This window comes from Tursiops truncatus, chromosome 9 (genome assembly GCF_011762595.2).
Source record: "Tursiops truncatus isolate mTurTru1 chromosome 9, mTurTru1.mat.Y, whole genome shotgun sequence".
Classification (NCBI taxonomy): Eukaryota; Metazoa; Chordata; class Mammalia; order Artiodactyla; family Delphinidae; genus Tursiops; species Tursiops truncatus.
This window is the reverse complement of record NC_047042.1, coordinates 23,108,768-23,252,946: the sequence shown is the minus strand read 5'-3', so window position 1 is coordinate 23,252,946 and position 144,179 is coordinate 23,108,768. Positions and strand designations below refer to the sequence as shown.

General features: G+C 37.3%; 1 protein-coding gene and 1 long non-coding RNA gene across 2 annotated transcripts in view; both read left to right on the top strand.

Annotated features, from left to right (window-relative positions):
• LOC141279519 (uncharacterized) overlaps nucleotides 1–14,255 on the top strand; it is an 18,153-nt gene extending 3,898 nt beyond the window's left edge. The window contains exon 2 of the long non-coding RNA XR_012333899.1: nucleotides 13,556–14,255. This is a non-coding gene — a long non-coding RNA (uncharacterized lncRNA). The remainder of the gene's footprint in view (nucleotides 1–13,555) is intronic.
• A 45,789-nt stretch (nucleotides 14,256–60,044) lies between these two features.
• Nucleotides 60,045–110,118, top strand: LOC101320524 (guanine nucleotide-binding protein G(t) subunit alpha-3). The gene is given in 10 exon segments (XM_073810157.1): nucleotides 60,045–60,162; nucleotides 65,047–65,111; nucleotides 93,424–93,581; nucleotides 97,777–97,885; nucleotides 97,887–97,906; nucleotides 107,687–107,730; nucleotides 107,733–107,815; nucleotides 108,007–108,160; nucleotides 109,935–110,081; nucleotides 110,084–110,118. Coding segments are annotated over 10 exon segments (933 nt in total).
• The last annotated feature ends 34,061 nt before the right edge of the window (nucleotides 110,119–144,179 follow it).

The window sequence follows — 144,179 nt, the reverse complement described above, 5'->3', positions numbered from 1 at the left end:
TTTGTTTTATATTTTAGATTCCACATATATGTTAAAGTATTCAGTATTTGTCTTTTTCTGTCTGACTTATTTCACTGAACATAATATCCCCCAGGTCCATCCATGTTGTTGCAAATGGCAAAATTTCATTCTTTTTATGGCTGAGTAATATTCCATTGTGTATATATACCACATCTTCTTTATCCACTCATCTGTTAATGGACACTTAGGTAGCTTCTATATCTTGGCTATTATAAATAATTCCACTATGAACACTCCAGTGCATATATCTTTTTCAATTAGTGTTTTCATTTTCTTCAAATATAACCCAGGAGTGGAATTGCTGGATCATATGGTAGTTCTATTTTTAATTTTTTGAGGAACCTCTAAACTGATTTTGATAGTGGCTGTACCAATTTACATTCCCATCAGCAAAGTACTAGAGTTCCCTTTTCTCCACATCCTTGCCAACACTTGCTATTTCTTGTCTTTTTGACAATAGCTATTCTGACAGGCATGAGGTAATATCTCATTGTGGTTTCGATTTGCATTACCCTGATGATAAGTGATATTGAGCATCTTTTCATGTACCTGTTGACCATCTGTATGTCTTCTTTGGAAAAACGCCTATTCGTGTCCTCTATCCAATTTTTAATCAAGTTGTTTTTTTTCCTTTTTTTGATATTGAATTGTATGAGCTCTTTATATATTTTGGGTATTAACCCCTTATTAGACATATCACTTGCAAATATCTCCTCCCATTCAGTAGGTTGCCTTTTTGTTTGGTTGATAGTTTCCTTCTCTGTGCAAAGCTTTTACATTTAATTAGGTCCCATTTGTTTATTTTTGTGTTTTGATCCAAAGAAATATTGCTAAGACCTTTGTCAAGGAGAATACTGCCTGTTTTCTTCTAGGAGTTTTATGGTTTCTGGTCTTACATTTACGTCTTTTATCCATTTTAAGTTGATTTTTTATATGGTATGAGAAACTGTTCTAACTTTGATTTTTCATGTGTAGCTGTCCAGTTTTCCCATCACCACTTATTGAAGAGACTGTCTTTTCCCCATTGTAAATTCTTGCCTTGTTTGTTGTAGATTAAGTGACCATAAGTGCATGGGTTTATTTTTGGGCTCTCTATTCTGTTCATTGATCTACATGTCTGTTTTTGTGCCAGTCTCATGCTGTTTTGATTACTACGACTTTGTAGTATAGTCTGAAGTAAGGGAGTGTGATACCTCCAGCTTTGTTCATTTTTCTCAGGGTTGTTTTGGCTATTCAAGGTCTTTTGTGGTTCCATACAAATTTTAGGACTATCTGTTCTAGTTCTGTGAAAAACGTCATAGGTATTTTGACAGGGATTGCGTTAAATCTGTTTTGGGTAGTACGGATTTTATCAATATTAATTCTTCCAATCCATGAACATGGATATCTTTCCATTTGTTTGTTCAATTTTCTTCAACAATCTTCAGTTTTCTTTATCAATATCTTATAGTTTTCAGAGTATAGGTCTTTCATCTCCTCTTTTCATCTCCTAAATTTATTCTTAGACATTTTATTTTTTTTATGTGGTTGTAAATAGGATTGTTTTATCTTTATGATAATTTGTTTTTAGTGTGTAGAAATGCAACAGATTTCTGTATATTAATCTTGTATTCTGCAACTTTACTGAATTCGTTTATTCTAATAGATTTTTCAGGGGGAGTCTTCAGGGTTTTCTATGCAGTATCACGTCAGCTGCAAATAGTGGCGATTTTATTTCTTCCTTTCCAATTTGGATGTGTTTTATTTCTCTATCTTGTCATATTGCTGTGGCTAGGACTTCCAATTCTACGTTAAATAGAAATTATGATAGTGGGCATCCTTGTCTTGTTCCTGATCTCACAATGTGAGATCCTTTTTGTGTTTGTTGAACTTGGTTTGCTAATATTTTGTTGACGATTTTTGTATCTATGTTCATCAGTGATATTAGCCTGTAACTTTCTTTTTTTGTAACGTCTTTGTCAGGTTTTGGTATCATTTAATGCTGACCTGGTAAAGTGACTTTTTAAGTGTTCCTTCCTCTTCAATTTTTTGGAGTAGTTTTAGAAGGATAATTATTAGTTCTTCTTTATATGTTTGGTAGAATTCCCCTGTGAAAGCATCTAGCCCTGGACTCCCAACAAAAAGTTTGGAGAATTTTGATTACTGATTCCATTTCAATACTAATAATTAGTCTTCAGATGATCTATTTCTTCTTGACTCAGTCTTGGAAGACTGTATGTTTCTAGGAATTTATCCATTTCTTTCAGGTTGTCTAATTTGTCGGCATATAAGTGTTAGTGGTATAGTCTTATGATTGTTTATATTTCTGTGATATTGTTTGTAACTTCTTTTTTTAAATTAGTTTTGCTAGAGGTTTAACAATTTTGTTTATCTTTTCAGAAAGCCAGCTCTTAGTTTCATTAATTTTTTTTTTGGTCTCTTTTATTTATTTCTGCTCTGATCTTCCTTTTACTGACTTTGGGGTTGGTTTGTTCTTATTTTTGTAATTCCTTTACAAGGAAAAGTAGGTTGAGATTTTTCTTATTTTTTGAGGTAGGCTGGTATCTCTCTTAGAACTGCTTTTTCTGCATCCCATAGATTTTGGAAGTTTGTGTTATTATTTTCATTTGTCTCAAGGTATTTTCTCATTTGCTCTTTGATTTCTACATTGACCCATTTGTATTTTAGTAGCAAATATTTAGTCTCCACATGTTTGTATTTTTCCCAATTTTCTTCCTGTAATTGATTTCTACTTTCATACTGTTGTGGTCAAAAAAAGATGCCTGATATAATTTCAGTCTTCTTAAATTTACTGAAACTTGTTTTGTGGCCTAGCATGAGATCTATCTGGGAGAATATTCAATATGCACTTGAAGAGAATGTACATTCTGATTCTGGATGGAATGTCCTATAGAAATACTTTAAGTTCATCTGGTTTAACATATAAGTTCACATTTTCCTTACTGATTTTCCGTCCGCATGATCTATCTATTGATGGAAGTGGGTTTTAAAGTCACCTATTACTATTGTATTACTGTCAATTTCTCACTTTATGTCTGTTAATATTTACTTTATATATTCAGGTGCTCTTATATCAGGTGCATATGTGTTTATGAATGTTATATCCTCTACATGGAGTGACCCCCTTTATTATTAAATAATGCCCTTCTTTGTCTTTTATTATAGACTTTGGTTTAAATTCTACTTTTTTTTTTTTTTTAATAAATTTATTTTTGGCTGTGTTGGGTCTTCATTTCTGTGAGAGGGCTTTCTCCAGTTGCGGCGAGCAGAGGCCACTCTTCATCACGGTGCGCGGGCCTCTCACTGTCATGGCCTCTACCGTTGTGGAGCACAGGCTCCAGACACGCAGTCTCAGTAGTTGTGGCTCACGGGCTTAGTTGCTCCGCGGCATGTGGGATCTTCCCAGACCAGGGCTCGAACCTGTGTCTCCTGCATTGGCAGGCAGATTCTTAACCACTGTGCCACCAGGGAAGCCCCTAAATTCTACTTTTTTGATATGAGTATTGCTACAGCCAATTTCTTTTAGTTTTCACTTCCATGGAATATCTTTTTCCATTCTCTCTCTTTCAGTCTTTGTCTTTAGCTCCTAAGTGAGTCTCTTGTGAGCAGCATATAGACCGGTCTTCTTTTCTTATCCAGTCAGCCACACTATGTCTCTTGATTGGGGCATTTAGTCCATTGACATTTAAAGTGATTATTGATAGTCAGGTACTTACTGTCATTTTGTTACTTGTTTTGTAGGTGTTTTTGTAGTTCTTCTCTGTTCTTTTCTTTCCTTCTTCTTTTAGGCTCATTTAGTCTCTCATTATGGTTTGATGATTTTCTTTAGTGTTATGTTTGGGTTCCTTTCTTTTTAATTTTTGTGTATCTCTTGTAGGTTTTGGATTTGTAGTACCATGAAGTTCATATATGCTTACCTATAATTGTACCTATGTGTTTTAAACTGATAGTCATGTAAGTTCAAACACATTCTAAAAGATCTACATTTTTTACTCACCTCTCCCCCACGTTTTGTGTGTTTGATGCCATATTTTTACATTTTCATGTCTGTCCCTGAACCATTTATTGTAGTTATAGTTGACTTTATAATTTTTGTCTTTTATCCCCCATACTAGCTTATTTAAGTGATTGATCCACTGCCTTTACTATGTATTTGCTATATATTGTACATTACTAAATATCTTCTCACCTCCTACTAGACTCCATTTGATTCATTCTTTACAGTCTTGTTTACAGAAGAGTGATTCTGCTAGTTCAGGTTATTCTCAGTGAGAGTTGCTTAGTATTTAGTTGTAGTTTTGATACGTTCACAGGAGGATGTGAGCTCAGAGTCTTCCTAGTCTACCATCTTGACTCTGCCCCCTCTCAAAATAAAAATATTGTAAGTCCCTATTATTTGTCAGGCACTATCCTGAAAAAGCTGCTAGAAAAAGCTGTACATCAGCAAAGGAGGCAGGCAAAACCTCTCCTCTACCCTTCTATGGAAGGAAAGAAGAGGAAGAGAAAGAAAAAGAGAGAGAGAGAGATGGAGAGACAGAGGGGTGGAGATAAAGAGAAGTAAAATATAAATAAATATATATTCATAAATAATTCATGTGATACCACAAAATGATAAGCTATGAAGAAAATAAGTTAGGGCAAAGCGAACAGAGTGCCTGGGTCTGAACAACAAGCATGGCTCTTTTCAAAGTCCTCTCTGAGGTGATGCATTGGAGCAAAGAAGTAAATGGGAAGTAGATCAGCCATAGAAAGATCTGGGAGACCATTCTAAGCAGAGGATACCACAAGTGCAATGGCCAAAAGATGGAAAGGGTTTGACAGTTAGAGAAGCACCAGAGCCAGTATTGTGCAAATGGAGTAAAGGAGTGAGAGAGATTAAAAGAAGATGAGATGGGAGGAAGTCACGTCAGATTAGGAAAGGTTTATAGGTCATGGTAGGAGTTTTGATTTGATTCTATGTGTGTTGGAAAACCCTTTCAAAATAGTGGAATGTAGGGGAAAGAGTGGAAGCAAGGGAACCAGTTAGGAGACTGGGACAGGAGGCTAGAATTATAGGGGTGACCCAAGAGAGGGTGGTATTGGTGTAGTTGATAAGAAAAGACTAGATAAATATGTATTAGAAGTAAAGCATACTTGCTAATGAATTGATTAGATGTTGAATATGGAGGAACAGGAAAAATCATGATGAATCCTGGATGTTTCCCTTTGAAGGGCTAACAAACTCAGCATTGGAGAACAAGTAAGCATTCCTGAAGACCATAATAGTCTGCCAGATTTATTTGGTCAAATTATGCATATGTTTGAAGGGCTTTGAAGGGCTAACAAACTCAGCATTGGAGAACAAGTAAGCATTCCTGAAGACCATAATAGTCTGCCAGATTTATTTGGTCAAATTATGCATATGTTCCCCAAATACACAAGTAAGTATTACCCAACTACATTAACTAAAATGGGCATTACTGAGTGTAAATTTCAATAAGAATTAAGATAAAAGGTTTATAAATTCTTTCCTTTTAATTGCTAACCTTGAAAGAAGGTGATCATTAATGAAGGGTGGCAGAATGTTCTATGATATCTATCAAATTTCACTGCTCATGTCCAATCATGAACATATTGGGGATACAAACAGAAAGGCAGTATGTGTAGATTATGTTTTATTGAAACAGATTAAGCCAGCATAAGAGAAAATCAATATAAGAATAAAATGTTCAAGTTGGAAGGAACTTAGAAATCATCTTATTCATCCACTTTATTTTCCAGATGGGAAATCAAGTATCAGAAATATTAGGTAACTCAAAGTAATTTTGCACAAGTTTCTGTCTTTCCTATTTACATGAAAGTACCTATCATTTAGCCTTCTTCTATATCCCTCTTGATTTCTTAATACATATGATTCTTAAACTCAAGAAGCTGTCTAATCTTACAATATGACAAACTAAGCTCATGCTGTTTACCTCCTTTCCTCCAAAACTCCACTCAAATAATAGTAAACACATAATAAATGTATAAACTAATAAAATGAATGCAAGGAGAACTTTGAGTACAGGAGATTCCAACACATATCTGAAAAAGGCTAAGGGGATAAAAAAAAAAATCACTGAAAGGTGAAATAAAAACAAGGAAGTCATGCCCTAAAATACAAACAGAAATGGTTGCAGAGGAGCAGCCAGACAAACTGGTTTTTGTGAGTTAGATCTTTGTCTCATCAACAGAAAATATTTAAGATATTTATAACTAAATATATAGTTCTATATATATATATATATATATATATATATATATATATACACACACTTTAGTTATATAACTAAAGTATTTAGAAATTTGGAGGTATTAAGAATAGATGGGATGGCAAGGAATGTGGGCAGCCTCTAAGAGCTAAGAGTGGTTCTGGCTGATAGCAATCAAGGAAATAGGGCTTTGGCCTACCATAGCAAGAAGGTGAATTTTGTCTGCTCCAAGAATGAATTGGCTTTTCCCAGATCTCACACGCAAGAACTCAGCTTGGCTTATACCTTGATTTTAGCCTTGTGATACTCTGAGGAAAGAACCTAGCCAGGCGGTGCTGGACTTCTGACCTACAGAACTGAATTGGTTCAAAATGGCGGAGTAGAAGGACATGCTGTCACTCCCTCTTGCGAGAGCACTGGAATCACAATTAACTGTTGAACAATCATCGACATGAAGACTCTGGAACTCACCAAAAAAGATATCCCATATCCAAAGACAAAGGAGAAGTCACAATGAGATGGTAGGAGGGGTGAAATCACAAAAAAATCAAATCCTATAACTGCTAGGTGGGTGACTCACAAACTGCAGAACACTTATACCACAGAAGCCCACACACTGGAGTGAAGGTTCTGAATCCCACTCAGGCTTCGCAACCTGGGAGTCTGGCAACAGGAGGAGGAATTCCTAGAGAATCAGACTTTGAAGGCTACTGGGATTTGATTGCAGGACTTCAACATGACTGGGGGAAACAAAGACTCCACTCTTGGAGGGCACACACAAAGTAGTGTGCGCATTGGGACTCAGGAGAAGGAGCAGTGACCGCATAAGAGACTGAACCAGACCTACCTACTAGTGCTGGAGGGTCTCCTGCGGAGGTGGGGGTGGCTATAGCTCACCATGGGGACAGGGACACTGGCAGCGGAGGTTCTGGGAGGTACTCCTTGGTGTGAGCCCTCCCGGAGACTGTCATTAGCCTCACCAAAGAGCCCAGGTAGGCTACAGTGTTGCGTTGCCTCAGGCCAAACAACCAACACGGAGGGAACCCAATCCCACCCATGAGCAGAGAAACAGATTAAAGTTTACTGAGCTCTCCCCACCAGAGCAAGAGTCAGCTCTACCCACCACCAGTCCCTCCCAGCAGGCAACTTACACAAGCCTCTTAGAAAGCCTCATCCACCAGAGGGCAGAGAGCAGAGGCAAGAAGAACTACAATCCTGCAGTTTGTGGGGAAAAAAACACATTCACAGAAAGACAGACAATATGGAAAGGCAGAGGGCTATGTACCAGATGAAAGAACAAAATAAAACCCAGGAAAAACAACTAAATGAAGTGAAGATAGGCAACCTTCCAGAAAAAGAATTCAGAATAATGATAGTGAAGATGATCCAGGACTTCAGAAAAAGAATGGAGGAAAGATCAAGAAGATGCAAAAAATGTTTAACAAAGACCTAGAAGAATTAAAGAACAAACAAACAGAGATGAGCAATACAATAACTGAAATGAAAAATACACTAGAAGGAATCAATGGCAGAATAACTGAGGCAGAAGAATGGATAAGTGACCTGGAAGACAGAATGGTGGAATTCACTGCTGTGGAACAGAATAAAGAAAAAAGAATGAAAATAAATGAAGACAGCCTAGGAGATCACTTGGACAACATTAAACTCTACAACATGTGCATTATAGGGGTCCCAGAAGGAGGAGAGAGAAAGGACCCAAGAAAATATTTGAAGAGGTTATACTCGAAAATTTCCCTAACATGGGAAACGAAATAGTCACCCAAGTCCAGGAAGCACAGAGAGTCCCATACAGGATAAACCCAAGGAGAAACACGCCAAGACACATAGTAATCAAATTGGCAAAAATTAAAGACAAAAATTATTGAAAGTAGCAAGGGAAAAATGACAAATAACATACAAGGGAACTCCCATAAGGATAACAGCTGATTTCTCAGCAGAAACTCTACAAGCCAGAAGGGAGTGGCACGATATAGTTAAAGTAATGAAAGGGAAGAACCTACAACCAAGATTACTCTACCCAGCAAAGATCTCATTCATATTCGTTGGAGAAACCAAAAGCTTTACAGACAAGCAAAAGCTAAGAGAATTCAGTACCGCCAAACCAGCTCTACAACAAATGCTAAAGGAACTTCTTTAAGTGGGAAATACAAGAGAAGAAAAGACCACAAAAACAAACCCAGAACAATTAGGAAAATGGTAATAGGAATATACATATCGATAATTACCTTAAACGTGAATGGATTAAATGCTCTAATGAAAAGACAGAGGCTTGCTGAATGGATACAAAAACAAGACCTATATATATGCTGTCTACAAGAGACCCACTTCATACCTAGGGACACATACAGACTGAAAGTAAGGGAATGGAAAAAAGATATTCCATGCAAATGGAAATCAAAAGAAAGCTGGAGTAGCAATACTCATATGAGATGAAATAGACTTTAAAACAAAAAATGTTATAAGAGACAAGGAAGGACACTACATAATGATCAAGGGATCAATCCAAGAAGAAGACATAACAATTATAAATATATATGCATCCAACATAGAAGCACCTCAATACATAAAGAAACTGCTAACGGCTATAAATGAGGAAATCGACAGTAACACAAAAATAGTGGGGGACTTTAACACCTCACTTACACCAATGGACAGATCATCCAAAGAGGAAGGAAACACAAGCTTTAAATGACACAACAGTCCACACAGGTTTAATTGATATTTATAGGACATTCCATCCAAAAACAGCAGATTACACTTTCTTCTCAAGTGTGCACGGAACATTCTCCAGGATAGATCACATCTTGGGTCACAAATCAAGGCTCGGTGAATTTAAGAAAACTGAAATCATATCAAGCATCTTTTCTGACCACAATGCTATGAGATTAGAAATCAAATACAGGGAAAAAAAACGTAAAACACACAAACACATGGAGGCTAAACAATACGTTACTAAATAACCAAGAGATAACTGAAGAAATCAGAGAGGAAATCTAAAAATACCTAGAGACAAATGACAATGAAAACATGACGATCCCAAACCTATGGGATGCAGCAAAAGCAGTTCTAAGAGGGAATTTTATAGCAATATGATCCTACCCCAAGAAAGAAGAAAAATCTCAAATAAACAATCTCACCTTACACCTAAAGGAACTAGAGAAAGAAGAAAAAACAAAACCCAAAGTTAGCAGAGGGAAAGAAATCATAAAGGTCGGAGCAGAAATAAATGAAATAGAAACAAAGCAAACAAGAGCAAAGGTCAATAAAACTAAAAGTTGGTTCTTTCAGAAGATAAACAAAATTGATAAACCATTAGCCAGACTCAAGAAAAAGAGGGAGAGGACTCAAATCAATAAAATTAGAAATGAAAAAGGAGAAGTTACAACAGACACCACAGAAATACAAAGTATCCTGAGAGACTAAAACAAGTGACTCTATGCCAATAAAATGGACAACCTGGAAGAAATGGACAAATTCTTAGAAAAGTATACCCTTCCAAGACTGAACCATGAAGAAATAGAAAATCTGAACAGACCAATCACAAGTAATGAAATTGATACTGTGATTTAAAAACTTCCAACAAACAAAAGTCCAGGACCAGCTCACTTCACAGGTGAATTCTCTCCAACATTAGAGAAGAGCTAACACCCATCCTTCTCAAGCTCTTCCCAAAAAATGCAGGGGAAGGAACACTCCCAACCTCATTCTATGAGGCCACCATCACCCTGATTCCAAAACCAGACAAAGATACTACAAAAAAAGAAAATTACAGACCAATATCCCTGATGAATATAGATACAAATATCCTCAACAAAATACTAGCAAACAGAATCCAACAACACATTAAGAGGATCATACACCGTGATCAAGTGGGGTTTATCCCAAGGATGCAAGGATTCTTCAATATATGCAAATCAATCAACGTGATACACCATATGAACAAATTGAAGAATAAAAACCATATGATCATCTCAATAGATGCAGAAAAAGCTTTTGACAAAATTCAACACCCATTTATTACAAAAACTCTCCAGAAAGTAGGCATAGAGGGAACCTACCTAAACATAATAAAGACCATATATGACAAAACCCACAGCAAACATCACTCTCAATGGTGAAAAACTGAACGCATTTCCTCTAAGATCAGGAAGAAGACAAGGATGGCCACTCTCACCACTATTATTCAACATAGTTTTGGAAGTCCTAGCCATGGCAATCAGAGAAGAAAAAGAAATAAAAGGAATCCAAATTGGAAAAGAATAAGTAGAACTGTCACTGTTTGCAGATGACATGATACTATATATAGATAATGCTAAAGAGGCCTCCAGAAAACTACTAGACCTAATCAATGAATTTGGTAAAGTTGCAGGATCCAATATTAATGCACAGAAATCTCTTGCATTCCTATACACTAATGATGAAAAATCTTGAAGAGAAATTAAGCAAACACTCCCATTTACCATTGCAACAAACAGAATAAAATACCTAGGAGTAAACCTATCTAGGGACACAAAAGACCTGAATGCAGAAAACCATAAGACACTGATGAAAGAAATTTAAAATGATACAAACAGATTGAGAAATATACCATGTCCTTGGATTGGAAGAATCAACATTGTGAAAATGAGTCTACTACCCAAAGCAATCTACAGATTCAATGCAATCCCTATCAAACTACCACTGGCATTTTTCACAGAACTAGAACAAAAAAATTCACAATTTGTATGGAAACACAAAAGACCCCAAATGGCCAAAGCAGTCTTGGGGGAAAAATATGGAGTTGGAGGAAGCAGGCTCTGTGACTTCAGACTATACTACAAAGCTACAGTAATCAAGACAATATGGTACTGGCACAAAAAGAGAAATATAGATCAATGGACTAGGATAGAAAGCCCAGAGAAAAACCCACGCACCTATGGTCAACTAATCTATGACAAAGGGGGCAAGGATATACAATGCAGAAAAGAAAGTCTCTTCAGTAAGTGGTGCTGGGAAAACTGGACAGCTACATGTAAAAGAATGAGATTAGAACACTCCCTAACACCATACACAAAAATAAACTCAAAATGGATTCGAGACCTAAATGTAAGACTGGACACTATAAAACTGTTAGAGGAAAACATAGGAAGAACACCTCTTTGACATAAATCACAGCAAGAACTTTTTTGATCCACCTTCTAGAGTAATGAAAATAAAAACAAAAATAAACAAATGGGACCTAATGAAACTTCAAAGCTTTTGCACAGCAAATGAAACCAAAACAAGACGAAAAGACAACGCTCAGAATGGGAGAAAATAGTTGCAAATGAAACAACTGACAAAGGATTAATCTCCAAAATTTACAAGCAGCTCATGCAGCTCAATATTAAAAAACAAACAATCCCATCCAAAAATGAGCACAAGACCTAAATAGACATTTCTCCAAAGAAGACATACAGATGGCCAAGAGGCACATGGAAAGCTGCTCAACATCACTAATTATTAGAGAAATGGAAATCAAAACTACAATGAGGTATTACCTCACACCAGTTAGAATTGGCATCATTAGAAAATCTAGAAACAACAAATGCTGGAGAGGGTGCGGAGAAAAGGGAACCCTCTTGCACTGTTGGTGGGAATGTAAATTGATACAGCCACTATGGAGAACAGTATGGAGGTTCCTTAAAAAAACTAAAAATAGAATTACCATATGATTTAGCAATTCCACTACTGGACATATACCCAGAGAAAACCATAATTCAAAAAACACATGCACCCCAATGTTCATTGAAGCCCTATTTACAATAGCCAGGTCATGGAAGCAACCTAAATGCCCATCGACACATGAATGGATAAAGAAGATGTGGTATGTATATACAATGAAATATTACTCAGCCATGAGAAGGAACGAAATTGGATCATTTGTAGAGAAATGGATGAATCTAGAGACTGTCATACAGAATGAAGTAAGTCAGAAAGAGAAAAACAAATATTGTGTATTAACGCATATATATGGAACCTAGAAAAATAGTACAGATGAACTGGTTTGCAGGGCAGAAATTGAGACACAGATGTAGAGAACAAACGTATGGACCCCAAGGGGGGAAAGCGGCAGGGGGGTGGTGTGATGAACTGGGAGATTGGGATTGACATATACACACTAATATGTATGAAATGGGTAACTATTAAAAACCTGCTGTATAAAAAAATAAATAAAATTCAAAAAAAGAATAGATGATATTACATGCCATACACTATTCTAAAATACTTCAATGTATTACAACTTATAAAGTTGATACTTCCATCTCTATTTTACAGAGGCACTGAAGGTTAATAAGCCAAAGCTCATCCAGCTAATAAGTGGTGAAGCAAGGATTTGAACCCAGACTCTACACTTTTAGCCACAACATTATGCTCACTGCACGTACAATTGTGGAGGAACTGCAATAAAAACTAAAACTAGAAATAGTTTAAAGAGGTTATTTCAGAAAAATGGGACTGGGGCCAGGCAGAAATGGGACATAGATTGCACTCTTTCTTTTTAGAGGTTCTATATCTTTAAACATTTGCAAATATTACTTAAAAGTAAAGAAACAAAATTTTTAAAAAAGAACTAAAACCAAGGGTTCTAAAAGCATTAAGTCGTATTGAGTAATGTGAATATATTCAGATTGCCCTAACATAGAGCACATGAAGAGTTTTCTCTGTTTTTCAGTTTCCATGCTAGGATCCTAAGGATCAACAACAACAACAACAACTTCATATATCAAGAGACTCATATTTTCAAACTTCAAATAGTTCTATGGCCACCCCTGTAATATTTAAAAGTGTACAAGGACCTACTGTATATAGCACAGGGAAGTCTACTCAATACTGTATAAGAGCCTATATGGGAGAAGAATCTAAAAAAGAGTGGATAGATGTATATGTATAACAGATTCACTTTGCTGTACACCTGAAACTAACACAACATTTTAAATCAACTATAATACCAATAAAATTTTTTTAAATAAATGAATAAAAGTGTACAAGGAAGAAAAAGCCTAAGCCTAAAGAGCCATAACTTACTAATACAGAGTTGATATAATCCAAACCCTCCATAAGAGTTATTTATTTTTCCCATATGAACTTAGATTCTAAGAATGAAATTTGGAAAAAAGTCCATTACATATGATAACCAACAGCAGGAACTGAAGGCCACAGAGTCCTAGAAAGAGAGACCATAATTATTTATGAATTTTTTTTCCTTTTTTTTTTTTTTTTGTGGTACGCGGGCCTCTCACTATTTGCCTCTCTCGTTGCAGAGCACAGGCTCCGGACACGCAGGCTCAGCGGCCATGGCTCACGGGCCCAGCCGCTCCGCGGCATGTGGGATCTTCCCGGACCAGGGCACGAACCCGTGTCCCTGCATCGGCAGGCGGACTCTCAACCACAGCGCCACCAGAGAAGCCCCATAATTATTTAAAAATAAGAATAATTAGTTAATCGAGATGTATAGTATTTTCTTAGGTCCTAGGCCATCATCTCAATATATATCTCGTGAGCATGAGTAAAGCAGAAATATATAATCAAAATAGAGCTTTGAAAGAGATGATTTAAGACAAAGAGAAACTTAATTGACTTTAACAAGTTTTCAACCCAATAGTGCAAAAATCAGCTGTGGAGTTCACTAAAAGTTCAGATGGCTGGACCAATGCTTGCAAGTTCTGTTTACTTGGGTAAATGTGCAGCAGAGATACTGGAAAAAACAAACAAAAAAACACAACATGTCCACAGCCAGATGCTAAAAGCTCTGAGCCAGTTAATAGAATATCTATGTTTAGGATAGATTACTTCCCTTTGAAATAATCTTGTGACTCAGCTGGAAACAATCTATCCTAAACATAGAAAAAATGGATTATCCAGCCAAAAATAGTTAAGGATAATTGGGGCCAGGAATTCTCTTTATTTTTGTTATTCCCATCAATTCCAAGGGAAATAAAGCACCAAAGAGGACAAACGGAATATGCATTAACGAGTGTCTTCAGAATATTTCCTCAAACAAAACAAAAATATGTGGTTATTAACCTGGTCCTTCTCTACTGTCATTCATTACAGCCGTATTTTGCAAAAACCATATGGATGACAATGGAATACCTTGGACTTACTAAAGTGGCTCCGTTTACAGCTGCAATGTGGATGTGTTATTTTTACTGGAACACATCAACGCTACCTACAGCACTTAGTATGTATCCATTGATCTCACAAATATATTTTTCCCATTCCCATCAATAAAGAGAATTTTAAAAATCAGTCTGCCTTTACATGGGAATGGCATCAATAAGCATTTACAGTCATGGTCCTAGGCTTTGTTAAAGTGCTTGCTCTCTGTTGTAATACAGCACACAGGATGCTTCATATTCTGCACAATGTCACTCTGGTTCTATATAGAGAGAGAAAATGACATACAAATTGGAACTGGTGAATATAAAGCCCAAGTACTCTGGATGGCCTTGTTACACACTTTTGAACTAGAGGGTGGAAGATAAACCTACCAAGATTCATGGGCCAGATCATCAGAAAGGGTCTTAGGAGCCTGGTGATTTTTAGGATATCCCCTCAAAGGAAAAGAGCAGGTTATTATACCTTGTATATGCTACCTCTAAGAAAGAAGTACATAGTTTGGTTAGTCTATTTGGATTTCGGAAGCAGCATATATGACATTTGAGAATACTGCTCCAACGAATTTATCAGGTGACTTAGAAGGCTGCCAACGTTGAGTAGAGTCCAGGACAGGAGAGAGCTCTGGAGAATGTCCAGGCTAAGAGCTGAGGAACCTGCAAAGAGGTTCACAGACTAAAGACTTATCCAGAGGTCAAACCTATGATTCCAAACCAATAAAAAGAGTAGAGATAAAAATAATTCTGATTTCATAATTTATATAATACAATTATGTTCTATATATCAATAGTATTCTGTTTTGTGCTTATATAGATGTAGGTAATGAATACCACTATGAATCAGATTCCTGCTTTATTCAAAAAGAGCAAGTAATAATACAGTTTACTGTGAATACATTCACAATTAGCTAGCTTCACTGGTTCACTTTACCACTTTAGACTATCATCTTAAAAATAAGAGAATGATATAACTGGAATAGCATTTTCTTTATTCTGTGCATGTATATGAGACTGCATATAGAAGTGAAAACATTTTTAAATATTTTGTTAGAAGTGAATTATACTTAATTCAGTAAAAAAGTCAGTAAAGGCATACTTGTCCATCTGATCTTTTAGACATCTTTACAAATGTACACACACTGCTTAAGAGCATTGTCTCTGAAGTCAAATATATGTGGGTTTATATTTTGCACTACCACTAACCATTCGATATTTTATTCATATTCATTTTCCTAATAGTACAATCAATGTTTATAGAAATTTTATAGTTAATGGAATTATGTTATTCTTAAACAGAACACTTCAGTGACTAGCACTGTGTCTAGAACATAATAAAAGTTTAACACATGTTAACTATAATTATCATTACTATTATTATCTTGCATATATATATACACATTTTATGACTTATATTTGTATATATATGACATATATACATATATATGAACTCTCACTTGTAGTCTATAATATATGCATACAAACACACACACTCAAAAGGACAGATTGTTTTAGCATAATGTGGGATGGTCATTTAAATTCTCCACTTGTATTCATTTAATAAATAACTGCTGTCCTAAGGCTAGGAATAAACCAGACCTGGTCTCCATCTAAATGAGCCTACCTTCTATTTCAGAACAAGGAAGAAGCATAACTATACCTATAAGCATCCTCATGATTTCATCTTTTATTGTACTTTTACTTTTCCTCTTCCAAAGGATATTCGGAATGCATACAAAACATACATGCCCCAGTTTGAGATTAGTTACTAAGAATCAATCACTACTTTATGCTTAGCTCCAGAGTTCCTGCAACTAATACACCAACATTGTGTCACCTGGAATGACTGCTCCACACAGTTTCAGATGCATATCTGAGCCAAAGAGTCGAATCGTCTCAATATCTCCATTATCTCTTTATATCCAGTTAGAACGACACTTATTAGGAAATAAAAATTGAAAACCTTTTCATATTACAACCACCAGGTAACATAAATAACAGGCCAAGCACTATCTTCAAGTCCGCCAAGTGCCACATTCAACGGAACGCACTCCAAAAACTCAAGTCATTTAAAGATATGTGTATCTATAACTGCATCTCCCAAAACATCAAAGGTAGATCCAATCCATGATTCCCAGCACTGAGGTGCCATTCCTTAGTAAGTCATTCCCCTTCCTGTTTTTGTGCTTAAACCCTTCTTTCCCACACCAAAATTCTCCTTGAATTCCAGACTACATAGACCCTTCTTCAATTATTTATCTTATATTATACATTTATCAGTTATTTAGGGAAGTAACTTGGAACAAGCCAAAGCCCCATAAGGACTAGATAGATGCTTAACAGTTCATTCTAAAGAGACACATATTTTCTTAAGGTTCCCACAATTTTCTTGGAAATCAAACATTCATTTGATAACCAAAGAAGATGCTCCATATAAAACTCCTGACTGATTCTAGAAACATTTCTTTTTCACTGAAGGTTTTCCAACTATTACCATATTTATGCATTTATTTATTATTATTAAATAATTTAATAATTATTTATTAAATCATTATTATCATGATGATGATAATAATTATACAAACAATTCTAATGTTAGCATCTACTGCCTTTTAAATGTGATAAATTCATATGAATAGTTCGTAAATTTATATGACTAGGTCACCAGAGTTCAACTAAGAATCAGAACTAAGGGATACTATATGTTATGAAAATCAAATGTTCGCATTACTTTTGTATTACCTAAGTACTCTGTAAATTTTGAGAAATTGACATGCAAATTTAAGCCCTTTTTCATCCAGGAACTTACTTCTCTGTGAACTCTTTTCTTTCATAAAAATTTAAATCAAAAGTTACATAAGACCATGTAAAGCAATTATACTCCAGTAAAGATGTTTAAAAAAAAAGTTACATAAGGCATTCTGTTAATAGTCAACTCTAAGAGATAAAAAAAAAAATGGTAATAGCTCCTCAGCCTTTCTTGACCAGAGTTTTCACAATATGGTTTTCAGTTCAATACTTGGACTACATTTATTTGGGGGTTTCCATCTGTAAAACTAGAATTCACTCAACAAATATCACTCATTGTGTGCCAGGCACTGTTCATGAACTAGAGGACAACTAAGTTTTTACTTAACATTTTCTATGTATTAGTTTATTTAATCTATACAGCAAATTTTGTGGCAGATATTCTTATCTTTGTTTTTACAGCTGAGAAAAATAATTTTCGGCAAGATTGAGGAATTTTTCACGAATATATAGCTAATATATGGCATAGGTGAGATTTAGCCCTAAATCATATCTGACTTCTAAGTTCTTTCCAGCTACACAAAATGTTTTCACAGAAGAAAGGAATATTAACCAAAACCACATTGCTAAAAATAACAATTCAGTGTGTCTAAGACGGTAAATGAGAACAACATGTAAATAAAAATACAGGCATTTAGACATTGAAGGTACTTATTCCTTTTACACAATAGGAAAAAAGAATGAGGAAGCAACATAAATCAAAATCAGTATGTTTGTATCTGGTAGGACAAGATTATGCTTTTCACATGGGAAAAATACTAGAGTAATCATAATTTAAACAAGTTTATTCTCCCTCTAATATCACAGTAGCAGGGATCCAGGAGACTCCTATCTTATTAATGTTTGGTTGTGGCTTCCGGTCTCATGACCCGAACAATAAATCTTTCAGAATTCCTGCTGAAGCTTCAGCCATGGCCCCTGCCTTCCATCTATCAGGGTGAAGGGGTGGAAGAGAAGCATAAATTTGTTCCTTAATGACATTTCTTGGAAACTAAACGTAGCATTTCATTTACTTCCTACTGGCCTGAATTTTGTCACATTTCAACACCTGTTTGCAAGAGAAGCTGGAAAATGTATTCTTTACTCTAGACAACCAGGTAACAGTTAAAAATTGGAAGGAAATGGATTGTGGAAGGAGAGGAAAATGGACATGACAGCCCGAGTTTCTGCTTCAGTATCCAAACCAAACTCATTATCATTCTCCGTGGCTAGTTTTTCCTATTGTCATTATTAATAGCATCATCCCTTTTTCCTTCATTAAGACTCAAAATCTCCTTGTAACTGCATTTTAGGGAGGTAAAGTAGAAAAGTGAGAGCTTGTAGAATCAAACTATAGGACTGGAGTTGCAAGATAGTCCTCTACTTGCAAGTTCTTTTTATCCATAAAAGTGTTCTAACTTCTTTCTGCCTCAATTTCTTCTTTTCAAAACTAGGAAAACCAATGGCATGTGACTTTGAGAATCACAAACATATAATTTAAGATATTTAGCATTGTGCTTGACACAGAGTAAGTTTTCATTAAATATCAGCTTATTATTATTCCCGTCTTAATTCTGCCTCTTCTTTCCCTTCATGATCCACACCAAGTCAGTTGCCACATCCTTGAAAGTTAACTAAAATTGTATTAGCAAATGTGCTCCTTGTCCTTCGCCGTGTCCTGTACTCAGTTTTCTTTCATTAGTACTCACATACCTAGCCCTCTAAACTGACCTCCATGCTTCCATTCTTTCTTCCCTGAAAGCCATTCAACTCAACATGTTAGAAATTCTTTCCAAATAGTACCTCTGAAGAAAAAAAAATCTCCGTTATCTACAGAAAAAGTTCAGAACATCTTATATAAAATAATACAGATGAGAACATGCAGCATAGGGCTTTACACAAAAGAAGTTAGATCCCTTCTCTCCCCAGCATCCCATTACACATGTTCTTGAGCTTGATGTTCATATGATCCAAATGCAAATTATATGATAACCTGGGTTTCTCTTTTGTCCCTTATCCTCTTATGTCTTCTTCTTAAGCAATCCCTGAGTGACTTTACTCCAGTGCCTTTCTTTATAAAGTTTCTTTTAACTAAAATGCCTACCCTGGCTTTTCCACCATCAAAATCTAATTTTTTGAAGCAAATATGGCAAAATGTTAATAACAGTTGAATCGAAGGGATTGGGTATATAGGTTTCACTATACTGTCCTTTCTGATTTCCATAATTTTAAAATTTTGATAATAAATGTTAAAAAAAATTTTAATCTAATTTGTTCCTCAAGGGTAAAACAAGTCCTCAAGTTGGAAATATTCTTTCTCTTTTCTTTTCTTCTTTATATGGCAGATGGGACGTGGCTCTCATACTATCACTTAATTTTCAGTTTGTATTGTAGCAGCTGGTATATGTATTCTGATTTCTGCTCTAGGTTGTAAGTTCCATGTGGGCTTAGTGCACACCTCACTCATCTATGCATACAATATAAACAACTCAAAAAAAGAACACTCAGGAGATAAACCCTAATATCTTAGTCAGTTCATAATGCTATAAAAATATCACAGACTGGGTGGTTTAAACAACAGTTATTTCTCACAGTTTTGGATGCTGGAAGTCAAGATCAGCATGGTCAGGTTCTTGGTGAGGCCTCTCTTCCTGGTTTATAGACAGCTCCCTTCTTGCAAGGAAAACAAGCTCTGGTCCCTCCATCTTCTTTTAAGGGTATTAATCCCATCACAGGGGCTCTGCCCTCATGAGCTCATCTAAACCTAATTACCTCCCCAAGGTCCCATCACTAAATACCAACACATTGGGAATTAATGCTTCTACATACTGAATCTTGGTAGGACACATTCAGTCCATAGCACCCAATGTCTCGCATACTTTAATTGAATTAAAAAGAGAGATATGTATCTAGTACATGTATTTGGTGAGTAGAACTGGCTTCATAAAAAATTAGTGAAGAAAAATAAAAAAATAAACAGCAAAAGCAACAATAAAACACTATAAATAAATATTTTCAACATTATAAACTAGTGAAAAATTCGGAAAAGAAAATTAAAATTCCCCATAAATTACTGACAATTTTTTAGATGATCAAAAAAATTCTGATGATTAGGATCATTCCCTACCAGATCATTTTTTACATCCAAAAAGTATCTATTAAGACTTGAACCTGAGTTTCAGTCAAGTGAAATCAACATTTATTTATCCCCACCCTCCACAGACACACATATTACATGTTCAAACTTGTGCATGTCATAGGATTCTGAGTCATAAGAGGAAAATTAAAGGTCATAACATTTGGTAAATTAAGCAAAACAGAAAATGTTTTTTAGAGATGCGGAAATTGGCTAAACAGAAGAGATACTGATTCATCAAAAAAGGAATGAATTACTAAGTATATAAGAATATATTTAGTCTCATAAATAAATGTTATCATTGAGAGATGAGCACCTGGAAGTTGTTAGAACTTTCCAGTTTCTCAGTATGCATGATAAGTATTCCTAAGTTAGTTCTCAAATATCTTACTTCACACTAAGTGTTTAGTCATTCTCAACAGATAATTTTGACTCCTTCAGTTATTCTCAAGTTAGACATGCTGTGACAGCTACCTTCATTCAAGGATTTGCGGCCCAGAGATAGTAAAAGAAAAACAGAAACCTTACTATATTTTCTGGATGTCTCATAAATTATAAATGTAAGTTCTATGTCCTGATAAATTACTTAGCCAGATTTAAAGCATGCAACTATTCAAAGTAACCATTTTAGAGTAGTATCTTGAGAAATATCATTGTAAGTAGTCCCAATTTCCACAGCAACTCTGCAGGAGAAATTCTAATTGATTTATTCTTGCTGGAAAATCTTATAATCAGGAAAGGTTACCTCTGGGTCATTAGGATGAAGGCTAACACTGAGAGACAGGAACAGTGACGGAAGCTCTGCCTATACTACTGACTGAAAGGCAGGAAGTTGCAGGATGACTTTTCTTCTTGACTTTTACCCCAGTAATTACATGTTTATAATTCATTAATTAAAGAGGCACAGGGGTCTCTTGACCTAGATAAGCACGTATATGTATACTAGCAAAGACGAAAATGAAATCTCAAAGTAGTTCCCGCTCTCAATTTCTTCCTGACTTATGGATTCTTGCCTAAAACATCTTTATTTCCATCTGGTTTTGCTTTTACAAAGATCATGTGATACATCAAAAAGGGAAATGAAATTATTTTCTGTCAGACTTTTTTTTTTATGGAGAGATAAGCTTTCCTTCCTCACAGCAATCACATTGTTTGGTTCTAGCATCATATTCACCAAAAAATGCATTTCTTCAATACAAATTCACACAGTCAGTTAAGAGAGCCTACCTTAATCCTTTCAGAGTCATTTGAGATATTCCTAGCCACCATTAAAAACTGCAAACTAAAATTAAGAAAGTCTTTGGGACTAATTGAGACAAATGTGCCATGCCTACTGATTACTGAGAAGCTGCGGGGGAAAAACTTTCTGCTTTTCACTAGGAAAGATTGGATGGTTTTACTTTAAACTAGAGTAACCTTCCTCCTCTTAGCATGGAGATGAAAGATGGAATCAGAGGGAGAGCCAGAAGGTAACAAACCTAAGAAAAAGCAGGACTTGAAAAACGGAGTAGCATCCAGTAAACACAAAATGGAATGAAAGACCCCATGTGTAGAGCAGAATTCAGGCAAGTGCTTCTCCCATAAACATGGTAGGCACCTCTATAACTTGGCATGTGTGCTAAGGCTCAGTTCTCCCTCACATTTATATTCCATACACTGGGAACTCCATGTGGTGTGGGAAATACTGAAGCAACTTCAGGAGAGGGAGCTTACAAACTTGGGCTTTGGAGTTCGAAATTTTGTCTTCTATACTTCGTAAAATTGGGCCAGTTACTTAAACTCCTAAGCTTCAATTTTCTTAACATTTAAATATTAACCTTATGGGACAATTCTATTAGGTAACATGTAAATATAAACATTATATTTTATAGGTATTATATTAAATAATACTTAACACATACAGATATTACCATGTGGCCAGCATTATTCTAAGTGCTTTCATTTACCAGCTCTTCACAACAGCACAAAGAGGTAAACACCATTACTACCTGCTGTTATACATGAGAAAATGCTAATAAATTAGAGATAACATGTGCACATTTCTTGCCCCAATGTTTCATACACAAATGGAGCTCAATAAACAAAAATCATTGCTACTTAAAATATCACCAACGTATTTTATATTGTGGGGGAAAAAAAACAGTTTCTTAAATGACGAAGTTTTGTAATTGCTGAAACTATCTAGGAAGAGAATGTAACCCGTAACAAAAATATTTGATAGAAAGGAAATATCTCAACAAATAATTAAGGAAAACTATAATGATATCTACCTGAGGACTTAATGAATTAGAAGTTGATATAAATTTGTCAAGTCTTCCTTAAAAGAGAGAGAGAGAGAGAGACTCAGTTATTCAATAAAATAGTATAACCATTGTGGAAAGGTAAAACTTCAGATTGAGAATATTTTTCCCCTCTAAGGTTTAAGACTGAGAATTTTGGTTTTTAATTCTGAAGTCAATAAAATCTCAAATCATTAAGTGTGAACACTACAGGGAATAAATATCTATCTACGCAATTCTATTTCACATATGACCAGGCTGAAGCAGTTGACATTTAATGCTTTTTGGTTTCCCTTTTATAAAAACAAAAATGGGTAAAATTCTTAGATCTATGGATTTTCACAAGCACTTGTTTCTTTCTTTTCCCATGAAGCAGGAGAAATAGCTCAGAAAAAGCAGTGGTTTTTAATCATTCTTTCTACTTCCCCTTTAACTTGTACATCTTGATAATTGTTCATAAAATATTTTGCAAAACAAGTCCCAGTTTTTTTGACAGCTACATAGTGCTGCATCAATTCTAAGTTGTCTTCTCGTAATTGTTTTTCGTTTCTCAGGTGAAATGTCAAATAGTTCTTTAACACAAGATATCTTGCTCCAAATTTGAGTTGTAAGTCTGTGAACAGTTTTGGATTACTATTTGGCCCCTTGGCTCCAATCGTAGAAACAGTTGGCCTCCACCTGGTAAAAATACTTGCTAAACTGCTCTTTGGAGTCAACCTGATTGAAAATTCGCATGTTAAGGCAGCCATCTGGAACCTGATTATAATTGGGGAAATGGAGGAGGATATCACTCCCATTGTACAATGGAGACGAAAAGTGTTTATTTCCTCTCATGCTGACTTAATTTTAAAGGGAAAGGTTAAAGTGGAGAATATGAAAAACAGAACTTTGTTCCCATATGTTCTCATTGCCTTCTCATGTAAATTTGAAGGCACTGTGTGAACTGGCAGTTCCTAAGACTGCCAATAGCAGGAACTGAAACAATCTAAAATTATATGTTAATGGGGAAAGTCTCTGGGGATGTTCAAAAATGTTCTTTTGTTTGTTTTCTTTTGTCTCATTAAGTAAATGTTGTAAATCATAGGTCAAAGTTTCTGGAATGCTTCCAAAAGCCAACTCCCTTTTACACTGAGCACAAATACCAACAGAATTATACAAAAATAATAGGAATTCACTATGAAAGAGAAAAACACTCATAGTATAACAATAAACCAGTTAAACAAAAGACAAAGCCACTAATTAAGATACTCAAACTATGATAAGGAGTAGATAGTAAAAAACAACAGATGAGAAATTAATGAAAAAATACTTACGACATGTGCCATTTTGAGGGAGAGCAAGAAAAAGAGCGAGAGCTAGAGAAAGAGAGAGAGACAGAGAGAACTAAGACCCCCAGTCGGTCCTTGCCTATGGAGAAAATCCCTAGCCTTCAATCATAAATGCAACTCTGACTTGCCATCAATTTGATGAAGCCATTCCAAAAACTACTCCCCAATCCCAGGAGAACTAATAAACCCACCCACGGCAGTCCTACTGCATGGCTGGTATAGTTGTATTTCATATTTATGTCATTATGCCTTGTACTATAGGAAAGTGTACACATGCCACTCAACTATAGATATCACAAATATTCATTGATCACATTCTAGCTACCAGAGAAATTTCCCAAGGTCTTGGTAAATGCTGGTGAATGGTCCTGCCACTGGGGATTTTACTGGCTACTGAGGGAGACAGACAATAAACAAACAGTTAAGTAAATCTGTGAAGAAATGGTCAGGAAATGTATTAATTTGACCAACTAGTGCAGCATTCTACATAGAGAGAGCAGACGGCAAAGACGTGTGACTGAGAGTGAAGAGGGTAGCAGAGAGCTGCTGAAGAGTTGGTGATGGTCACCACACGAGAGCTACGACCTGATTCAGAGGGCCTTGAATGCCAGGCTGAGGAGTTTAGGCTTGATTTTCTAGTCCAGAATCTCAATTGGTAGGGACTCAGAAATGTACATTTTAACAAGCTTCCAGGACGATTCTTCCTAAATCATCCAGCCTAATCAGATAAATAACCTTTCTGCCATTATCAGAGATCATTAACATAGCTGATATATTATTTTTCCAACACTATATACAATTATTATTTTTTCATAGTCTTAGAATGATACATTATTGAATTTATGTCAGTGATTTTTCAATTGAAACACGGAATTGCTATCTCTATAGGTGAAAAATGTTCAAATATCAGTAGTTACATATAATTCCACCTATTTACTAAAATTTCAAGACTATTTAAGAAAATAATATCAAATATTTCAGGGCTTATATATCTTGGACCTTATTAACATAGAAGCTATCTCACAAACCCTTCAAAAATTGTCTTAATGAATCAATGTATTCAGTACACATTCATGTGTCCCACAAATACTAGTTGAGTGCCTAATATCGACAGGCACTGTTTTTGACCGTAGAGACACCACAATGAAGCAGATAAAAATCTCTGTTCTCAAAGAGTTTATATTAATAACATGAATAACTTTTTTAATGGCTTCAAGCAGAAAAAACTGTACTGTAACTTTGTCTTGGCCCTGAACTGGCGGAATTACTTTGAGAAAAATATCCAGGGCTCTATTTCATGACATAAAAACTTTTTATTATATAATCTCTACATATCACCCACCATGAAATTCCCAGATTCTGTTTTCACCCAGATTTCATAAACTCCCATACTTTTCTCAGATTTTTATGTCAATAATTTATTAATATCCTACTTTACAATACTCTGTATTTGCATTTTGCTTACTCTCTTTGAGTTCCATTTTGCTTACTACTTCCTTTTCACTTTCTTTTTTATTTTTTGTACCTCTGACAGGTATATTTTTACTCCTTTAATTTCTTCTTATTATCACAGAGTCATAGAACTGGTATGAGACAGCAGGCAAAATAAAGCATTTGCCCAATTGTCGTTAAGGATAACAGGTCCTTGACGTTACCTTTTTGAAAGCCTTATAGGAAAAGATAAAGAACCACAAGAAAGCAGACTATATTCCCTCTGAGGAATACCTCCTTGACCTGAACAAATTGTGCTTTCTTTGGGCTTAGTGTTTCCAAAACACAAACAAAAGGAGAGAAAACAAGCAAAAAACAAATATATTGGTTTCAAATATTTACAAAGGCACACTAGTTTTACATGTTGTTTTGTTTTCATCTTAAATTTGAGGCCTTTAAAATAACAAGTTTAGCAGGCTATAAACCAAAACAGTGTTAAGAAGTATTTTTAAAAAGGCAAAATATAATGAAGAATAAGCTAATTACAATGACCGTCCTCTTAAAATAACTTGAAAGAATAGAGGAAGGGCAAGGAAGGTACTAAAGTATCTGTATTGATAAATATGATTATTCACTGCTTTTCTTTCATTTACAGACATTTAGTCAGTACAGCAGTCAGAAAATCAATACATAAGTTTTAAGTGTCTTCTATGCCTCAGGTACTCTAAGGGAGACAAAAATAAAAGGATAAATAAAACATGTCCCCGGCTCAGAAAGATCTTCTAGGTAAGTTCCCGATTTCCATAGTTTGTCCTCCAGGAAACTGAGGAGGAAGCAGTAAATTTTCGGGGTCTATGGGGAGACAGGAGGAGGTGGGGCAGGGGAGGTTCAAATAAGGATTAGAGAGCCTCAGGACAACATAATAAGTTTTCAAAAATTTTAAATCCCCAAATTTTCTACTCCATGCACTTTTCTAGGTGGGACTTTAACCCGAATAACTTTGTGCATGGAAATGGTTTCTCCTGAGTGCAGAAAAGGCTGAATGAGCCGCCACCCATCCTGTGTGTGCCTTGAAATTCCTTTTGGCTGGTTGTCAAGATGAGTCAGTAGGTAGAAAGCCTCAAAATCAGGCTCTAGGCAAAGTGCAGATGTAATCAAGGAAATAAATTCTTTTAGAGATTCTTATCAATCCATTGATGCCCCGTATCCTCCTCTATACTTACACTGCCTCCAAGAGAGTAAACCTTTCCTAAGCAAGACTGTGGGAATAATTATAATGGAATTGGGTGGCTTCCACTACCACTTACCCTTCAACTTAATTAGAGAAAAAAAAATCTCTGGAGGATTTTGAAATAAGTGAATAAAATGAGGATTAAGAAATATATGCATCTGGGGCTTCCCTGGTGGCACAGTGGTTGAGAATCTGTCTGCTAATGCAGGGGACATGGGTTCGAGCCCTGGTCTGGGAGGATCCCACATGCCACGGAGCAACTAGGCCCGTGAGCCACAACTACTGAGCCTGCGTGTCTGGAGCCTGTGCTCCGCAACAAGAGAGGCCGCGATAGTGAGAGGCCCGTGCACCGCGATGAAGAGTGGCCCCCACTTGCCACAACTAGAGAAAGCCCTTGCACAGAAATGAAGACCCAACACAGCAAAAATAAATAAACTAATTAATAAACTCCTACCCCCAACATCTTCTTAAAAAAAAAAAAGAAATATATGCATCCTCTTTAACAGAAGAAAAGATGTATTCGTAAGTCACAGAAGGATAGTTTTCCTTGACCCTTTCTGATGTTGCCTTGATTAATAATTCTTATGGAAGATGGTGGAGTACGAGGACATGTGCTCACACTCCCTCTTGCGAGAGCAGCATAATCACAATGAACTCCTGAACAGTCATTGACAGGAAGACACTGGAACTCACCAAAAGAGATGCCCCATATACAAAGACAAAGCAGAAGCCACAATGAGATGGTAGGAGGGGCACAATCAAAATAAAATCAAATGCCATAACTGCTGGGTGGGTGACTCACAAACTGGAGAACACTTACACCACAGAAGTCCACCCACTGGAGGGAAGGTTCTGAGCCCCACGTCAGGCTTCCCAACCTGGGGGCCTGGCAACGGGAGGAGGAATTCCTAGAGAATCAGACTTTGAAGGCTACTGGGATTTGATTGCAGGACTTGGTGAAACAGAGACTCCACGCTTGGAGGGCACACACAAAGCAGTGTGCACATCGGGACCCAGGGGAAGGAGCAGTGACTGCATAGGAGACTGAACCAGACCTATATGCTAGTGTTGGAGGGTCTCCTGCAGAGACAGAGGGTTGCTGTGGGACAAGGACACTGGCAGCAGAAGTTCTGAGAAATACTCCTTGGTGTGAGCCCTCCCAGAGTCCACCATTAGTCCCACCAAAGAACCTGTAGCTACAAGTGCTGGGTGACCTCAGGCCAAACAACCAACAGGGAGGGAACTCAGCCCCACCCATCAGCAGACAAGCAGATTAAAGTTTTACTGAGCTCTGTCCACCAGAGCAACAGCCAGCTCTACGCACCACCAGTCCCTCCCATCAGGAAACTTGCACAAGCCTCTTAGATAGCCTCATCCACCAGAGGGCAGAATGCAGAAGCAAGAACTACAATCCTGCAGCCTGTGGAATGAAAACCACATTCACAGAATGACAGACAAGACGAAAAGGCAGAGGACTTTGTATCAGATGAAGAAACAAGATAAAACCCCAGAAAAACAATGAAATGAAGTGGAGATAGAAAACCTTACAAAAAAAGATTTCAGAATAATGATAGTGAAGATGATCCAGGACCTCAGAAAAAGAATGGAGGCAAAGGTTGAGAAGATGAAAGAAATGTTTAACAAAGACCTAGAAGAATTAAAGAACAAACAAACAGATGAACAATGTAATAACTGAAATGAAAACAGACTAGAAAGAATCAATAGCAGAATAACTGAGGCAGAAGAATGGATAACTGACCTGGAAGACAGAATGATGGAATTCACTGCCATGGAACAGAATAAAGAAAAAGGAATGACAAGAAATGAAAACAGCTAAGAGACCTCTGGGACAACATTAAACACAACAACATTCACATTATAAGGGTTCCAGAATGAGAAGAGAGACAGAAAGGACCCGAGAAAATATTTGAAGTGATAATAGTCAAAAACTTCCCTAACATGGGAAAGGAAATAGCCACCCAAGTCCAGGAAGCACAGAGAGTCCCATACAAGATAAACCCAAGGAGAAACATGCTGAGACACACAGTAATCAAATTGGCAAAAATTAAGCACAAAGAAAAGTTACTGAAAGCAGCAAGGGAGAAATGACAAATAAGATACAAAGGAATTCCCATAAGGTTAACAGCTGATTTCTCAGCAGAAACTCTACAAGCCAGAAGGGAGTGGCACAGTATATCTGAAGTGATGAAAGGGAAGAACCCGGAAAGGATCTCATTCAGATTCGATGGAGAAATCAAAAGCTTTACAGACAAGCAAAAGTGAAGAGAATTCAGCACCATCAAACCAGCTCTACAACAAATGCTAAAGGAACTTCTCTAAGTGGGAAACGCAAGAGAAGAAAAGGACCTACAGAATCAAACCCAAAACAATTAATAAAATGATAATAGGAACATACATATCAATAATTACCTTAAACGTGAATGGATTAAATACTCCAACCAAAAGACACAGGTTCGCTGAATGGATACAGAAATAAGACCCATATATATGCTGTCTACAAGAGACCCACTTCAGACCTAGGGACACATACAGACTGAAAGTGAGGGGATGGAAAAAGATACTCCATGCAAATGGAAATCAAAAGAAACCTGGAGTAACAATATTCATATCTGATAAAATAGACTTTAAAATAAAGAATGTTACAAGAGACAAGGAAGGACACTACATAATGATCAAGGGATCAAACCAAGAAGAAGATATAACAATTATAAATATATATGCATCCAACATAGCAGCACCTCAATACATAAGGCAACTGCTAACACCTATAAAAGAGGAAATCGACAGTAACACAATAATAGTGGGGGACTTTAACACCTCAATTACACCAATGGACAGATCATCCAGACAGAAAATTAATAGGGAAACACAAGCTTTAAATGACACAACAGACCAGATAGATTTAATTGTTATTTAGAGGACATTCCATCTGAACACAGCAGATTACACTTTCTTCTCAAGTGCACATGGAACATTGTCCAGGATAGATCACATCTTGGATCACAAATCAAGCCTCAGTGAATTTAAGAAAGTTGAAATCATACCAAGCATCTTTTCTGACCACAACGTTATGAGATTGGAAATCAATTACAGGGGAAAAAACGTAAAAAACACAAACACACGGAGGCTAAACAATACATTACTAAATAACCAACAGATCACTGAAGAAATCAAAGAGGAAACAAAAAAATACTAGAGACAAATGACAATGAAAACACGACAATCCAAAACGTACGGGATGCAACAAAAGCAGTTCTAAGAGGAAAGTTTATACCAATACAATCCTACCCCAAGAAACAAGAAAAATCTAGAATAAACAATCTCACCTTAAACCTAAAGGAACTAGAGAAAGATGAACAAACAAAACCCAAAGTTAGTAGAAGGAAAGAAATCATAAAGATAAGACCAGAAATAAATGATACAGAAATAAAGAAAACAAAGATGAATTTAACTAAAAGCTGGTTCTCTGAGAAGATAAACCAAATTGATGAACCTTTTGCCAGACTCATCAAGAAAAAGAAGGAGAGGACTCAAATCATTAAAGATAGAAATGAAAAAGGAGAAGTGACAATGGACACCATAGAAATACAAATCATCCTAAGAGACTACTATAAACAACTCTTTGCCAATAAAATGGACAACATGGAAGAAATGGACAAATCCTTAGAAAGATATAACCTTGCAAGACTAAACGAGGAAGAAACAGAAAATCTGAACAGACCAATCACAAGTAATGAAATTGAAACTGTGATTAAAAATCTTCCAACAAACAAAAGTCCAGGACCAGATGGCTTCACAGGTTAATTCCATCAAACATTTAGAGAAGAGCTAACACCCATCCTTCTGAAACTCTTCCCAAAAATTGCAGAGGAAGGAACACTCCCAACCTCATTCTATGAGGCCACCATCACCCTGATACCAAAACCAGAAAAAGATATTACAAAAAAAGAAAATTACAGGCCAATATCACTGATGAATATAGATGCAAAAATCCTCAACAAAATACTAGCAAACAGAAGACAACAGCACATTAAAGGGATCATACACCATGATCAAGTGGGATTCATCCCAGGGATTCAAGGATTCTTCAATATGCACAAATCAATCAATGTGATACACCATATTAACAAATTGAAGTATAAAAACCATATGATCATCTCAACAGATGCAGAAAAAGCTTTCGACAAAATTCAACACCCATTTATGAAAAAAACTCTCCAGAATGTGGATATAGAGGGAACCTACCTCAACATAATAAAGGCCATATATGACAAACCCACAGCAAACATCATTCTCAGTGGCGAAAAACTGAAAGCATTTCCTCTAAGGTCAGGAACAAGACAGGGATGTCCACTCTCACCACTATTGTTCAACATAGTTTTGGAAGTCCCAGCCATGGCAATCAGAGAGGAAAAAGAAATAAAAGGAATCCAAATTGGAAAAGAAGAAGTAAAACTGTCACTGTTTGCAGATTACATGATACCACACATAGATAATCCTAAAGATGCCACCAGAAAACTCCTAGACCTAATCAATGAATTTGGTAAAGTTTCAGGATACAAAATTAATAAACAGAAATCTCTTGCATTCCTATACACTATCAAGGAAAGATCAGAAAGAGAAATTAATGAAACACTCCCATTCACCACTGCAACAAAAAGAATAAAATACCTAGGAATAAACCAATCTAGGGAGGTAAAAGACCTGTATGCAGAAAACTATAAGACACTGATGAAAGAAATCAAAAATGACACAAACAGATGGAGAGATATACCATGTTCTTGGATTGGAAGAATCAATGTTGTGGAAATGACTATACTACCCAAAGCAATCTACAGATTCAGTGCAATCCCTATCAAATTACCAATGGCATTTTTCACAGAACTAGAACAAAAAATCTTAAAATTTCTATGGAGACACCAAAGACTCAGAATACCCAAAGCAATCTCGAGGGGAAAAAAATGGAGCTGGAGGAATCAGGCTCGCTGACTTCAGACTATACTACAAACTTACAGTAATCAAGACAATATTGTACTGGCACAAAAACAGAAATACAGATCAATGGAACAGGATAGAAAGCCCAAAGATAAACCCACGCACCTATGGTCAACTAATCTATGACAAAGGGGGCAAGGATATACAATGCAGAAAAGAGAGTCTCTTCAATAAGTGGTGCTGGGAAAACTGGACAGCTACATGTAAAAGAATGAGATTAGAACACTCCCTAACACGGTACACAAAAATAAACTCAAAATGGGTTAAAGACGTAAATGTAAGGCTTTCAAACACTATAAAATTCTTAGAGGAAAATGAAGGAAGAACAACCTTTGACATAAATCACAGTAAGGTCTTTTTTGACCCACCTCCTAGAGTAATGGAAATAAAATCAAAAATAAACAAATAGGACCTAATGAAACTTCAAAGCTTTTGCACAGCAAAGGAAACTATAAACAAGATGAAAAGACAACCCTCAGAATGGGAGAAAATATTTGCAAATGAATCAACGGACAAAGGATTAATCTCCAAAATATATAAACAGCTCATGCAGCTCAATATCAAAAAAAACAAACAACCCCATCCAAAAATGGGCAGAGACCTAAACAGACATTTCTCCAAAGAAGACATACAGATGGCCAACAAACACATGAAAGGATGCTCAACATCACTAATCATTAGAGAAATGCAAATCAAAACTACAGTGAGGTATCACCTCACACCACTTAGAATGGGCATCATCAGAAAATCTACAAACAACAAATGCTGGAGAGGTGTGGAGAAAACGGAAGCCTCTTGCACTGTTGGTGGGGATGTAAATTGATACAGCCACTATAGAGAACAGTATGGAGGTTCCTTAAAAAACTACAAATAGAATTACCATGTGACCCAGCAATCCCACTACTGGGCATATAACCCAGAGAAAACCGTAATGCAAAAAGACACATGCACCCCAATGTTCATTGCAGCCCCTTTTGCCTGGTCATGGAAGCAACCTAAATGCTCATCGACAGAGGAATGGATAAAGAAGATGCGGTACATATATACAATGGAATATTACTCAGCCGTAAAATGGAAAGAAATTGGGTCATTTGTAGAGACGTGGATGGACCTAGAGATTGTCACACAGAGTGAAGTAAGTCAGAAAGAGAAAAACAAATATTGTATATTAACACATATATGTGGAATGTAGAGAAATGGTACAGATGAATCCGTTTGCAAGGCAGAAATAGAGACACAGATGTAGAGGACAAACATATGGACACAAAAGGCGAAGGGGTGGTGGTGGTGGGATGAACTGGGAGGTTGGGATTGAGATAGATGCACTAATATGTATAAAATAGATAACTAATAAGAACCTACTGTATAAATAAAATAGAATTCAAAAAAATCAGTGGACTTTGAGTAAAGTGGATTATCCTCCATAATGTGGGTGGGCCTCACTCAATCAGTTGAAGCCCTTAATAGAACAAAGACTGACTCCTCCCAAATAAGAAGGAATTCTGACAGCAAACAGCCTTTCGAACTGAACTGCAAAATTGATTCTTCCTATACATCCACTCTGCAGATTTTGGACGTGTCTGCTCCATAACTGCATGAGCCAATTCCTTAAAATCAATTAATATCTCCTCTCTCTCCGCACCCCTCTCTCTCTGTTCTGTTTCCCTGGGTAACCCTGACTAATACAGTTACTATCAAGACAATGAATCAGTGTAGATTGGGACCTCTCGCCATTTCACCTTAAAGGCAAAACTTAACACCCAGGTATGATTCTCAAAGTGCTGCACATAGAGAGGATTTCCTTCTTCATTGTCTTTCAGGGACATGCTGATGGGGCTGTGATGTTAGAACTCTTCCCTTCCTGCTGGTGCCATACTAGACAGAACTATATTTGAGTAAGTTCTTTGTTAAATATGTTGCACATATTTTCTCCTTTTCATTCTCTTAGTGATATCTATAAATGAACAAAAATTCTTAAATTTAAAGTAGTCCAATTTATTATTTTTTCATTTATAATTAGTTCTTTTTTCTATTTAATAAATCTTTACATATATTGGATTCATGAATATTTTTGTCTACATTTTAGTAAAAATGTTTTGAAGTCCTGGTAATGGACGTGTGGGAAAGTCAAGCAAATCCCTCAAAGCAAGTATACAACTGGAAAAAATTACTTTTAAAAATTTCACTGCACTAGAAATTTACTAAAGGGGACAATAAGTTTAGAAGTGCATTTACATGAAAACTGCTAGTGGAAAGTTTGTGGCTTTCTTGCCTGGATGCTGTCCTGTTTTGCTACTTCAGCCCTCACTCTCAGCTCAGGCTACAGACACCTGCCCTCTTTCTGGCTGGACAGGATAGACTCACTTCAGTGTGGCTGATAGAGCAGATAAAAGTCTATTTGGGGAGTGATAGGGCCATAGATACATTGAGTTTATAAACCCTCTATGCATCCCTGCTGACTACTAACCAGTGCATGTTGGATGCCCCAGATAACCTAGAGAAAATTTGAAGCCTGAAGAAATCTGTAAACTTACTGAACCATTCAGTGTTGTATATTGTGGGGTAAGATATTTCACATTTGAAATTAAGGCAAGGTTATTGCTTACTAAAACCAACAGCATTTAGAAGAACAAAACAAATTTAGAGCTGCTACAGAACAAAGGTATACATGTGGACCATTTCGATTCAGTGATTTACTAGACATCTTAGGTAATGCAGTAAGGCAAAAAGGGAAAAGAACTTGATTTTAGCAAGGTAGTATATTTCTAAAAGATACAATTTGATATACAAAGAGTCAATTGTATTTCTACTATATACTAAAAATCCCAAAAGAATATTTTAATTGTTCATTTACAATAGTGTATAAATATTTAGAAATAAATCTGACAAAAAAAATTCTTATGGGACAAGAAAGGAAATAATTGATTTGAGCTGTGATAATCGCATCTGGCCTGTGGATGAAGCCTCTCTCGCTTCCTTTCCTTTTTATTTACATTTCTAAAATAGCTCACTAATTTACGATTGCTCTTTAAAACTCTGAGAAATAAAAATGTGAAAACAGGAAATGACATAGAGAAAAGAGTTAACATTTGAGTTAGTTTGAGTTAACATTATAAATGTGCCAGACTAGCGACTCTTAAGAAGGCTGGCCAATGTGGGAATGTGAGACACTGGAACTGATTGGTGGGAGAATTTGAAACCACTCAAATTATATCATACATTTATCAATCTACCTATTCCATGCATGGGCAGAGTTGGTCCTTACTTGAAAATATTGCCTACAGAGGGAAGCAATAAGCTAGAAGAAGCTGGGCAATGGTAGGACGTGATATCTATTACCATCTAACAAAGTGTCATAATATGTACTCTCAGTAGTAAAAGACATAAAATATAAAATTCTTAAAGTCAGACATTCTCTCCACTTGTGGGAAATAAGCTAGAGAATGCCAGCACATCAACTGGAAAACAACAATTTCCCAAAGAACTGGAATCACTGCTAATAATCAAATACTTCAAACAAATCATAAAAATAATAAGGTTTTGGAATTTGGTTAGAACTAATATAAGTCATAAAACCCGAAAAAATATACTAACACGCCAACAATTCACAAATTGTCATTAAGGTCTTCTGTGAGAAAGTTTTTCATTCTTGCTAATTCATGTATCTAAAAAGGAAATGTCTTTTCATGTGTGTTTATTCTGGAATATTGGAAAATTTTTAAGAAATTAATAATTACTGTTTTAGAGAAAAACAGTCATATAATTCAAAATACAAACGCCTCACTTATAAGAAAATGTAATGAATAGGCTAGCTTGGATATTTAAATATTCTTAAACACACAACTATAAACTTTATTTTTGCTCACATAGGTACACATAAATGCATTTCCGTGCAGTAGAAACTGATAGAAGTAATTATCTCCATGTAATTATACTTAAATACAGAAAAATTTCCTCTTTATTTTACTTGTTAAATAAATATTCCCGAGTACTCTGTCCTTAGAATTCTGGTCTCCTCATTCCATAAATACCATCTCCATGCAATTTTATCCACATGTAGTATAAACACTATATGAAATCACTGTTGTTGCAAGTCCCTGAGATCTTGGCATTGTCTGTTCATGCAATATGTCTTGCTCCATTCTGATTGATGCAGAGCCCTAAAATTATATCAACACTTTAAGAGAAAATAATTTCCCCCAAAATGTCCACAGCTTAGAACTATGCCTAACCACATTCAAAACAACAGTTTGATTCTATCAAGTTAGCAAAAAGAATACTCATTCTACACAGAAATCACTCATTCTGTCAACAAGTTTTGAGTGCCTACCATACGTCAGGCACTATGTCAAGATTTAAGACTACAACAGTAAATAATACTTAGCATCTTTCCTAGTTATTTTGGAACCACATTTGATGAATCAAAAATGAAATGATTCTGTTTCATGTATTGGTGAATACTATTAGCTAGATAAGCCAAGAGTGGTAGGAAGAATACCCGGCCTCATGTAGGGTAATAGAAAGTGTTTGGTTTTGCTTTCAATTTTAAGAGGATAAGACATTAAATTTGATACTTGAAAGGTTAGAGGAGCTATCCAAATTGGAGGAGTTTAAAGTAGTTAGGAAATTCGAGACAGAAGAAGCAATTTGTGCATAATCTTTGGAGTCCAGAGAAAGAATGTCACGTCTGTGGGGGCTGCATCATGAAGAGCCCTGTACACTGTAGAAGACTGACTGCTTCTTGTTGAACTGAGTAGCCAAGGCAAGCAAGCTCTCTATCCACCAGCCTGAGCGAGTGAGTGAGTGTATGTCTGTGTGCATGTGTGTGTGTTCTTCTTCCCTGTAGTAATATATGAGGAACATGTTATAGGTAATTTATTTCGCACCTATGATTTTCTTGGAATAGCTGTTACCCTAGGCAAAACCATGTATTTATTGCTCTCAAAGAACACTCAGAGTGTTACAGGTGAAGGAAGGTGATGAGAAGAGTGATGATATTAATAAAGTCAGTTATGTTCAGGAACAGATAAACTACAGAAAGTCCACTCCTCAGTCAACTGGAAAGTTACTGTTGTCATTTGAGCCTCCAGTTTATTCTGTCCAATTTGTCCTCTTTGCTGTCATCCTTTCCACACCCTTCCCACACTTCTAAGTCCTCATGACCTTACCCTAATTCCTAGCAAGATCTGATTTAAAGAACAATCTTCAGCTCATTCACTGCAAAGCAGAAAGAATAATAACTTAAATAACTTTGGTTTATGGTACTACAATCTTCCTTCAAAAAAATCTATCTAAAGTTATTTAAAAGTTTTGTATTTCTGGATAACTTTATTTTCTGTGGAGGAAGGAGTGACCATTTGAACAAACAATCTAAGAAACTTCTGTCTTCAAAATTATTATAGACCACAAGTGTGTCCTTGGGGGACCTAGGGAAATCACTGAATATTAAAACTCTGTACATGAATCTGTACTAATACATTTTATATGTATTGAAGAGGCCCCATGAGAAAAACATGGCACCAACTAGTATGCTATTACAATAAATCAGAGAAGAAACAGGTGAACAAAAGCAGTGGAAATAAGAATAAAAAAGAGTCATAAGCTTGAGAGATTTCAGAGTTAAGAACACAGACTAAACTTCAAATTTCTGGTTCGAATGTAAGGAGCTTGGAAGTCACCACTGTATCCGAACAAGTAGAATACTGAACGAACTGTAAAATCAACAACTGTCTTTAGATCCCTAAGAGAAGTGAGGTCACAGGGAAAATTGCTACCTCGCCCCCAAATTGTAGAGATATAAAGGCAAATACAACTTACCAGAATCACAACTTAACAGAACAGAAACCTCTTGGAAACCAGTACCAGGGTAGGAAAACCTGAACTGTAATTGACAAATTGCCAGGGTGTCGTTAGTTCATTTACTTGTGACAGTAGATTTTAATGTCTTCATTTTTAGATAAGAAGATTTAAGCTCCCTGAGTTGCTTGACCTTCTGTTTCCCTACACTGCTTACTAAGACACCTTTGACAACTTGATCTTCAGAGGGTAGAAGAGGCCTGAATTATGACATTCTGTTTAGTGGGTGGCTCTGAAGGAAATGTGACATTTGGAAAATGGGAAGTCTTGGGAGGCCTCTGAGCCTTTAAGGAAGAATGTACCAAAAGACAGAAGAGGTAACTCTCAGAGGGGCGGTAGGATGGTGCAAATAATACTTCATTCACTTCAAACTAGGGCAATTCTCTTTAACAGGACTGGCCTCAGGTCAAATAAAAATAAGTCAATGATTATTCAGTTATGTCAGCTGCCCATTTGGCAAACACTATGGTGAGTAATAAAGCCCTTTCTATATTCTGTCAATGGTCCATGACTGCCCTTAATGAGAAATCTTTGGGTTTGCAGTATTTTTAAAGCTAAGAAAGAGGAAGGACAACTGATTCTCATTTATTTTGCATGTGACCCAAGTTATTTGAGTCAACACCTAACAATATAAATCCAATACCCTGACTGCTAGATCTAAGCTTACCTAAAAGAAATTTTCTAATTTACATAGAACATATTTTCAATTTTAAAATGAGTGCAACCCTGATATCCTGGATACGTATGGGATTCATGGTAACATTTCACATAGAAATAACTTCAGCACACAGAGAGATAAAGCAAAGACTTTGTTGTGAGGAACGTTGAAAAGTCCTGGGAGACTTTACCTAGAACAACAATGAACTTCTGGCAATGTGGTGAGTTATGAGACTAAACTGCTTCACTGGATCCATATAGCAGAAACATGAGAATTTCAAGCCCCCCAAATCAGTGGAGATTTTCAAACTGGGCTTAGGAGAATATATTTAGCCATGTTGTGGAAACTGAATGGGAGGGGTAAGAGCAGCAGGCTAGGAAACCTATTACCAAGGTCTAAGTAAGATTTCTTCATGGTCTGAACTCAGGGAAGGAGGAGTGTACATTCAAAAACCTCACAAGGGGGAAACCTTCAAGATGGCAGAGGAGTAAGATGTGGAGATCACCTTCCTCCCCACAAATACATCTACATGTGGAACAACTCCTACAGAATACCTACTGAATGCTGGCAGAAAACCTCAGACTTCCCAAAAGGCAAGAAACTCTCCCATGTACCAGGGTAGGGCAAAAGAAAAAAGAAAAAACAGAGACAAAAGAATAGGGACGGGACCTGTATCACTGGGAGGGAGCTGTGAAGGAGGAAAAGTTTCCACACACTAGGAAACCCCTTCACTGATGGAGATGGGCGGGGGGCGGGGGGGGGGAAGCTTTGGAGCCACAGAGGAGAGTGCAGCAACAGGGGTGCAGAGGGTGAAGCGGATAGATTCCTGCACAGAGGATTGGTGCTGACCAGCGCTCACCAGCCCGAGAGGCTTGTCTACTTACCCGCCGGGCTGGGCGGGGGCTGGGAGCTGAGGCTCGGGCTTCGGAGGTCAGACCCCAGGGAGAGGACTGGGGTTGGCTGCGTGAACACAGCCTGAAGAGGGCTAGTGCGCCACAGCTAGCTGAGAGGGAGTCTGGGAAAGAGTCTGAAACTGCCTAAGAGGCAAGAGACCATTGTTTTGGGGTGCACGAGGAGAGGGAGTTCAGAATACCGCCTAAACGAGTGCCAGAGATGGGCGCGAGCTGTGGCTATCCGCGCAGACACCAGAGATGGGCGTGAAATGCTAAGGCTGCTGCTGCGACCACCAAGAAGCCTGTGTGCAAGCACAGGTCACTATCCACACCTCCCCTCCCAGGGGCCTGTGCAGCCCGCCACTGCCAGGGTCCCATGATCCTCAGGCTGTTGCAACGTCATGCTGGCCTCTACCGCCACAGGCTTTCCCCCCATTCCGTACCCCTCCCTCCCCCCCAGCCTGATGAGTCAGAGCCCCCTAATAAGGTGCTATTTTAACCCCAGCCTGTCTGAGCGAAGAACACACGCCCTCAAGTGACCTACACGCAGAGGTGGGACCAAATCCAAAGCTGAACCCCCAGAGCTGTGCGAACAAAGAAGAGAAAGGGAAATTTCTCCCAGCAGCCTCAGGAGCAGCAGATTCAAACTCCACAGTCAACGTGATGTACCCTGCATCTGTGGAATACAAAAATAGACAACGAATCATCCCAAAATTGAGGCGGTAGACTTCGGGAGCAACGGTAGAATTGGGGTTTGCTTTATACATCTAATTTGTTTCTGGTTTTATGTTTATCTTAGTTTAGTATTCAGAGTTTATTATCATTGGTAGATTTTTTTATTGATTTGGTTGCTCTCTCGCTTTTTTGTTTTCTTTTTTTATATATAGGTATATATTACTTTCTCGCTTTTTGTGAATGTGTAAGTGTATGGTTCTTTGTGTGCTTTTGTCTGTAGAGCTTTGCTTTTACCATTTGTCCTAGGGTTCTGTCTGCCCTTTTTTTATTATTACTTTTTAATCTTTTATTTTTAATCATTTTTAAAATTTTAATAACTTTATTTTATTTTATTATTTTTTCTTTCTTTCTTTCTTTTTTTCTCCCTTTTCTTCTGAGCTGTATGGCTGAGAGTGTCTTAGTGCTCTGGCCACATGTCAGGCCTGTGCCTCTGAAAGGGGAGAGCTGAGATCAGGACATTGGTCCACCAGAGACCTCCCGGCTCCACATAATATCAAACAGCGAAAGCTCTCCTTGAGATCTCCATCTCAACGCTAAGGCCCGGTTCCACTCAATGACCAGCAAGCTACAGTGCTGGACACCCTAAGGCAAACAACTAGCAACAAAGGAACACAACCCCACCCATTAGCAGAGTGGCTGCCTAAAATCATAATGTCACAGACACCCCAAAACACACCACCCGACGTGGTCCTGTCCACCAGAAAGACAAGATCCAGCCTCATCCACCAAAACACAGGCACCAGTCCCCTCCACCAGGAAGCCTACACAACCCACTGAACCAACCTCACCCACTGGGGGCAGACACCAAAAACAACGGGAACTACGAACCTGTAGACTGCAAAAAGGAGACCCCAAACACAGTAAGATAAGCAAAATGAGAAGACAGAAAAACACACAGCAGATGAAGGAGCAAGGTAAAAACCCACCAGACCAAACAAATGAAAAGGAAATAGGCAGTCTACCTGAAAAAGAATTCAGAGAAATGATAATAAAAATGATCCAAAATCTTGGAAACAGAATGGAGAAAATACAAGAAATGTTTAACAAGGACGTAGAACAACTAAAGAGTGAACAAACAATGATGAACACTACAATAAATGAAATTTAAAATTCTCTAGGAGTCAATAGCAGAATAATTGAGGCAGAAGAACGGATAAGTCAACTGGAAGATAAAATAGTGGAAATAACTATCACAGAGCAAAATAAAGAAAAAAGAATGAAACGAATTGAGGACAGTCTCAAAGACCTCTGGGACAACATTAAATGCATCAATATTTGAATTATAGGCAAATGCTAACAGCCATAAAAGGGGAAATCGACAGTAACGCAATCATAGTAGGGGACTTTAACAGACTTTCACCAATGGACAGATCACCCAAAATGAAAATAAATAAGGAAACAAAGCTTTAAATGATACATTAAACAAGATGGACTTAACTGATATTTATAGGACATTCCATCCAGAAACAACAGAATACACTTTCTTCTCAAGTGCTCATGGAACATTCTCCAGGGTAGATCACATCTTGGGTCACAAATCAAGCCATAGTAAATTTAAGAAAATTGAAATCATATCAAGTATCTTTTCTGACCACAATGCTATGAGACTAGATATCAATTACAGGAAAAAAATCTGTAAAAAATACAAACACATGGAGGCTAAACAATAACTACTAAGTAACCAAGAGATCACTGAAGAAATCAAATAGGAAATCAAAAAACACCTAGAAACAAATGACAATGAAAACAAGAGGACCCAAAACCTATGGGATGCAGCAAAAGCAGTTCTAAGAGGGAAGTTTATAGCAATACAGTCCTACCTCAAGAAACAACAAACATCAGAAATAAACAACCTAACCTTAAACTAATTAGAGAAGGAAGAAAAAAACCCCAAAGTTAGCAGAAGGAAAGAAATCATAACGATCAGATCAGAAATAAATGAAAAAGAAATGAAGGAAATGATAGCAAAGATCAATAAAACTAAAAGGTGGTTCTCTGAGAAGATAAACAAAATTGATAAACCATTAGCCAGACTCATCAAGAAAAAAAGGGAGAAGACTCAAATCAATAGAATTAGAAATGAAAAAGGTGAAGTAACAACTGACACTGCAGAAATACAAAGGATCATGAGAGGTTACTACAAGCAACTATATGCCAACAAAATGGACAACCTGGAAGAAACGGACAAATTCTTAGAAAAGCACAACCTTCCAAGACTGAACCAGGAAGAAATAGAGAATATAAATAGACCAATCACAAGTACCAATCACAAGAAATTGAGACTGTGATTAGAAAACTTCCAACAAACAAAAGCCCAGGACCAGATGGCTTACAGGCGAATTCTATCAAACATTTAGAGAAGAGCTTACACCTATCCTTCTCAAACTCTTCCAAAATATAGCAGAGGGAGGAACACACCCAAACTCATTCTATGAGGCCACCATCACCCTGATACCAAAAGCAGACAAATATACTACAAAAAAAGAAAATTACACACCAATATCTCTGATGAATATAGATGCAAAAATTGTCAACAAAATGCTAGCAAACAGAATCCAACAGCACATTAAAAGGATCATACACCATGATCAAGTGGGGTTTATCCCAGGAATGCAAGGATTCTTCAATACATGCAAATCAATCAATGTGATAAACCATATTAACAAACTGAAGGAGAAAAGCCATATGATAATCCCAGTAGATGCAGAAAAAGCTTCTGACAAAATTTAACACCCATTTATGGTAAAAACTCTCCAGAAAATAGGCATAGAGGGAACCTACCTCAACTAAATAAAGGCCATATATGACAAACCCACAGCCAACATCGTTCTCAATGGTGAAAAACTGGAACCATTTCCTCTAAGATCAGGAACAAGAAAAGGTTGTCTACTCTTGCCACTATTATTCGACATAATTTTGAAAGATTTAGCCACAGAAATCAGAGAAGTAAAAGAAATAAAAGGAATCCAAATGGGAAAAGAAGAAGTAAAGCTGCCACTGTTTGCAGATGACCTGATACTATACATAGAGAATCCTAAAGATGCTACCAGAAAATTACCGGAGCTAATCAATGAATTTGGTAAAGTAGCAGGATACAAAATTAATGCACAGAAGTCTCTTGCATTCCTATACACTAATGATGAAATATCTGAAAGAGAAATTAAGGAAACACTCCCATTGCAACAAAAAGAATAAAATACCTAGGAATAAAACTACCTCAGAGACAAAAGACCTGTATGCAGAAAAGTATAAGACACTGATGAAATTAAAGACGATACAAACAGATGGGGAGATATACCGTGTTCTGGGATTGGAAGAATCAACATTGTGAAAATGACTGCAATACCCAAAGCAATCTACAGATTCAGTCCAACACCTATCAAACCACCTATGGCATTTTTCACAGAACTAGAACAAAAAAATTCACAATTTGTATGGAAACACAAATGACCCCAAATAGCAAAAGCAATCTTGAGAAAGAAAAACAGAGCTGGAGGAATCAGGCTCCTGGACTTCAGACTATACTACAAAGCTACAGTAATCAAGACAGTACGGTACTGACACAAAAACAGAAATACAGATCAATGGAAAAGCATAGAAAGTCCAGAGATAAACCCACACACATATGGTCACCTTATCTTTGATAAAGAAGTCAAGAACATACAATGGAGAAAAGACAACCTCTTCATAAGTGGTGCTGGGAAAACTGGACAGCTACATGTAGAAGAATGAAATTAGAACACTCCCTAACACCATACACAAAAATAAACTCAAAATGTATTAAAGACATAAATGTAAGGCCAGACACTACACTATCATCTTAGAGGATAACATAGAACACTCTATGACATAAATCACAGCAAGATCCTTTTTGACCCACCTCCTAGAGAAATGGAAATGAAAACAAAAATAAACAAATGGGACCTAATGAAACTTCAAAGCTTTTGCACAGCAAAGGAAACCATAAACAAGATGAAAAGACAACCCTCAGAATGGGAGAAAATATTTGCAGACAAAGCAAATTACAAAGGATTAATCTCCAAAATTTACAAGCAGCTCATGCAGCTCAATATTAGAAGAACAAACAACTCAATCCAAAAATGGGCAGAAGACCTCAATAGACATTTCTCCAAAGAAGATATAGAGATTGCCAACAAAGACATGAAAGGATGCTCAACATCACTAATCATTAGAGAAATGATTACTATTTATTATTATATAATAATAATAATATTATTATTATTATTTTTGTGGTATGCGGGCCTCTCACTGTTGCGGCCTCTCCTGTTGCGGAGCACAGCCTCTGGACACGCAGGCTCAGCAGCCACGGCTCACGGGCCCAGACACTCTGCGGAAGGCAGGTTTTTGAGCACAACTCTCTGACTCCAAGAAAAGGTATTCCTTTCACTGCATCGAGTTTCCATTTTATGCTCCTCTTTTCATCAAGCATCTATTAGCTTTTTCTAGATAGTAGTTCTTATGTTTGCATATTATTTTAAAATTACTTTTCCACATTTAATACCCTAATTCTCATCCTTATTTTCTAATGTTTTAATTACTGTAATAGACTCCTGACTTGATCATCTATTTCTATTCTCTTTCTTCCAAGCCAGCTGACATGGTACTGGTGGGTTTACATTCTTAAGACATCACTTCTACTTGGCTACTCCCTTATTCAAAAATATTTATTGGCTCCTTCCAAGCTTTATAGTAAACTTTCTACCTTGGAATATAATTCCCTTCACCATCTTGTTTCAATCTATTTTTCTAAGTATATCTCCCATTTTTCCCAAATACACACAGTCCTTGAGCCAAACTCATCTGTTCATGGCAACTCACCATGCTGTCTCTTAAACTTACCTGTGTCTGTAGGGATTCCTGCCTCTGGTTCTCAGGACATGCAATTTGCTTCATCTGGAAAAGCCATAAATGCTACTCTGTACTGAATTCCTATGATCCTCCAGGAACCATGTTTGGAGTTTTACAGACATTATTTATAATCTTCAAAAGAACATTGTAAACAAAAAACAACCCAAATGAAAAATGGGCAGAAGATCTAAACAGACATTTCTCCAAAGAAGAAATACAGATGGCCAATAGGCACATGAAAAAGATGTTCAACATCATTAATTATTAGAGAAATGCAAATCAAAACTACAACGAGGTACCACCTCACACTGGTCAGAATGGCCATCATGAAAAATTCTACAAATAACAAATGCTGGAGAGGGTGTGGAGAAAAGGCAAATCTCCTACACTGTTGGTAACTTCTTCGTATCACATTTCTTATATATAAAAGCATGTAAAAACCATAGGTCTCTCCTCTGAACTCCTTAAATCGTGTGTGTGTGTGTGTGTACAATTCTTTTGACATTAACTGTAAACCTCATGTACCATAGTTCTCTTTTCATGTATAGCTGTAGTGTTGCCCTAACTATATTTTATATTCTTAAAGAGTATCATTTTTCATTGTGACTACAGTTCAGAACTTCGGTAGAAATGTAAGTAGGGTTGAATAGGCAGAGAAATCACTTGACGATTGGCCAGGGAAAGGATAATTCAATGGAGACGTGAACTTATTCTTTAGCTAGCACAATGAAGGGCGAGATAAATACACAGTCATTGGAACAGGTTCATTTCTCTTCCTGCTCGCATCAAGCAGACAGTAATGTCTCTCTAACCCATATGTGGGTAGAATATAGAAATGACAACAAGAGTGAAAATACAGGAACGGGGTTAGCGTTTTTGTGACTGCTTTCAGGCTTTCACGTGCTTCACGTGGTACGGGAAAAGGAGGAAATAACCAGATTAGGATTCACGTAGCGTGAGTCATAGAAAGGGGGCCAAAGTTGGTACATACAGTGAAGTTCTGCAATGGCTGGGTGACGTCTGAATCTTAAGGCAGCGTTCACAGCAAGAGTTTGCACGGGGTGAGATGAATGGATTTTGCAGAGGGAGGTACCCCAGGAAATCTTAGAGTCCATACGCAGGCCAAACACGTAATATCGAAAAGCCACTTGCAGTTATTTAAATAAAAATGATTAAAATTAAATAAAATATAAAACTTAGTTCCTTAGTTGTACTAGCCACACTTCAAGTGTTCACTAGCCACACGCAGCTAGCGGACGCTGAACTGGGCTGTGCAGATACGGAACATTTCCTTTCACTGCAGAGGAGTTCTGACTAAAGTACCAATAACATACAGTATTTCAGATTTCTGTTTCCAAAGCCTACAGCGCGTCAATTAGTATGAGTAAGAAGTTGGCTAATTTAAATAAATTGCAGTAAGTTCAATTAGTACTATAAAAGTGGTGCCAGTAAACTTTTGTATTTTTCACAGAATATTACTTTCAAGTTAGGATGGAGTTGAAAGTACTCGATGCAGTTGTGTTTGAATTCGGCATTAACATATTTTTTTAAGTTGAGAAAGGGCTATGTGGCAACAAGAACAGCCCAAGGTTAATGACGAAAGGCATGAAGTTTCACAAAATGGGAAATAGGATGTGATTCCTTTTGATTCGGATTTAGAATAAACATAGGAAAGAAATGTAAAATTTAGGAGAACGGTGGATTGAGATCAACTAGTGTAGGCTTAAAAGTTTGTCTTGAATTTAAACAATGGATGTGTCATAAGAAACGTTGCCATTTGCTCCTTGGGAATATAAATCTTCCAGCCCCATGATGCCAGATTGAATAAGCGTGTCATTAAAAGAAAAGAGGAAGTAAGATTCTTTAAGGGACTGCTCCAATAATCAGGGAGAGAGAGGGAACTATGTGTCTGGATAAGGGAGTTGGCAAAGGAAGTGGAAAGGGAGAAAAGGATTTGAAAGCACTTTTGAGTGCCATCGAACTATATTAAACATAGGAAGAAAGGAAGAATCAGAAATGGCTCAGATTTCAAGTGTGAGGGATGAAGAGAATTATGCTGTTGCGCAGGGGAATGGGGGAGGGCTCATCAGGAACTACGGTGAGTTCACTTTCAAACACTTTCACTTTGAAGTGCTGTAGGACTAGCCACAAACTGAAGTGGGGGTGGTCTATGTGGAGGTAAACATTTGGGGTAAACAGCTTCATCTCGTGATCGTGGAACCCTAAAGAGGAAACGAGATTGCCTGGAGAGGGAACAGGGGATTTAAAAGACAGAAACATGAAAAAAAACTGGCTTTAGAAATGAGTATGAGAGGAAGAATTTAGCGAAGACAAGGTGAGAAGGTAGAAAAGGAGAATAGCCCTAGCATGAAGCCCTAGTGAGAGAGGCTTCAGAGGAATGAGTGCTTAGCAATCTCCAAATCTGCAAAGAATTCAAGGACAACTCCTAAAAGAAAAAGGATTGGATGATTTGGCAAACGTGAATGGCTGTTGAGACATGTTGGTAGAGGCGGATGGGTGGGGTTGCATGACTGATACAAGGAGTTATTTAAATAAGAGCTGATAAGGAAGTAAGTCACTATTTTGTTCTTTTTCTTTTTTTCTTGTATCTCCAACACATGTTCCCACTCTTGTTATTTCACTGAGAAAACAGAAGCAACCAGAGGAGACATTTAAACCCTTCCACCGTCACACCTAACCTCTAACTGCTTCTGTATTTCTTTACTTTTCCTTCTCTCGTTACTGTGAATGAACTGTCTGGTGTTCTAATAGAAAACAACCATCCACGGTGCACTACATCCCATCCCTCATCACCTACTCAAGGATATCACTTTAACAATACCATCCCTTCTCTATTATGTGCTATCAAATTTTAACATTTTTCCTCTCCACTGTGTCTTTCTCATCAGCATATACAAAACCATCCTTTCTTTTTTTAATTGGGGTATAGTTGCTTTATAATGTTGTGTTATTTTCTACTGTACAACAAAGTGAATCAGCTATATGTATACCTATATCCCCTCCCTCTTGGACCTCCCTCCCACCCCCTCTGTCCCAATCCTCCCACCTAGGTCACCAAAGAGCACCGAGCTGAGCTCCCTGCACTATACAGCAGGTTCCCACTAGCTAAGCTATCCGTTTTACACATGGTAGTGTATATACGTCAATCTCAATGTCCCAATTCATCCCTCCCTTCCCCCTGCCCTGTGTCCGCACATCATTTCTCTACATCTGCATCTCTATTCCTGCCCTGCGAATAGGTTCATCTGCACCATTTTTCTAAATTCAACATATATGTGTTAATATACGATATTTGTTTTTCTCTTTCTGACCTACTTCACTCTGTACGACACAGATGGACCAAAAGCAGCCTCGTTTTTTTTTTTTTTGCAGTACGCGGGCCTCTCACTGCTGTGGCCTCTCCCGTTGCAGAGCACAGGCTCCGGACGCACAGGCTCAGCGGCCATGGCTCACGGGCCCAGTCGCTCCGCAGCACGTGGGATCTTCCCGGACCGGGGCACGAACCCGCGTCCCCTGCATCAGCAGGCGGACTCTCAACCGCTGCGCCACCAGGGAAGCCCCAGCCTCTTTTTTTTAAACATCTTTATTGGCGTATGATTGCTTTACAATGGTGTATTAGTTTCTGCTGTATGACAAAGTGAATCAGCTATACATATACATATATCCCCATATCCCCTTCCTCTCGTGTCTCCCTCCCACCCTCCCTATCCTACCCCTCTAGGTGGTCACAAAGCACTGAGCCGATCTCCCTGTGCTATGCGGCTGCTTCCCACTAGCTATCTAGTTTACATTTGGTAGTGTATATATGTCAATGCTACTCTCTCACTTCATCCCAGCTTATCCTGCCCCCTCCCCATGTCCTGAAGTCCATTCTCTACGTCTGCGTCTTTATCCCTGTCCTGCCCCTAGGTTCTTCAGAACCTTTTTTTTTTTTTTTTAGATTCCATATATATGTGTTAGCATACGGTATGTTTTTCTCTTTCTGACTTACTTCACTCTGTATGACAGACTCTAGGTTCATCCACCTCATTACAAATAACTCAATTTCGTTTCTTTTTATGGCTAATATTCCAATTGTATATATGTGCCACATCTTCTTTAACCATTCATCTCTTGATGGACACTTAGGTTGCTTCCATGTTCTGGCTATTGTAAATAGAGCTGCAATGAACATTGTGGTACATGACTCTTTTTGAATTATGGTTTTCTCACAGTATATGCCCAGTAGTGGGATTGCTGGGTCATATGGTAATTCTATTTTTAGTTTTTAATGAACCTCCATACTGTTCTCCATAGTGGCTGTAACAATTTATATTCCCACCAACAGTACAGGAGGCTTCCCTTTTCTCCACACCCTCTCCAGCATTTATCGTTTGTAGATTTTTTGATGATGGCCATTCTGACTGGTGTGAGGTGATACCTCATTGTACTTTCGATTTGCATTTCTCTAATGATTAGTGATTAGTGATGTTGAGCATCCTTTCACGTGTTTGTTGGCAATCTGTATATCTTCTTTGGAGAAATGTCTATTTAGGTCTTCTGCCCATTTTTCGATTGGGTTTTTTTTTGTTTTTTTGATATTGAGCTGCATGAGTCCCTTGTATATTTGAGGGATTAATCCTTTGTCAGTTGCTTCATTGGCAAATATTTTCTCCCATTCTGAGGGTTGTCTTTTCATCGTGTTTATGGTTTCCTTTGCTGTGCAAAAGCTTTGAAGTTTCATTAGGTCCCACTGTAGTTTTGTTTTTATTCCCATTTCTCTAGGAGGTGGGTCAAAAAGGATCTTGCTGTGATTTATGTCAAAGAGTGTTCTTCCTATGTTTTCCTCTAAGAGTTTTATAGTGTCTGGCCTTACATTTAGGTCTTTAATCCATTTCGAGTTTTTTTTGTGTATGGTGTTAGGAAGTGTTCTAATTTCATTCTTTTACATGTGGCTGTCCCGTTTTCCCAGCACCACTTATTGAAGAGGCTGTCTTTTCTCCACTGTATATTCTTGCCTCCTTTATCAAAGACAAGGTGCGTGGGTTTATCTCTGGGCTTTCTATCCTGTTCCATTGATCTATATTTCTTTTTTTGTGTCAGTACAACACTGTGTTGATTACTGTAGCTTTGTAGTATAGTCTGAAGTCAGGGCGCCTGATTCCACCAGCTCCATTTTTCTCTCTCAAGATTAAAGCAGCCTTTTTTGATCAACTTCCCCTACCAGTTACCATGCTAGTCCTCTCATTTCCTGTACAGGAAAGCACCTTGAAAGCAATGTCCATTGCAGTCTCTACTCTTTCTCCCCTCCCCCCCCCCCTTTTTTTGTTCTTTTGGGTTGTTTTTCCACTCTTGACAATGCCTTGAAACCACTATTATCCAGGACAATGTTTCTAAATTCTGTATCACCTCTAGAATCAGTCAACAGGGGACACTTCCCTGGGCCCTGCAACTTGGAAATTCCTGCTCTTCACAGGCTGAGCTTCTCCCCAGTGGAGCAAGGAGTTCAGGGGCCAAGGGGAAATGCCCACCTGGCGCCTACACTCCTCTTGTAGCCCACACTCCAGGCAACCAGAACCCCATAATTTCTTGCTAAGATCACTTAAACCCACTTCAGGTTCTGCATGGGCCTCTTCTGTGAGTCTGACTACTCGGGAGTAGATCACACCACTGACATACTTATCCCTACGCCAGAGAGCTTGCCAAAAGGGATTGCCAAAAGGCAGCCTGTCTGTCGGCTGTTAACAGAGCTTGGCCAGGGCTTGCCTGTGCAAGAATTCTCGTGGCAGAGCACTGAGTGGATAGTGGGTAGAGAAGGGGGGTAGGATCCTTACACTTTCATATTTCACTAATGAAAAGGAGGCAAACTGTATTAAATTTGAACGTGTCTTTTCACAGCATTATCAAGTTACTTTTTTAAGTAAGAGGAAAGAATTTTTAAGTTTGTAAGCTTGATTTATAACATAAATATTTAGATGTCTAGTACACATGCTTTGAATGATACTCTGGCCCTGGAAATGTTAGATGTAGGCCTTATCAGACTCAAAGATTAATTCTCAGTATATTTTTTACTTGACCAGTCAGTAGCTTTTGACAGAGTTAGTCACTCCATTTTCTTAAGACCCTTTCTTCCCTTGGCTTCTAGGAGGACAATCTATTCTGCAGACTCTTCTCCTTCCACATTAGCAGCAACTTCTCAGACTTCTTTAAATGACCTTGGACACAGTCCCTGAACCTCTTTTCTCTCTTTACATGTTCCCTTGATTATTTCATCTACTTTTGTAGCTTTAAATGTCATTATCTGCCGATGACTTTCAAATTACATTCTAGCCCTCATATGATATTACTTATATGTGGAATCTGAAAAAAATGATACAAACGAACTTATTTTCAAAACAGAAACAGATTCCCAGACAAAGAAAACAAACTTATGGTTATCAATGGGGAAAGCTATAGGGGGATAGGGGGAGGGATAAATTAGGAGTATGGGATTAACCTATACACACTACTATATATAAAATAGGTAAACAGCAAAGACCTACTGTATAGCACAGGGAACTACCCTCAATATCTTCTAATAACTTATCATGGAAAATTATCTGAAAAAGAATACATGCATATATGTATGTATGTATAACTGAATCACTTTGTTGTACACTTGAAACAAACACAACATTGTAAATTAACTATACCTCAATTTAAAAAGTTATATTCTAGCCAAAATTCTGACACTGAAATGCATGTATGGGTAGCCTGCTTGAACACTTAATGCGGCTAATAATTTTTCAAATATGATATTCAAAATCGAGCTCCTGATTTTTCTCCTCCGAATCTGCTTGTTCCATAGTATTCCTCATCTCAATATGTAGAAACTCCATTCTTAAAATTACTCAAGCCCCTTTCTTTCTCTTAAACAGTGCATCTCAAACCCTGCCAGTTCTACCTGTAACATGTGTCTGAAATCTGTCCATTTGTTACCATGGCAACAATCCAGCCTAAATCACATTGCCTTTTACCCGGACTACTGCGAAATTTTCCTAATTTTCAACATGTCATCCATAATTCTTCCGTGAACATGTTGGTTCTATCAATTTATTCCCCTGCTCAAATCCCTGCAGTGTTTTCCAAACTCTCACAGGGTTAAGTCCTGAGCTAATTTAGGAGTCCCTCAATAATCTGAAGGACCCACCCTATGCTCACTCACTCTTTTCTTCTTCTACTACTGTCCCTGCACTCACTCTACTCCAGCCACCCTGGTTCCCTGTGATTCTTCAATCACACTAGGCCAATGCCTGCCTCAAAGCCTTCACAATTTCTATTCCCTTCGCTCAGATTTGTCTTTCTCTAGATGTCTGTGTTTTTCATTCCTCATCTCTTTGATGTCTTTGCCCAAATGTTACTGAAGTGAACATTCTGCTGCACCACTAAGAGCTCCTTTCACGACTGAGACACTTGTTCTTCCAGCTACCGGCAGTTTTGGCAGCTGAGTACCTCTCCAGGGAGGGGTCCTTGACCAAAAGAGCTGCCTTGCCCAAGGTTATAACTCTCACCTGAAAGCAACCCTCATCCAATGACTGGCAACTTGGGAGTATAAACGTTAATCTCCCTTCTCAAGTACAACTTTGAAGAATCATTCCAGTTACAGACTCCCCAAAGGATCAGTTGAAGCCCTTGTTACAACTGCATATAGTTCACCCTTTCCTACTGCCAAGCTCTGCCTCCCTCCTTCCATACAGGTGTATCTGCCAAAGGTGTTCTCCACCCCTCTTCTTCATGCAAATCTGCCTCAGATTCTGTTTCCAGGAAACGTAATCTGAGAGAGTTGGTACCAGGAGTGGTCCCTTAGAAGCAGACTGTAAATGGATATTGGAACTAGATTACCCACCACCCACTCTCAACCTTCAGCCAGCTGGGCAATTAGGGCCCCATTACTGGTGGTAGGTTTATGACTGATAGCCCCCGGCTTGCAATAGCAGTTAAGTTTTTAAAAAATTTCACTGGTAGTAATCTGAGATTGGAGATCAGTGAGAGACGATATATAAGTAAGAAAAATCTCAGTGTTTGAAAGAGTTAGGGCAAGTAGAAATTATAAGGATGGTAGCATCATGGCTGTTGCTGGGAGCTATTAATTCACTGAAAAATGACAATGGAAGGCCAAGGGTGATTAATCAGAAACTTAATGCAAAGTCCAAAAGACAGAGGATCTCCTGTAGAGATGAAGGTGGAAAAAGTAATGATCAGGCATAGGACTTAATTACAAAGACAGGAGAGTCCAACAGAAGATTGAATTTTCAACCTTGGCGAGACTGTAACACCAAAGTCAAGGTCTTCATGGAAAGGAATGGGACCTAGATAATTAGAATAGCGATGCCTGAGTTGATGCATCGAAAAGTCTTGAATCCTTAGATTCTACTTGGACCTTCTGAGCTGGCAAAAGTGTTACACAATTCCCTTTTAAAAATAACACCCCCTCTTGCATGAAGACAATGCAGAGTCCTTTGTCTTATAAGGTAATATTCAATCTAATGAGGATCTATACCCACTGCTTCAGGAGACCAGGTTAATAACTATAATCTACCTATGACATAATCTGACCAGGGAAGTTCTGGACCTGCTACCAGAAGAAAGAGCCCACAAGCCAAAAGAGCTCCAGAAACTATCCAACATGTACTTGCAGGAGCTAGATGAGTATATATTTATATACATACCTATATATATTTGGATGTTAAGGGTGCTAGATCAAAGGAAGGTGGAACATAAAGCTGGATAAAGGAGAAGTATCACACAGAAGCACTTTCCTATGATACAGGATGCCGACCCCCTAGGAAACAGTACCAACATATTTTCTAAGATGGCTCTTAGAAGCCTAGATATAGTGTTGTCCCAGGGAAAATGGTAGAGGAAGGCAACAAAAGGCTCAGAGAAGTTGGCTTCCTAGATTGGAAAAATAATCAGACTTTAGGAAATGATCAAACAGATTTCCATGTATTAAAATAGTAAGGAATGCACTAGTGGGGGGAGGAATTTCAGCATTATTGAGATGGTTCTCTATAGGCAGGGGTTGACGAAAGAAAATGCAATTACAGACCTAGGTTTCCTCAAAGCAATGGGCATTATAAGACCCCAAAATAATAGAAGCCAGGTACCAGCATTTAATTATGAGCACCAAAGCAGGTGTAATATTATAAAGAGAGTAAAGGTCAAGTGGCAGCCAGCAGAGCCTGATATGCAGAGACCTATGGAAATAGTTAATAGAACAGAGTGTTCTTAAGACCAAAATAAGTGAACAGGCCATATGAGTACTCCTGAATTTAAAGAACCCCAAGAGTCAAGGATAATTATTAGAGGGATAATGTCAAAAAATGTCTTGATCCCTTATTCTGTTTCCAGAACTGAGCTATTTCTCACAGCTAGATCCCAGATACTGAAAGATCCTCATGAAGGAGAAATCTTCAACACCATGACAAATGTATAAAATGAAGATTCACTAAACAAATCCTAGGAGGTCTGATTGGACTTTGATACGTGGGGACCAGCAGTAGCACTACGGCCCTCATGTTAGAGTGGAGACATATGGGAACCAGGTAATAAGTGTATCCTGGACCACATAAATGTCACAGTGGGCCCAGTGGATTCACAGACCCAGCCAGTAATTATTTCTCAATTCCCTGAATGTATAATTGGAATGAGTATATATCACAGTTGGAATGAACATACATGGCAGACTCCCCATTTTGCTTTTTCTGGCTTGTACAGTAAGAGTTAGCATAGTGAGGAACGTCAGATGGGAGCCTCTTTTACTGCCCCACCCAGTCCCCAGCTGTCATGGTCCTTAAATGGAGTGGAGTGCCCCAGTCTTTGTGTTCCATTTCAGTATAAATATGAAGGACCATCTCAGCTTTGAAGTTCCCCAGAGGGTTGGCTAAGTTCCCTGTTGCAACTCCACTGCACTCCAATTTCTCCTTTTGCCAATATTGCTTCCTTCACTCACTTACATGGAGTACTCCAAAGAACACTTTCCAGTCAACTTTCTGCATGCCTTTTTCATATAAAAGTCAGTTTTTATGGAACTTGACCTAAAACAATTACCTTTTCAGTTTGGTCTTTCTTGGATGTATTACATAAAATTCGAATCGCTCATCCTTACCACCACCCCCATACTCCTTATGTCCATTCTCTGTTTTCTTTTTTAAACAGTTGTCACCATCTATAATTCTATATCCTTGAAATATTTAGTGTGTTTATTGTCTGTGTGAACCCCCCTGTGCACTCACACACTAGAATTTGAGCTCTCTGAGAGGAGGCATCTAATTTGTTTACTGCTGAATCTCCCATGCCTGGTACTTAACAATGTTAAATATATCAATTGTTGAATAATTGAATCCCTGCCATTCTAGAGGTAATATTTCACATTTGCAATCATTTGGGAAGGAGAATCGTGCATTTCCAAGATGGAGCAAAGAGCTGTCAAACAGCATATATCTACTGATCACTCACTATTTACTAATTATTTCAATAAACAAGATTTTCTTCTATGTACTCTCAGTTTGGAGCTTACAAACAGAAGAGAGGTACCAGAGGGCATGGTCACTGCAAAATACTCTGCCTAGTTAATGAGGATGGACAAACTGATCGGCAACAGATTCCTCTTAGGGATTTGAAAAGTAAAGAATCACCTAATGGGGGACAGTAGATGTGAAGCATATTGGAGAATATACAGATTAGGTTCTCTCTTAAAGGATGATTATACGAGAAAAAGTCAGCCATGGAAGATCAAGATATTCCTAGTGAGAAAAAAAAAGCATGAGTGAAAGCTAAGTTGGGACACCTAATTAGGAAGCAGGTAAAAGCCCAGCTCTAATAGAGAATGTGTTATGAGAAGTCATGGGAAGTACATTTGGAGAGTTGGGTGGTGCTGACTATATCATTGAGTGCATGGTGGTAGGATTAATATAGGAGACAGTGACAAATAAGAAGTTCTTTTTCAGCACGAAAAGTAGTATGATGAAACTTGAGTTTGAGGTAATTTAACATGGCACAAGCAGACAGGTTAGACTGGGATAGGGTAGAGACTAGAATCAGGAAAGCTAAATAAGAGGTGGTTGCAAATCATCAGGACTGAAGTTACTGAGGAGTAAGATAAAGAGAGTATGTAGTGGAAATGTTGCATTAAAGAAATATAAAAGGTTTTTTTTTTTAAGAGACAGAATTTGGGACAGGAAGAGGTCCCACAGGAAATAATTATCTACTTTGTCAGTTAGGCTTGTAACATTTTTTATTTCCAATAATCATTGTATATAATTACATCCTAATCCATAAAGAGAAGTATGTAGCAAAATAAAGGTAGAAATCAACTGCAATGAATAAAAATATGTATTTGCACTATCTCTTAAGATATAAGAGCTGCTTAAGGCTGGCACTGTAAACTTATTGCACCATCTGAATGTGCTAACTTGAAACACCAAGTTTTGCCCTATTCCCTCAAGATGGAAAGACGGCTCTCAGGAAGTCCCCAAAGACATGAGCTCTCTGGAGGAAATACCATGCACAGAGCTCCCGGAAGTGCACATCTGAGTACAATTAGCAAATAAGGGATAGTTTGCCTCAAATGTCATGGGAATACACAAGGATAAAGGTCATCGCTAAGGGAGCCAGGACTCAAACCACCCAGGGACCCAATGCCTAAAGTCAACACCTCCTATTAGATATGGAAAATAAATAAATAATACAGATGGCAACCTGATTTGACAATTTTCAGAAGGAGCTGAGCCACTGACGCCACTTATTGATGTCAGCCACATGTCACAATCTCAGGGGAAATCCAGCTTGATGACTATTTTAGATCCGGTAATACCAGCAAAAGAGACATCTCTAAAAACGTAGGTTAACATCTCAATACTAAAAGCAAATGGTAAATAATCACACATTATCTCAAGCTAGATGTTGAAACATAAATGTAAAATGGTGATTATTCAAACTGTTTAAAGGCTAATGTCCCAGTCTGAAGATTCAGAGAACCTGATCCAAAACAGACAGAGGAAAAATTATGACACCATATAAACTTGCAGTATTTCAGTGACCTTTAGCATTGAGGACTCACTCTTAGTATTTTACCTCTTCAATTTTCTTTCTTGCACAGCCTGTTGCCCAAAGAAGATGTTGACAATCAGGTTTGTGATTTTTTTTTTAAAGGCAACAATGTTCTTAGAAGTCATTTTTGAATGACTATTTTAGAAGACCATGATGCTCCAACAGTGTGTTTTGCTTTGTGTGTGTGTTTGGGTTGGGCAAGATACGTGTGTATCTGTGTGTGTGTGTGTATGTGTGTACACAAAGTAATCTGCCTTTTTTAGCTGGTCAATATATAAAACACTAACACGATATGGTCTTGAATAGCTTTATGTTTCTGTTTTAAAAAACAGAATTCATGGCCACATTTTTCCTTGAACAAAAACATCGAATTTAGTTACCTTTTCCTATTGACATTGTCTATCAATTTTCCCTCACTATGGAGCAAGGTTGAACAATAGAAAGGGAGTGTGCTGGTGTTATTTTTAAGGCTGAGAAAAAAAAAGGGGGGGGGTAAATATTGGGCTAACAGTTGTCATTGTATCAACAGATATTGACATAACTTCTGACTAAAACTGGGCTTTTTTGTTGATTTTTTGAGTCACTCTAAAATTTCTAGGCTGTTGAGATAGACCCACTATGACGTTGAACCTTGGAAAGAAATGCTAACCATACTGTCACCTCAGCAGAGCACATACCAAAAAGGCCCCAGGTCTCTATCAATTTTTTAAAAAGAAATAATTTTTGAACATTTCCTCTGGTTAGCACTGTGCCAAATACTGTGGAGGACATCCAAGCTAATAAGATGTTGTGCTCACTCTAGCAGAATTTACTGTTTTATTGTCATCATTTTCTTGGGTCCAGAAAGCCATAATCCCAAGTGAAGCATCATGGATTAATAGCTGTATTAACCTCAAGTCATTATTGAAGTTGTGTCCCAGGCACCCAGGGGAGAGGGATGGGAAAGAAGCCTTTCTCTTTTCTCTGGCTTTCTCCAGCCTCCCTCCCTTAAATATAGACACATCTTGAATTTTATGTCAAGATTATTTTAGTCACTGATGAAAAAAATCACATAATAATCTCATGAAGTTGATGACTAAACATTCTGGGTTACACAGAAAAGTGGACATTCATAATTTTATACAGTGTAGAAAATGCACAACTCTACTCCTGAAAGAGCTGGTCCGTTTTCGTCAGTAACCCACTTAGGAAGTCCTACTAAAACACATACCCTTTCAAAGCCAGGGTATGTCCCCACCAAAAAGCTATGGGGTATATTTACCTGAATGCAATTATACGAAGTACCTTATCCGTTCATAATTGCTACGGAACATACAAGAGTCTTTTATATTCAGGGTACTTTACATTCAGTTTTTACATAAAAACAAAAGGCAAAAAGATTTTAACAGGGGCTTCCCTGGTGGCGCAGTGGTTGAGAATCTGCCTGCCAATGCAAGGGACACGGGTTCAAGCCCTGGTCCAAGAAGACCCCACATGCCGCAGAGCAACTAAGCTCGTGCACCACAACTACTGAGCCTGAACTCTAGAGCCCGCGAGCCACAACTACTGAGCCCGTGTGCTCCAACTACTGAAGCCCGTGTACCTAGAACCCGTGCTCCGCAACAAGAGAAGACACTGCAGTGAGAAGCCTACACACTGCAACTAGGAGTAGCCCCCGCCTGCCGCAACTAGAGAAAGCCTGCGCGCAGCAAGGAAGACCCAATGCAGCCAAAAATAAATAAAATAAATTTATAAGAAAAATAAATAAAAGATTTTAACGTTTGTGATCTTGTGTTGCAGTTAGCATAGACTCGTGTTCGTGGATGAGTATAAATAAAGCAGTCATTGCAAATCTTGTTCCCTTGGGGCAGGGCCTTTGCATTCTAAAAGCAACACCATATGATTTGCATGGACCCCTCACATACCTACCTTTCCCCATCCTTACACTATCATAAAATGGCTTTGGATGGATGAAATCCAGAAAGTTTTGACTACACTTATGTATTGACAGCCTAACATTGTATGTGAAAAAGTAAACAAAGCAGGACTATGTATTGAATTTGCCAGCCTAGTTCCTTGTTCTATGAATATGCAAAAATCCACCTGTTCAGACTTTGCCCATGGTACCACAAGAACAGCACCAACATGCTGATGGACTGACTATATTCTAACATTTCCCAGTTAGGCATGTCCACAAGTCCCAAAATGTGCACTGAGAGATTTGCCTGCTGCCACAGGTAGCCAACTCTGTTTATAAGGAAAACATCACTTGCCTACCTAAGCACTTTAGGCTTCATATGAACAAAAAATTATACAACAGAATCTCTGTCCCCAAGCTTGCAGCTCATCAAGAAGGACATGGCATCTATTGGGGTAGTCAAAAGGCATGGAACATATTTAGGTGTATTTACTGTTCTTACTTTTCAGGAGAAAACAAATGACCTACTGTTACAAAGAATATTGCTTTTAATTCCCTCAGTACCAAATCAATCAAAGTCCTTCCAGCACAGCAGCTGTTGCTTAATGGCCCCAAAGAGTTAATGTATTGCTTGAATCAAACACATTTCAGTGTCTACACCAAGCGGATCCTCAATTAATGTTGATGGATTGACTTTCTCACAAGCAGTAAAAGCTCAATTTATAGAAATCGATCCCAAGAGACGAAAATAAGTAATTTAAGGGCACTGTGTGTTGAATTCTATGTTTGGCAACACAGCAATGTGTATAGATGTAAGGACTGCATGTATTTATTTCCGTTTTTTAAATCAAAAGCTGTTTTCTAGTTGGCTGACAGATACTAAGTCTCAGTCATTTTGAGTCATAATCTAAGCGTAGCAAGGCTATAAATTTGGGTGATTCAATATAAATATTCTGATAGTGATATTAGAGTGATTATGAAGAATTTCAAGACTCATATATCTAAAAACAAGACACAAGCTCGTTCATTAGTAATTATAACTTTAAATCGCTTATTAGTGAGAAACATTCTATTTGAACTGTTCATTTCAGATTATCTTTAGTGTACAGATTTTCACAACTTTCTACATTATTGTATGCTATTCTGTAAGGAAGAAGAGTAGGTTTGAAGATGTGTCAGAAGTAATCATTTAATCTGAAAGCATAAAGAATTTTCTCTTTAGCTGCCATAGCGTTGTATGGTTTTTACCCTTTGATCAGGTGACAGCTCGAAAGCACCTCCTTAGTCAAAGCAGAGTCTTAGAAAATGAGGGAATGGGCTATTGGGTATTTCAGCAGAGCATTGCTTTTACATCCTATGTCCAAACCAGAGCTGTGCTCTACATTTCAAAAAGTTTGAGCAAATAAACTGGCAAGTATCAAACACTACAAGATGGGAAGTGGAATTAGTTCAGAGAACAAGGAGTCAGGCAAAAGATCAAAAGAACTGGAGAAAAAGCTTCAGGAAGATGCTGAGCGAGATGCAAGAACTGTAAAGTTGCTGTTATTAGGTAATAGCTTTTTTTTTCTTTTGCCTTTAAAACCCTGATTTTTTTTCAATTGTGATTTATTTACTTTTCTCAAACTTTAATTTCAAGGGTATTACCATATGGGAGATTTATTATCAAAATGTGTTTGGAACTTGACTTTGTGTGCTCTATAAATATTTACTTGTTTGTTTAGCATTTTATTACATGTCTTTTGTTAAGCACAGAGACAAATATTTACTAGATGTTTCAATTTCTCTATGTCAATAATCTTTTATTATTTTTTTAAAAATCTCATGCACATTTATTATTTTATTGTACCCTAGTCATTTCGTGAATACCAACTTTTTATATGGAAAACAACCCTTTAATTACAAGTTATAAAGATTTATGTCATTTTGTTTGAAAATATGTTGAGTTGTTTGATATCAACACTAATATGTTATTTAATTACTTGTACTGTTAAAACCAATTAGTCTCAAGTTATTTGGAGAGTAATGATAAAGTACTTTAAATTATACTAATAATATTATTTAGGCTTCTGAATACTGCCTGTAATATTGTCTGTATGATTGAAAAATACTCCATTTAAATCCTTTTGGGATATTTAAATATTCATTCAGGTCAGGAGTTACATCTCTTCTATCTTTTATTCCCTCAAAATTCAGCACAATATTTTACCACAACTATAAACTTAATAAATGTTTAATGAATTGAAAGAATGAAAATAATCTAGATGCCACACATTTTTCTAAAAATTTTTAACATGTTATAGTCACTAGAAGATAAATATATTTTTGAAATAACATAAAGACCTATGAAAAGAATACAAAACAGCTTTAATTTAATCATAGCTGTATGTTTCTCCTACTCTTAGTTATACACAAAAGGACTTCATTTTATTTCAGAATTGTGAATCTTTCACACAACAAAATGCTCTCATTTGTGTGTATGTGTGTGTGTCTGTGTGTCCCTTTACTGTGTCTAATTTGCTCCCAGTAGCAAGAGTATCTCAGAAACGAACTATAGCATTCCCAGCACTTGCTCCTCCAAGCAAAGGAAACGTTTTCTCCCTTTATGCCCAAGTCCTGAGGCCTCACGCTTGCCCACAGCACTTGCAAGTAACCACCAAGAAAGGTTGATAATTTGGAAAGATGTAGGGGTCAGCCCTTACGAAACCAGAAAACAGACCTTCCCTAACACTCCAGAGTATTCTCCGAGGCTTTGATCAAGAGTCAAAGTAATAAGTGGGCATAGAGAAAACAAAAGATGGGAGGGAAAACCAAGCATTCCTGCAAATGCATTCTGTGTCCTTCTTGTACTAAGAATAATGGCACAGGAATAATGATACACTACATTAAGAACCCCTATGTTTGAAAAAAATTTCAAAAGAATAGACATTTTCAATATACCAATTATTTTTAGATTAAAGTGGTGGGCTAGATAAAGAGGAAAGGGTAACATTTTATAAGAAATATAAGAGTAGCCCCCGGCTCACCGCAACTAGAGAGAGCCCGCGCGCAGCAATGAAGACCCAACACAGCCAAAAATAAATTAAATAAAAAATAAAAAATATATCAAAGAATCTTAATGGTATTATTACATCTTTAACTTTCCTAAAACAATGACAATTGCACAAATTCGTTTCCAATGTTACCATACAATAAGCTTGGATTCATCTGGTTCCAACAGTATGTCCCTGAACTTTTCTGTCACATCTTATTTACAGAAAATGAATCAAATTCTCTTTAGCTTTTCACATTTCAATGTCCAAACACTTGACTAAATTTTCCCTTCTGGACTCTATATGAGTTCTGTATCTAATGATTAAGTTGTCCAAGTTCAAAACAATAAAGTTTTGTAACAACTCTGCTTCAATTCTCATGTTTTGAATTGAAAGCAAATTCTCTAACCTATAATCTTTATATTCAATTTGGCATCATTAAGATATCATAAAAGCATTCAGTGGAACTAAACAAAACCTTCCTACCCTCAAATCCTCTCACTAATGAAATCTATCTAATTTCTCCCATCATTGAGACAATGATTCTCACTCATCAGTCTGGTCTGAACAACTGTTTTAAGTTTATCAGTGAGCAGACGTCATGTGGGACTAACCAGGTAAGCGTTGGTAGTAATCAGTCCCTGAGTCTAGCTCTATTTTTATAAAAATTAAAAATCTGAAAAAACAGTTTCAACAGAATTCATTCTTTATGTTGATCCTCTTGTTAACCAACAAATTTCTAGGTGCTTTAACACAACTTTCCAAATTTAACATGTGCTGTAAAGTAGATGTACCATTTGGTATTACTGAATACAAGGTTTCACTTAATCTGAAGAGCTATCTATATCAAAGTGCACTTTACAACTAAAGGATCACTTTGCAGACAGATTCCCTTTTATTGTACCTTTCAGACATTCGGTAAAATTATAGAAGAGATGCAAAATCTGTTCCTAGAAGCAGGCTTCTAGGAAACCCTGGAGATGACATACATTCCTGGCTCATTTGATAACTGCTATCAAGACAATAATGTCACATACTTAAAAAAAAAAAATTAGCCTGTAAAGGTGCCCCAGGAAGAGTGCATTTTAATAAGAAAAACAAATGTTAATGAATAAGCTGTTCTCTTTTGTAAGCTTCCTATGTTAATTTTTTTTAATCTTAATTTACAAATGTTTGATTAAACTTGTATTCTATTCAAAAGAAATACATGTCATTTCATTGTGAAATCAAGGTGGATCATGTTTCTGTTTTTCCTGTCCCCTTTCCTTATATTTATTATTTCAGTTCAAATTTATTTATTTACATTACTTTTTTTTTACTTTTACAAATTTCTATCACATGAGCTAGTTAGATTCAAAGCTGTGAAGTATAGAGAAAAAATTAGTTTCGTTCTTTCTTCATATCTGAAACCTTGCCTCATTCACTCTACAATTTTTAGTTATGATATTATAATGAGCTTTTAGCCAGTGATTCCCAACATTGTCATGGACTGTTCATCACTGCTGTTCTATTCCTTTAGTTCTAAAACCATTTATTTTTTATTTTTTATGTGCTATCTTGTAGGCATCACACTATCATTTTTTTAATGGTGCCAGCTGAGTTTTATCATTTAAAAATATTATTCTAGTCATCTGGCTCTTAGAAACATGAACCTGGACGGAGTCTAAAATTTCTCAATCTACTTTAAATATATTTATATTTACTTACTAATCAACATCAAATTTTCCAAATTGGCCCACTTATTCAACAAGTGGATGTTTTAGAAGATGTTCCATTGTTTTAGTATGACAGTAGGAGAATTATAATAATTCTGACACTATGTAAAAGCCTGTTAGAAAATAACTGATAAAATAAAACTTGCAAAGCAGAATTAGCTCAATAGGTTTATCCACCTGGCAGAGTGGAGAGAATACAATTTACAATTCTGGTAGAGTAGAATGTGTTTTTAAGCCATTTGAGGTAAAATTGATTTGTTAATATTTTCATCAAGGGTTATGCTTTTTTCACTTCTCTGAATGACCTCAGCTAGACACATAACCTCCGAGAAATGATGGGTGTCAAAGCATTTGGTGAATTGTAAAAATCTAGACAAACGTGGTTTACTCTTACTGTATAACAGATTCCTAGATCTGAAATAAATTGAATGTCAGTAAATGTATACAGGTTTTCTTCCTCTTATGTACATCAGGAGGAAAGAGGACATAAGATTCATATCAAAGTTGTTATTTATATTGTATTTGTTTAAATAGGTCTTTATTTTTAAGAAGTATTTCTATATATGAGTGGGAGTGGATGCAGAAAATTGGAGGTGTTCCTGAGTCACTGGCTAGAGTATAAATTCAACAAGTGTAAGAAGCTCTGTTTTGAATTTCTATTACACCAGTAGAGTCAATGCCTGTCTGTGGATGTGATCATATACACAGATCCCCTGGAATAATTACGTTACACTTAAAACTTGCAAAGAATAATTAGCAGAATTAGAAAGAAAAACAAATTCTTTCTCATCACTAGTGATAAGAACCTTGTGAACAACATGTAGAACTTATTTCTGAATAAGGTTTCCATTTTTTTAAATTAAAGTCATTCTTTCCTTTCTGTAATATCAATACATTTTTGTTTTAAAATATTTTACAATGTTTTATTTTGTTTCTAAAGATATCAATCTTGTGGGTGCACAAATATTTTTAATACAAATGTTTAAAATTGCTTTAGAGTAAATGGAGAGAGAACAGGAAGAAAAGGTCTACTTGGAGAATTTCAAATCGTCTCAAAGCAATGAACTATTTGTACCATAACAATTTGAAAGTTCCAGAGGAAAAGCCAAATAGTTGCAGTTGTATTTATTTATAAAGAAGGCAGCTGGCAGCATCAAATAGCTTTTTACAATGTCTCTTTTTTCTAATAGGAAAAAAGTACCTAGACGAATGTTTTGCATATATTTGGTTGTTTGTTTTACATTAATTTATCTCAAATAATCAGGACACATTAACCATAGGCTCATAAGTCTCTCACATAAAAGATGCAAACCATTCATTAAGGCACTTCATATTTAGCCAAATGATGGTATTTGTTAATGAGATTAAACATCCTGTCTTGCTGAGAATAGCTCTCATTAACTATAATTTAACAGAACCTCTCTAGTTATATCACAGAACATTTTCATATTCATTTGTTTTATTCAAACCTGAATTATTGACTCAAGAGCAATACTGTACCTATAAAAACATTCATATAAGCAACATGAGCAGTTAACGAAAATCGTTTACCCCTCCATTGTGTTAGAAAGGAAAGAGGGTAGTGAAACATTTGATGGTGTAAAGGCTCCATGATACATTTTACATAAAATAAAATATACTTACAGTTAAGATTTAGATTCAAATTCAGAATCCATCTCCTTATTTAAGTTTCCTCCAAATACATCAATGTAGAATTTGCACCTAAGGAAGCAGAATTCAAGGAGAAACTGAGCGTGAAATTAATCAAGATATGAAAATCTCCATTCTCTTTACTAGATTCTGATGCTAATAAAGTAGAACTCGAGGGTTTAATTCCTGCCTCAATATTTTATATTCAAATAGAACAAATTTGCTATTTAGAATTGTTCCTCTTTTAAGGTATCTGGAAATTTCACTCTCTGACCAGCATGTGATTCTTTACTATCTCATACTTGTTCACAGTTACTGAATTTGTTCTTTAATTTCATATATTTTCCTTCAAAGTCAGCCATTATACCTGTGCGCCTCCTAAAACTCTGAAATATTCTGTCCTCTTAATCTTCTACCTTAACTGGCATTCACAACCCCAAACCTGGATAATTCCTCAATGTTCTCCATTTATTATTGTTTTAATACACTGTTCCCAACCGATTTCCTCCAAAGTGATGTTATTTAACATCTTTTCAGCCCTCAGTGCTCATCCTGTTCCAATGTAAACTCCTAATTTCCTTCACTCCCAGACGTTTTAGAATAAAACGATTTATCATTGCCAGTTTCCTGGCTGACAACCTCCAGTTTTTAGCTTTAGCTGGGCTAATAATTGTTTTACTTATTCCTACTTTTCTACTAAAATATTCCAAAAGGCAGCTCTTTCTACATTTCCAACATCATTTTCTTCTAGAACTTCCTCTCTTCCCACCTCACCCTAGGTGACCACCCCTGTGTAAGAATTTACATCACTCATCTCTCCAAACTCATTAACTTTCATTTTTTCTCTTCTGCTTCAACTAATTTTAAGGAATTGGTGGTATTCCATTTTTAATTTAAGGCTAACTTCAGCCTTTGTGCTAAAAATTCTATCCCCTTCTGTATTAAGAATTTTGCTTTATGAATTATTTTATCTCTGCCATTTTCAAAATTCTTCTCTGCTAGCTCCTTCCCCTTGGCATATAATATTTCTCTCCATTTGCCTAAAAAGCTTTTACTCTTTTCTTTGACTCCCTTTGAATTCACCTTACAGAGTTATCTTTTAAAATGTTATTATATTGAAATGCTTATAGAAATAGTCTATGGTCACTGCTTCTATGTCTATACTCTCTACATTCCATTCAGTTAATTGCAAAGCAACTTGTATATCCTTTTCTCTACTAAAAAATGATCTCTCACAGATTCCTGATAACCTGCAAATTCACAAAACTGAGACCTCAATAACTGAATCTCCCTTCTTTTTTAACTCCTGTAACACTGAAATACCTTCTCATTTTTTATATCCCTTTACTCCCCACTTCACCAAAGCTTGCTTCTTTTCTCTCCATTTGTGAGTGGTTTCACTCACCAAAATTTGTCCTTGGGCCTTTGTGTTTTTCAATCTGTACTATCTCGGACCTCATATCAGGATTTAACTATCACTTCTACAAGAATGACTACAATTTGTCCAATTTCTTGATCCATATTTGCAAATTTCTGTTATTTATCAATAACCTGATCGTACTTTGGGAGACCTCAAAATTATTTTCCAAGTTTATCTTGTTTCCAATCATCTTCAAACTTTATTTTTTTAATGAGATCCCTCATTATATTCTTTCCCATTAGATCAACATGATATTTCAATCTTCTTTAGCTCCTTTCTTTGTAATCATTCTCTATCCATTGTCCAAAGCCTGTTACAGAGTTTAGTTTTAGCTCTTCTCTGATAGAATGGGTCTCACATTTCTCTTTTCTCCACTACTCCTGTTATTGTTTCCAATCTTCAAGGAACCCCTATGAAATAGTATTTTCATTATATAGAGAAGAAAATGAGAACTAATTAAGGTAATTCAATTTATAAGATGACAAATGAGTTTACAGGAGAACAGAACCTTTCCTTTCTTTTTATAAACATCTTTATTGGAGTATAATTGCTTTACAATGGTGTGTTAGTTTCCACTTTATAACAAAGTAAATCAGCTATACATATACATTTATCCCCATTTCTCCTCCCTCTTGCATCTTCCTCCCACCCGCCCTATCCCACCCCTCTAGGTGGTCACAAAGCACTGAGCTGATCTCCCTGTGCAATGCGGCTGCTCTCCATTAGCTACCTATTTTACATTTGGTAGTGTATATATGTCCATGCCACTCTCTCACTTCGTCCCAGCTTACCCTTCCCCCTACCCGTGTCCTCAAGCCCATTCTCTACGTCTGTGTCTTTATTCCTGTCCTTCCCATAGGTTCTTAAGAACCTTTTTTTTTTTTTAGATTCCATATACATATGCATTAGCATACAGTATTTGTTTTTCTCTTTCTGACTTACTTCACTCTGTATGACAGTCCCTAGGTCCATTCACTTCACTGCAAATAACTCAATTTTGTTTCTTTTTATGGCTGAGTAATATCCCATTGTATATATGTGCCACATCTTCTTTATCCATTCATCCGATGATTGACACTTAGGTTGTTTCCATCTCCGGGCTATTGTAAATAGAGCTGCAATGAACTTTTTGGTACATGACTCTTTTTGAATTATGGATTTCTCAGGGTATATGCCCAGTAGTGGGATTGCTGGGTCATATGGTAGTCCTATTTTTAGTTTTTAAAGGAACCTCCATACTGTTCTCCAGAGTGGCTGTATCAATTTACATTCCCAGCAACAGTGCAAGAGGGTTCCCTTTTCTCCACACTCTTTCCACCCTTTTCTTTTTATCTTTGTCAGTTTAAATTACTCTCTGCATTCTAAGTTCTATGAAAACAGAGAGCATGTATGCTTTTGCTCTTCTTGAATTCCAACAGCTTAGCACGGGAAAGCATGCATGCATAATGCATGGAAGAATGACAGAGTCAGAACCTAAAATATCTCTGTATGTTGGTCATGGTGACTAAACCATAGACATACATTTGGTATTTGAAAATAGAGCTGAAAAAGAGCCATCTCATAAGGAGTTTGGGTATTTTTTGAGTTGTCTTTTTTTTTAATTCATATATATGTTCACATATAACCAGAGCTAAGGATAATATTAGATCATTGAACGTGGAAATCTACACTTTTCTTTCTTCTTGTATTCAATTTCCTATTTTTTTTTTTGTGGTATGCGGGTCTCTCAGTGTTGTGGCCTCTCCCATTGCAGAGCACAGGCTCCGGACACACAGGGTCAGCAGCCATGGCTCACGGGCCCAGCCGCTCCGCGGCATGTGGGATCTTCCCAGACCGGGGCATGAACCCATGTCCCCTGCATCGGCAGGCTGAATCTCAACCACTGCGCCACCACGGAAGCCCTTTTTTTTTAAATTATTTTTTCTTATTAGTCATCCATTTTATACACATCAGTGTATACATGTCAATACCAAACTCCCAGTTCATCACACCACAACCTCTAACCCCGCCTCTTTCCTCCCTTGGTGTCCATACGTTTGTTTTCTACATCTGTGTCTCAATTCCTGCTCTGCAAACCAGTTCATATGTACCATTTTCTAGGTTCCACATATATGCATTAATATACGATATTTGCTTTTTGACTTACTCCACTCTGTATGACAGTCTCTAGGTGCATCCACGTCTCCACAAATGACTCAAGTTAGTTACTTTTTATGGCTGAGTAACATTCCATTGTATATATATACCACATCTTCTTTATCCATTCGCCGATGGGCATTTAGGTTGCTTCCATGACCTGCCACTGTAAATAGTGCTGCAATGAACATTGGGGTGCATGCGTATTTTTGAATTATGGTTTTCTCTGGGTATATGCCCAGTAGTGGGATTGCTGGATCATATGGTAATTCTATTTTTAGTTTTTTAAGGAACCTCCATACTGTTCTCCATAGTGGCTGTATCAGTTTACATTCCCAAGAACAGGGCAAGAGGGTTCCCTTTTCTCCACACCCTCTTCAGCATTTATTGTTTGTAGATTTTCTGATGAAGCCCATTCTAACTGGTGTGAGGTGATACCTCATTGTAGTTTTGATTTGTATTTCTCTACTAGTTAGTGATGTTGAGCAGCTTTTCATGTGCTTCTTGGCCATTTGTACGTCTTCTTTGGAGAAATATCTATTTAGGTCCTCTGCCCATTTTTGGATTGGGTTGTTTTTTTAATATTGAGCTGCCTGAGCTGTTTATGTATTTTGGAGATTAATCCTTTGTTCGATGATTGATTTGCAAATGTTTTCCCCCATTCTGAAGGTTGCCTTTTTCATCTTGTTTATGGTTTCCTTTGCTGTGCAAAAGCTTTTAAGTTTCATTAGCTCCCATTTGTTTATTTTTATTTTTATTTCCATTACTCTAGGAGGTGGATCAAAAAATACCTTGCTATCAAAGAGTGTTCTTCCTATGTTTTCCTCTAAGAGTTTTACAGTTCCTGGTCTTATATTTAGGTCTCTAATCCATTTTGAATTTACTTCTGTGTATGGTGTTAGGGGGTGTTTTAATTTAATTCTTTTACATATAGCTGTCCAGTTTTCCCAGCAACACTTATTGAAGAGGCTATCTTTCTCCACTGTATATCCTTGCCTCCTTTGTCATAGGTTAGTTGACCACAGGTGCGTGGGTTTATCTCTGGGCTTTCTATCCTGTTCCATTGCTCTATATTTCTGTTTTTGTGCCAGTACCATATTATCTTGATTACTGTTGCTTTATAGTATAGTCTGTAGTCAGGGAGTCTGATTCCAACAGCTCCATTTTTTCCCTGCAAGACTGCTTTGGCTATTCGGGGTCTTTTGTGTCTTCATACAAATTTTAAGATTTTTTTGTTCTAGTTCTGTAAAAAATGCCATTGGTAACTTGATAGGGATTGCATTGAATCTGTAGATTGCTTTGGGTAGTATAGTCATTTTCACAATATTGATTCTTGCAATCCAAGAATATGGTATATCTCTCCATCTGTTGGTATCTTCTTTGATTTCTTTCATCAGTATCTTATAGTTTTCTGCATACAGGCCTTTTGTCTCCCTGGTAGGTTTATTCCTAGGCATTTTATTCTTTTGGTTGCAGTGGTAAATGGGAGTGTTTCCTTAATTTCTCTTTCAGATTTTTCATCATTAGTGTATAGGAATGCAAGAGATTTCTGTGCATTAATTCTGTATCCTGCAACTTTACCAAATTCATTGATTAGCTCTTGTAGTTTTCTGGTGGCCACTTTAGGATTCTGTATGTATAGTATCATGTCATCTGCAAACTGACAGTTTTACTTCTTCTTTTCCAATTTGGCTTCCTTTTATTTCTTTTTCTTCTCTGATTGCCACGGCTAGGACTTCCAAAACTGTTGAATAATAGTGGTGAGAGTTGCCATTCTTGTCTTGTTCCTCATCTTAGAGCAAATGCTTTCAGTTTTCACCACGGAGAATGATGTTTGCTGTGGGTTTGTCACATATGGCCTTTATTATTTTGAGGTAGGTTTCCTCTATGCCCACTTTCTGGAGAGTTTTTATCATACATGGGTGTTGAATTTTGTCAAAAGCTTTTTCTGCATCTACTGAGATGATCATATGGTTTTTATTCTTCAATTTGTTAATATGGTGTATCACGTTGACTGATTTGCGTATATTGAAGAATCCTTGCATCGCTGGGATAAATCCCACTTGATCATGGTGGATGATCATTTTAATGTGTTGTTGCATTCTGTTTGCTAGTATCTTGTTGAGGATTTTTGCATCTATATTCATCAGTGATATTGGTCTGTAATTTTCTTATTTTGTAGTATCTTTCTCTGGTTTTGGTATCGGGGTAATGATGGCCTCATAGAATGAGGTTGGGAGTGTTCCTTCGCCTGCAATTTATTGGAAGAGTTTGAGAAGGATGGGTGTTAGCTCTTCTCTAAATGTTTGATAGTATTCACCTGTGAAGCCATCAGGTCCTGGACTTTTGTTTGTTGGAAGATTTTTAATCACAGTTTCAATTTCATTACTTGTGATTGTTCTGTTCATATTTTCTATTTCTTCCTGGTTCAGTCTTAGAAGGTTATACCTTTCTAAGAATTTGTCCATTTCTTCCAGGTTGTCCATTTTATTGGCATAGATTTGCTTTTAGTAGTCTCTTAGGATACTTTGTATTTCTGTGGTGTCTGTTATAACTTCTCCTTTTTCATTTCTAATTTTATTGATTTGAGTCCTCTCCCTCTTTTTCTTGATGAGTCTGGCTAATGCTTTATCAATTTTGTTTATCTTCTCAAAGAACTAGCTTTTAGCTTTATTGATCTTTGCTATTGTTTTCTTTGTTTCTATTTCATTTATTTCTGCTCTGATCTTTATGATTTCTTGCCTTCTGCTAACTTTGGGTTTTGTTTGTTCTTCTTTCTCTAGTTCCTTTATGTGTAATGTTACATTGTTTATTTGAAATTTTTCTTGCTCCTGAGGTAGGCTTGTATAGCTATAAACTTCCCTCTTAGAACTGCTTTTGCTGCATCCCATAGGTTTTGGATCATTGTGTTTTCATTGTCATTTGTCTCTAGCTATTTTTTGATTTCCTCTTTGATTTCTTCAGTGATCTCTTGGTTATTTAGTAATGTATTGTTTAGCCTCCATGTGTTTGTGTTTTTTACGTTTTTTCCCCTGTAATTCATTTCTAATCTCATAGTGTTGTGGTCAGAAAAGATGCTTGATATGATTTCAATTTTCTTAAATTTACTAAGGCTTGATTTGTGACCCAAAATGTGATCTTCCTGGAGAATGTTCTGTGTGCACTGGAGAAGAAAGTGTAATCTGCTGTTTTTGATGGAATGTCCTATAAATATCAGTTAAATCTATCTGGTCTACTGTATCTTTTAAAGCTTGTGTTTCCTTGTTTGGATGATCTGTCTATTGGTGTTAGTGAGGTGTTAAAGTCTCCCACTATCATTGTGTTACTGTTGATTTCCTCTTTTATAGCTGTTATCAGTTGCCTTATGTATTGAGGTGCTCCTATGTTGGGTGCATATATATCTATAATTGTTATATCTTCTTCTTGGATTGATCCCTTGATCATTATGTAGTGTCCTTCCTTGTCTCTTGTAACATTTTTTATTTTAAAGTCTATTTTATCTGAGTATGCTACTCCAGCTTTCTTTTGAATTCCATTTGCATGGAATATCTTTTTCTATCCCCTCACTTTCAGTCTGTATGTGTCCCTAGGTCTGAAGTGGGTCTCTTGTGGACAGCATATATATGGGTCTTGTTTTTGTATACATTAAGCAAGCCTCTGTCTTTTCATTGGAGCATTTAATCCATTCACATTTAAGGTAATTATTGATATGTATGTTCCTATTACCATTTTCTTAATTGTTTTCAGTTTGTTTTTGTAGGTCCTTCTTTTCTCTTGTGTTTCCCACTTAGAGAAGTTCCTTTAGTTTTTGTTGTAGAGCTGGTTTGGTGGTAGTGCTGAACTCTCTTAGCTTTTGCTTGTCTGTAAAGCTTTTGATTTCTCCATCAAATCTGAATTAGATCCTTGCTGGGTAGAGTAATCTTGGCTGTAGGTTCTTCCCTTTCATCATTTTAAGTTTATCATGCCACTCCTGGTTTGTAGAGTTACTGCTGAGAAATCTGCTGTTAACCTTATGGGAGTTCCCTTGAGTGTTATTTGTCGTTTTTCCCTTGCTGCTTTCAATAATTTTTCTTCGTCTTTAATTTTTGCCAATTTGATTACTATGTGTCTTGGCATGTTTCTCCTTGGGTTTATCCTGTAGGGGACTCGCTGTGCTTCCTGGACTTGGGTGGCTATTTCCTTTCCCATGTTAGGGAAGTTTCCGACTACAGTCTCTTCAAATATTTTCTCAGGTCCTTTCTCTCTCTCTTCTCATTCTGGGACCCCTATATTGCGAATGTTGTTGCATTTAATGTTGTCCCAGAGGTCTCTTAGGCTGTTTTCATTTCTTTTCATTCTTTTTTCTTTATTCTGTTCCACAGCAGTGAATTCCACCATTGTTTCTTCCAGGTCACTTATCTGTTCTTCTGCTTCAGTTATACCACTATTGATTCTTTCTAGTGTATTTTTCATTTCAGTTATTGTATTGTTCATCTATTTTTGTTCTTTAATTCTTCTAGATCTTTTTTAAACATTTCTTGCATCTTCTCAATCTTTGCCTCCATTCTTTTTCCAAGGTCCTGGATCATCTTCGCTATCATTATTCTGAATTCTTTTTCTGGAACGTTGCCTATCTCCACTTCATTTAGTTGTTTTTCTGGGGTTTTATCTTGTTCCTTCATCTGGTATATAGCCCTCTGCCTTTTCATCTTGTCTATATTTCTGTGATTGTGGTTTTTGTTACACAGGCTGCAGGACTATAGTTCTTCTTGTTTCTGCTGTCTGCCCTCTGGTGGATGACAGGAGTTTGTTTTTTAAGTCAATCAAGATTTTGATAGGTTTTTATAATGTAAATGAGAATAATAATACTTGGATTTTTTGTCAAAGACTATCCTGGCTCTATTATAAAACAAAGATTTCATGAAGGCGGTTAAGGTAGGTAGACCATTTAGGAAATTGTCACTTCCTTGCAAACACTTGATGAGATTGTAAATTAAGGCAGAAATTGTAAGTTTGAAAGTGAGATTTGAAGGACATTAAGAGACAAAAATCAATAGAACTTGGTGACTTGACTGCCTGTGATTGTTAAATAAGAGGAATGATTAAGAGCAGAGTTGGGAATAGTGATTATTTTATTCATCGAAAGATGAATGTGAAAGATGTATGTGAAAGAGAGGACAAAGTTTCGGTTAGGGAAGAAATGAAAGGAGTACTAATTTGAGACATTCAAATTTGTGATGTTTCTAGAACAATCAAGTTGAGATATCTATTAAATAGATGAATATATGGGTCTGGAAAGCAGGAGGGATAAACTCAAGTGAGAGCTGTCAATCTGATATACTCAATCCTCTGTTCTCCCTTTCCCAGATATACAGTGTGTAAAGGCCAACCTTTACACACTGTATAATTAACCAAGGCCTTTTCTTTGAAGCATTAATTTATACAAAATGTGTGTGCATAAGCGCTCCCACAATTAAGGAACACTTAGATAAATTCTACCAATCCATCTTTCTATCTATCATCTATGTTTCTATTTAAAGCAGGCCTGGGTGGGAAAAAAATCACAGAATTCTATATTTCAGGGTTTTCTCCCCCTTTTTTAGCCTAAAAAGTATATTAAAAAGATAAGAAAGATCACACATCTGTTAAAATACTTCAAAATCTAAGAAGGCTTATGTAAATAATGTTTTAAATATAATATTATCAGATATTTTTAGAGCAAGTATAAAATTTAAAGTATTTAAATAAAATTTCATTAGAAAGAAAAGATTACACAGCCACAACATTCTTTCTCACAAATGAAATATGCTTGTTCAGGTGATGACATATTTTATAGTTTCATAATGCTTATCATTACTGTATCACAGAAATAGGTACTTGGACATACTAATAGTAATAGAAATATATCTGACACCATATGACTACTGATGTGATTCACTGAAAAAAGACAATATTGCTTATATCATATTTATGCTAAAATATTTACACTAGATCTAACCATCAAATATAGAATATTGAACATTTTATAATAAATTGTCCTAGGCTTTAGAAAAATGCCAATGTCATGAAAACAAAATAACAACAACAATATAACAAGGGAAATATTCTAAATTAAGAGTTTAGATATTACAGCATAATATCCAAAGGAAATGTGTAAGCCTTGATTGGATCTTGGGCCCAAGACATATGAAATGCGTGGAATATTTGGAACAGATAAATTTGAACATGGAGTATATATTAGATAACATTTTGGATTTATACATCTCAATCGTGAAAATAGTATTCTGGTTTTCTGGGAAAATGGCCTATTCTTATGAGACGCATTCTGAACTATTATGGGTGAAATGTCTGACTGCTTTCAAGAGGTTCAGCAAATCAAAGCATAAATATGTGTATATATATAGCTATATACACACATACACACACATGTTGTGTAAATTTATATATATATATGAAACAAGACAAATGACAAAGTGTTTGGTAAGGTGAAGGGTATAAAAGGTATAAAATATGTTTCTAATATTTTCTCAAACTTCCATATGTTTATAAGATTATTAAAATTAAAATTTGGGAAAAATAAGTGCATTTTTTTGGCAAAAGAAATATACAAATGTATCTGTAAATTCATGTACATTTCCTTACAAATGAATTCTATGAGATATCTCATGAGCATATCACTTTAAAATCACATAAACTTTTTTAGGAAATTCTTCTCAATGCATTATTTGATAACCTTGACAACAAAATTTGGCCAATCTCCTTGACAAACAGAGATCCAAAAACCAAACCAAAATATTAGCAAACTGAAATACTATTAGAAGATTAATATATTCATATTATCAAAGTAGAAAGATGACGATTATGACAGGAGATACACGCACGCGCGCGCGCGCGCGCACACACACACACACACACACACACTAAATAAACTTCTTTTTATCCATTCCAGATAAAAACTTTTATCACACTAGGAATAGAAAGCAATTCCTTAAACAGGATAAATAGTATGTACAAAAACCTGCAGTAACTGTCATATTTAATGGGGAACATTTAGCATCATTAACTACAGATAGTGAACAAGGACTTATGATGATGAATGGGTCTGACAGTTTCCTGCCCTTGACCTTCTCCTCTTCAATGCTCTTATCAGGGATTTGGGTAAAGATAGATAAGGCAACATTTCACACTTGAGTAAGATTCAGGATTTGGAAGGATATAGTGACAGGAAAGTCAATATTCCAAGTGATCTCAACTAGCAGAAATGCTTGGCCCAAATGAGCAAAATGGAATTTAACAGATATCTTCAACTGAGGCTCAAAATCAACTATACTCATGCAGTATACACATGTAGTATGTGGGAGAATCTGTTTACTAAGATGTGATGTGAAAAACGTAGCAACAAATTAACTGCTACAAGCTCAATATAGGTTAAAAAAAAAAAGTAATAAAGCTACAAAAAACCCCCAACAAACAAAAAAGAAAAGAAGAAGCAAAGAGGCAAACTAATCATGGTCTCTATTAAGAAAAGTGTTCTATTTAGAAATAAGTACCAGGATTGAGGCAGTCCTATGTTGCACCCCTATCTTTCTACATCAGAATATCAGTGCTCTCAATAAAATCACCTGATATCTATGGCACCATTTTCAGTAGGACAGTGTTTCAAAAGGACATAGGCTCTTGCATGGAGTGTGGTTCAGAGGGTAAGGAATCTAAAACTCATGTTCCACCGGAAAGGGTTAAAGGAGTGGAACATATTATACTTGAAAAGTCTCTTGGAAAAAAGGTGCGGCATGCTTCAAATAATAGAGAATGTTGAGAGCTCACTGTAAGTTAGAGTATGCACCAGGTACTTTATGTGATAATCTACCCAAACCCTAAGAGGTAGATATTAATAAGCCAATTTTATGAAAGAGGATACTCTCAGAAATTAATTTTGATCAAGACATGCAAAGTCAGCAATGAGTACACGCTCACTTTTATTTAATTCCAAAGCATGAGTTTGCTTATTACATTCTTCTACTCTCTGTCTAGCCTATTTGAAGGGTTGTAATGTGGAAGAGACAGGTAAGTTTGTTGTTGCTCAATGAGAAAGAGGAATAGTGAATGTAATAAAATCAAGTTGCTTCAAAAAGGGTTACCCTAAAAATCTTTTATGCCAACAGTCCACCAACAGATGACAAGCAGACACTGCAAACCCATATGTCTATGAAAGTTCACTTCTTCCATATTAATTTAAAGTAAGTGATTTTAAAATAACTTATGTCTTGATATCATTTTGATATTGACATTACCAGTGCATACCTAAAAAGAAAGCAACAGGGTTTTCCTGGTGGCACAGTGGTTAAGAATCCACCTGCCAATGGAGGGGACAAGGGCTCGAGCCCTGGTCCAGGAAGATCCCACATGCTGTGGAGCAACTAAGCCCATGCACCACAACTACTGAGCCTGCATTCTAGAGCCCATGAGCCACAACTACTGAGCTCGTGTGTCACAATTACTGAAGCCCACATGCCTAGAGCCCATGGTCCGCAACAAGAGAAGCCACTGTAATGAGAAGCCCACGCACCGCAACGAAGACTAGTCCCCGCTTGCCGCAACAAGAGAAAGCCCACGTGCAGCAGTGAAGACCCAACACAGCCAAAAATAAATAAATAAAATAATTTTTTTAAAAAAAGAAAGCAACATTATAGCATTAATATGCGAGTCAGGAGACTTGATCTCTTTGTTTTAAAGTAGGTCTAGGGATCACCGGGGAAGCTGGCGGAAGAGTAAGACACGGAGATCACCTTTCTCCCCACAGATACACCAGAAATACATCTACATGTGGAACAACTCCTACAGAACACCTACTGAACGCTGGCAGAAGACCTCAGACCTCCCAAAAGGTAAGAAAGTCCCCACATACCTGGGTAAGGCAAAAGAAAAAAGAATAAACAGAGACAAAAGAATAGGGACGGAACCTGCACCTCTAGGAGGGAGCTGTGAAGGAGGAAAAGTTTCCACACACTAGGAAGCCCCTTCGCGGGCGGAGACTGTGGGTGGTGGAGGGGGAAGCTTCGGAGCCGCGGCGGAGAGCACAGCAACAGGGGTGCGGAAGGCAAAGCAGAGAGATTCCCGCACAGAGGATCGGTGCCGACCGGCACTCACCAGGACGAGAGGCTTGTCTACTCACCCGCCGGGACGGGCGGGGGCTGGGAGCTGAGGCTCCGGCTTCGGTCGGAGCGCCGGGAGAGGACTGGGGTTGGCGGCGTGAACACAGCCTGAAGGGGTTAGTGCACCGCGGCTAGCCGGGAGGGAGTCTGGGGGAAAGTCTGGACCTGCCGAAGAGGCAAGAGACTTTTTCTTACCTCTTTGTTTCCTGGTGCGCGAGGAGAAGGGATTAAGAGCGCTGCTTAAAGGAGCTCCAGAGACGGGCGCGAGCCGCGGCTAAAAGCGCGGGCCCCAGAGACGGGCATGAGACGCTAAGGTTGCGGCTGCCGCCACCAAGAAGCCTGTGTGCGAGCACAGGTCACTCTCCACACCCCGCTTCCGGGGAGCCTGTGCAGCCCACCACCGCCAGGGTCCCGGGATCCACGGACAACTTCCCCGGGAGAACGCTCGGCGCGCCTCAGCCTGGTGCAACGTCACGCTGGCCTCCGCCGCCGCAGACCTGCCCCGCACGCACTCTGTGCCCCTCCCTCCCCCCCCACGGCCTGAGTGAGCCAGAGGCCCCGAAGCAGCTGCTCCTTTAACCCCGTCCTGTCTGAGCAAACAGACACCCTCCAGCGACCTACACGCAGAGGCAGGGCCAAATCCAAAGCTGAGCCCCTGGAGCTGTGCAAAGAAGAGAAAGGGAAATCTCTCCCAGCAGCCTCAGGAACAGCGGATTAAATCTCCACAATCAACTTGATGTACCCTGCATCTGTGGAATACATGAATAGACAACGAATCATCCCAAATTGAGGAGGTGGACTTTGAGAGCAAGATTTATGATTTTTTTCCCCTTTTCCTCTTTTTGTGAGTGTGTATGTGTATGCTTGGGAGATTTTGTCTGTATAGCTTTGCTTCCACCATTTGTCCTAGGGTTGTATCCATCCACTTTTTGGGTTTTTTTCTTTAAAAAAAAGTTTTCTTCTTAACCATTATGTTTTATTTTAATAACTTTATTTTATTTTATCTTACTTTATTTTACCTTCTTTCTTTCTTTCCTTCCTGCGTCCCTCCCTCCTTCCTTCCTTCTTTTCTTTCTTTCTTTTTCTTGCTTTCTTTCCTTTCTACTTTTTCTCTCCTTTATTCTGAGCCGTGTGGATGAAAGGCTCTTGGTGCTGCAGCCAGGAGTCAGTGCTGTGCCTCTGAGGTGGGAGAGCCAACTTTAGGTCACTGCTCCACAAGAGACCTCCCAGCTCCACATAATATCAAACAGCAAAAATCTCCCAGAGATCTCCATCTTAACACCAGCACCCAGCTTCACTCAACGACCAGCAAGCTACAGTGCTGGACACCCTATGCCGAACAACTAGCAAGACAGGAACACAACCCCACCCATTAGCAGAGAGGCTGCCTAAAATCATAAGGCCACAGACACTCCAAAACACACCACCAGACGTGGACCTGCCCACCAGAAAGACAAAATCCACCTTCATCCACCAGAACACAGGCACTAGTCCCCTCGACCAGGAAGCCTACACAACCCACTGAACCAACTTTACCCACTGGGGACAGACACCAAAAACAACGGGAACTACGAACCTGCAGCCTGCAAAGAAGGAGACCCCAAACACAGTAAGAAAAGCAAAATGAGAAGACAGAAAAGCACACAGCAGATGAAGAAGCAAGGTAAAAAGCCACCAGACCTAACAAATGAAGAGGAAATAGGCAGTCTACCTGAAAAAGAATTCAGAATAATGCTAGTAAAGATGATCCAAAATCTTGGAAATAGAGAAAATGCAAGAAACATTTAACAAGGATCTAGAAGAATGAAAGATGAAACAAGCAACGATGAACAACACAAAAAATGAAATTAAAAATACTCTAGATGGGATCAATAGCAGAATAACTGAGGCAGAAAAACGGATAAGTGACCTGGAAGAATAAATAGTGGAAATAACTACTGCAGAGCACAATAAAGAAAAAAGAATGAAAAGAACTGAGGACAGTCTCAGAGACCTCTGGGACAACATTAAACACACCAACATTCGAATTATAGGGGTTCCAGAAAAAGAGAAAAAGAAAGGGACTGAGAAAATATTTGAAGAAATTATAGTTGAAAACTTCCCTAATATGGGAAAGGAAATAGTTAATCAAGTCCAGGAAGCACAGAGAGTCCCATACAGGATAAATCCAAAGAGAAACATGGCAAGACACATATTAATCAAACTGTCAAAAATTAAATACAAAGAAAACATATTAAAAGCAGCAAGGGAAAAACAACAAATAACACACAAGGGAATCCCCATAAGGTTAACATCTGATCTTTCAGCAGAAACTCTGCAAGCCAGAAGGGACTGGCAGGACATATTTAAAGTGATGAAGGAGAAGAAGCTGCAACCAAGATTACTCTACCCAGCAAGGATCTCATTCAGATTTGATGGAGAAATTAAAACCTTTACAGACAAGCAAAAGCTGAGAGAGTTCAGCACCACCAAACCAGCTTTACAACAAATGCTAAAGGAACTTCTCTAGGCAGGAAACACAAGAGAAGGAAAACACCTACAATAACGAACCCAAAACAATTAAGAAAGTGGTAATAGGAACATACATATCGATAATTACCTTAAATGTAAATGGACTAAATGCTTCCACCAAAAGACACAGATTGGCTGACTGGATACAAAAACAAGACCTATATATATGTTGTCTACAAGAGACCCATTTCAGACCTAGAGACACATACAGACTGAGAGTGAGGGGATGGAAAAGTTATTCCATGCAAATGGAAATCAAAAGAAAGCTGGAGTAGCAATTATCATATCACACAAAAGAGACTTTAAAATAAAGACTATTAGAAGAGACAAAGAAGGACACTACATAACGATCAAGGGATCGATCCCAAAAGAAGATATAACAATTGTAAATATTTATGCACCCAACATAGGAGAACCTCAATACATAAGGCAAATACTAACAGCCATAAAAGGGGAAATTGACAGTAACGCATTCATAGTAGGAGACGTTAACACCCCACTTTCACCAATGGACAGATCATCCAAAATGAAAATAAATAAGGAAACACAAGCTTTAAATGATACATTAAACAAGATGGACTTAATTGATATTTATAGGACATTCCATCCAAAAAGAACAGAATACACATTTTTCTCAAGTGTTCAGGGAATATTCTCCAGGATAGATCATATCTTGGGTCACAAATCAAGCCTTGGTAAATTTAAGAAAATTTAAATTCTATCAAGTATCTTTTCTGACCACAATACTATGAGAGTAGATATCAATTACAGGAAAAGATCTGTACATAATACAAAAACATGGAGGCTAAACAAGACACTACTTAATAACGAAGTGATCACCAAAGGAATCAAACAGGAAATCAAAAAATACCTAGAAACAAATGACAATGGAGAACACGACGACCCAAAACCTATGGGATGCAGAAAAAGCAGTTCTAAGAGGGAAGTTTATAGCAATACAATCCTACCTTAAGAAACAGGAAACATCTCGAATAAACAACCTAACCTTGCACCTAAAGCAATTAGAGAAAGAAGAACAAAAAAACCCCAAAGTTAGAAGGAAAGAAATCATAAAAATCAGATCAGAAATAAATGAAAAAGAAAAGAAGGAAACGATAGCAAAGATCAATAAAACTAAAAGCTGGTTCTCTGAGAAGATAAACAAATTGATTAACCATTAGCCAGACTCATCAAGAAAAAAAGGGAGAAGACTCAATTCAATAGAATCAGAAATGAAAAAGAAGTAACAACTGACCCTGCAGAAATACAAAAGATTATGAGAGATTACTACAAGCAACTCTATGCCAATAAAATGGACAACCTGGAAGAAATGGACAAATTCTTAGAAATGCACAACGTGCCAAGACTGAATCAGGAAGAAATAGAAAATATGAACAGACCAATCACAAGCACTGAAATTGAAACTGTGATTAAAAACCTTCCAACATACAAAAGCCCAGGACCAGATGGCTTCACAGGTGAATTCTATCAAACATTTAGAGAAGAGCTAACACCTATCCACAAACTCTTCGAAAATGTAGCAGAGGGAGGAACACTCCGAAACTCATTCTACGAGGCCAGCGTCACCCTGATACGAAAAGCAGACAAAGATGTCACAAGAAAGAAAACTACAGGCCAATATCACTGATGAACATAGATGAAAAATCCTCAACAAAATACTAGCAAACAGAATCCAACAGCACGTTAAAAGGATCATGCACCATCATCAAGTGGGGTTTAACCCAGCAATGCAAGGATTCTTCAATATACGCAAATCAGTCAACGTGATACACCATATTAACAAATTGAAGGAGAAAAACCATATGATCATCTCAATAGATGCAGAGAAAGCATTTGACAAAATTCAACACCCATTTATGATAAAAACCCTGCAGAAAGTAGGCATAGAGGGAACTTTGCTCAACATAATAAAGGCCGTATATGACAAACCCACAGCCAACATCGTCCTCAATGGTGAAAAACTGAAAGCATTTCCACTAAGATCAGGAACAAGATAAGGTTGCCCAGTTTCACCACTCTTATTCAACATAGTTTTGGAAGTTTTAGCCACAGCAATCAGAGAAGAAAAGGAAATAAAAGGAATCCAAATCGGAAAAGAAGAAGTAAAGCTGTCACTGTATGCAGATGACATGACACTATACAGAGAGAATCCTAAAGATGCTACCAGAAAACTACTAGAGCTAATCAATGAATCTGGTAAAGTAGCAGGATACAAAATTAATGCACAGAAATCTCTTGCATTCCTATACACTAATGATGAAAAATCTGAAAGTGAAATCAAGAAAACACTCCCATTTACCATTGCAACAAAAAGAATAAAATATCTAGGAATAAACCTACCTAAGGAGATGAAAGACCTGTATGCAGAAAATTATAAGACACTGATGAAAGAAATTAAAGATGATACAAATGGATGGAGAGATATACCATGTTCTTGGATTGGAAGAATCAACATTGTGAAAATGACTCTACTACCCAAAGCAATCTACAGATTCAATGCAATTCCTATCAAACTACCAATGGCATCTTTCACAGAATTAGAACAAAAAATTTCACAATTTGTATGGAAACACAAAAGATCTCGAATAGCCAAAGCAATCTTGAGAATGAAAAACGGAGCTGGAGCAATCAGGCTCCCTGACTTCAGACTATACTACAAAGCTACAGTAATCAACACAGTATGGTACTGGCACAAAAACAGAAAGATAGATCAATGAAACAGGATAGAAAGCCCAGAGATAAACCCACGCACCTATCGTCACCTTATCTTTGATAAAGGAGGCAGGAATGTATAGTGCAGAAAGGACAGCCTCTTCAATAAGTGGTGCTAGGAAAACTGGACAGCTACATGTAAAAGTATGAGATTAGATCACTCCCTAACACCATACACAAAAATAAGCTCAAAATGGATTAAAGACCTAAGTGTAAGGCCAGAAAGTATCAAGCTCTTAGAGGAAAACATAGGCAGAACACTGTATGACATAAATCACAGCAAGATCCTTTTTGACCCACCTCCTAGAGAAGTGGAAATAAAAACAAAAATAAACAAATGGGACCTAATGAAACTCCAAAGCTTTTGCACAGCAAAGGAAACCATAAAGAAGACCAAAAGACAACCCTTAGAATGGGAGAAAATATTTGCAAATGAAGCAACTGAGAAAGGATTAATCTCCAAAATTTATAAGCAGTTCATGCAGCTCAATAACAAAAAAACAAACAACCCAATCCAAAAACGGGCAGAAGACCTAAATAGACATTTCTCCAAAGAAGATATACAGACTGCCAACAAACACATGAAAGAATGCTCAACATCATTAATCATTAGAGAAATGCAAATCAAAACTACAATGAGATAATATCTCACACCAGTCAGAATGGCCATCATCAAAAAATCTAGAAACAATAAATGCTGGAGAGGGTGTGGAGAAAAGGGAACACTCTTGCACTGCTGGTGGGAATGTGAATTGGTACAGTCACCATGGAGAACAGTATGGAGGCTCCTTAAAAAACTACAAATAGAACTACCATATGACCCAGCAATCCCACTACTGGGCATATACCCTGAGAAAACCATAATTCAAAAAGAGTCATGTACCAAAATGTTCATTGCAGCTCTATTTACAATAGCCCAGAGATGGAAACAACCTAAGTGTCCATCATTGGATGAATGGATAAAGAAGATGTGGCACATATATACAATGGAATATTACTCAGCCATAAAAAGAAATGAAATTGAGCTATTTGTAATGAGGTGGATGGACCTAGAGTCTGTCATACAGAGTGAAGTAAGTCAGAAGGAGAAAGACAAATACCGTATGCTAACACATATATATGGAATTTAAGAAAAAAAAATGTCATGAAGAACCTAGGGGTAAGACACAGACCTAATAGAGAATGGACTTGACGATATGGGGAGGGGGAAGGGTAAGCTGTGACAAAGTGAGAGAGTGGCATGGACATATATACACTATCCAACGTAAAATAGATAGCTAGTGGGAAGCAGCCGCATAGCACAGGAAGATCAGCTCGGTGCTTTGTGACCACCTAGAGGGTTGGGATAGGGAGGGTCGGAAGGAGGGAGATGCAAGAGGGAAGAGATATGGGAACATATGTATATGTATAACTGATTCACTTTGTTATAAAGCAGAAACTAACACACCATTTTAAAGCAATTATACTCCAATAAAGATGTTAAAAAAAAAAGCACAGTGAACACTAGCTCTCTTCTTCCACTTTCCATCTGTCCTTCAACCATTTCCATTGCTCTTGCCTCTGGCACGTCACAAAAATTGCCCTTATAAATGTCAGTTATGATTTCCTAATTGCCATTTTTTAGAAAGTGATAAGTCCTTATTTTAATTCCACTTGACTTCATTGAGTTTTTCCCTCCTAAAACTTTACCCTGGCTTCTAGGTTCACTCCCTTTCCCAGTTCACCTCCAAACTCTACTATCCTCCTCAATTCTTTAACTACATCTTCATTGTTGGTGTCTCTACTGTATCAGGCCCTCTTGTCTGCTTACTCTACGGCTTCATCACATGAAAATCGCTGAAGTCCACTGATTTTCACCATCATCTTCAAGGGGACTGTACCAGAATATTTCTTCCAAACTCAGACACTTTGTCTGAACTAGGGAAGCAGATAATATCTACCTCTATATTCTGTGGATAGGTCTAAATCAGAATAAACAACACTAAACTTATCTGCCCATCTGGCCTGTAGTCCCCTACAATGAATCACAGCAACAGCAGCCTCTAAAGAAATAAATCTAGGTGTAGTTATACTGACCCCTCACTCTCTTACCAAGTTATGCTACATCTGCGTAAGGTATGTTTCCCAACATGTCATTTAACTCTACTGTCACTGCCTTAGTTCAAAACCTCAGCATTTCTGACCTGGATTAATAACGGCATCTTGCTGTGCTGTTTCTACTTCCCCCTCTCTTCCTTCCACTGCATTATCCACACTGCCACCAACCGATCCCTGAAAAAATGATTGTATCTCCTTCATAAAGTGAATGCTTCACCTATACTATCAAGATGAAGCTCCTAGACGTGGTAAATCAACAGTTCAGAATCCAGCTCTTGCCTATCTCTTCATCCTAACATCCCACAATTCCCCCCTTCCTACTTCCTGCTTCAGAAATGCTGGACTAAAACAGTCCTGTCCACTAGCATGCTATGGGTGGCAATACAGCTTAGTGGCTAAGATCACAGGCTCTAAAAGCAGACTGTGTTTGTTGAACAGCTGTACTACACACTAACATTTTAAGTCAGGGATAATGTCTTAATGTATCTATGCCTATGTTTCTTACCTGTAAATTGTAGGTGATAATTTTACCTACTTTAAATGAAGGCTTATTGTAAGAAATAAGACATAGAAAGCACTTAAAACAATGTTTGGCACATACTGAAAGCTTGACGATTGTCAGCATCTATTTGGTCACACAGATCCTTCTGCCTAAAATGTTCCTTTTCCTTTTGACTCTCTGGAAATAACTATTTATCCTTGAAAAATCAGCTGATCATCACTGCTGCCAGGCAGTCTCCCTGATCGCTTACAACCACTCCCAATAGAGTTGATCACTTTTTCTAGTTCATCATACCACCTGCCAGTATTTTTGCTAAACATTATCACACTGTACAAAAATAGAATTTCATGCCCTATCTTCCTGTAATCTACTACTCTCCAGTAGAACTTTCTGTGGTGACAGGAATGTTACACCTGTGCTCTCCATATGTGACTAGTGTGATTGAGGAACTAAACTTTTAATTTTACTTAATTTTAATTGACGTGTCTGGTGGCTACTGTATGGGGCAATGGTGCAGTAGTCTGTTTTTAGGGAGGAGGGACTTTTATAATTCATTCATTCTCTTCAGTGCATGAAATATGTTACTGAAAATGCCCAGTAAATACTTATTAATTTGAACAGATCTAGGAATGAACTTCCAGGTAGAGAGCTCTGTCTCACATCAATTGCAGCCCTTAAAAAGCAATATTGCTTAAGTCCCACTACAACTGGATTTTGTTAACTGTGCTTTTGTCAATTTGCTTGGTGAAAGATATTTCCTCATCCTATGAGAAAAGTATAGCGATCAGAATCTGTTCCAGGAAGAAAACCTAAATGCCCCCAAGTTTATTTATAATTGCCATTTAAATTTACTAATTAAAGTAATATTCTAATTTCAATTTTTGACAGAGAACTGGGATTTCTTTAATGAACTTACTCCTGATCTATCCATAAAGACATTTTACTGTTTTTTTTCTACAGCCTTTAATTGACTATTTTATTCACTTATTTAAGTTATTTAATTGTTTGCTACAGCAGGACAAACGTGGCCATTTTTAAAGTAGAAATACAGCCATTACTGGCAATCAAATATTAAAAACAATAAATAATAGGTATCGGTAATGCCTTTACTCCTTTCACTAAGAGTCCTTGTATTTGAAGGTTCTAATATCTTGGGAGGCATTTGTGTTGTTTTTTCCCCCTATGCTAAAGCCTCTATGTGTATGGATGCAACGCAAATCCTTAGTAATATGTCATTCAAATGATGCCTAATGCCTAATGCCTAACACAAGCACTTTTAAAAGCAATAAGAAAAAAAAAACAGAAAGCAACAAGAACATATTATGCAAAAAAGTGATTAGCATACACAAAGACCTTAACTTTCAATAGGTGTGTATTCCAAAACTAGTGGTAAAACTTTGAGCTCTGTTTGAATGAGTGGAAGGGAAAGAAGAGTTCAGCCAAATTAAATGTCTAGGCATTTCAACTTTGAGAACTCAGCGGCAGGTACACACCATGGAACAGCAACAATGGATTTAACAGAGGGTAATTACCGCCATTAAAGAGGATGCCTTCGTTACTGTTATAAATAGAAAGTAGGCACTCCTATTTTCCAGTGTGTCTTAAGTGATAGGACAAGATGTGAATGTTATGTTAAATTACTTCATTTCCTCTAGACGTCATGTTATAAACACCACAAAAAGTTTCAGAACTCTGTGTATATCTTTGTCCTCGGAATATTGAAATCTTTCTCTTGAAAAGAAATAACCTTGCTAAGTAAAACGCTAATGACTGACCCTTAAGAGGCAACCAAGTATAATCCCCTTATTTAAAGATGTAAACAAAAAAGAAGGGCCAGAGAGGATTAGCAAGTTGACCTGCATTAAATAGGCAAAGTTTAGGGCAAAACCCGCTTCTCCTGGCTTCCACTATAGTGCTTTTCCCTATACAAGGATTTTTAACAATTAGGATTATTTCTTTTATTTTCTCCCTTCTAAGCAATAATAGTTCCTCAAACAGGTTTTCCTTCTGCAATCCTCTGAGGATGATTTAGCAATGTTTGAATTTGCATGTGTAATATTGCATTTATTTGCATCACTACCTTGCCCACTGCTACTTAAATATATTTTTTGTTTCATGCAGCCCAATGTTTGCAAATCAGTGATGCCAGTCATCACTAAATACCTGAAATGTGTTGGTTAAGAGTCTTAATGATCTGGCATGCAGGTGGAGTGAAAATAGACTCTGTACATGGCTGCCATTACTCTAACTACAAAATAGAAATAAATGTCATTTATTCAAACCCTACATTAAATGGTGTAAACAGTAACTTAAGCAGCACTAAGCAATTGACATAACTCCTTAGGTACTTATGTCCTCAAGCATCACAGTTGGCAGGTACTATATAGCTCATATTTTGATTTCAATTAATGTAGATGATAGCAGTTTCAATCACATTCTTCAGTATTTGATTTTAAGATTAATACACTCTCTACCTGGCTTAAACTGTTTATTCAACAGATCATTGCTAAGCACTTTGCTTATGTGTGGCTTTCAGAGATCTGGTGTCCTATGGCTTTCAATTTAGCTTTCAATTTACTTATACAGTTTATGTATTTCAATTTATTTTATACAGTTTGTACATCATCACACAGATTGCCATTCAAAGACAGAAAGTATCCTAACCGAAAATATACATGAGCTTTATTAGTCACTGGTTCTGTAAGTCTGGACAAGTTACTTAGGTTTCAGATTTTTCATCCACACAGTGTTAGTGCTTTCATCATTAAATTACAATGACTATTACAGGAGGAAGCAAAACCATAAGAAACCCACATAAACACAAAGTATTGAAGAACGTTAAGCTCCCAGTAAATATTAGGTATTTTTACTTTCCAATAATCGCATTGAATGGAGGCTCATTAACACTTATGTATTGAAGTCTACACAACCAATACCATTTGAAAAAGTTTTTTTTCATCAAACTATTATTGATATGGCAGACATCTGACTGGACACTAGGAATATACTGAGGAATCAGCAGTAAATGAGATGGAAATAGTATTTGCCCTCTAGAGAAGAGAGTTTGGTGTTGAACAAGTAATTACAAAGCATGAGCTATTTCAAAAGAGCAGCTAAATCCTCGTCATGTGCAGAGAGAATTACTGAGAAAGGGAAGACTGTACTAATGAGGATGGGGCGGAACTAATACATTTCCCTTTGGAAATGTTGAGTTTGTAATTCTGCGAGCTATCCACATGTATGAACAGTTAAAAATGTGCATCTGAAGTTCAAAGGGGATACTTGGTTAGAGACTTAAGTCTCAGTGTTACTGCCATACGCTTACACTAAGGCATATAATTTACATTAAGGAAGGGGATGGGATGGAAGAGATCAAGTGCTCAGATTGAGAAGAGAAGGGCACTAAGGAGAATGGAGACTTAGGTAACAATGTTGAAAAACTCCAACAGTTTCCAGTCATTTGAGAGGAATAGGAAACTTTGGAGAAAATGATGGAACAGTAAGAAGAAAACCAGGAGAATATGGAATCATGGAACCTGAGTGAAGTGCTCCAAAGGAAGGTGATGTAAATTGAAAGGTCTGAAGAGGTCAAGAAGGTAGTATATTTAAAAGAATCTAATGGATTTGATAATGTAGAGATTATGGGAGAGGTTTCAGAAAAGTTGTGAATGCAGACTCCAATGAAGTGTGTTCAGAAATGAGTAGATATGAGAACAGAGTTTAAAGAACTATCGCTGAAGAGTATGAGAGAGAGAGAATCTGTAGTTGAAGGGGAATACAGCTAAAGGGGGGTCATTCTTGTTTCTTTTGGTTTAATGTTTGATAAACTAATTTCATGAGTATATAACTTTAAAGAGGGTAAAGTTGAAGAAACAAGAGGGGGAAATAATAAAGGCATTTACTCTCTCTGAATATTCCTATATTCTATTTTAGAGCATCTAAAGCGATCACTAGACCAACATAAAAGGATGCTGAAAATTAACACCACTTTAATTACACATTTTGGGTGTTGTGACCATCTTTGACATAGCACGCTATGAAGTGAATCCTATAATTTCAACTAAAGAACACTGATTCCTCAAGATGTTCTATAATAAAAGTTCTGTAATCAAATAAGTTTGGGATACATATGTACTGTAACAACTTACTGGAAATTTACCAACAGTATTTGTAAGCAAAGGCTCTGAAAATCCTATAGTTAAAACTTGGTATTCTGAACCTGACAGTTCTGCAAATTATTAGGCTATGATATCCTTTCCTTCCATTGATATATCAATATTTTTTTCTGCAACATTTTGAAATATGATTCTAGGGTTCAGAATGAGTTCCACAAGGTTCTAGGATCATCTGAGGTCACTAATGTTGATGAAGAAAGTCTGAGTAACTTGTTGAGGAAACATGTATTTCACTTTCTATGCAACATAATTCTAGAACTATCCAACATTAAGAGAATGAGCTATTCTAGAACCACCATAATTCCCAAGCTTTTCCAAATACATGATAGGGAAAAAAAATTTCTTTAGGATGCCACTCATACCCACTGTGAATTATTTGAAACTTTTGGAAAATTATTAGACATTCCTTAAAATTTCTCTAGAACATAAGGTCTGAGCTAATTAGTATATTCATTTTACTGATTCATCCATTCAACAATATTTCAGGGACATGTACTATGTGTTAGGTTCTGTTCTTGGTTTTAAGGATATAGAAATGAACAAAACAATAAAATCTCTGCCTTCATATGCTTATAGTGTAATATAAAAGATATAAAGTACTCTGTACTATATAGGTAGCAATAAGTGCTATGAAGAAAAATCAAGGAGGTTAAGGGGCTAGAAAGTGATAAAAGAATGAAAGAAAGGGTGGTAGGGAAGGCATTCTTGAGGAGGTGGTATTTGGGAAGAGATGAAGATTTGGGAAGATTTCAATGAAGTAGGAAGTGAGCCACAGCAAACACACGAAGAGATTAGCCATTCTCAAAAGCTCTGAAATGGGGGCTTGGAGAGTTCAAGGAATAGTAAGGAGTCCAGTGTGTCTTGAGGAAAGAGGGACAAAAGTGCAGGGGTAAGGGGGAGGCAGGAAATAAAATTAGAAAGGAAGACGTGGCTAAAAATGTAGAGCCTTGTGAGCCACAGTAACGAATTTGGAACTTTATTCTGAGTTTGACGGGAAATTACTGGAGTTTTTTTGTTTTTTTTTTTTAACTCTGGAAGATAATAGGTAGGAGTCTGATGTTCAATCAACTTGGCTGTTATATAGAAGACTGTTCATAATAGCTGTTAATTTTGGTGTGATGTATTTCAAAAATTCAAATTTCATTGGTGGGCCCAATCCCTTAAACAATATCAATTTGGACTCTTTAATTATCATCAACCCTTTGATAACTGCAGAAGAACTTCAAGCATTGAATTGCAGTATGTCTAATACGATATTATTTATGGTTAAAAAAAATACGTTGCCAGGTATTCTCAACTCAGGCTGCACATCTGAGACACCTGGGAGATTTTTAAAGCTACCTTTGCAGACCGTGACACCTGGAGATTCACTCATTTTGTTTGGGTTGGGGTCCTGGTATTGACATTTTTTTAAAAGTACCCCACATGTTTACAATGTGCAGCCTGGTTTGAAAATCACTACCGTCAACTTTACCTGTGCATGCAGTGCACTAAAATATAAAAGGTCTTGAAAGACAAAACCAAACTGACAGGATGGCTTGCCCTTGGGGAAGCTAATAATAAATGATGATCAAAGAGGACTTCAGGACATTTAAATGCTCATGGTGAAACTATATTCTTGATACCTCGACGAATAAAGTATATGTAAATTAAAAATGGTGACTATTTAAAAGAATGAAAGAGTATATACTAGCTTGTTTTGTAAAGCTTACAAGGCATGTGATTTTTTTCCCTTTAGGGACAATACTGTTTGAGCAGCTGTTGCGCTGCATCATTTGTCCTAAATCGCACGTTACTGTGGAAGGAAGCAAATAGGATGATGCCAGCAAAGTGATCGGATCATATTTCACTAATTTGCACTTTCCTATCACATCAAACTAATCGGGAAGAAGGATTTTAAAGTTCACCTTTTGTTGATGCAATAAAATAGGATCAAAGCCCTTGATTTGGGTCAGTTAAAGTTTGGGGCCTAGTGGTCATCTGATCAGTTTGGTTTGGCAATAAAATCCGATTGAAGAAAGATGAAGTAAGGTTTTTAGTCTCAACAGAGCCTCTCTTTAACAATGAGAGCTATACCCTTAGTTCTTCATGCAAAGAGCAGATTTTTAGTAAAATGGTGACAGAAGCCTGTCATAGATTTCAAATAATAATAAATTGAATTATATCAGAAAGTCATCAGGTTCTTATTGGACATACTTCACTGGTATCCACCTGATTTTGCAGAAAATACGTTTGGGTTTGACTCTTCAATGCTTATTGTCTTCATTGATTTGGCAAATTTACCTCCAAGTTTTAGATTCGTCATTTGTAAGACGGAGAAAATATTGTGTCTATGTGACTACTGTTGTCAGGATTATTTAAAATATTACAAGTGCTAAATGTCATGTGAGTCGTTATAATAATATGCACTCAAAAGAGTTTAAGCAAGAAAGAGCATGAGCTTTGGAGTCTGACAACCAAGATTTGAGCCCAGATTTCTTCATTTGCTTGGTCTAGCATCATGGTCAATAACTGAATTAGTCTGAAATCCAGATTCTTAATCAAAAATTTTTGTCATAAACCAGTTTTTGATTATTAGTTTAAGTAAACTGTGGACTACATTATTTACTCAGACTTTTATTTCCTTCTGCCCTTGTCACTTCCAAATATCCCATCAGGAGTAACACAATGCTTGCTTTTTCTTTTCTCCTTTTCCTCTTTTTACTTTACTTCCATCCCATCTCTTTTCCTAATGAAGTCTCAACTCTGCCCTATCGATTTGCCCCAAAGGCACGCAAGTGACAACACCTACAAGGATGTTCAAAAACTGGGTGGATCAAAATGTTTACCATTGCTGGGCTTCCCTGGTGGCACAGTAGTTGAGAATCCGCCTGCTAATGCAGGTACAGGGGACACAGCTTTGAGCCCTGGTCCGGGAAGATCCCACATGTCACAGAGCAACTAAGCCCATGCACCACAACTTCTGAGCCCGTGCGCTGCAACTACTGAAGCCTGCTCGCCTAGAGGCTGCGCTCTGCAACAGAAGAAGCCACCGCAATGAGAAGCCCGTGCATCGCAACGAAGAGTAGCCCCCACTCGCTGAAACTAGAAAGCCCGCTTGCAGCAACGAAGGCTCAACGCAGCCAAAAATAAAATTAATTTTTTAAAAAAGTTTACCATTGCTAATTTTTATGATTACAAAGAGGTACGTGATCGCAAATAATACTATATATCAATACAGTTTTTTAAACTATAATTTTAGAGTACTGAGTTTTAATTTCCTTTTTTACTCTAATTCTTACTTGGTATTTTTGTTTCCTGGAAAATATATGGCCATAATCAAAGGAAGACAATGTGTCTGACGAGATCAGGTTCATTACCCTTTGACACTAGCATTTTGGTTGTCTAGAAGCTCAGTGGACTCACACCAAAATATTGTTACCCCTCTTTACATCACATTTAGAAGTCAGTGATATATACCAAAATATCCTAATTTCTCCACGTAATAGTTCACAGTTTTTGCAATGAAAAACTTTTCTGGACATGAGCCAGTCCTTATACGGAACTTGAGTTCTAATGTATTAACCTGAAAATATAGTGACTAGATGCTCAATAAAATTATTACTGAATGAAATAAGAATCAACAAATTGAAATGCTCTATTGGAAAAAAATGAATATGTGATCCCAAATAACAACGTATTTTTATCCTTCTCACAAAAACAATGCTATAGAAAGACCAAAGACAACTTTATGCGATAACAAATACCCTGGAAGATGGCAGCATGATGCCTGAATTGGCTGAGGTAATAAAACGACTGTGGAGAGATCCAGGAATTCAGGCCTGCTTTGAAAGGGCATCTGAATATCAGGTCAATGACTCAGCAGCTTAGCAAGTGAATGCGGTTTGACAGGAACTGTAGCTGAAACATTTACATTTAAGAATTGTAATTCTGTATGCTCTACATTTGTAATCACAAATGATGAAAGTAAATGGCTTTACATTTTATCATACTAAAAAGCAAGTGAAGAGAAAGAAAAAAGATCAAGATGATGTAAATAAGATGTAAAAAACATAACCACAGGAGCGTTTTAAATAACTAATTTTGAACCTATATGTCTGAGAAGATATATATGTTGTAAATATTTTCTCCCAAATAAAAAGATTTAATCCTTACACACTAAGTTCAGCATGAACACAGACTGGTAACATGCACACTGAGGTCTTGGGCTATTCACTTCATCTCTATTCAAGTTACTAAAATCATCTTCTAAAATAACCTTATTAATGATACATGCTTTAGCTCCTCCATTGGTTTGATGGGCATGATATAGCATTTTAGAAAAAAGTTATGTATTGATTTGAAAAACATTTGTATATTGTGGGATTCTTTTTGAGTCTCAAGCAAGGTTATATAATTTTCACAACTTTTAGCCATAAGGAAATTAGGATGTTGTAACAATGTTTATAATTTCATTATCAAAATGATTTTAAATTTCCATTTTAGTAAGTGGTCCTTGACCTGTCCCATGGTTACATGCTTATAAGCACGTGTGCACATGCATGTAAATATAATGTAAATACTTATTCTATATTTCTGTCCATGCATATGAATGTGTAAAAGGGTAAAAATAGCAGTTCTTCTGAGGCTCCCAACAGAACATGCTAGCAGTACTTTAAAAAGCAGTTAAGTAAAAGTTAAACAAATGAAAGATTATTTGAGGACAGAACAGTAAGACGTGCATGATGCTTCAGATTTTTAAGCATAACGAGTAGGAGGATTATGGAGAGAAAACAAACCATATAAGTTCTAGGAAAACATAACAACAGTCTTCTGTGATTGCTCATTCGTTTTCATTTTAAATTCCAAAATCCAATGGACATATTGCCCTTGGAGGAAAGTCCTGCTCTTATCTCTCTGATGACCTACAGAATGGATATCATCCTGTGATTACATCAACAATGTTTTAATACTAAGCTATAGTATAAAACATTGCTTTTTGATATGAATCATTGATAAAGGCAGTCACAATCAGAAACTGAATTATGGAATATTCTCATAAAATGTTGCTTAGCAATGTTCTGAGGAGAGAAGAAGAGAAGGATAGTTCAACACTTGTAATTCATACATTTAGTTTCAGATACACATTACTCGTTAAACATTTTCCCTTAAAATAATGTAACTTGTATTTGCAATTAAATTATCATTATGTTTACCAAATTCTTTGCTCTTTGATAACAAAAAATTTTACACATTGTATACCCAAAATGGGCAAATAGAACGACATTTTATTGTTTTTCCTAGACTTTCTAATCTTTAATTTTAGCTTTTTTCTTTGTTTTGACACATAAAATATATTTTACACTGGGACTATCACATTTCAGATTCATATTAAAAGCATCTGTCTGTTCTTCAAGTTTAACAAATCTACACAATATCTATTTGCATCCATTTTTGTGAACCTTGCCAGTAATGTAATGATTTTTAACCACCCACATCGATTTGCAAAGAACCCTAGAATAACGACAGGAAAAAGAAAGTTTTCATTTAAAATTTAAAAATTTAAATGTTAACTTTCTTTTCCCTTAGGGATTCTTAAAGGGAAGATTAAGTAAAAGCCTGCTAAGAAAAATAGTTAAATGGCCATTGCTTTCTTCCAAAAATTAACAGCCGATTTTTTTCTTTCAAATACTTAATTACATTCACGTTTTAAAACTAAATACACTATCAGATTGATAACACATCCATTTTATTTCATATGCATTATATAGGGCAGGGGTCTTTCTTTTCCTTCTCCTCTCTTCCTTTCTACCTCCCCTCCTTCTTTTCCTTTCTTTCCTTCCGTCTATTTATTCATCCACCCATCCATCCATCCATCCATTTTTTTGTGTGAAAGTGAGATATCTGTTATTCTCTCAAACCTAGCAACCCTTTAAGTTGAGGCCAGCAAAGAGGTGAGTCCTAATCAGAGAATGTTGTTTGTTGGCTACGTAACACCTCTCCCCTCATCAGTGCTAGCAAACTGGAAGAAAAGGGTCATGAGAGTGGGAAACATTTTAATTAATACTTCATGGTTTGCTGATTGGGCTGTCCAGTGTGTGACTTAAACTCCACGTTTTAAGATTCAACATGGACTTTACTAGGAGAATACTATTTTTATATGATTAGAAAAAGAATCAGATATTTTTTAAGTGATTTAAGCTGGATGTATTCAGGGCCTCTGGTTTGTTTTAGACCACAGGCTTGAGCACCCAAATTCTGTATCTGTTTATTAAAATGAACATCTTAAATGCAAATTTGTCACCCTGCTACTGCTTCTGCTTTGCTTGAGATCATTTATGCATGCAAATAAAAGTACATTAAAATGTGTCTTTACCAAAGCATTCATTCAGCTATCATTAAAATGAATTTAATCTCTATCATTGCTGGTATGTTTTTGTTGTTCGGTTTGGTTTGGTTTTTGCTCCTGCATGAGCTGACCAGCAGTATACTACCACATATGCAGCCCTGAGTTAACAGGAAATTCACCAAGGACCTGGCTTCAAAAATCGAAAAGAGATAAACTAGAACATTTTTCCAATACTTTCTTCTGATATTTCTATCTTTGTCTTTTTTAATAAAATTAAACTTTATTAGAATAAAACATGGTGATAAATTTTCACATTATACATATATGTGTTTCTGAAGTGTGACTGTCTATTGGTCCTTGGCCAAAATCCCTTTGAGGCACTTGGCAATTCTTAGTTTATTTCAGCTTAAAATCAGAAAGTTCCTCCAAGAATAAATTATCTATATTGCTGTTGAATTTATTAAAAAAATAAAATAAAGTAGCATTGGCTTTCAAGGCATTGTGCTAGGCGCTCACACGTAACGGCCCTTCAGCTTATTCCCTGAAAACGTCAACTGTTGAGCAATAACTAATATTCAGTTAGATTATACCTCTCAAATTCTGTCTAGATGGATACATGCCCATTATGATCTTCCTATTTAGGTTATATGTATAAACTTGGTTCAATATAATGGGCAATTTTGTCATAAAAACCTTACCAGGCTACTGCTATCTCTATTTAACAATTTTATAGAAATAGCCATATTGCTAAGCTCCTAAAGCCTTAGTATCAAAAGTGTATAATAAGTGATTTTCAACTGTTTTTAAAGCAGTGATACAGTTTGTTTTAGTCCAAAGACATGATCTGGTTTGAAGGATGAAGCTAAGAACAGTTTGTTTCCTCTAATCTAACAGACTCTTCTAGACCACACAGCTTAATCGGATTCACTCCTGCCTCTCACCACCTGTGAGAGATCCTGTGGGCAGGAGGAGGACAGTATTTCTCCTGGTAACAGTAGGGTTTTTAAATATGGCCTCCGGTGAAGAGTGAAGGACACACTGAGGCACCGATGGAAGCGAAGAAGAGGTTGGAGAGGATACAGTGTGGAAATTCAGCTTTCTATCCCCAGGAGCGTGATTTGGGAGTGGGTCAGCAATTTCATGAACTAGTTCCAGCATGAACCAGCAAGAAAGTCAAAAGTTTCATTCTGTTCCTGAGCTAACCAGATATAGTCATGGTTCTTAATGAAAACCATTCCGATTCTTAAACTAAACAATCCAGGAGAAACAACACAACCACCATCAAATTATGATATTAAAACCAATCTCTCTCTTAAAATTTGAAGTGTTTACATACAAACAACAGCCTTTTGAGACTAGTCTAGTGACCATCATTACAAGGTAGCATTTTGGGGGGTGATCTAAGTCCTATAAGGAGAGCTTTCTTCTCAAATGTCTATTCAGACGCCAGTGAATCCATCACATCGTCCTTATAAAATACAAGCTAAGGCAGCATTCATCCAGTTGCCTTTAAAAAAAAAAAGGTCCCACAGGTCAGCTGTGTGTCACACCCAGTGCTCTGCAACACCCCAGCCACCATGTTCTTTTAATTCTGAGGAGCAGCGTTGGAAAAGCACCAGTCTGGAGTTTCATAATTTTAATGGGCTCTAAACTAAAAATTCATTTGTACTCAATACTGATATCTTCTAGTACAAAGTTACAATTATATATGCTATTTTGTTTGTTTTTCTTATTAGCTACCTGAACGATTTGGACAGAAGAGCAGCTCCTGGCTATGTCCCAAATGAGCAAGATGTTCCACATTCTCGAGTGAAAACAACTAGAATCACTGAAACTCAATTCTCCTGTTAAAGACTTGCATTTCAGGTATGATCCAATGTCTCTTTGAACTCTCAACAGAAACATGCATCAGACACATTATTTCTTCATGGAGAAGAGCTCTAACCCATGGTCAAGTGCAGTGAGTCCTTGGGCATGCTCACTAGGCCTCAGGTACTTTCAGTACCACTGTCTTTCATTGCCCTCCTGTAGCTCTACATGCCAACCCTCACCCTGAGCCTCATCCTTTCCCTCCAGTAAAAATGCCTGTCAGGCTTCCCTGGTGGCGCAGCGGTTAGGAGTCTGCCTGCCGATGCAGGGGACAGGGGTTCGCGCCCCGGTCCGGGAAGATCCCACATGCCGCGGAGTGGCTGGGCCCGTGAGCCATGGCCGCTGGGCCTGCGCGTCCGCAGCCTGTGCTCCGCAACGGGAGAGGCCACAGCAGTGAGAGGCCCGCGTACCGCAAAAAAAAAAAAAAAAAAAAAAAAACTCTGTCTTGAGTAGGTGGGAGCTAGATTTTATTTTCCTCATAGTTGAAACTGATATCCTACTTTGAAAAAAAAAAAAAAAGAAATATATTTAAAATAACATTTAACCAAGAGGTGCCAGGGATCGTATTTCCTGTGCCTTCCTACTCTCCCATTTGCTTGAAATATTCTTAATTTGTTTCCTTAGTTTAAAAAAAATGAAAATAATTGAGAATTATTTGAATGTGACGCTATTTATTGGAATAACAAAGCCTATTTTATAAGCATGGTTTGGGTATAAAGATGAGTCCATTATTTTCATTGCTGTTGCATTATCAAGACACTCCTAGAAATTCTATTGTAACTCATTTACTATACCGAGAAATCGAAATCCATACCATAGTGTTAGAAAATGTCCCTTGACACTTAAGTACTTCTCCCTATGATTGCGGATGAGATGGAATATTCAACATTAAAACCATGTTTTAGATGTACCCCTTGGTAATGAAAAAAGTCAGTAAAAACATAGTTCAGTCATTCATGTATGAGATAATGGGAATATTTTTTTAAAGTATAAAAAATGAAAAAAATGTGACATGAATTATTTGTATCTATTTATGAGGGAAATTGGTTTCACTGGGATCAAAGTTTAATATTTTTTAAGTATTAAAACTACTGACACATAATATCTCATTAGAATAGTTATTACATGGATGGCCAGGATATTTTCAAGTTAATATGGAAGAAAGCCCTTCAAAATGTACCCCTCATTTTCAGGCCCACAAATAGTTAATTTTCTGAAAGATGAACCAAAGATCAAACCAGGATAAAGGAACTGCAAAGACTGGGATGGACATCTCTCTTGGCAAATGTAAGCTGTTTGTCTTCGGGCTTGTCATCACGGTGGTACATTTCCTCTTTAGCAACTACTTTCTCCAGACTCGTGATCTTTGGTCCAGTTTTCAGAGTTTTCCTTTGAGAACCCAAGTCCAATTCCTCCTCTCTGCCCCTCCAAAGCCTGTCCATGCATTTGTGGCACACTCACTTTTCTCTCTTACTCTCCTTTCTCCTCTCCAAATTTCTCACTGAAACACAGACTAGAAGCTGAGTGTAGGCCTTGGGGCTAATCCTACCAAGGTCCCAATCCCAGGTTCTCCATTAATTAGCAGCAGTTTTTGAGGAATAAAGCTACTTTTTCTTTACTTGCCTCATGAGGTTGTTGTGAAGATTATTTGAAATGAAGTACCAGCACAGAGTTATAACTTGGTGTTCGCTTACCTTACATAAGTTAATGGAATTTTCTGGATCCTAGACTGTCTGGATCATAATAAGCCAATTTTAACACTTAATGCCGTACATTGAACACTTAGAATGACCCAATCCTGGTCATTCTCTACAACATCAACCAATTTAGTATCTTGTCAGAAATAGTCACTAGCATGAATTATCTTTTTAATCCATCTATTCCTTGAACGTTCCAAGCCTTAGAGTCTTCACACCTACTGCTCTCCTTGCCTAAAATGCTCTGACCCTGGATCTCTGCAAAGACTGGCCTCTTCTTATCATTAAGCTTCCAAATCAAAGGCTGTCTCCTCATGGAGCCTTGACCATCCTATCTACTAACCATCCCTTAATATCCCTGTCACTACTATACCCTGTGGAGTGTGGGTAAGCACATAAGAACAAGCTCTCAGGAGTGGGGGGAGGGAGGGCAGCCTGATTTTTGGCCCTTGATGAGTCCCCAGGTGCAAACACCCTGACAATAGCCAATTTCAACCTACCAACATTATGTCACTAAATGTAGAGTTGGGAAGAAATACAAACAAGCAGTTCTTTCTAGCCTCGCCAATGTGAGCCAGTACCATTACACAATTGATAATATCACACTATTTTTCTCTTTTTAAACATACCAATATATGAAATTGCCTTGTTTCTTTATCAGTTTGTTCTTTTTGATTCTGTTTCTGCGTCATGTGCTCTGAGCTCCAGAAGGCCAGGGGACGTATTAGCTTACAACTCCTGTGATTATCACACTGACCAACCCAGAGCAGGCACACAGTCAATCCTGGCTGGAGGAATAAATGTACTATGCCAGGCACCTATGAACACTACCTTCACACCCTTACTGTAACACGATGAATGGGCATTGCTATCCTTACGTAGGATAAACGGTCAAGAAATGGAGGCTAAAACGAAGTAAAAGGTTTCCCCAAGATCATACACAGAAGTGCTAGAAATGTGATTAAAATGCATATCTTCCTAACTTCAAATATCACACTTCTTACACTGCTTATCACTGATGGGCTGTAAGGTAAATTGGGCTGGAAACCATCCTTTTCTGTACAGTAAGTGCTTCCTCCAGTGTTGTTGGTCATTCACAATTCCTTTCAAAGAGAAGAGGGAAGGGGGAATAAAAGGACAGTCTATTGGGGAGGTATCTCTCAGTTGTCAGGGCTCTGTGGTACTTCACCACTCTGTGCTTCTAAAACGAGGCTAGATGCGACGATTGCCAATGAACACACAAAACCTCAGAAAATCATGTTCATTTCCTGAAACGTCAAGTTCACTCAGTACCAATATCATATTCATACATTTTTTAAAACAATTTTTTGAATATTATACAGCATTTGCATTAGGATGCTAGACTTTCATTGGTGTATCATCATTTTCCTGTCCTTTTATAAGTCTTTGGTTAATTTTGTAAAGCATTTTAAGTTGTATAAGTCATCTATTCTACTTTCATGTATCACCGGCCCTTATGAAGGAATGAGAAAGCTCTTGCTAATTCTCTATTACAGTATTGATGCTAAAATGTAAGATGCTTGTGAATTGGATTGTGAAGCTCAGTTAAGACTTATTTTGACATAAACTATTAACATAACATAACTATTACCTCTTTCGCACCCACTAAAACAGGTTTTGAGCTCTTTTGTTTTCTTAATAGGTTTTGCTTTCTCTCTGGCTTAAGAGGGTGTGTTATTAAAGGCACTGTCTATGAGGAAGAGAATGTGGAGAATTTCTCTAAAAACAAATATTTAAACAATAAAATTTTGAAAATACTTAAATTTTACTATAAAACAAAAAACACAGCTATACGTACTTTTAAGGAACTATTTTAATCATTTAAATACATTTTTAAGTTCAGTCACAGCAATTGAGATATATTAATCCCTTAATAAATTCTCAGAGCTAAATCACTTTTTTTCAAGTGTTAAATAGGTTTATCCTAAAGCACACAGGCTTTTGCAGTGTAACATTTCATAGTATTTCAAAATAGGAATTGTAAAAAATAAAGTACCTTCCAACTTCGTTTCAGTAAGTGCCCAGGTACTCACATTAGCACTGATTTGTATTCACATAGCATAAATCATCCTAAGACTATTTAAAACTAAAGACTTAATTTACATATTAAATTCAAGAACTATAGAATTTTAAACAGGAACATCGAAATGAAAAAATGCTCTCTGTCCAAGTACTGTATCATCCTCATGTATCACCTAATTTAATGCAAATTTCCTTAGAGCTCTTATCAAACCAGAACTCCAACTGTCAAACTGGTAAAATTAATTCTCCTTACAGAAGTTACTAAGTAAACAGAAAATGCAAAGCAAACGTGAGCCCTTTTATTGCTATAAAATAATTCTGCAGGGCAAAGAACTTACATATTTACAAGGATTTATCAGTTATAGAGAAGTCCTTTCTTCCTAATTGCTTTATGATTAAAAAATAGAACTGAAAGGACACAAAACTATACGGAAGCTAGGGAAAAGAGGTCAGCAACCATTACAACATAGAGCTTTAGGTTTTGTACCTGTTATATAACTACTTGCAACAGTGTTTAGTGGATCCATGATATGAAATGAATCATAATTGTTTTGAATTTCAAGTTGAATCATGTGCACTATGTTCATTCCTGTGGGAGTATGAGACAGCTTAGCAGTGAGTCTGGTTGTCTACCCAGCAGCTATATCCCAACTTAGCTTTATTGTTCTCTATTAGATCTCACAGAGCAGTAACTCATGTATAACTATACCTTTGTTTCAGGTATGTTCATGGTTAATGTTACCAAAATTATAAGCTATATAAGATGATGTCTAATTTATTCTCATGATAGAATTTACTTTGATGACTTTAAAAATTATATTATTCAATAATCAGAGAATTATCTAGTGGGTATTTTAAGTTACACACACACATTTAGTAGGAAATATATGATGGTATTAACAATTACGGGAGTCTAGAGACCCAGCTTCCCTTGTGGTTGTAAATCCTTTTGATTCTGTTTTTAATAGAAAGCAATTAAGGGATTTAGAATGACCTCTGTGCATATACTTTTTATCTGCAAGCATCTGCCCTAATCTATTTTCAGAACTGGGTACCAGGGCAAGACTTGGTTAAGCCATTTTGCTGTGGCTGTGTAGTGGTGACACAGATCTACCTGTTGGCCCTGACATACGTAGCCACCTTAGGATTTTATACCTAGACTTATTGTGCTGATCAATTTATAATGCATATAAAAGTTGAATCACTGTGCTGTACACCTGAAATAATATAATTTTATATGTCAACTATACTTCAATAAAAAAATTAAAAAGTTATACCATTGCTGATATAGTCAAATATGTTGAATAAATCCCATTCAACAGAATAGTTTAAAATAAATTTCTACTCAGATTAGATCCTATTTTTCTGTGCTCAAATATATAAATGATGTCAGAAATTGTTATTTTCCAAGAGAGTCACATGCTTATAGGATGAGCAAAGACATCTCACAAATAAATTAGCTGCAGTAACATTATTAATTTTTAGGTATCCTAGACTATTCAATGAGTTTGCAAACACTATAAAGGGCATATTATTCCATAATAGTCTCTTCTGATATGAAATGTAAATAATCTTGTGTGGCCAAATATTTAGCCAACTGTTTAACATAAACTAATAAAACTCAGTAACTTTCCCAACTGTCTAAAATGGACTATAAAACTCAACTGTTTAATATAAATCCATAAAACTGATGGCTTGCAATATATAAATATCATGGGCAGTTTAACAAATAATTGATGTTCACTTGTCGCTTAAAAGCCTAGCCTGTGAATTTTTAGTTACATCATACATTTCAGGCATTTAAACCCGTTTTCTTTAGTATTCAAGAATCTTTATTTAAATATCAGACTTAAGGAAACATGTATTACATACATACATACATAAGTAAATAAATAAATAAAACCTTTCCAAAATGAGAATTCCAAGTTCCATTTAAAGTCTCCAAAGCTCTAGTTATCTTAACTACTCAGGGAATTAAGGTTATTCAAGCTATATCACATATCCATTCACCTCATTAATTATCCCAGTAGATTTGACCAATCCAGATATTCAGTCAGCAAGTATACAGGCTTTCCTCTGATTTCTATTACTGTTTTTCTCAGAATAGTTATGGTGGAGTGTATATTTGCATTTCTTCCATGCTCCACTTTGGGAATCTCCAAATTTTTTCAGTCGTTATAATGCCTTACACCTCTAAAATAAGCCCCAAATTAAAATTTAGATGAAGAGCTAAACATGAAAAGAGAAGTATAAAAAACAAATTACTACAACAGCAGCAAGACAAAATGTAACCTTTCTTAGACCTAACGTAATATCCAGGAGAATCAATATAAAAGCAAAACTCCAGCCACTGGTCTGATTTGCTAATGAGCATTTCAGTTCAATAATAGCAGATGGCATTAGAGAAACCTGGTCAATGCTCCCTGGACCTATGTCCTAACGTCAATCTGCACAGAAAATAAAGAAAAAAAAACTATTTATCAAGTGAGTCATAAAATGAGAGGATTATTAGCATGCAATCTAAGATAGACTTTCAGAAGCCGTTTTACCAACATGAATAAAACCCAAAGACTGAGTAAACTTTGTCCTCCCTTCCTTGGGAGAGCGCTAAGCATATTTAAACATGTTTATTAGAGGCTGTAAGATGTGTTGACAGAACAGTAGGCTAAAGGTCATATTACATAACTTATACCCCTTACCAACTGTGTATATTTGACTGAAGAGGAGAATAGCTATCTCTTACACATAGGTGTTAATATCAACAGCAGGCTACAGAGAAGCTGAATTATCAAACTCAGGAGATAGCTAGATGGTCCACTTAAGGAATGCAACAATGATTCACTTTGTTATAAAGCAGAAACTAACTCACCATTGTAAAGCAATTATATCCCAATAAAGATGTTTAAAAAAATTTAAAAAATAAAAATAAAATAAAATACATAAAAAGTTTAAAAACTCCAAAAAAATAAATAAAGAATGCAACAAAACCACTGGGAAGGGGAAAGTTCTCAAGTTTTGCCCAGTCACCTGTTCGATAACACAAAGAGTTACTATCTGACCTGGGGAAAGAAGACTCCCCAACAAAGATAATTCCAATCTACTTGGTGAGCGTTTGAGAGCTAACAGTAGACACTATGTAGTACTAGTTAGACACCTCTAATCTAATTAAGTAGACTTAACGAGCTTAACAACGTTCACAGAGTCACTATCATACACAAAGGACCTATCACGGCACCTGGTACACAGCCGCCTCAAATATCAGTTGAACTAATAAACCTCGGGCAAGTTGCTTAAAGGGCTCATGAAAAAACAGGAATAATAATTGTACCTATCTTATAAGTTTAGGGTGAAGTTTAAATAATTGTTGGCTAAAAGTTTAAAAGTCTGAATGCATATTTATTATCCTTGCTTCCATAAGAATGCTTACTGAATTTTAAAAATTAAATTTGTTGGCTAATTTTTACATAATATAACCTAAAGTCAATACCGTCCTCTTCCTCCACTTTTATCACACGTCTGAAACTGCAGAGGATTTGGTAATTAGCAGCACTTAAAATAAGCTTTATTGTCACTGAATTTAAATTTCCAAACCACACAACGATTGAATTCCTAAAGGTTGTTTTCAATATTGTGAGCAACTGCTCTTTCAATCTACTATTAAATGGAGTGATTTTGCATTGGTACACATATATATTTGAGGAATTTTAGTTCTATATATCTGTTCTCCATTTGGTTATGTGAAAGGTAAAGTACTAACACTACAATGTGTTGTACTTTTCATTATCTTCAGTAAATCAGCTGGTTGACATTTAATATCCCAATATAGTTATTACCTTTGAAATCTCTGTACAGCTAGGATGTTCCCTGGTACTTAATATCTTAGGATTAAGCTATTATGAAAGCCCCATAATTTTTCCTTTGCCTCTGGTCTCTTCCTCATCAAATCTATCTTCTGAACTCAGATCAAAGTGACTTACCATAACAATAAGCAAACAAAAACAAACAAATGTTAATTCCCTACCCCCAAATCTCCTATAGATCCCCACTGACTACAATATAAAAACTAATCTTCTCATGTAATGTAAAAGACATAGTAAATCTATTTCTGGCCTAACACCTCAGGCTTACTCCTGCCTGCTCAAAACTTTTGCCCTTGCTGCCTCTATTCTTTTTACACAACTATCATCTTCTGCAGTTTCTGATCACTCCATTTCAAATTACAACCCACCCTCTACACTTCCTATCAGATACTGATATCCTAAGTGTATTCACACACCCACACGCAAACACACACACACATAAACACCACCATCATCTACTTACAAGGTTCTCAAGACTGAATCATCTCTGGTACCTGAAATATAATAAATGCTCAATAAACAAATATTTGCTGAATAAATGAATAAGTATCAGGCCATATACCTCAATGTTTTTACCTTAATCTTCACATTTCCAAAAATATAATTATTTGCCCCAAGCATGCCATGTTCTCTCGTTCCTTGATGACTTGTACATGCACTTCATGTAAAACTCCTCCCTCCATTCCATTAACATGGATTCTATTCATTTATTTGCAAGTATTTATTGAATGTCTATTATGTGTCAGGCACAGTGCCTGGTACTGGGAATATAGGCATCACTAATATAGATAAGGTCCCTGCCCTCATGAGGCTACTATTCTATTAGGGCGATGATAGCTATTAAACATGTGAAAAAATAAACCACTTATTTATTGATTGTGGCAGTTACTATGAAAGAAATAAAGAGAGTGATACAATAGAAAGGAAATGGGCAATAAAAAGAGTTAAGAATTTACATGGACATTCAAGGTGGTTACTTGTGAAGGAGATATTGACATTAAGACCTGAAAGTTGGGAAAGAAGCAGTCTTATGGAAGGAAGAAAGGAACTGTGTCACGTGGAAAGGAGATGGATTACGCCAAAGTCCTGAGATAGCAAAAAGGTAGATTTATATTAAAGGAACTGTTAAATGGTCCCTCAGGCTGATGTAAATCTTCCTCTGGGCTCACATTTTACCTTATATATTAGAATATTACATAATATTATAATAATGTATTTTTCTCTTTACAAGACAGCAAGCTCTTTGAAGATAGTGACCAGTCCTTTTTTTTTTTAAGTGGGAAAGGCAATTTTAGTAACAATTCAAAATTCAGAAGCCATAAAGGAGAAAAGAACGTTTATAAATAAAATTATAGAAAAATAAAAGTATATGGAAAAAAACCACCATACACAATAGCAAGTGACAACACACAGGGAATACATAGATAAATTGTGAAAACATGGACAAAAAGTTAATTCCCTTACTTTATGTTAGGAAAAGTCCAAGAACCTTACAGAAAGGAGTTCAAATGATGTAAGCTTTTAACGCTTGAGACAAATGCTGTATTTACTCAATCATTAAAGCAACCTCACAATATAGGTACTGCAATTATCATTTATTCATCAGGAACCTAAGGTACAGAGAGGTTAAGTAACTTGCCCAAGGTTACCCAGCTTATAGGGGACAGACTGACCATGTCCTTTTATCCTTGTGTCGGTAGGCCTAGCACAGTGTCTAGTACATAGAACACAAATGATAATTGAATGAATGAATGGAGGTAAGAGGAGCTAAGACAAGAGGGAAGAATCATAGTATCAGAACTATGGTAGCTTCCAATCTTCTTGTGGGCTCTGGATATTTAAGAATATGCATAGACTTTGATCAAAATCCCTAAGACCAACAGATGTCTTACTAAAACTCTAAACTGCTGTAAATTTTCCAGTTGCTCAAAGTCAGTATGTGAATTATTTTGCTCCAGGCTGCATGAATACCAAAAACAGTAAATAAATGTTCTCTTTTTCTCTAGTCTTGAGCTGCAAATTGGTCAAACAAGTCTTACTTTATGAACAGTCAAAACTGAAAGACTACCTTTTAAACAGATGGGAGCATTCAGTTATAAGTCCAAATGTTCATCTTAATGTAAATTTTGGAAGATATTTGTATGATTCTTTATTCTGTTATTTTTGTTTTTTTAAAGAATGCTTGATGCAGGTGGACAGAGATCTGAGAGAAAGAAATGGATTCCCTCCTTGAAGGAGTTACATGAATTATATTTTGTGCTGCAGTCAGTGCCTATGATATGCTCTTGGTGGAAGATGAAGAAGTGGTAAGTCTAAAAGGAAAACACGGTCAAGGTAAAAAATAAGCAGTTGTGCTTTCCAATATGAATACCCCATTTCCCAACGCAGTTAAGACCTTCCAAAGACAGATGTTACTTCTACATCCTTGTTCATAATGCCCACCATTAATACCTTGCAAATAACAATCCTACACATTTTCATCTTTTATACCTAACAGAACAGAATGCATGAAAGCCTTCACCTGTTCAACAGTATCTGTAATCACAAGTACTTTGCAACCACCTCCATTGTCCTGTTTCTCAATAAAAAAGATCTCTTTCAAGAAAAAGTAACCAAAGGGCATCTTGGTATCTGCTTTCCAGAGTACACTGGTAAGATAATTTCCTTTTAATTCCATAGTAGTAAAATTGTGTATAGAGATACATTTTTTCTATCTGGATTTTGATGTGTAATATTTAGAGGTTGAGGCTTATGATACTTTTCTGAGTCATGTATATGATCCAACCTGGGAAGAATCTTACAAATAAAGAGGAAACCCTCTCTACACTGCCTGCATTAAAGCAAAGCTCTAATGAATAAAGGGGAGGTCGTTAGATAGACCAGGGTTGTTACTCTGTGTAATGTATAATGACATTGCAAACTATATTATCTTAAACATTATAATAGGAGTGTAAATTATATTCCAAATTGGCGTTTTTTAATATATTTCCTAATGAAACCTTTTAATGTTGTACTAGACCTCAGTGGCTCTTCAAAGTCAGAATTAAGTTTCCGGAGGAACAGCTTGAATGAATGAGAAGAGTGACATCTATTTTTCCAATTTTCCTAACTCCTAGAGTTTTAGTACTGACCCTCTTAGCCAATGAATATAAATGTCAGTTTCTCTAAAAGGGCTGTGTTTCTTTTGGAGACTTTTTTTTTTTTTGGTAAATAGTTATATGCCCTGTTGTTAATGAAATTGTGTAAGATGGAAATATTTATGATTTAAACACAAATATAAACCCAATTTCACCACATAGATATGTGGCTAGCCCAGATGTGCCAGGGGTGTTGAATTGTGTCAAAGTAGCTGTTTGTGCTCATCTATAATGAGTACTTATATTTTTCTTATTTGTAAACATTATGTTTACATATTTATTATATGATTGAATATAATCATGCTTCTGTACTGAAAGTTACCGATTAAATATAGAATCATAATTCAGGGCTGTATGTTTTCTTTTAAGTAATCATCTTTATTTCTCAGAGCAATTTTTAGTTTATGAAAATAATAAACAGAAAAAAGTTTCTACATACTCCCTCTCTGGCCAGCTCTCACAATTTCCCCTATTATAAACATCTGGAAGGGGTGTGGTACATTTGCTACAACTGATGAACAGATATTGATACATTTAACTGAAGTCTGTATTTCAGGTTAGGGTTAACTCTTTGTGTTCCACAATTCAATGGGTTATGCCAAAGTCATGTCAATGTACCCACCATTACAGCATTATACAAAATAGTTTCACTGCCCTAAAAAATGCCTGTGGTCCACGTCTTCGCTGCCCTCAACCCTTGAAACCATTATCTTTTTACTGTTTCTGTAGTTTTGCCCTTCCGAGAATGTCAAAGAGCTGAAATCATACAGTAAGTGCCTCTCACTTTTTGGCTTTCATTCACACAGTTTTTCGTCTCTCCTAGCTATCCCTCAAGGTCCAGCTCAAATAACACCTCATTATGTAGTCCACGCATCTATAATTTCCATTCTTTTCTTCTTTTAGTTCACATTAATACCCATGCACCCAACCCATGCACACATTTACATGCATAATCTTTGACATACATACGGGCTTTTTTACTCACTCACTTTGTTATATAAATATATTAGTGTTTCTACTCTACTGTGAGCTTTCTGACGCAGAGGTTACATTTTAGCCACCTGAAGCCCCCAGGGAGGTAAGCATAGTTCCCAGCACATAGTTCCCAGCACATAGTTCCCAGGAACTTGTTGTGTAAACCTCTGATAATTAACCACTGCCATTTTGATTTTTCAATCCTGAGAACATCAAATAGCAAAGGAAACTCCTAAAACTTATTGATACTACTTATAATTTGATGCTTTTTAAATGCAGTTAAAGTTTACTTCTTTAATTTTTTTTTAACAAGGTCCAAATACATTTGAAGAGGGAAGGAACTACATCAAGAACCAGTTTCTAGACCTGGATTTAAAAAAAGATAAGGAAATTTATTCCCACATGACCTGTGCTACAGATACTCAAAATGTCAAGTTCGTGTTTGACGCTGTTACAGATATAATAAAGAGAATCTGAAAGACTGTGTGCTCTTCTAATCAATCCTTTTTTCTTCCACTCTTGCTGATGTATACTCTTCAACATATAAAAGGTGCTGTGTGTTTAGTTTTAACAGATATTAACTTGTATAACTAGTGTTGTAAGGCAACATTTTTCACACAAAAATTTTAATGTATTGTCACCTGCGTGTGGATGAGTTTTGATTTCTCTGAAATATTGAGGATTGGGGTGTCTTTGATGTCCTCAGTTCTGAAAACTGATACATTTTGGTAACACTATAACTGTACGTATCAGTGACACTGAATTTGCTTGGAAGTAAATTCTGCACTGTGGCCTATTTTTAATGACAGAGCAATGGAAAAAAAGCAAGGTGTTCCATATTACTTCCACTGGCCAGACATTGAGAGGCCTTCATTTTTGCTGATAATGTAACCATGCCTGTAACTGTAGAAACTATTCAAAGATGATACATGTGGTGTTTTACTGGTGTTTATTTTATTGACTGCTCCTATTCAGCCACCTGCAAATGCAATGTTCACTATACATGTATCTGTTGATGGAAATTTCATATGCATCCAATTTTTATTTACTACTTTTCCTTAGGAAAAACTCATTAATGCTGAATTTACCTTTAGAATTAAGGATTCCAATGATATATTTTTGTACCAATCTGACTGAAAACAGGGGACCACGTGTGGTCAAGAACACAGTGTAAGGCTGCTCAGGCTGAACGAAGTCCTCAATGGAGTACTTGTTTCCTACATTTTGTTCCAGAGCAGCATGGAACGTTATTGTAATTGATGGTTTGGGGACAATAAATCGAGACCTCAAGAGAAAAAAATAATTCAATGTCTTAGCACTAGTGTGTTTTAGCTTTGTGAATAAGAAGTAGGAAGTAAGAGTGAGTAATTAGGAGACTTTTTTAAAAGAGAAACATTGAACCTCTTGTTAGTAGTGTATTGTGCTGTCTAAACGTTACACCAGATGCTAGTGGTCAAAGCCTACTCTTTAAAAGCTAACTTGGTGCTTTACAAACAAAATCATTATTTATAAACAGAAAAGATGACTTTTTCTTTTTTAAAGTGTGCACTATTTACAACATATACTTGTTAAGCACGTGTGATATCATTTACTCTCTCCACTTGCAGAAGGTGATATATAGATCAGAATAGGAGATCAGTGCTTAAGATCTATAACTTCTTTGAAAAGACAGCTAATTAGGTTAGTGTAACTAGATGAGAAGAAAGGAACATAAATTAAGCAATTTGCGAATCTGTAGCTCAAGCGGATTTAGGTAGCCCTGTCTCAGTGTCACTACTTCACTGTTCTGTAACACATTTCCATTCTAATCATGCAAGAATGATCATTATTCGATCAGTAACCTTGACTAGAGTGTTTCTGGCTTTATTTTCAAAAACACAAGGAGTTATTAACAAATACAGTCAAATAAAAACGTTACTATAGTAAGAACAATTAATTTGAAATTTCTTTGCAAAATATAAGTTATTAAGGAGCCTAAGATACCAGAGACAAAAAGTGTATGAGAAAATATTTAGTTCAGGTATTCAGTAAATTTTTCTGGCTAAGATCCATTATCTATAGGACAACAACCCAACATTTTGCTAGGAGCTAGTCAGTGCTTTGAGACCTTAAATTAAGATTAGAAATTCTGTCCTTTCATCCATTGCTTTGTTTTTGTTCTCCTGCTTTACTTTAATCTGTTTTCTCTAACAGTGTGAAAAGAATGTTCCAGAAAAGAATATTTTTTGAAATACTACTATTATAACTTAGATTTTGACTCTGACTTACCTTTAGGGTTCCTCTTTTAGATAACATAGGTAGAAAGGGTGAGGTCAGAAATGGTCTTTTAAAAAAATATAACTCATTTCAATCTTTGCAAAAATTAACAGGCATCCGTATGTATTTATGAATATTGTTCTCTGAGAACTTTAAACAATGTTAAATTACCAAACTAAATTTAGAGATCAGTTTGGATTATTTATTTTAAAAAAACCTGTTCAATTCCTTCCAATCCTAAAATTGAACTTTAAAAAACTTTTCTTCACAATCAAAAATAGTTGCTATGCTAAACGACAACTTTAAGAGAAATTTTTAGTTGGAAAATATAAAATAAATGTTTCCATTATTTCTTTAATGATTGCACTCCTTAAAAATTGAGTCTATTTCTGATTTTACTTTTTAAATGTTTTAATAAAAAAGGGGTTGGAGTGGATACACAGCATTTTGGGTTAATTAAAGAAAGCAGCAAAATGGGAAATATGGGAAGACACACTTCAGCTGGAAGAAACTCACCCTGAGACCAGAAACGTTAAATTTGGTTAGAATCAAAGCATCTGTTTCTGGGGGTGGAGTCAAGATGGCGTACTAGGAAGACGCAAAATGTGCGTCTCCTCACAACTAGGGCACCTAAGGGGATGGGAGGAACCCCCAGTGACCAGATAGGATGTGGGGCATGGGGAGTGAGGGGGAGGAGAAGTGGAGGTGGGACGGGACTGGCGCCCCTGAGGGGCAGCTGGGGGAGGGGGAGGGGAAGGGATCCCACCCCCAAAGGGGGATGGTGGGGGGACCATTGGGAGGGCAGAGGCTCAAACGGGAGCATGGCCAGGTTTCCCCTGCCCACTTGGACCCCCAGGAACTTGTTGAGATCCCAGGCCTGAGCCTCTGCCCACCTAGGCCCCCTCCAGCCGGCAGGTCCAGAGGGAGTGGGAGGGAGGGAAGGGGGAGCAAAAGTAAAGGCCGGACCTCTGGGACCAGCACCGCTGAGGGGTGGCTGGGGAAGGGAAGGAGTTTCTACACCCAGCGGGACCCATCCACGGTTAGCAGTCCAGTGGCAGCAGCGACAGGGGAGACCCTGGGGGAGACGCATGAAGGAACGGAAGGGAACGGGGCCAGCGCTTTCCCTGTCCACATAGGCATCAGGGAGCCTGTTGGGCTCCCAGGCCTAATCCTCTGCCCTGGAGCCTCCCCACTGCTGCGCAGACCCCAAGCCCCACCCCTACACCCCCACCCAGAGCCCTACCTCTACACTCAGAGACCCCCTCTGAGACCCCCTCCAACGAGCGGGCCTAAACCCCGCCCACACACCCTCACTCAGGGCCCTACCTCCAAACTCTGGAACCCCACACTCCAGAGGCCCTCCTTTCCCCATCTGCGCAGGTCCTAAGCAGAGGCCCCACCCCATGCTTGCACGTGGCCCCGCCTAGGCCCCGCACTATGCTCAAACATCACCCCCCCAACTCACCTAGGTCCCACACCACATCAAACCCCACTCCTGCCTAAGTTACGCTGCCCCCCCACCCACAGCCAAGGCTTTTTTTTTTCTTTTTTCCTCTTTTAGATTGGCAGTCTGTTTTACTTTGCTGATTCAGTGTTGCTGATTCTTTTATATTTTTATTTTTCCTAACAAATATTTTTCTAAGTTTATTTTATTCTTTATACTTTGTTAGTGATCTCTCCTTTTGGCTTGCTCTCTTCCCACCCTTTTTTTCTTTTCTTTTTTCTGTCGTAGCTTTATTTGACCTTGTTGCAGTTGTTTCAATTATAGTTTGATTTTTCCTAATATATTCTTTATCTTTCTAATTTTATTTTTTGTTTTTTATTCTTTGATACTGTACTGCTTTTCGTTTTTTGGTTTTGTTTTTTACTGTGCCACAAAGTTTGAAGGATCTTGGTTCCCAGGCTGTAGGTCAGGCCCAAGCTCCTGTGGTGGGAACTCTGAGTCCAAACCACTGGACTAACAAAAACTCAGACCCCAGGGAATATCAATCAGAGTGAGGCCTCCCAGAGGTCCTCATTGCAGCACCAAGGACCCAGCTCTATCCAACTGCCTGCAAACTCCAGTGCTGCATATCTCAGGCCAAACAACCAGTAAGACAGAAATACAGCACCACACATCAAAATAAATAAATAAAACGAAAAAAAATTTGTTACAGATGAAGGAGCAAGGTAAAAACCTACAAGACCAAATAAATGAAGATGAAATAGGCAACCTACCTGAAAAAGAATTCAGAGTAATGACAGTAAAGATGATCCAAAATCTTAGAAAGAGAATGCAGAAAATACAAGAAACATTTAACAAGGATCTACAAGAACTAAAGAGCAAACAAACAGTGATGAACAACACAATTACTGAAATTAAAAATACTCTGGAAGGAATCAATAACAGAATAACTGAGGCAGAAGAACAGATAAGTGACCTGGAAGATAAAATGGTGGAAATAACTGCCAGGGAGCAGAATAAAGAAAAAAGAATGAAAAGAATTAAAGACAGTCTCAGAGACCTCTGGGACAACACTAAATGCACCAAGATATTCAAATTATAGGGGTCCAAGAAGAAGAAGAGAAAAAGAAAGGCTCTGAGAAAATATTTGAAGAGATTATAGTTGAACTTCCCTAACATGGGAAAGGAAATAGTCAATCAAGTCCAGGAAGGACAGAGAGTACCATACAGGATAAACCCAAAGAGAAACACGCCGAGCCACATATTAGTCAAACTGTCAAAAATTAAATACAAAGAAAAAACATTAAAAGCAGCAAGAGAAAAGCAACAAATAACATACAAGGGAATCCCCATAAGGTTAACAGCTGATTTTTCAGCAGAAACTCTGCAAGCTAGAAGGTAGTGGCAGGACATATTTAAAGTGATGAAAGGGAAAAACTTAAAACCAAGATTACTCTACCCAGCAAGGATCTTATTCAGATTCAACAGAGAAATTAAAACCTTTACAGACAAGCAAAAGCTAAGAGAATTCAGCACCACCAAACCAGCTTTACAACAAACGCTAAAGGAACTTCTCTAGGCAGGAAACACAAGGGAAGGAAAAGACCTACAATAACAAAACCAAAACAATTAAGAAAATGGTAATAGGAACATACATATCAATAACTACCTTAAATGTAAATGGATTAAATGCTCCAACCAAAAGACACAGACTGGCTGAATGCCTACAAAAACAAGACCCATACATATGCTGTCTACAAGAGAACCACTTCAGACCTGGGGACACATACAGACTGAAAGCGAGGGGATGGAAAAAGATATTCCATGAAAATGGAAATCAAAAGAAAGCTGGAGTAGCAATACTCGTATCAGACAAAATAGACTTTAAAATAGAGACTATTACAAGAGACAAAGAAGGACACTATATAATGACGAAGGGATCAATCCAAGAAGAAGACAGGACAATTGTAAATATGCACCCAACAAAGGAGCACCTCAATACATAAGGCAAATGCTAACAGCGACAAAAGGGGGAATCGACAGTAACACAATCATAGTAGGGAACTTTAACACCCCACTTTCACCAATGGGCAGATCATCCAAAATGAAAACAAATAAGAAAACACAAGCTTTAAATGACACATTAAACAAGATGGACTTAATTGATATTTATAGGACAGAATACACTTTCCTCTCAAGTGCTCATGGAACATTCTACAGGATTGACCATATCTTTGGTCACAAATCAAGCCTTGGTAAGTTTAACAAAATTTAAATCATATCAAGTATCTTCTCCTACCACAACACTGTGAGACTAGGTATCAATTACAGGGAAAAAACTGTACAAAATTCAAACACATGGAGGCTAAACAATACATTACTTAATAACCAAGAGATCACTGAATAAATCAAAGAGGAAATCAAAAATAACCTAGAAACCAATGACAATGAAAACATGACGACCCAAAACCTATGGGATGCAGCAAGAGCAGTTCTAAAAGGGAAGTTTATAGCAATACAATCCTACCTCAAGAAACAAGAAACATCTCAAATAAACAAGCTAACCTTACACCTAAAGCAATTAGAGAAGGAACAAAATAACCCCAAAGTTTGCAGAAGGAAATAAACCATAAAGATCAGATAAGAAATAAATGAAAAAGAAATGAAAGAAACAGTAGCAAAGATCAATATAAAACTAAAAACTGCTTCTTTGAGAAGACAAACCAAATTAATAAACCATTAGTCAGACTCATCAAGAAAAAAAGGGAGAAGACTCAAAACAACAGAATTAGAAATGAAAAAGGAGAAGTAACTGACACTGCAGAAATACAAAGCATCATGAGAGATTATTACAAGCAACTATATGCCAATAAAATGGACAACCTGGAAGAAATGGACAAATTCTTAGAAAGATATAACCTTCCACGATTGAACCAGGAAGAAATAGAAAATATGAACAGACCAATCACAAATAATGAAATTGAAAGTGTGATTAAAAATCTTTCCAAAAAACAAAAGTCCAGGACCAGATGGCTTCACAGGTGAATTCCGTCAAACATTTAGAGAAGAGCTAACACTCATCCCTCTCAAACTCTTCCAAGAAATTTCAGAGGAAAGAACACTCCCAAACTCATTCTACGAGGTCACCTTCACCCTGATACCAAAACCAAACAACTATACTACTAAAAAAGAAAATTAGAGACCAGTATCACTGATGAATACAGATGCAAAAATCCTCAACAAAATACTAGCAAACAGAATCCAACAGCACATTAAAAGGATCAGACACTGTGATCAAGTGGGGTTTATCCCAGGAATGCAAGGATTCTTCAATATACGTAAATCAGTAAATGTGATAAACCATATTAACAAAGTGAAGGAGAAAAACCATATGATAATCTCAATAGATGCAGAAAAAGCTTTTGACCAAATTCAACATGCATTTATGATAAAAAGTCTCCATAAAATAGGCATAGAGGGAATCTACCTCAACGTAATAAAGTCCATATATGACAAAACCACAGCCAACATCGTTCTCAATGGTGAAAAACTGAAACCATTTCCTCTAAGATCAGGAAAAAGAAATGGTTGCCCACTCTCACCCCTTTTATTCAACATAGTTTTGGAAGTTTTAGCCACAGCAATCACAAAAGAAAAAGAAATAAAAGGAATCCAAATCAGAAAAGAATTAAAACTTTCACTGTTTGCAGATGACATAATACTATACATAGAGAATACTAAAGATGCCACTAGAAAACTACTAGATAAAACAAATTTGGTAGACAGCAGGATACAAAATGCACAGCAATCTCTTGCATTCCTATCCACTAATGATGAAAATCTGAAAGAGAAATTAAGGAAACACTCCCATTTACCACTGCAACTAAAATAATAAAATACCTAGGAATAAACCTACCCAAGGAGACAAAAGACCTGTATGCAGAAAATTATAAGACACTGATGAAAGAAATTAAACATGATACAAGCAGATGGAGAGATATACCATGTTCTTGGATTCGAAGAATCAACATTGTGAAAATGACTATAGCACACAAAGCAATCTACAGATTCAATGCAATCCCTATCAAATTACTAATGACATTTTTCACAGAATTAGAACAAAAAATTTCACAATTTGTATGGAAAAACAAAAGACCCCAAATAGCCAAAGCAATCTTGGGAAAGAAAAATGGAGCTGGAGGAATCAGGCTCCTAGACTTCAGACTATACTACAAAACTACAGTAATCCAGACAGTATGGTACTGGCACAAAACCAGAAATATAGATCAATGGAACAGGATAGAAAGCCCAGAGATAAACCCACGCACCTATGGTCAATTTATCTTTGACAAAGGAGGCAAGAGTATACAATGGAGAAAAAACAGCCTCTTCAATAAGTGGTGCTGGGACAACTGGACAGCTATGTGTAAAAGAATGAAATTAAAACACTACCTAACACCATACACAAAAATGGATTAAAGACCTAAATGTTAGGCCAGACACTATAAAACTCTTAGAGGAAAACATAGGTAGAACACTCTGTGACATAAATCACAGCAAGATCCTTTTTGACCCACCTCCTAGAGAAATGGAAATAAAAACAAAACTACAGTGGGACCTAATGAAACTTGATAGCTTTTGCACAGCAAAGGAAACCATAAAAAAGATGAAAAGACAACCCTCAGAATGGGAGAAAATATTTGCCAACGAAGCAACTGACAAAGGATTAATCTCCAAAATATACAAGCAGCTCATGCAGCTCAATATCAAAAAAACAAACAACCCAATCCAAAAATGGGCAGAAGACCTAAATAGACATTTCTCCAAAGCAAATATACAGATTGCCAACAAACACAGGAAGGACACTCAACATCACTAATCATTAGAGAAATGCAAATCAAAACTACAATGAGGTAGCACCTCACATCGGTCAGAATGGCCATCATCAAAAAATCCAAAAACAATAAATGCTGGAGAGCGTGTGGAGAAAAGGGAACCCTCTTGCCCTGTTGGTGGGAATGTAAATTGATACAGCCACTATGGAGAACAGTATGGAGGTTCCTTAAGAAACTAAAAATAGAATTACCATATGACCCAGCAATCCCCGTACTGGTCATATACCCTGAGAAAACCATAATTCAAAAAGAATTACGTACCACAGTGTTCATTGCAGCACTATTTACAATAGCCAGATCATGGAACCAACCTACACGTCCATCCACAGAAGAATGGATAAAGAAAATGTGGCATATATATACAATGGAATATACTTAGCCATAAAAAGAAACGAAATTGAGTTATTTGTAGTGAGGTGGAGGGACCTAGAGCCTGTCCTACAGAGTGAAGTAAGTCAGAAAGAGAAAAAACAAATACCGTACGCTAACACATATATATGGAATCTAAAAAAAAAAAAAAAAAAGGTTCTAATGAACCTCGGGGCAGGACAGGAATAAAGACACAGACGTAGTGAATGGACTTGAGGACACGGGGAGGGGGATGGGTAAGCTGGGATGAAGTGAGAGAATGGCATGGACATATATACACTACCAAATGTAAAATAGCTAGTGGGAAGCAGCCGCATACCACAGGGAGATCAGCTCAATGCTTTGCGACCACCTTGAGGAGTGGGATAGGGAGGGTGGGAGGGAGACGCAAGAGGGAGGGGATATGGGGATATATGTATATGTATAACTGATTCACTTCGTTATACACCAGAAAGTAACACAAAAGTGTAGTAAAGCAATTATACTCCAATAAACATGTTAAAAAAAAATCTGTTTCAGGGCTTCCCTGGTGGTGCAGTGGTTGAGAGTCCGCCTGCCGATGCAGGGGACACGGGTTCATGCCCCGGTCCAGGAAGATCCCACATGCCGCGGAGCGGCTGTGCCCGTGAGCCATGGCGGCTGAGCCTGTGCGTCCGGAGCCTGTGCTCCGCAACGGGAGACGCCACAACAGTGAGAGGCCCGAGTACCGCAAAAAAAAAAAAAAAAATATATATATATATATATATATATATCTGTTTCAATTGAAAATTCAACCTTTTTACTATACAGTTAGTGGTGTTCTTTCATACTATCTCAAGGAAATAGTCTTTGTTATTCAAAGGTCAAATGTGATGATACTGATATTTTCCTTCTCTTATTTGAAGCTTCTCTTCCTGACTGAGAATGTTTCACAATCCTGCTTGCCTTAGATTTTTAATCCTAACTCATTATTTTCTAAGATTTGCCCAATTGTAGACACACTGCACTACCTCAGAGATCTGGTGCAGACTTACATCTAATGGGGTCACTAACAACTAGTTCTTGCAGAGTTTTTCCAGAAGCATGAACTGATCAAGTTAAGTGTTTGCATCTTGGGACTAGTGGCTAGAGTTAAATGAAGAAGAGTATTAACTGGGCAATGTCTTTGTGTCAAAATACAAAAAGTTGGCAACTCTATGAAGATGCTCTATGGAAAGGGGGTTTCAAATTCTGAGAAATCTACAACATACCTTATAGATATCTAATATCCTACTGATTAACGACATTTATAAACAAATAGTTTTCATGTGCATCACACAAATGGGCAAACTACTTTTTCAGGCTATGAGCCTGTCCTAATACACATTTTCTTGCTTCATCCAATATCCTATTTTAAACACAAAACGTATTTTTAAGTACTTGCAGAGAATTAGTCAGGCTTAACATAATCAAACACCATGTATATGAGGAAAAAATAAATCTTTTGTGTTGATTTACATGTTTTCACTGTTACATCAGAATCAGAGGTAGAAGCGTTGGTTATCGTGTATCTGCTAAAAATAAATTCTTTGTAAAAACTATAGGAGAAATTGTGAATCCTCTAATTTGGAATAACTTTAAAAAATAGGAGCGAGAACCCTCTGCCTGAGATACAGCCAGGATTCACTGGAGAATATAACCAGCTAAAGCCCTTATTTGAAACATTTGGATCTTTTCTATATTTTTACAAACTAGTCTATAGCCATTGGGGGCACACTTACATCATGTGTTTTTTCCTACACAAATGTTGCAAACATAATGAATTTGGATGATCGATAACATTAATGAAACAGATAATAAAATCCTATTAAGAATCATAGCTCATTTTGTGCTTCCAGTTCAGTACAACATGATAATTATAATTGCACTATCTTAGTCAAATTTGTGAGAAACCACTACTAAAACAGCTCCAAATTTGTTTGATATTATACAGATATTTAGTCTCTGCATGCTTTTATTTTCTGCCATTTTCAAACTGTTATTGAAATCTAAGTAACCATTAATTTTGTAAAGTGTGTGTTTTCCATTCATCTGCATTGTGTCTAAAATCTTGATTAGCTTACAGTGAAAGAATAATTTGATGCCTAACATTTATGTTCTGTGAATAGTTATCAATTAGATGCCTATTAATGTGTATCTTTTCAGTAAATCAGAGTAAAATTCCATTCTGCTATAATATTAGCCATTCCATTATTCTGTTTATTGCACCTTTTTCTGTAACCGCCACTCCACCACATCAAGAGGAACAGGAGTGCTCTGTGACATTTTGCTATTATCAGCACTGCCACTGCCAACACATTTTTCGTTAGTAATAGTACAATTGTTTTTTGTTTGTTTGTTTTTTGGGGGTTTTTTTTGTTTTTTTTTTTGTGTGTGTGGTATGCGGGCCTCTCACTGTTGTGGCCTCTCTTCATTAAACTCAGAGATTCCAACAGCAAATTACTCGTCAGGTATTTCAGTGTCAATCTGTGGCACGAGTCCCCCTGAACTACATTTTCCCCCAAGAAAGGTGACATGGTCACTGTAGGAAACCCTGGGCTGTGCTTGAGAAGTTGCATTCAAATCTCAGTTCTATCACCAATGTCCCTGTGTGCGACATCGAACACTTAATTTTTTCCAGGTGGCTACTTTTCTTATCTATAGATGAACAGAGTAAACAATTCCCACAAGCCAATCCCGCCTGAGCTTCTGAGTCAGCCACATCTTTGAGTACTGATACCAGAGTTAGCTTGTCTTAACTGAGAATTAAAAGAAAATGAAAACAGGAAGAGGAATGATGCGTAAAGGATTTTTAATTAACACTTAACATGTGACTTAGTAAAACTTGTGACTTCTTTCTCTTTTCAGTGTTCAGTTGAGGGCCAGAAGTGTTATTTATTCCTGGGAAGAAGAATCTAGCACCTAGCACGGCCCCTAGTTAAGGATTCACAAGAACATTTCCTAGCGCAGTCAGGTAGATCATCCTTTGCCATCCAAGGGAGGAAAACTGCACTGATTAACGTAAAAAAATTATGAAAGACTAATGTAACAACTTATAAAGTTACCACACATTGAATTACATACTTGAAATGGACGAACATATAAATTCTACCTCAAATCAAAACAATAATAATGATAAAGATAATTTTTAAAAATAATATGGCACCCATCCTTCCCAATAGTATCTCACACATGTAATGGAATTAATAAGTATTTAATAAATTAATAAGCAATAAGGTCACATTCCCCACAATGACCTCTCTGCCTGAAACAGACAAGTTCTAAACTCCAATATTGCTGTCTAGCTAGGTCTGCCCTCCCTGCATGGTTGGTTGCCTAAGAGTAATAAATTAGTTTTACTTTTTTAAAATTCCTAAAAGCTTAGATCATTCTCATGCTAAAATATAGTTTCAGGATAAGTCCTAGTGCTCAGGGCACATGGCCCTGGTCCCTCACTCAGTACGTCCTTTGCTCTTGCGGTTTTATTGTCAGGACTGCCCCTCTCCCACTCCAGGCCCTACTGGCTCCTACGTATTCTTCAAATTTTTTTTTTGTGTGTGTGTGTGGTACACAGGCCTCTCACTGTTGTGGCCTCTCCCGTTGCGGAGCACAGGCTCCAGACGCGCAGGCTCAGTGGCCATGGCTCACGGGCGCAGCCGCTCCGTGGCGTGTGGGATCTTCCCGGACCGGGGCACGAACCCGTGTCCCCTGCGTCGGCAGGTGGACTCTCAACCACTGTGCCACCAGGGAAGCCCTATTCTTCAAATTTTAAGTCTGTGTTCACGTCTTGAGACAGGGGTTCCCAGACCTTACAGACACAAGATCACAGGCTACATCCTTTTATAGCTGTTTATAATAAATTTACTCTTTATAACTGAATTTACAATGAAATATTTATGTGTGTGCTTGTTTAATGTGTATTTGTTTCTCCACTTTACCGTTAGTTCCCTGAAGGTGGAGCCCATATGTGGGTTTTCCATAGTTGTGTTTGATGCGAAGTGGGAACTTAAAGAATATTTGTGAATTAAACCAATACACCAATGATTGTTCACCGGGTTCTCCTAGAAAGTTGCTTTTCTTTCAGCTTCCAGAATGCCATATTTCCCTGATCCTTCTCCTTTCTCTCTTGCTTCTCAAACTCCTCTGATTTTCCTGTAAATGTTACTTTTACTGAAGATACTTATCCAGACCATCTTGTCTTCTTACTCCACATATCCTCTATTAGAAATCCAAAGTACTTACACATCTTCATTTTTCTTTAGGCAGCTTCAGTCTCCTGATCCCTGGATGTACATTTTAACTGCCTTTGGGGACATATACAGACTAATAAAATAACATTAAAAAATTAAACTCATGATTTAATAAGTTTAATTAATCTCAAAAAATCTATCCCTCCTCCTGTGATCTCTCAGTTGTTTAGTCCAGACCTCAGGTTTTACCCTTCTTTTCTTTCACCTGTTACCCATCTCAAATTATTCAACAAGGCCTATGGGGCTGCATCCTAAATATTTCTTTAACTATTTGCTTTTTTTCCATCATCACTACCCCTTGTCTACTTCAAGTCTCTCTCTTGCAGAGATTCCTGGCACAGCTCCTTAAACTGTCCGCCCACCATCCATTCTTGCCACTTCCCATCTGTTTTCCATCCAACTGACAGGATGACCTTTCTGAAATGCAGAACAATTACATTACATGACTTCAAAGGCTGCCATGGCTCTCCAGTGTCATGAAGTCCACCTGCCTGTTTACATGTTCTCCATGATCTGGTACCTTTTTACATCTCTGGCCCATCTTTTGCCATTCTTCTATCTCAATCCACTTGCAAATGTGCTCCCTCTTAGAACATTCTTCCTTCTGATTCATTGACTGCTTAAATCAACCTTTAGACTTTGATTATTTTCAGAAATTCTCTCCTCACCTGCCACGTCTTGGTTACCTGTCTGTCCTATTGACCACCCTGCACCTCCTTCTTTGTAAACCTTATCATGATAAGGAAGTCAAGTAAATTCATTTCAGCCCCTGGGAAGACTACAAAAAGCAGACAATCTACTTTAGGATAGGGATAGTTGTGTGTATGCTCTATTACTCTGTGTGTGTGTGTGTGTGTGTGTGTGTGTGTGTGTGTGTTTTAAAGTTTCCAACTCTAAATGTTCCTAGTAGGATAGAAAGAAATAATAAAAATGTCTAAAGAAAATGATGTAACATGAATAAAAGGACATCATTTGTTTCTACTCAATTCAGACTTGCAAAAAATCTTGAATGCATTTGGCAAAATTTCCAATTGGTAAATCTTATACACTAATATTATATTCCAAATAAGGCTACATAAGTATGTCAGCAATCTGTTTCCCCAAAGCCATTTGCCACATCCTATTAGTATCAATAGGAATAAACAAGCTTCTGGAGAAGAACTCAAACCCACCACTATTCGAAGAAGTTATAGCTAGTCCAACCCTAAAGACGTCTGAAAGAAAACAACACCAGTCTTGGCTTTGCTGCCAGCCTGATGCCTCTGTAAACAGAGACACATTTAAATGTCCCAGAGGTCTGAAATGAGATTTTTGATCCAGGGCAGACATACAAGTCATATGGATTTTTTTGAGGTTTTGGATAATGAACAGCAGCACATCACAAAGGCCTGTAATAATTAGTCCATTTGTATAAAAAAATAAGCCTAAAATGTGAGCATTTCTTTTACCTAATTTTTGTAAAGGTAGAAGTACATCCTACAAAGCACTACCCTTAGAAGAGCAACACCCAACAATAAAAGGATTAAGGTTCAGAATCTTTAAACATTTTGCTTCATAACTTTTTATGATTTTTTTACAATAATTAGAAGGTTTAAATTTACTGCTGATATTTTGATATTCTTTTTTGTTGTTAAGTCTCTTCAAGTCTTTCAAAAGCAACTTTTATCCCCTTAACAGGACAGACTCTGAACTTTCTCTGTACGCTACCACTTCACCAACAAATCATATTTTCATCGAAGTATCAGTACCTTTTAAAGCCAGTTCCCTCTGTACTACAAATAACCCCTACCTGGAACACTCCAGAAGATTACAAAACATACTTGATCAAAGTTCTATTACAGCTCTTCAAAATGCTTACACTTCAAAACTTGCTATGTAACTTGGAGAATTAGTCAATAAATTAATGACCCTTTAATGTCTATAAATATAAGTAGATAATAGTGGAACTCTTATTTGTATGTTTTCCATAATCTGAATATATTGTTTTCTTTAAAATTTCTCACATTTTAAAATATGTTTACATAAAAAATATTACCTTCACTGAGATGTATAAGAATATTGGTGATAGATTTCAGTGGGAAGGCAATAAACACAATCTTGATGAGGTAATTGTGATCTTTGATACAGATTTAGGTGTTAGGTAATTTCCATTAATCACATGGGTGTATATGTGTATATGTATAAGAGGGAAAATCATAAAGTTTTTAGATTTCTTCTAATAACCTTCCTTAAATCTATAAACCCAGCAAATCTAGCAAGTCTCAAATCTTTTTTTTTTTGGCTGTAAATTATGGAGCCAAGTTGCTGAATACAATTGCCCTCAACACCTCATGCTTCATGAAGACCTAACATACATTTGCTAAATATAGTTTTTGTTTCTTTTTATAAATTTATTTATTTTTGGCTGCATTGGTCTTTGTTGCTGTGCGTGGGCTTTGTCTAGTTGCGGCGAGCGGGGGCTACTCTTCATTGCAGTGTGTGGGCTTCTCATTGTGGTGGCTTCTCTTGTTGTGGAGCGTGGGCTCTAGGCGCACGGGCTTAGTTGCTCCGCGGCATGTGGGATCTTCCCGGGCCAGGGCTTGAACCCGTGTCCCCTGCATTGGCAGGCATATTCTTAACCACTGCTCTACCAGGGAAGCCCTAAATACAGGTTTTAAAGTGTTTTTTTAACTAATGAAAACTACCAGTCCTTCTTGAACTCAGAAATTTAAGGCCACCAGATGGGGACTGTACATTTTTCCTACACAATTCATGACACTTCGATGGCAACATTGAAAAAGCTTAAAGATTCAACGAATTTCTACCGTCCATGGACTAGTCTGTGCTATCTCTCAGTTGTGTTTCAATTCTAAAAATATAACTAGCGACAGTGTCAATTTTTAAAAAGATCTGAAGAGGCAAATTTTCCCTCATGCATAATGACCAGATGAAATTACAACCAGCTTGCAATCTATTACACTCACACCATGTGAATGGTGAATACACACAATTTGACTTTCTGATGATCACGTAACAGTGTACAAAATGTGTTGTGATACCTACGTTCTGAAAATAATATTTTCACGTTGAAAGTCTTTTTTCTTTTCTAAATTAAACCACGTCTTACTCCATGGGACGCCTACCTTCAAACCCCATCTCAGCAGAGGCCCGTCAGATGTCTGTTTACATTACCTTTGTGAGCTCTGACAACAAAATGCCCAGCTGAGCCCACAGCATTTTACAAGTATTCTAAACCCAGGAGGTTGGCATATCAAGCATCCACATACTAATTGCGACATTAATCTCCAGCCATCAGCTGACTAAGGATGTTAGAGCTGTATTAAAAACATGCTGCAGTTCTCAATCACTTCATCAAGTAACCCACGTGGTGTCATATCTTATTACTATACCAACCAGGAGTGGCAAGAAGAATAGTATAGCTGAGCATGACTTTTGAAGGAAAGTGTTCTGTTACCTAAGTTGTGTAAGCAGTATATGATAAAACTGTGCAGTCTAGAACTCAAAGGGCATTTATTTTTGATCATCTGTCTACATGGGAGACTTCTTACTAAACAGGATGCTTTCCAACTAGTAAAGGATTTGCTCCTTTCAAACCCTGGTATTTTAAACCATAATGAATAGTTCAACTGTATTATAAACTATTTGTCTTCTGAGGTAGACTATATTCAACCTATTTTACCCTTTCCTTAATGTCCCATAACCATTATGATGAACAGTAATTACTATATTGTAATGCAATGATACTCTGAATTACAATGCAGGTATGTGGGTTTCATGTTATTCATTATCGTAGGGACTCATATATGTGAGAAGATGATATGAGTCACCAGGATAACAAGTGCTTGCCTTTAAAGAAAAACATGCAAGAGAAGCCTGCTCTCTAGTGTGGACAGAATATAAACAGAGAAGAACAACGCTGCCTAAGGATTCTTAGTCATCTGGGCTCATATCTTGGTTCTGCCACTGATTAGCTGCACAGCTGGAGTAAGGTCGTTAACTCCTCAGTATCCGCATCCATACGGTGAGGAAAATAACAACAGCTACAGGCCAGATCCCAGGAATAAACGAGATAATATGTGCGGAGTGCTCACAAGAGTGCCTGATAGATGTTAGAGATGACTGGTTATTAGCAGAGCGAGAGAAACGTTAACACGCAGTTGTGAAGTTGTATAGAGAAATATAAAGAGTATTCACGGGGGTTTCCCTGGTGGCGCAGTGGTTGAGAGTCCACCTGCCGATGCGGAGGACACGGGTTCGTGCCCCGGTATGGGAAGATCCCACATGCTGCGGAGCGGCTGGGCCCATGAGCCATGGCCGCTGAGCCTGCGTGTCCGGAGCCTGTGCTCCGCAATGGGAGAGGCCACAACAGTGAGAGGCCCGTGTACCGCAAAAAAAAAAACAAAAAACTATTTTTAATAATTGCATTCATTGTGTTAGGCCTAAGAATTATTTTTATTAATTTATTTACTTGTTCATCCTTCCATCTATATGTCCATCCCTACACTAACCTATTCATTTATTTATTCAATTTTTCAACAAACAGCTACCATGCATAGGAAATTTGAAAGTTACCGCAGAATCCTTAAAGTTCAATATGAGGCCTCTGTCACCAAGATACTTTCAAATTAGCAGAACAGAATTTCCCACATTGGACAACTTCAGCAAAAGTGAGGGATTAGCTTTGTCAAACACATTTTTGACATACAAGGTGTAAACAAAAAGCACAGAGAGTGTCACTCATCATCCAGCTACACAAGGGTTAAGCTGCAACCCACTGCAGATTTCAGGATGAAGAAAACAGGAGGAAGCACCCTGTGCTTTGGATAAACGGGCCCCCCAGATAGTTAAGATGCGTATCTCCAGAAGTATTTCAATGACCCTGGATTCTTCCATCTTCCCATACATCACAGAAAAGCACTAAAATTATTAAGCTGAGCTATCTGTTCTTTGTTATCGGCAGTCATTTATTTAACCAACATGTATGCTTGACTGCATGTATTTCCTAGCCCAAAATTTAATCAGATATTGGCTCCTCTCTTCTCTCTTCTGAGCAGTTCATCAGAGCTATCCGAGAGACTGTTTCCCCAGCTCTAGTCCTCAGTAAGATCCCTGAATGAAACTGACACTCAAAACACAGCTCTGACATTGTGTGTTTTCCTTTCAGTCGACAAAAGTTAAATTAAGTTAAACATTTCTTTAACGCTGTGTATCTTTGAGATGGAGACACAGTATAAGAACTCCTTTTTGGAACCCTTATTTCTGCAGCTAGCGTTTTGGGAAATATTGGGTTATAAATTTACAGCGATAGCATTACTGCACAGACTTTGTGATAGGTTTTTGGGACAAAAGCCTTTTCTCCTTACTTCCTGGTTTTCAGTTCTGTTCAGCATACGGTGATGAGGGTACACATTCAGTTTCAATGAAACAAGGGTGCTATTTGTATGCCTTTAGATCATGCACATGGAAAACAGAATTCAGCACAGTAAAAGGCAGTTTTGATGACTGACAAAGTCCAGGTTGCAGGAGAGGGAGCAATGTCCTGTGCCTGGTGAGGTCATCTTGTGGATAATGGTTTTATGCTAGGAACCAGCACTGCTTTTTTCTGAATGGAGCTCAGGTACTATTTGGTGCAGCAATTTTCTTTAAAAAAACAAAAAGTGCTGGATAAGGAGAAGCCCTGGGAGTTCTCCAGGGACTTGACTTTCATCCTGACTCTCCAAAGTGAATTGAGCACTGTCTTTTAAGTTATGAAATTGTAATGCTGAAACACAAATCCCACCCTGGCAGAAATCTTAATTGTTCCAAAATTGGAACTATTAGAATGTCATTAATCTTATTTGTTATCATTGTAAAATGATGAATCAAAGAGAAGATCCTCTCTCTCTTCCCTAGGAAACCACTTGTTCCTTTGCATAAAATCAATATGAGGTCATTCATCTGAATACAACTCTTCCTTGACACTAATTTTTCACTAAAACACCGTTGAAATAATCTTAACATGGCTTTCTCAACCTAGCTATTTTCCAGATGATTTAGCCCACACAGTTGAACCTAGAAAAATGTTAACAGGTAGGTTGAGACTTCCCAATACACAGTAAAATGTATGAGACATCATTGTAAATTAGGATAAATTACACATTATTAGGTACAACCACATGTTCAGCATCTAACTTTAACTAGCCTATCTCTGACGTCAAGACACAAGTAACAATTTCTTTATCACACAGGACAAAGATGTTCCTGCCCTTAGCAAAAAACTGGTCAGAAATCCAAAGTGTCCTTATGAGGCAGGAAAAGAAAAAAGGAAAGATTTTTAAGTCTATTGTAAATAAACTTGACTCTGATTTTGGACTACATCAATATTAACATATAGATGGAAGAAAGAAAGGGAAGTAGGAAGAATATAGTTTTTCCTTAAGATATGTCTGCATGATGTCATTGGTTTTTCCTTATCACTTTGTCTATTATAAATATAAATATATTACCTGTATTAAATTGATGTTTCACAAACTTTTCTTGCTAACACCAAACTTGATCCTTTAAAAATATAGATTCACGGATTCATATTCTGATTCTGTTGCTTTGAAAAACACCCAAGCATTTGTGATAGTTATGAATAGGCAGTAGGGGAAACATGGCTTAAAACATCAAAAATACAATACTGATTTGAATTTAGTTTTATTGTCACTTGTATTTTTTCAATTTAAATGGTAATGAAGCACTTACTGTATTCCAACTTAGACATATAAGGGAAGTGTGAGTGGATAAGATTAGTGTCCACTTTCAAACAGACTATTCTAGTAAGGGAGATAAGCTATGTATCTCAAGAAGAATCAGATAACAAAGGTAGCATCTCCAATCTTGCATTTATTAACTCATTCAGTTACTCATAGTAAATATATATTATCCACCTATTAAAGAATAGGCATTGTGTCAAATTAGGGAGCTACAATAGTGAGCAAAAACAAGCACGAGTCCTGCCTTCATGGAACTTCTAGTTTAGGAGGGAGAATGCCACTACACAAACTAATAACATTGTAAGTATAAAATGCAGCATATGTTATGAAAGCAGTGAATAAGACCTCATTGGCACATAGCATGCAAATAGTGATCTAGTCAGAGGGGCCGGGAAGTTTTTGCTTACTAAATAAACTTGAACTGAGGATAAGGAAGTAGTAATGAGACGAAGGGAGGAAGAAAACTCTTCCAGGCCACTGGAAAGGCCCTGGGGTAAGAGAAATCATGTTCATGTAAAAGACTGTGGTGGCTGGGGGTCTAAGAGGAAGGGGGGAAAAGGCTAAAAAGATCAGACTACACAGGATGATAAGATACGTCAAGGATTTTTGTCTTTATTTTAAATACAAGTGTTCAGAAATAGAATGGCATGATAAGATTTGCAATTTGAAAAGATCACCTTGGCTGTGCTCTGGAAAAATGACTAGAGGAAGGAAGACTAGATTTGTACAGGTGAGTGGGCAGCTATTCAAAATGTTCCAGAAGGAGATAATAACAACCTAAACTCGGACAACAGAGATGGAGAATAAAAGGACAGACAGAGTTATCATGTATTCTGGAGGCCAAACCAACAGACCTTGGTGATTAATTCATCACCGTCAGATATGGTAGGGGCTAGTGGGTAGGAAAGAGGAGGAAATTTCAGGGATGGTGGTGACTCACTGAGGTAGGGAACAGTAGAAGACCACCAGATTTGAGGAAGGAAGAGGGAATAGATGAAAATGATTTTGAACATGATGAATTTGAGGGGCCCTGAAGATATCCATGTAGAGTAGGTAATTAGAAATTCTGATCCAGAGGATAGAGGAGAACTATGGACTAGAGATAGTCATTTGTGAATCATCAAGGAAAAGATAGTAATAGAAACTGTGAGTACGAATGAGATTAAGAATATGGAGTAGGCAGAAAAAAGAGCTTGGGATATAGCCTTCAAGAACTGCAGAAGCTTTTTGGCAAAGAGGAGGAGATTGTGAAGGACACTGAAAAGGAAAGGAAAATAAAAGAAGTAGGATTCAGACCAGGGAGTGTGCAGGAATAAGACAACGTGGGAGAATATTTCAAAAATGGAAAAAAACAATCAATAGTTGTAAGTATCCATTGCATTTAGGGACGCTGGTGTGACTGATGACATTTTGGCAAAGTGACATTTGGCAAAGTCAGATAGTTATGGGTTAGGGAATGCACGGATAGATGGTGACAGTAAGTAATGAGTCTTTTTTTTTTTAGATGTTTGACCATAAAGAGGAAAGATAAGGCAATGCTGATTTCAAATACAATATTGCCCAATAAAAACATCATGTTTACTTTCTTACTCACTCTTTTAATTTCCTTTCACATTTCTTTTCTATTAAATAAACATGCACCTCTCTATCACCAAAGCTAGTAATGTTGTTCTAACACACACCCTCTACCAAGACTTCAGTGATCCCATCTCATCCTTCAGCAGGTTGAAACGGTCTCTAGTACTCTGAACCTCTTTCCCCTCTGCCCAGATGAGCATGTGACTTAATTTCAGGAGAAGATCCACCCTAGTTCTATTATTTAGCTAATCTAAACTTCAGTAAATAACATAACTTTTTAAAACTTAGTTTGCTCAACTGAAAGGGAAGACTCATCCTTATGTCAAGGTGTCAATGAAAGTGGAATGAGATAGTGAGTCCAAATTGCTTATTACATTTCCTGATCACTGTAGATCTCAATGATTATCAGCTGAATTTGACTCATGTTCATGATGTCTTTTATCCAGTGTTAAAAAGAAGACTATAGGCTCAAAATGGAGTCACTTATGTTAAGCCCCATTTCACCAAACTGGGACTTAACTTAGTTACAGTTTCAGCTTCCCCAGAAATGGAACCTTAAACTAGTCAATCAGAAATCACCTGGCCAGCACTAGTGAAGTCATCTGCCTGGTACACCCAACCATACCCTAAGGTAAAGTAACCTTGCAATAAGCAACCTGCTTTTTTGCCTACTATAACTTCCTTGTTCCTCCTACTTTCTGCCTGTGAAAGTCTTTCATTTTGTACAACTTTCTCTGTGCTAGATTGAATGCTGCCTGAGTCATGAATCACTGAATAAAGCCAGTAAGATCTTTAAAATTTACTCAGTTGAATTTTGTTTTTAACACCAGTTTTCACTCAGACACTACATGTAAAAATGAACAGGAATCTTACAAAATATTGTTGAGAAAATCAACATTTAAATGGCAATTCAGATTAGGTTGAATCATGAAGACATATTCCTCTAAACTTCATAATCATTATCATCACATTACTTTAAAATAGATACTTAATGTGCTACTTCATTCCAAGCATTTATAAAAACCTACAAACTGAAGGTAGGTTAGTTCAAGTAATATACAACAACATCCCTATCATTATTTACTGAGAGAGTAAAAGGTTGGTTTTTAAATAATTTTTCTCATACTGTACCTTATAATCTTTTTAACTTAAGGAGTTAAGTTAAATAACTCCTTATAAATTTATACATGTGAAAAAAATATACATTTATAATTTACTTTCATGACTTCCCATTTTAATAGGAGGGATGGGCAAACACATTCCACATGTGGGAGTGGAGATATAATTTCCAGTCACACCCTTGAGTTTGTAAATCAAAAAGGAAAAATAAGCATACATATTTGGAGGAGGAGAAGAATGGCAAGGGAGAAAAACATCTTAGAGCCAATTTACCAAAGGATGATGGAAAATCATGGATTTAACATGCATGTATTTGCTTTCCTTTGTGTGAGTAATACATCTTTGAGGTCTCAAACAAACCTAAACTAGAAGCAGGTGATCTAACAAAGTACAGAGGAGCAAAAGGAATGTCTCTACACACTCTCATTTATTTTCTGATATAAAATTAGAACGTTTCTAAGGTGGAAGCAATGATTCCAGAAGAAAAAAATTGACAGCAGCACTATAAAGGCACAGGATTTTAATACACTATTGATTAATAGAACATGACGTAAATAAGAAAAGGAGAGAAACTTTAATGAGATTGTGCTTCCAGTGAATAAATCACAACTTTCTGCAGGAGAGGCACCTACATTCACTGGAACGCTGAGAGGGAACCATAGATACCTGCGGTCTGGGAGTGAGAGAAACCCTGTTACCTACTCCCTCCCTCACACTCCCAGACCGCAGCTTTTGAAGGCAACATGCCAAGTGACTGTAGCCAACTCAGCCTAGTGCTCAGGACTGTAAGAGCTCAAGTTCAAATGAAAGACTCAGAATCTGAGTACAAACTCCAGTGCTGCTATTTGCTATGTGACTTCAACTCTGAGCTTCAGATTCTGTCCTTAAGGTGTTAGTCCTGTCATGCTTCTATAAAAGAATACCACAAATTGGGTGGCTTATAAGGAACAGAATTTATTCTCATAGTCCTGGAGGCTGGGACATCCAGGATCAAGGTGCCAGCAAACTTGGCGTCCCATGAGAGCAAATTTCCTAGTTCCTAGAAGCTTGTCTTCTCACTGAGTCCTCACACGTCAGCAGGAAGCAGCGCTAATACCAGTCTTGAGTGCTCCAAGAGAAGGATCATGACCTAATCACCTACCAACCACCTCACCTCCTACTACCATCACATTGGGGGATCGGATTTCAACATGTGGATTTTAGGCAGACACAAGCATTTAGTCTATAAAGGTGGTGATGATAATGATTTCCTAATTCAATGAGTTGATGTAAGAAGTAAGTAATGTATATAAGGCACATAGCACAGCGCCTAGGGAATATTAAACAGATAAATGCTGGTTGTTACTATTCTGATTGTAGCCTTCTAAGAAACACAGAAGTGATGACTTTGTTAATCAAAAGAAAGTATCCAAGTTGTATCAGAAGCCACCAAGACCTATATCTACTTCAGTTAATTCACAAGGAAAAAGTAATATAAGATTTTTTCACTTATATCAATATAAAATCACACAATGGACATGACCTAGAGGATTCATACATAAAAACCACATTGAAGGGCTTCCCTGGTGGCACAGTGGTTGAGAGTCCGCCTGCCCATGCAGGGGACACGGGTTCGTGACCCGGTCTGGGAAGATCCCACACGCCGCGGAGCGGCTGGGCCCGTGGGCCATGGCCGCTGAGCCTGCACGTCCGGAGCCTGTGTTCCGCGACGGGAGAGGCCACAGCAATGAGAGCCCCGCGTATCGAAAAAAAAAAACACATTGAAAAGCCTCTGAAATGACACAAGGTAACAGGTGGAAGACAGAAGGGACTCCATATACATGCAGCATAATGAGAAGTGGCAGGAATTGATATGGGTAATAAGCTGGAGTCAAAGGGATGCTATTAGAGAAAAAGTGAATGAATGTGCTGGCAGAGGACAGCGGCGGGGGAGCAATGGGGATAGTAGGTGAGGATGAACATCCTGAGCAAGTCATCCAGGCAAGTCAGGGAGGTCAGGAAGACAAGGCGGAGGGGCCTGGGGTTGACGTTAGGAGGAATTCTTTTTCTTTTCTCATTTTTCTAAAGTTTTTACAATGTTGCTATTGCTCTTGTACTTTAAGTTGTACTTTAAAGTAATTATCTGGACAAGCATATCTAACATCAATATGGTTTTCAGTGAATGAAAATGGGTAGTTCTTTGGCAACTTTTATTCAACATTTTAAGACATTTCAAGTTTATGTGAAACATAAGGCAATTATCCTTAACATTCATGTAACAGGTTGGAATGTTTCTTTGCCTATTTTTAATATAATTCTGTTTGTCTTCCACCTTACTTGAAACATTAATCTACTGACCTAGATATTGTGCCTAGTCAATACATTATTTTATGCCCCAAAGTTAGCTCAGTGTAGTAGGTGGAAATCTAAGATGGCCCCAAGATTCCTGCCCACTGGTGTACACATCTTGTAAAATCTCCTCCCTTCAAGTGTGAGAAAGACTGTGAATATGATGGGCTATCACTCCTGTGATTAGATTTTGAGTTGATCAGAAAGGATAGTATACTGGGTGGGCCTGTCCTCATCAGGTGAGCTCTCCTGTGGGCCCCAAAGATGAAGTGAATTACAGCATTGTGAGGGGACCTATGGGTGGGTCAGGGATCTATGGTCTCTAGGAGCTGACAGCCAGCAAGAAATCAAGGACCTCAGTCACACAGCCATTAGGGACTGAATTCTGCCCAAAACTATCTGAGTTTGCAATACAACACCCCAAGCCTTAGATGAGATTGGAATCCTGGCCAGTACCTTGATTTCAACCTGGTGAGACACTGAGTAGAAAAGCCATCTCACCAATACTTGGACTCCTGATCCAGAGAAATTTTAAGATAATAAAATTGTACTGTTTCAAGTCACTAATTTTGTTGTTATCTTTAGGAATAAGGAGCTAATACAATGAGGAAAGTCAAATTTTTTTCAGTAATATTCAAAGGTGTGAAATGTAAAGCAACAAGGTATAATATATCAAGAATTAGTATCAGCTGTTAATTCAACAACAATTTAAAAATAACTCCTAACACTAATACAAGTATGGTAAAATGTGCTAGTATAAAGACTAGAAGGCTATATCTAACAATTTAGGAGATCTGGTAAGGTGGTTCAATTTCTGCACCAGCTGAAATCTCACTAACGTCATTACAATATTACTGGTATAATAAATTAAATGTTAAGGAATCAGTATTTTTTGAACCACCTGACATTTGACTCACATTTTGAGAAAAAGCAGGAGAATGGCAGAGACTCAACCTGGTGGCCTTGAGTTTGTTGGCATTCGACTAATTGAATTTATGGAGTTCCTACAAACTAGCTTATATTGTAATCACTAGCAATTCTACCTTCTAGCATTTACATTTTAGGCAAATAGCTAGTAAACTCTATTATCTGCTAACACTAATACTGACATTTACATGAATGGCTAGGCATCACCCCTCCCCACATCTCTTGGCCTTCTCTCTTACTTCAGCCCGTGTTTCAACAGCGTTACTCCAGTGATTCCCTACAGTGCCTAGTCTGGGCCATGCAGCATGCTTTCCCCGACCAGGGCCTCCTCCAATCCTGTGGTGTGGGGACACCCTCAGGAGCCCAATGGGCATTCAGACAAGTGCAACCAGGAAGTCAGGGCACTTAACACACCCACAGGGCCAAGTACCATCAAAGGACATCAGCAGCTTATTGATAATGCTTTCTGCATTTGTCCTCTCTGGAGAGAGAGCTCCTCAAAAATCTGTAACAGGGAAAAGCAAACTGTCTAAATCTAATTGCAAAGAATTCATTAAACTATGGGACATCAATATGATGGAATACTACATGATACTTCATTAAGTGAAAAAAGCAGGAATATGCAATAGCAAGTACACTACAATTCTATTTTTGTAATCCCTAAGTGTACAAATATATTTATAGAAAACAATAAAAAGACTGAGAATATATACACCAAAAAAAAAAAAGTTCTCACTTCTCCTATCTCTCATTCCTGCTCCCCAGGACCACTTCCCGAATTCATCACCTACAATGAATCCTTTCTTTGAGGGTCTGCTCTCTGAGAAACTCAGTTTAAGACAAACTGTATGTGAAACATATTTAAATTCTTTAACCTGAAGTACATTTGATTTGATTACAGATATTTAAAAACTTAATGATTATGTTTTGAACTCTAAATTACAATTTTTGTGGGAGGGTATGTTTGAACAGAAGTAAACAGTCTCAATCAGATTAAAAATGTTTACCATATTAAAAAGAATGCAGGATGTAATTATATTCCTAACAATTGGAAAGTTTGTCATGTTGTCTATCGTCCCTTTACTTTGAGTAAAAATTTCACAGTTACTAACATGCCTTTCAGTTTGTGACAGGTGCAGGCCGACCAAGGCTTTACGAATCATCCACCTTCTCTAACTTTGGATGAAGATTCTGATTCCGTTTTTGTCTAGGAGACTTTCCCTATACACACTGGCATAGCTGATCCTAGTAGAAGATTGCTTTCAATTAATATGACGGGGTCTTCCTGTGCAAGAGAGGATGAGAGCAATTACAAAACCGGAGAAAAGAAAAATGCAGAAACTGTACATGTAGGATGCATGCAAATGTGACAAATCAGTTTGAAGCAAAGTGACCCTGGCCAGGGTCATGTATAGAGACGTGGGATTCACTGAATATGCACCATTCTAACAGCTTGAGAAATAAGCATATGGTTTGTCTACTGGAACAAAGCAAAAGAAATTAAAGGGTAAAGAAAAAACAAAGCTTTTTTAACAGCTCTAATTGAAAACCTAAGAGAGGAGTAGGGGATTACTCTTAAGAAGAACAAATAAATGTCCAGTACCCATGAGCCAATTGGAAGCCTCTAGACAAACAGACCATACCCAAATCCACAATGAAGAATTTTTCATAACATGGAAAGCAGCCATTTGATTCAATATGAATAATACAAAGAGAGCTTACGGCTGAATACATAGTAAGAGGTTATCAAATGAGAAGAGCTTTATGAACGGCTGACAAACTATAAAATAAATTAGGCTATTAGGGGAAGTAAGTCTTAAAAGGAATAGAGTGATTATGCTACCCTCTTAAATAGCTCGTAGTATGTTTTAACTCACGATGTGCTTCTTCAAAGTAGAACAAATCTGAAGTAGTATTACTCAAATAAAATGCACCCTTGCTCTCAGGATTTTGCTAAGTCTATACCTGAGCCTTGGAAACTCAAGTAGATCTAAATGCTCCAGAGGCTTTCCTTATATGTCTGTCATTCCTCATATACCTGTGTTTTTTGGGGGAAAGGCTTTAAAATGACATATTTTCACACTGTTGATAATGAAGTTAACTCTTCCTGAGAAAATCTGAGGCTATGTAGTTTGACTAAGAACATGCCAAGAAAGTTCAATACTATTATCATGTTTGAAATTTCCCTGAAAAACAGGGGAGACAGGGAAAGGGGTCGCTAACATTTTAAATTCTCTTCCACTCGCCACCTTGAACCCCACACCTTGTCTGATACACTCCAAGGAAACTATCTCATGTGGATATTTAAGGGGAAAAAAAAAAATCTTCAGATGATTAAATTAAGGCCAGATCTCCCTTTTCCCTTTCTCTTCTTTACTGAGAATCCCTCAAAGGCAAACAGTGCCTTCAAAAATGTAACCCCAGGGCTTCCCTGGTGGCGCAGTGGTTGAGAGTCCGCCTGCCGATGCAGGGGACACGGGTTCGTGCCCCGGTCCGGGAGGATCCCACATGCCGTGGAGCGGCTAGCCCCGTGAGCCATGGCCGCTGAGCCTGCACGTCCAGAGCCTGTGCTCCGCAATGGGAGAGGCCACAACAGTGAGAGGCCCACATACCGCAAAAAAAAAAAAGAAAAAAGAGGTTTTTCCTTCAGGGCAGTGCTCTTTCAGCATTTTTCTGGGTGATATTTACTATCTGTATATAGACCTCCTCGTACCCCATCCTCACTTGTAGATTTGGGGAATGTCTTCTGAAGTAAACTTATACAAGAGTAGAAAAGGACACTCTGGGAAGGCAATCTACTTTGTTATTGCTTCTTTCAAGCCATCTTGGTCTCAATTCTTTTTAGGATCCATAAACGCATGAGATATCAGTCTATACGGTGGATTCAAACACTTTTATTTGTGGGATCCTGGGAATGAGGTAGGTGGTGTTTGGAAAGATCATGAGATCTAGAGTTAGGCCTGTGTTTGAAGCCTACCTTTACCAGCTATGTGACACTGGGTAAAGTACATAATCTATTAAAGCCTCTTTTTTTCTTCAGCTGTAAAATAATATTAATTAAATGATATAATGTACACAAAGTTCCTGCTAGGTTGCTCAGAAAATTTTAGTTTATTTCCTACAGTTAGCTCTCTGAACACTCAAAAGCTAGAATTAATGTATTTTAAAATTCTGTGGACTTCCCTGGTAGCGCAGTGGTTGGGAATCCACCTGCCTAAGCAGGGGACACAGGTTCGAGCCTGGTCCGGGAAGATCCCACATTCCGCAGAGCAACTAAGCCCGTGCGCCACAACTACTGAGCCTGCGCTCTAGAGCCCGCGAGCCACAACTACTGAGCCCTCCTGCCACAACAACTGAAGCCTGCATGCCTAGAGCCCGTGTTCCACAACAAGAGAAGTCACCGCAATGAGAAGCCCGCACACCGCAACAAAGAGTAGCCCCTGCTCACCACAACTAGAGGAAGCCCACAGGCAGCAACAAAGACCCAACACAGCCAAAAAAAACAAATAAATAAAAATAAAATAAAATTGTGTGTTTATTAAGGTAAATATAAAAGATTGCCTTGAAACATAATATTTCTTTATCTTTAATGAAAAAGCTTACTCACTAGGTGGTTTGAATTTCTCTTCTATTTCTAAAATTCCTGTCTGTGTCCTAAGCAAACAATCACGATCTTTCTTCTGTACCACGATCTTTCTTCTGTACATTTAATAATTATACCATCAAACTCAAAAAACAATTTTTTAAAACAAAGCATCTGATGAAATAGCAGATTTGAACCCAATTAATAAAATAGCAAACAAAGGATATGTTATACTTATAACAAAAACCCAACTATTCAGGTGGCCTTCTAAATACTAAAGTAAATGCCATCTTGGAGTAGTATCATGTTCTCTTTCTTACAGGCAGTAACTGATATTACTTTCTTACTCATAACCCAAAATTTTAGGTGCTGGAAAATCTTAAATGCATCAATTTCCAAGCATTAATTTTGTAAAATTTCTGTTATTATTCTGATTTAAGAATTTATGTTTATGTTCGATATTAAATTAAAATTTCTTTGATCTTGAGATTATTTATAATCAGTTCTATTTCTAAGAAGCTTTTTCATGACTTTCAAACAGAATGGACAACAGAACTCTTTTAACTAATGAATATATAATATAATAAGGAGCAAAACGCTAATCTATGTATGTCACAAACTGCCTCCTCAAGTAGGACCTTATTGTTATAGGTTCAGTTTTTCACTACCTTTGTACAGTGGGCTCTTCAAAGGTCTTTCTTTGTCTTACATGTAATGTTTGCTTGCCGGGACAGTGAATGTCTGTGTGTTGCTGTGTGCTGCCCCCTACCGGAGAAGGGCAAAGCTGTGTATTCAGGAATGGCATACTGCCTCAAGAAGCCTACATATCATTGTTTTCTCACCTCTGAAAAAGACAGTGAAAGCAGATCTTTTGCTCCTTCCCTGTTTGCCCACTTCTGTTCCCCTCTAACTTTAAAAGAACCTAATTATAGGAATGAGGTCACTAAGCAATTGAAACTAACTCCTGACTTACGCTCCCCTGAATGCACACCACGCTTTGCCTAACCTGTTGATTCTTTTCCTAGATAAAAAGAACAACGAAGAATTAAGCCGTTAAAAAATGACTAGCTCTCTACTCCCAACAGCTCCTTTAGTAATCCTGAAGGCAGATCATGTGGGCAATGTAACATCTGAATAAAGAGTCAGCCCGTGTGCACTCACTGGAGAATGATGCAGAACCCAACCTCCTGCCTTGATGATTCACTGAGATTCTCTGCCACCCCAACGCCCATTTTTCCCTTTAAAAACTGTCCTGGTTGAGCAGAATCTTTGGAGTTGGCCTCTGGACATGAGTCCACCTTCTCCCAGATTGCTAGCTTTCCTAACTAAAGCACCTTCTTCTTCTTCTACTGACACTTGCCTCTCCAATTACTGGCTTATGAGCAACAAACTGCCAAACCTGGGTTCGGTAACAATAGACATTTAGGAATCAGAACGCTTACTTAAGCTTTCATATTTCATGTCCACTCTAGATTTATATTCCTAGTCAGTAAAACAGGCCATGTATCTAGTCAAACACACAGCACACTCAAAACGCCAGCAATTGATAGCCTCTTCCAATTTATGGAAAAGATTAAGGCCAACATGATAGATACACTGATATACTTGTGAGAAGCAGAGTTATACAAGCCTGGGTCTAAATCATACCTTCATTGTTCTGTGATCTGATCCTACATGCTAAAACTCAGTTTTATCATCTGTAAATTGTGATTAATAATGTTACTCCATAACATAGCTGTGAGAATTAACTTCCACGCATAAAGCACCTAACAGAGTTTCTGAGAAAAAATACATGCTTAATAAATGCCAAAGAATGACAATCATTTACTGAGCTATGCATTTTCTGCAACTAAAAAGTTTCTCCAAAAGCAACTTCCCTCCCTACCTCAACATCTATCAATTAGAAAGGTGTTTCCTCTGTCAAAGCTTCCACCCTACACTCGTATTCTTTGTCTTATGCTCTATCACCTCACTTGCTGCTTTTCTCCATTAACGATTCCCTCTCTTAGCGTTTCTTTTCTTTGTACTGAGTTTTCTTCTCCGATTATAAACATGCTTTCCTACTCTGACCTATAACCTTATCACAGGCTTCCCTTTCAAATCAAAATTACTAAATATCACTCTACATTGGCCACCTCCCTGTTACTCCTTAAACCTTCGTTGTACAGTACTACTTTTCACAACCTACCAAAACTCTTCTCTGCAAGGTCACCAATGTTTGATCTCCTTTTTGCCACATGGAGTATCCAAGTGTCCATATCCCTATTCTTGCTCTGCATGAACTATTTGTAGCACTGACATGGTTTCTTCTTCAGTTTCAGGACACAGCTCTGTTTTACTCCCTTCTTCAATTTCGCCAACCCATTGACTGCTGAACTGTGGACATGCCCCTGAATCAGCATTTTGCCTCTTTCCTTTTTGCTCTGTAATGGGAACGATCTTATCTTTATTTTCATATTCTCTTATCACTCATCATCCCTCCGTGAATGCGTCTCAAATCCATCATTCCCGGCAATATTTCATCACACATATCATATAACCCAACAATTCTTCTCCTACTTGCATACCCAAGAGAAAACATGCATTCACACAAAAACTGGAACATATATGGTCACACCAGCATTATTCATAACAGCTGAAAAGTATAAACAACCCAAATATCCAACAACTGATGAATGCATAAATAAAACATGATACCATATAATGGTAATATGAAAATAAAATATGAAATCCATACAATGGAGTATTATTTCACAACAAAAAGAACTGAAGTACTGATACATGCAACAATATACACACACATTGAAAACATTACGCTAAGTGAAAGAAGTCAGTCACAAAAGGCCACACATCATTCCTTACGTATGACATATTTAGACTCAGCAAATCTATGGAGACAGAATGCACATTAACAGTTGATCAGGGCTGGGGAATGCGAGAGCTGATTAACTGCTAATGAGTGCATAGCTTCTTTTAGGAGAGAAGAAAATATACTAAAATTAGATCGTGGTAATGGCTGCACAATCATGTGAATATTCTAAAAATACCGTAGTGTATTCTTTACATAGGTGACTTGTTTGGTATGTGAATTATGTCTCAATAAAGCTACTGAAGTTAAATACACACACAAATAAATCACCAATAAGTATCCAAGTGACCTTTTAGAACCTTGTTTTTCCTTAGAATAAAGCATTTTTATTTTGAAAGTGTTTCTGAATTAATCCCATTATCACATCTTCCTGTGTTTTATGTATCTATTTCTTCTTATCTAGTTAATTAGGCAGTCTTTGAACCTAGAGAGAGAATTCTATCTTTATTTACTGTTTTCTAAAAAAGCACAGACTAAGGAAACTAATAGAATATCAGATTCATTCTACTTAATGTGGAAACAGTGCATAATTTTTTTCAATCTGCAGTGACAACTCAAAGCCTGTAACTTTGAGTTTTCTTTATTGCTAAATTTTCAATCCTTCTAATTTGCAAATGGAAAATATGACTTTTTGGATGTCTATGACTACATACATATGGAGTATCCATATGTCTTCCAACAAGGTGATGTATCTAGTTGTTGAGCAAAAGATGATACCAAGGACAGATTATTTTTAGCTGCGGATGCCAGTTATTCTGCAAAGAATTTGTCCTCTGAGGAAGCAACGTCAGGATTTTTTTTTTTAATGCCACGTATGACCTTTGTTTCACCAAGCTTTTTGCTCCTGCAATAAAATAAAGGTAAGTGACAGGAAAACGGGGCCACTTTTTTCAGAGTGAATTATCTGTCAAACACACAGTGAAGCTGATCAACATCAAACTTAGCTTGTTTTCAGTATCTTACTACACCCACTGCTCAAGTCAATTCAGCATCACTCAAGATAGAGAGAACAGGTCTGGGGTTTTCTGGATTTTTTAATGCACATATTACTTTTCATAGGAAAATCGAGAGTATTGTTTTCTGTTACTTGATCCTATTGAATTATTGAATGTGATGAGGATTCACAGATCTTGATTAATCTAATCAGATGAGAACTAAGAATGTTAACTCTTTCTTGAAATACACATTGAAAGACTGAAATGTACAGAGATTCAAAAGGAGAAAGTAAGACAAGCTTAGCAGACAGAGAATAACTTATCTTAAAAAAAAAAGAAGATTAACAAGAAGATGGTGGGGTAGAAGGACGTGCTCTCACTCCCTCTTGTGAGAACACCAGAATCACAACTAGCTGCTGGACAGTCATCGACAGGAAGACACTGGAACTCCCCAAAAAAGATACCCCACATCCAAAGGAGAAGCCACAATGAGATGGTAGGAGGGGCGCAATCACAGTAAAATCAAATCCCATAACTGCTGGGTGGGTGACTCACAGACTGGAGAACACTTCTCCCACGGAAGTCCACCCACTGGAGGGAAGGTTCTGAGCCCCACGTCAGGCTTCCAAACCTGGGGGTCTGGCAACGGGAGGAGGAATTCTTAGAGAATCAGATGTTGAAGCCTAGTGGGTTCTGATTGCAGGACTTCAACTGGACTGGGGGAAACAGAGACTCCACTCTTGGAGGGCACAGAGAAAGTAGTGTGCACATCTGGACTCAGGGGAAGGAGCAGTGAACCCAGGGGCGACTGAACCAGACGCACCTGCCGGTGTTGGGGGGTCTCCTGCGGAGGCGCTGGGTGGCTGTAGCTCACCATGGGGATGGGGACACTGGCAGCGGAGGTTCTGGGAGGTACTCCTTGGCATGTGCCCTCCCAGAGCCTGCCATTAGCCCCACCAAAGAGCCCAGGTAGGCTCCAGTGTTGGGTTGCCTCAGGCCAAACAACCACCAGGGAGGGAAACCAGCCCCATCCATCAGCAGTCAAGTGGATTAAAGTTTTACTGAGCTCTGCCCACCAGAGGAACAGTCAGCTCTACCCACCACCAGTCCCTCCCATCAGGAAACTTGCATAAGCTTCTTAGATAGCTTCATCCACCAGAGGGCAGACAGCAGAAGCAAGACGAACTACAATCCTGCAGCCTGTGGGGAAAAAAACCACATTCACAGAAATATAGACAAGATGAAAAGGCAGAGGGCTATATACCAGATGA